This window comes from Maylandia zebra, linkage group LG11, assembly GCF_041146795.1.
Source record: "Maylandia zebra isolate NMK-2024a linkage group LG11, Mzebra_GT3a, whole genome shotgun sequence".
Classification (NCBI taxonomy): domain Eukaryota; kingdom Metazoa; phylum Chordata; class Actinopteri; order Cichliformes; family Cichlidae; genus Maylandia; species Maylandia zebra.
The window spans coordinates 6,288,879-6,432,330 of NC_135177.1; the positions used below are offsets into that span (position 1 = coordinate 6,288,879).

General features: G+C 42.3%; 7 protein-coding genes across 11 annotated transcripts in view; 4 read left to right on the forward strand and 3 right to left on the reverse strand.

The window, feature by feature from the left end:
- Positions 1-4,966, reverse strand: part of LOC101474037 (acidic amino acid decarboxylase GADL1) — a 10,102-nt gene extending 5,136 nt beyond the window's left edge. Inside the window, exons 1-8 of the mRNA XM_004560099.4 lie at positions 4,741-4,966; positions 2,941-3,131; positions 2,723-2,849; positions 1,555-1,645; positions 1,343-1,452; positions 634-749; positions 199-278; positions 1-19 (exon numbers count right to left, since the gene is read on the reverse strand). The exon at positions 1-19 is cut by the window's left edge and continues 36 nt beyond it. Of these exons, the coding sequence (XP_004560156.1) occupies positions 1-19; positions 199-278; positions 634-749; positions 1,343-1,452; positions 1,555-1,645; positions 2,723-2,849; positions 2,941-3,131; positions 4,741-4,759 (753 nt within the window). The 5' untranslated portion in view covers positions 4,760-4,966. The remainder of the gene's footprint in view (positions 20-198; positions 279-633; positions 750-1,342; positions 1,453-1,554; positions 1,646-2,722; positions 2,850-2,940; positions 3,132-4,740) is intronic.
- Positions 4,967-13,832: 8,866 nt separating this feature from the next.
- On the forward strand, positions 13,833-89,579 carry LOC101465204 (dolichyl-diphosphooligosaccharide--protein glycosyltransferase subunit STT3B). Its single transcript, XM_004560070.6, has 16 exons — positions 13,833-14,459; positions 58,154-58,262; positions 59,193-59,480; positions 62,117-62,182; positions 64,170-64,269; positions 69,742-69,840; positions 70,265-70,411; positions 73,481-73,529; positions 74,346-74,500; positions 83,142-83,353; positions 84,632-84,819; positions 85,972-86,143; positions 88,608-88,781; positions 88,883-88,996; positions 89,080-89,289; positions 89,395-89,579. Exons 1-16 carry the CDS (start codon positions 14,188-14,190, stop codon positions 89,473-89,475), a joined length of 2,436 nt encoding a protein of 811 aa, XP_004560127.1. The 5' UTR covers positions 13,833-14,187; the 3' UTR covers positions 89,476-89,579.
- A 3,055-nt stretch (positions 89,580-92,634) lies between these two features.
- kiaa1143 (KIAA1143 ortholog) lies at positions 92,635-95,641 on the reverse strand. The gene is made up of 3 exons (XM_004560067.6): positions 95,506-95,641; positions 94,806-94,956; positions 92,635-94,670 (listed from the first exon to the last, which is right to left on the reverse strand). Exons 1-3 carry the CDS (start codon positions 95,617-95,619, stop codon positions 94,447-94,449), a joined length of 489 nt encoding a protein of 162 aa, XP_004560124.1. The 5' UTR covers positions 95,620-95,641; the 3' UTR covers positions 92,635-94,446.
- Positions 95,642-95,963: 322 nt separating this feature from the next.
- On the forward strand, positions 95,964-100,476 carry si:dkey-31c13.1 (uncharacterized). 3 transcript variants are annotated; one of them, XM_024804302.2, is made up of 10 exons: positions 95,978-96,103; positions 96,235-96,419; positions 97,082-97,192; positions 97,364-97,504; positions 97,582-97,818; positions 97,910-98,285; positions 98,407-98,642; positions 98,741-98,916; positions 98,990-99,429; positions 99,555-100,476. In XM_024804302.2, the coding sequence occupies exons 1-10, from the start codon at positions 95,992-95,994 to the stop codon at positions 99,806-99,808; spliced, it is 2,268 nt and encodes a 755-aa protein (XP_024660070.1). In that variant the 5' UTR covers positions 95,978-95,991; the 3' UTR covers positions 99,809-100,476. The 3 variants fall into 3 exon arrangements, with proteins under 3 accessions (XP_076745822.1, XP_024660070.1, XP_024660071.1); XM_076889707.1 differs by lacking the exon at positions 96,235-96,419 and having other exon boundaries at positions 95,964-96,103; XM_024804303.2 differs by lacking the exon at positions 95,978-96,103 and having other exon boundaries at positions 96,292-96,992.
- Positions 100,325-102,182, forward strand: LOC111501021 (transmembrane protein 42). Its single transcript, XM_023153876.3, has 3 exons — positions 100,325-100,595; positions 101,399-101,545; positions 101,679-102,182. Exons 1-3 carry the CDS (start codon positions 100,401-100,403, stop codon positions 101,820-101,822), a joined length of 486 nt encoding a protein of 161 aa, XP_023009644.1. The 5' UTR covers positions 100,325-100,400; the 3' UTR covers positions 101,823-102,182.
- A 562-nt stretch (positions 102,183-102,744) lies between these two features.
- On the reverse strand, positions 102,745-120,440 carry zdhhc3a (zDHHC palmitoyltransferase 3a). 3 transcript variants are annotated; one of them, XM_004560065.4, is made up of 7 exons: positions 120,339-120,440; positions 118,060-118,483; positions 117,741-117,865; positions 113,384-113,480; positions 113,100-113,181; positions 111,608-111,738; positions 102,745-104,233 (listed from the first exon to the last, which is right to left on the reverse strand). In XM_004560065.4, exons 2-7 carry the CDS (start codon positions 118,399-118,401, stop codon positions 104,027-104,029), a joined length of 984 nt encoding a protein of 327 aa, XP_004560122.1. In that variant the 5' UTR covers positions 118,402-118,483; positions 120,339-120,440; the 3' UTR covers positions 102,745-104,026. The 3 variants fall into 3 exon arrangements, with proteins under 3 accessions (XP_004560122.1, XP_012776971.1, XP_004560123.1); XM_012921517.4 differs by having other exon boundaries at positions 118,060-118,521; positions 120,339-120,413; XM_004560066.3 differs by lacking the exon at positions 102,745-104,233 and adding an exon at positions 110,045-110,273.
- A 16,034-nt stretch (positions 120,441-136,474) lies between these two features.
- mc2r (melanocortin 2 receptor) overlaps positions 136,475-143,452 on the forward strand; it is a 43,889-nt gene continuing 36,911 nt past the window's right edge. The window contains exon 1 of the mRNA XM_004560064.5: positions 136,475-138,102. The gene's annotated coding sequence lies outside the window, so the exon portion shown is untranslated. The remainder of the gene's footprint in view (positions 138,103-143,452) is intronic.

A 143,452-nucleotide genomic window follows, 5' to 3' on the forward strand; every position in this document is an offset into this window, starting at 1 on the left:
AGAAGGAATCATCTTCCCTCTGAAAAACACACACAGCAACTCATCATTCAGTCAGCTTACTAACTCATTTTTACCCCAGCAGACTAAGCGTCATTTTCGCTGAAACACAATGAGGTATTCCCACACCAAGTCTGGACCGTGCAATGCCAGGTCCCTCTGTAGGTGTAAACAGACGGGAGTGTGCGAGTGGCTCTTTACCTCTCATCAGATGGTATCGCGTAGACATTCTTTGTGCCAATCCCCAGCAAAGCTGCTGCTTTGGAAATGGAGTAATGACACTGAAAGAGATAAAGGAAGAATTATGCAACAATTACGGTCGTACAAAGCAGATCTAATTTCACCGCGCGACCCGTTCTTCAAAGAATCTGGTAGATTTGCAAGGCGAGCATCCCCTCAAGAGATGCAAGATTTGTCTGCTTAATCAAGCAAGTAAAACATTCATGCCAACATTCATTTGTGTTAAAGAGGCCAGAAAAGAATGTTTTGCTTATTAAGAGGGTTAGACAAAAGACAGAGAAGAGCTTCTTCTGAGACAAATTATATTTAGGATTTACTTTTAGGAAGTAAGAAAATGTGGCCAAAAAAAACAATCGGTCAAAGAATTTTTTTTGTAATGACTTTTAGAAAACGTACCTCCTGTGACGTGAACATGACCAAGCGTGGAGCTGCAGAGAGGCCGTTCTCCTTTATGTCAGGGCAGCAACGGTACCTGGCTAAGTTCACAGCATACATGTTGGACATTGAACCGCCTGGAAGTGAAAAACGTAGGAGATGTTTATTTTCTTAAGAAAAAGATATTAACATTCTACTGTGTGTCCAAAAAGGTTGTGACAAAGTGCAATGATGCACAAATCAAAGCCTTTATTTTACTGAAATATGGTGCACACAGTTCAAAACACATAATCTGTGGCGGTGTGGAAGCTTTTGTGTACACGGCATGGGCAACCTTAACAATTGTAGAGGCAGCGTAATCAGAGACATATACTACCACCAAGATTATCCTTATTTCTCAAAGAATCGTAATATAACACAACTGATTGACTCATTACAAGAAGTTGCTAAACTGGCTTTTCTGTAATACGAACCTGTCACCCTCCCCGGATGCATTATCATGCAGCTTTTAAGCTGTTGAGCAGTTAAATTCCTGTATCAGCCAGTATAGTATAAGCATTTGGTTTTCATCACTACAATAATTGGCTATCTTCTAAAAAATGTGCAAGGTGTTGTTAAAAGAAGAGGTGATGTCATAGTCTCATTTTTTTTTCAGTTTCATGACTTGATATGTTGACGTTCTTTCTCCAACTCTGGTATACCTGCTGTTATTATCTGTCGGCGATTATACCTGCATTGAAGATTCCATCTCCGCCATCCTTCCAGCCAATCAACTCCATCATCTTCTTCAACACAGCTTCCTCCGCCAGCGTGAAGACTGGAGCCACCTCGTATGTGTACCTGATTAAAAACCAAACCAAATCTTACAACAGTACTGAATATTGAATGATCCTGTAAGATTTCTCTACAAAGTATTTAGCTGTAAATAAGTGCAGTACTCACAGACTGGGCTTGAGAGCCTCAATAATGAAGCTTGCCACCATAGAGTAGGGCTCCATCCCAGCATACAGTTGGTTGAAGAAATGAGGATGAGCTAAAAAATATTAAAAGCTGAATCAGGCCAGGTAAGAATCAGATGAGGGCTAATCAAACATCCTGAAGTAAGTAAGTAAAATACATCAAAGTGTCATTTCTTCATTCAGAATTTACATCTTCAAGAGTTCAACACAACTCTGCATCTTTTTTAAGTTGACTCAAAAATGGAATAACAGTATAAAGAGACACAAAGGGAGTTAAAAAAAAAATTACAAAAAAAATGAGTTTTAAAGAGACTAAAGAACAAGCAAAATTACTACAAAGACAACCAAAGAAACTACAAAAAAATCCAGTGAAATAAAAAACCTCGCCCAACACAAAACAGCTACAGAGACATTAAAAACTCCAGCAGACTGATGTCAGAAATATAAAAGAAAAGAGGTGTCAACAGTAGAAGAGGTGCTAAATTACATTAAAGGCATGACGGACCACTAAACGACATATAGCTTCTTATGCCTGAGGCGTAACATCCCGACAACTTGTCACGTCCCGCGGATTTCCTGAGGAGCGTGAAAGGTGACCTTCCGCTTTCTTATGCAACGCGCAGTGTTATGGATGACATCAGTAGAATTATGGTCCCCCAGTAATACACGTTCCAGCCATGTATTCCAGCCATAACTCTATCCTTATCCCTAACCCTATACCCATAACCTTCTCCCTAACTTTAACCAGCACTTTAATGACGTTAAATAGTGTTTTCGAAAGTTTAAATTTAAGTAAAATGAACGAACATGTGTAGATTGAAACGGCACTCACGTTTCCTTATTTTTCCGATCTCGTCATTTAGGGACGTGTTGGGTGCCCAGAGGTGTAATATGTTGACGATTTGTCACCTAGCATCAAATATTACGCTTTGGGAGTGAGAACATATTGTTTGTGCCTGTTTATGCCCAGGGGCCATTATCTCCTGATCTACCCATAGTTCTGATGATTGTCTGCAGGGTATTTGGCATCTGGTAGCCTGGGTTCATTAAATGTCCCTCCACATCACTGCTACAGAAACATTCAGGAAGCCACTTTCCTAAAGTGGTGTCTCTGTGTTCGGATCTCAGTTCATTAAATTTCAAACACTCACTAGTCTTGACGCTGTATCTGATGGCATCTTTGAAGCGCTGCAGGATCTCAGACTCTGACTCTCCCCCATCTCTCAGCTCGAGGTCCAGCAGCTCTTTCAGCTGCTCGGGAGAGCGCCACTCACAAACCTGATCAGCAGGAACAAACATGTCACTGTCGAAGTCAAACAGAGCAGAATTTGCTGTCGTATAGTTACATATCCATACATTCATTGTTTACCTTTTCTCTGACGTCTGTGGCCTTTTTTATTGCATTTTCCACAATGATGGACATGGACTGGTGAATGAAGTTCTCTGATGCGAGTACATTCACAGTGGGTCCATTCAGAGGAATATTGTCAATGATGACTGGAGAACATTTCACTGGATGACCTGGATCTGCCGGGCTTTGGACATCACTGGTTTTCTCCTCTGAATAAAGACAAATTAAATCATATGAGTTCTGACATCAGTGGCTTTCTCAAAAACTAGATACATTTTGAAAAGCTCAGCCGATGCAAATTACGTTCAAACATGACAGAAGATAAAGATAAAGAAGGCTCTCCAAAGCTTTCCTCAAAGCTGGCTGAAGTAAAAGATTGTTTGGCAAGAAAGTGCTTAACGAATGATTTAGCAATTCATCTTTTTCTTCCAATTTCCCATTTTTTTTTATTCTTAGTGTGGAACACTTCCTCGTTCAGTTGACACAGACCTTCTTCTGTAATCTGCTTTGCTGTAAGATTTTTTCTCTCTTAAAGCTGATTTCACTTCGGCACTTTACCTTCAACACTGACTTACTGAGAGAAATTTGGATAAGAGTGTTTTATCTTTCAAACACAGAAAAGAGGAGTCAGGTATCAGCCCACATTAAAACAGTATGACACCTTGGTATAACCATAATAGCATAATTATAACATCAACATGGTGAATACACTAAAGGAAAGGTTATAAAAGCTCTAAATCCAGTTAAGAGAACATTTTTATTTTTACATTTCTAAATTCCAGTTAGAGTTCAATGCCCACTGCTCTGCAGGGTAGTGAAGTATGGGGTCCACCCAGTCATCACAGCTGTGGCTGTTGGGGTAAACACCCAACAGAAACTCTGCCGACAGACTTTACGCAAACACAGAAAAACACCAACAATTGCCGGTCAGCCAGAGTTGTGTTCACATTTTTTAGTCAAGTTTTAAATCCATTTCTTAAACCACGCCCCATTCCAAAGCCCTCCAAAGCCCAAAAAGGGTCCCAGAAAACAGTCACCTAAGTCAGCTGGTGCTGAGACTGACCGCTTTCAAACACACCCTAAACAGTCTCCCAACAACCCTGTTTCCCAACAACCCTGTTTCCCTGACACCAGTAGGAGACGAATCAAAGCCGCCTCTCTGGAACACGGCAAAGAGGAAACTAAAAGCCAAAACAGATCAGAACATTATTGCACCTCAAAGTGAGATTAGTAATTGGCAGAATATCTCTTAACTATAGTGGATATGACACAAATTAAAACTCATATATTTTCTTTTTTTTCTCTCATTTGTCAGAATAAAAAATCCAGTATCAAAAAAAGTAACTTTCCTGGCACTTATTTCATAGTTCAGGCGTTAAAGGGTTAACTATCAGAGACAGAAAGCAGAGAGCAGAAAGCACTGGCTTGATACTTTAATTTTACTATCTGTAATGCCAACAAAGACCCAGAACTGTAATAGCTGGCCTCAGAGTACTCAAAGAGTCCAACACTACAGAGCACATTGAAGAAGCTGCCTGTAGCAACATGATATTTGACATGAAATTTCATTAAGAAAGACATTAGTTAAGCATGATTGCCTTTTGCACACCTATTTGAACCAAATAGCTGGATTATCACCACTAACACAAAGCTACCACAACCCATTAACCCTGCTATGAGTTTTATACAGTAATTTGAAAGCATTGTTATTATCATCATCATCATTATTATTATTAGAGTGCTTGGTGATTTAACACTCTTCCTGGTTGTGAAATTTAGCTCTCAATCTAAATAAAGAATAACTTCCTAAAGTCTTACCTTTGTGGTGTCCTTCCATGTTGTTCTCATACAGGTGTACTGTGATGCTGTGTAATTACCGCATCGTGCCTCGTATTTATATCATTCACTGCCACCTACTGACGCTACGCCCACAGGTTGCACCATGTCTGATGATTACTTCTGGTACGTTTCCATTAAGACTCCACAGGTCTGTGTTCAGAGAGGAAAATTCCACCAATTCGTTTTCTCCAAGTGCTCGAGGAAGCTTGCGAAACCTGCAACATCCACAGAACGTATCCTAACATTTCCAGCCGTTTTATGCTTTCATTTTTGTTATTCATGCTCCACAGTCCCGAGGTTTGGGGCATTTTCCTGTTGGAGCACCCGACCAGCATCCACTGGAGTCAGCCACTGTTTCTAAAAGTGGGCTAGTACCCACTGCTTTATTAGTCCACGTTGATAAAGCAGAGTATAGAGCAGGGACTCTACTCCAGCTGTTCTAGCAGTGGTGAAGCCACTTCCTTCTTTTCAAGCTCTTATGACTCAACTGGATAACTGAGAACTTACACGGAGATAGGAGGTTTTTGACATGCATTTAGCATATTTAAGCATAATTTAGTCATGGAAGGATTTACTCTACTGTATTTTTAGTTTATTTTTACTTCTTTTTTTTAATTGTTTACACGTTCAGCTCTATCGGATGAATACATCAGTAGGAGTGTTGAAGTAATATTGAGACTTGAGCTGAGTCAGTTTGTACAGTTTGTGCACTGGAGTCAAATTTCTGTTTTGTAATTGTCTTCTCAGCAGCCTCGAGTTACATGACTCACCTCTCGAAGAACAGAATGTATATGGAGATCGTCATGTTGTGGAAAAATCTACTGTGCAAAATCCAGGACAATTAAAAGCAATTCCTTCAAATGTCAGCACAAAAGACAGTGTTATGTAATGAAAGTGTAACTAACATGCAAATCAGTTGTTTAAACCATGTCCATAATTTACTTCTTAACCATAAATTATGTGACAGATTGTGCATTGTTGTTTACAGGAATATGCTGATTGTCACATGCTATCTCAAATGTTATGGTTTCTTAGGGTGTTTTGACAGAGCAGTAAAACATTTGTCTGTCAAAAAGGAGAACATGCGTTCTACACAAAGCAATCAAAAGATTCTTATCAGAAGCGTTATTAATCCACTCAGTTTTACAGGAATCACTCCTGATTCATTAGAATTGACTTTGCACTTCCTGCTAAATTATGTCACCTCATGAGTCCCATTCTGTCGAAACTGGAGGATTTAAGCAAAGCTGCCCATCCATGAATTCTCTTTTTTCAGTGTCTTTTTATTGCATAAGCAACATTTGCATTTTTTCCAGCTGCTGTGAGTGGGTGGGACCATCACTGTACAGCGCCCAGGCATCATGCGCTGGACAGAAAGGAGGCTTCCATATTTACACATCTTAGATTGAGGCCTAGCAGAGTATCTGACCATTACCTTACTTAAAAAATGACACTCATACACAAACACACATTTTCCCTAAAAACATCATATCATATGGAAATTTCTCTTTTTTTTTACCACACAGATTGAAATGTGAAAACAGAAGAACTGTAGATTAGAAACTTGATTTAAAGAAAGACATCTGCTAGTTTCTAAAACTCTGTTTATTTAGAATGTGGCTAAAATGGTGATTTGCCAGTTACTTGGTGCATGTTAAAAGATTATGAAATAATGAAAGTTGTTGCAAAATTTAGACGCTGCTCCCTCCAAAATGTGGTCACATCTAGGTTTAAATTAAGATCAGGGAAACAATGAAAAAAAGCACCAATCAGATGATCAGAGAGGCCGACTGCTACAGTGAGAGTCAACAGTTCACCTATGATGCACTCTAATATGATTTTACATGACTTACTTATCTGGATGCTGAGAGGCAAGACAACAGTGAACAGAGGTGTTGTTAGGATCTTGATATGCTGATAGATGTTTTCCTGATAGTGGCAACAGTTTTAGGCTCTTCAGAGTGAAATAAAATTTCACAGCATGAAATTATAACAAACATTTTTTTTTTTTTAAAAAGGATCCAAGTTAAATGTAACTGAACGAGAGTCGTCGCAATAGCATCAGGAAACACTGTCTTTCGCTGGTTTGTCACTCAGGTTAGTTTTGCAGCTTATTTTTCACCCACCTGCTTGTCGGCACCTCACCTGCACTGGCTCCACCCCACAGTTGGAGACAGTTAGGTCTTTGTCTATGTCAGTGGGTCTGTTCAGGAGAGTGACACACTCGCACTGTATCAGTTGGCCTCTGATCATCTGATTGGTACAGGTGTTTCCTGATCTTAATTTAAATACAGATGTGATAACATTTTGGAGGAAACAGCATCTAAATTTTGTAGCAGTATCTTTTAATAAGCACAAGGTCACCAACAAACCATCAATATAGCCATATGCTAAATAAACAGAGTTCTTCTTTTAAATCAAATTTCTAATCTGCACTTGGTCTTGCAGATCTTCTGTTTTAACATTTAGATCTGGATGCTAAAAAAGAAAAAGAAAAATCCTTATTAGAGGTAAGAAGTACAAAGCTACTGTTAAATCTAAATGGCAGCTAAACCAAAAAATTATTTTAGGTTTGTCTTTCCATAAATGCTCTACAAATCTTAATTCTGCTCATGTCGTGGCTACATTTCAGATACATTCCAATACATCAGGTATTATTACTTATTTTTATTTTATTTATTTCTTTTGGATTTTATCCTTAAAGCTCTTTTTGTACCTGTGTATTTTTTAATTGCTGTTTTATGGTACAGCTTTACTCTTGCCATGAAAGTTTTTCAGGAATGATCTTGTCTGGAGAATCCTAAAGGCACAAATCAGATTTAGATCCCCGTCAAGTGGCTAAATTTGGTACTGCACTATATAGCTACACTGTATTAACCCTGTAAAGCATGTCAATACCGCCCACCCCCCACACTCTAAAATCTCCCATGAGCAATCATTGTAATATTTAATTAGTAAAAGACAAACAGGTTGTTTATTTTTCTTAATTTATGTTTCTTACTCATATTGAAATATATATTTATCTTTTGTCCCATACTGAGGAGTATAGTTTTGGTTATACTTAATTCTTTTAATGTTATCAGCACTTCCGCAGCTAGTGGAGTGCTGATTTTGGCTTGTTTTGCAGTCACGTGACCTGAGCACCCACTGTCATGAGCTCCTCTGTATATCAAAGTCAAATGTGAGGCCATCTGTCTGGCAGATAAAGCTTGCCCAGAAATGGGTCATGTAACACAACAATGAGCCCAATGATCCCACAGCAGCAAATCTAACAAAAACTAAGCTCATTGTCTCTTAACTGATAATTTAAATACCTTAAACAAGCTCTCCTAACTTTCCTTTATAAAGTCCATTCATAATGACTTCTATCACTGGCAATGACACTTATTTATTCAGGAATTGGACTGCCTGGGCGAGCTCTGTAGGATCCAGGTATTGCCTCATGCTGCCAGTAGTGACACTGACCCTAGCCAAATGCAGAAAGCATTCCTATTTTAAGGGTTGTCTCGTTGTTGCCCCTCTAGTGGACCTGTTGTTAATTTAATTAACACCAAAGCAGCTAAAACTGATTAACAGCCCCCTCTGCTACTTCACTGACCCCATCAATATCCCACAGTTTTAACTGACCTGATGCTGAACTCTGATTAGAAAGTTTTCTATTCATTTTTTGGAGCAGTGTATAAAGTGCAATTCAAATTTACTTCAGTAAAGTTTACGGAGTTCACGTGACTTATCCAAATGCAAAATAAACAAATTAGGATAGATCATTAATACAAATTTACTTTTTAAACCACCTGTTCATGTCGTGTTTCAAAGAAAACAAAATAATACCATTTTACATGGTGAATAATTTGGTTAATGATTCATGTTCACCATATTAATCTTGCATCCCAGTTTAATAAGAAACAGGACGTCACCATAGACAAAAAGTATTTCCTCTGTTTTATATTCATGTTTATTCTGAGTCGAGTTTCTGCCAGTTTGTCAATAGTTTGTGATATCATGCAACTGAAACCATAAAAGCCTGATCACACCTTCACTTAACTGTACATCTTTAGCGCCTGAAACTGAACTAGAAAGGAGGGAAGCAGCTCACCACAAACTGCTTCCTGTGTTTCGATAGTAAGATTTTCACAGATTCCGCAGAGTGCAACTGCACAGCGCCCAAATGTGGCAAATGAATGAATATGGCTCATTAGTTGTAAAGGTCACTCTCCATCACTTCATTAATTACCCTAATAGCTGTTAAAACATGTAATGTGGGATTAGTACAATGAATAATGGCATGCTCATTTAAGCATGTGATCACTCGTTTCATATGAGAGACTATTCACAGTGTTCCTGCGAGCTCTAATACGCTAGATCATATTTTAGGACCTGGCTATCTTATGGTTATAGTGAAATGCAAAACTTAAAGATAGTGGAAGCAAGACATAATTTAATGAACAAATGCTGAGGGTTAAAGCCTACTCTTGCCTATAAGTTTATGAACCTGATGTATCTTTGGTATTTTTCCACATGCATTATATTCCAGATCACAAAACGTTCCCTACCCTCCATAATGTTTCAGACAAAGACACGAGTTTTGTAGTCTTGCCCCCTGTTCACCACCACAATGAACTATTAATCAAACAATCAGCATGCGATTGAAGTGCAGACTTCCAGCTTTAATTCAATAGGTTTTACAAAAAATTTAGCATGAAAAATTGCAGTCCTCAATTTTGAGAAGTTCAGCATCAATGGTAAAGACTAATATAAATTGGTATAAACTGGTAAAGACCAGTCTGATCAGTTTTGCAGCATTTGGCTGATGCTTCACAATTCCTCCTGTCACTTCTATCAGCAGCCACATGCAGACACAGGTGCCCATGCTATAATGCTTCCTCCACCAGGTTAGACAGATGATGTGCATGCTTTGGATCATGAGCTCCTTCTCTTCCCATCATTCTGGTACAGGTTAATTTTGCTTCAAAGATTTCTTTTTTTACACACCTGTGCAGCTCTTCTTTCTGGCAAAGTCTAAACTGACCCTCCCAGGCTTGGTGTAACCAGGGGTTTGCACCTTGTTATAAACCCTCTGTATTAACATTGACAAAGACACCTCTTGATTATAGACTATTACAGTTATATACCTGCTTCCTCAAGAGTGTTCTTGACTTGGTTAGATGGTATGAAATTCATTCAACATCCACATTAATTGTCTTCTGTGGTCTTTTGGGCCCTTTGGTTCTGCTGAGCTGGTCAGTTCATTCATTCTTTTAAAGAATGTACCAGATTGTGAATTTGGCCACTTCTAAAGTTTTCTCTCTGATAGGTTTATTTGAGTCTTTCAGTCTAATTACAGCCTCTCTCCTACACACAAACATCTCTTCTAGGTTTCACCTTTAAAATTACAATCAAATTACAGTGAAAAGCTATAAAATATAAATGTAACACTTTAAATCAACATCAGATAAAATGTCCACTTCATTTGTCATTAAACAACAAGAGAGCAGTGCTCATCTGGCCATGAAACTGTCACTAATTTTAAACCTCTGGGACTGAGAGATGGTGTAGAAATGTGGCTGTAATTCTTAAATCATTGCATGTAAAACATTTTTGTCAACCCCTTGAATTAAAGCTGCAAGTCTGCACTCGCATATTGATTGTTTGATTTACAACCCACTGTGGTGGTGCACAGAGGCCAAACTACAAAGCTTGTGTCTTTGTCCCAAACATTATGGAGGGCATTATACACATTGAAGACACACTGTGTTGCACTCTCAGTCCACACGGCCTTTACAATCACTGGGCTAGAATTTTCTACCTCATTTCTCTGGTACATTTCACTCATGTTAATGCATTGTATTGAATTCTGCAGAAGACTCCATTTTAAATTCTGCAAAGCACAATTTTAATCTCACAAATCCTTTACAGTAGAATGAACTCATACAAGGTACGAGTCAATATTAACATTTCTAGCTCATCTCTTCGACGGCTTATTTGCATGTGCACTATTTGCATGTGAAACTGATAAAAAAAAAAAGGGAAGTAATTTCTGTGAGAGACTTTATTATAAAAGATCGATTCTACTCTCAGGTGGAGGCCTTCCACCTACTGGCTTCACCTGGAAATTCTGCCCACAAAAATTATGAACACAATCAGTGGCAAAGGGCAGGACTTATTGTCATCAATGCAGACTAAGCTCCCATTGCAGTTGTACAGAGGACAAATGCATCGTAACAGCCCATGCTCACAAAGCATCTGCAGATGCTTTCTTCAAGTCCAGTACTGGTTCTGGAGCCCAGGCCATGCACTGAGGTGAGCCCAACTATACCTAGCCAGTATCTCTCAATCTCAGAGGGGAAATGTTTCATGGTCTAATGGATGACCTCAGCAGGCAGGGATCAGAAAATCTACAGGAAATCTCTCTTTTGAGAAAAGCAACGCTGTTGAGAACCAGACTGAGCAAATATGTTGATAATTGTTCAACACAAATACTATGATCAGCTGTCTTAAAGTAAGATTCGTTTAAATAAAACTGAAATGAACCCTCACCTCTCAAATGTTGTGCCATCCTTTCTTAGTTCTCCAAATGAAATAAAGTCCCCACATTGTGAAAAACTAACAGAATTATCACTAATTTACATTTCAGATACCTGAATATAAAAGATACAATAACACACAAATGCTCAGACCTGCTCAGGGTTAATTTGTGGAGGAACCTTGAAACAATGGCTAGACTGTCACAGGGAGACATGCTGCTCTCAGGGTTAAGTCTTTATTCTCTCTTCCGTAATTCTTCTTGAGATAGCTGACTCTGTTAAATGTGATGGTGAAACTCATTACAGGGTCCGAAGATGCCTTTTTGTTCAGGAAGATTCCCTTTGCCTCAGTAGATAAATTATCAAGCTTGAGGTCTTCTCAAAGCAGCACAGCTCTTTCATCTCAGGACTATTGCTCTGCTTTTCTTTTTGTAAGGATTGGTTTTAAAACAATCTCTTTATCTGTCAACTTGTATCCAAGACACACGGATTTAATGGTCTCAGATTCCCCAAACTGCTGCAGGGATCCAGCTTTGTTTTATAGGCCAGTGAAGATGTTTCCTGGTAGAGAAACAGCTATTGTAGATCTGTTGGCTCACTGCTCCACCAAGACACATGACTTGTTTCAGAGTGGAGACAAGACTGAAGGAGAAATGTGAACAGAACTGAATATTGAGCCTCTCCCACAGAATAATATAATACCACTGTGACTGGTTATTTATTCATTCATTTGTAACGTTTGTTTTTGCAGGTAGCACAATGAAAAATGGTTTCTGTGGCTGTCATGAAGCCATTCTTCAATGGCTGGGAAACAAAGAAAAAAGGCTGAGATGCACCAAATTATACAAGAACTGGACTGAAAAACAGTGGCAACAGATCTGATGGAGTAATGAATCCAAATAGGATTGTTTTGGTTCAAATCAATGTTGATATGTATGGCAAAGAGACAGTGAGTGTGTGTCTACAGCCATCTGTGAAACATGGTGGAGGTTCTGCCGTGGTTTTGGGCTGTATTTTAAAACCATTGGAATTATAAACATACTAAGCACAGTCAGTCACAGTCCTCTATGCCTAAAACAAGGAGGAAATATTGTTAATCTCTCTCTTGGATTTTTGCTCATTTGGGCAACAGAATTTGAATAAACAAAATAAAGGCAAATAGAATCCACAAATAAATGTGGAGAAATAAGTTCAGCCCCATGCAGTATGGTTTTACACTTTCTCAGTATCACCCTAAAACTGTCAAAGTATTGATTTTAAACACTAACCTTGATTTTTATTCATTTAAAAAATGTGTTTATTTATGAGCACACACCACACCACCACCAGTCTCCTTCATTTTCCCCCCTCATCCAGATCCAAATGTATTTTTGAGACCAATATCCAAGCTAGTTTATGAAAAACACGCTCTTGACACACATGCACATGCTTTAATTTAAATGGGCCTATTGTGAGTCTCCCAGCTTCAACTAAGTGCGCTTTAATTAACCTCCCAACATTCAACCCCCCACCCCATTGGTAGCTATTGACCCTATAGGTCATTAAGACGCTATAAAACTTGACTGCATGCTGAGGTGGCAATTCAGACATTTGATTCATGTTACAGCACCTCATGAATGAATGAACATGGTGCAACAAAAGTACTTTTAGAAGTACATTTTTCCAAAAACTTACATTTATTTGAATTTACTTGAGTAAAGTTAGGGGTTGCCACCGGAGCATGCTGTCAAGTCTTGCTAATGACCTACTAATTTTATTCAGGTGTGTTGCAGCAGGGACACATGTACGTTTCAGGACACCGGCCCTTGAGGACTGGAGTTTGACACCCCTGCCCCACACAAGCGTTTTTATGTAACCTCAGGTTTGCTAAAGTCCCCCCATTTATCCGTGTTACATAGTATGAATTTGTTTAATTAAAAGGACAAGATTATTCTTTGAACCTGTAAAATTTAAAATTACTTTTACATTCATGTTGAAGGTCTATATTTTTCAATGTTTTGAAATATAAAATTGCTTTTATTCTCTTTGTGTAGTCAAATCATAAGCTTATGGCGATAGGAGGTCTCTGTCACTTCACTTAATCATTAATATAGCCGGTAGTTGTAACTGAGACCTTATCACATAGTGGTAGCGGCATGTACTGGTTGATCTGACACAACTGTCTTTCATCTTGATGTCTTCATCAGAAACAGCTCATTACTTCCGGTGTGAATGGGTAGACCGGCTTGTACCACACAGAAAGTTGGCACAGAGCCCTTCTTCTGGCACATCGGTCCTTGTTCTGTCAGTTTCTTTACTATTTTCCGTGAGATTCATTTATTTCATTGGCTGGAGAGAAAGCCTGCCGCGTGCCATAGGCTTTTCCCGCTGTCTGTCAGCCCCCCTCCAACACCATCTTTCACTTCGCTTCTCACGCTGGAGCGTCTTCACCGGTCAGGTTGCTCTTTTGTCATTGGTCGTATTGGCCGTCTGTCAAATGCGCTTGGTCGTGGATTGGGTTTCTTCTGGAACCGCGTCCTCCTCAGCTGTACCTGTCTCGTTGTGAGAGGCTGACAGCGCTTCCTGTTCCACGCGCTGCTCCCGCCCCCTTTCATCCAGCTCCAAGGAAGGAAGGAAGAGCTGCTCGAGCCGCGTGTGTGTGTCATTTCCAGTGTGCTGCAAAACCGCGCTGCTATGTAACTCCCTGGGATTATTGAACTGGTTTAGCGGTCGGTGGGAAGTAAGGTTAGAAAGTTTGGAGATACAGCCGGTGATTTTGGGGGGTCCGGGGCCCGCAGGGAAGGTGGTGCGAGTGGGTTTGGAAGTGGAGCGTGGCAGAGAAAAGGAAGAAAGGGGGGTTCTTTCCTGTGCGAGAACTGATAGCTCGCTTCGCTTGCTTGCCACGACAGGACTGACGTAGAATATGGCGGAGCATCACCCGGTTTCTGAAAAACACAAATCCTCGCTGAACTCCGGGGTGGCGTACTCTGGGAACGGGCGCAGCAGCACGGCGGTGGCGGAGAGAGGCAACAGCGCAGGAGGAGGAGGCGGGCTGTCCGGCGGCCTGTCGCAGCCGGCCGGGTGGCAGTCCCTGCTGTCGTTCACCATCCTGTTCCTGGCTTGGCTGGCTGGGTTCAGCTCCAGGCTCTTCGCTGTCATTCGTTTCGAGAGCATCATCCACGAGTTTGACCCCTGGTAAGTTAGTTTCTCCGCAGCCCTGGCGGGTTTAGGCGGTTCGCCGAGATTAGCCTGTTCTGTCAAGAAGTTTCTGTGAGAACATGGCAGGTTAACTGTGACACATTTCGTAACGATCCTTCGTGAAAATAAAAATGATAAAATGACGGCCTGCACAGTTTATAAAAAGCAGCTTCTTATTGTGCTCAGTTATTAGACGGTCATTTAGGACAGAGCTCCATTGTGCCGACGCAGTGCTTTAAAATTATACGGCTTTCCCCCCCTCACTGTCCTGTTTGGGGGAAAAAAGGTGAGCCTGAATGACTTTGGTGAGGCTTTTAGTGTCATGTGACGCCTGCTTTGATACTGTAGTTCCTAGTAAAAGTGCAATATCAGAGCAGGCGGTGGGGAGAAGGGGGTCAGAGGAGTGACCGAGGACAATAGTGACAGCTTCATCTGACGCTGGGTGAAAACGGAAAGAAGCGGCCATGAATGAGCGTAGTGGCTCCGGTCCTTCTGACACAGATTTGTCCTGTTTACCCGCTGATAAGCACCAGCACAGGTTATGGAGGCTAATATAGTTGGTGTGCCAGCAATGTGCCTCATGCATATTACAGTAAAAGGCTTCCAGTGAGCAAAATGTACCCAGTTTTCTTTCTTTTAAAAATATTGTTGCGATTTTCAGTGGAAACCATTGTTTCTCCTTCTGAAACTCCCTGCCTCTGCAGGGCACCTTTGGTTTTCCATACGAGTACATTTTCTAAAGTTTCATTTTCAGGTGGGGTCTGAGTACAAACTGCTGTGGTGCGAAAAGGGCTTCCTTACACTCTGAGACATTTAGTGCAGCTGACGGCTGGGATACCGAGTCCACAGTTAAGACTTTGATATAAGAGAGTGTTTTTTTTTTTTTTTTAAAAAAAAGAAGGGCTTCTGGCCAAACTTTGAACTTTTTCCCGTGTTTGTGTGCCTTTCTGAGATTCTGCAAAACTTTCCTCGGACATAGTGAAGCCCCTCACAGGCTGGCTCTCTGCTAACCAGCCGTGACACGTCTGTCATGCCTTTTTTGTGTTTCATTTCGAACTGTGTGCGTGGGTTCTGCCAGGAATAGTCCAGGTTTTTTTTGGGGGGTCCAATGTATTTTATTTGTACTCTGAGGGACGATTGCCTGGTCCAACCCTGCGTTGCATCACTGAAAGCATTTAATGATTACTCTGAGACCAGCAGCGTGGATTAAACTGCCAGCTCCATGTCTGTCTGCTGAATAAAAGAGGAGGCTTGAAAGCTTTGGCTGGGTGAGAATCCCTCAGTTTCTTGTGTGTCACTGTCTGAAAGTGTAACATGGCGTGACATGGAGTGAAATTTATTCATGCACTGCTTTATTGTTCTATCACTCTCCCTTTGCTATTAGAACAGCAGCCTTAAGTAAAGTACATGTTTGGATGGCGGAGGGGGTGTGCATGCACCTGTTGTTTTTTTGTTTGTTTTTTGTAATTTATTTATATTAAAAAATGTGATTAGTGATTACAATAAATGAGGCAGGTGGCACAATCTGCCTCACCGCGTGCATTGAAGGGGAATCCCTGGTGTGCATGCGTGAATGTATAAAGGAAGTAACAGAGCGAGAGTTTGAATCCTCTCTGCATGTGCACCTTGTGTGATAGAAGAAACCTTGAGGTTGCCCAGCATTCAGGAGAACAGGAGCGAGCGGGATTTACAGACGTGTGCGATTGTTGTCTGATGACACTTCTGTCTTGCACAGCCCTGTGACCTCACTGCAAGGTTGTTTGCTGTTCATGAGCTTATCTTTGAAACAAGAATGGAGGAGTATCAACCCTCCGCAACCCTGTTTGTTCTCCACCTCCCTCGCTCGCGCCCCCTCTCTCTGATGCATCCCTTTGATGTGGCTGGCTAATAGTGCGTTCCCCTCAGAAGTTCTAGATCGAGCTATTAGATTTGACAGGAAAGGGAGCTGTGGCTGACATTAGGTAGCCAGCCCGTACGTGGTTAGTTCTGCTTTAAGTTTGGACTGCGTTAATATGCACAGTGCAGCATCAGAAAGAAGAAAAACCAGCTTCATTAGTACTTATGTCTTTGTCTGATGGACTAAAAGTTGCTTGCTTGTGAGCTGGACCTCCCTCACAGCAGCAAGGTCTGGCAAGGAGAGCGCGTCTGATCCACCTGTCATCTTTTTTCCTAAAGCGCCATCTCTCTGTATTAAAGCTTGTGGGCAATTTAAGGGAATTAGTGTCACTTGGTGTCCGGTTCTCTGATATCGGTGCAGGCATCAAAACCATTCATAGGTCGTCCTATCAAAGTCATCCAGTTTTATTTTTTGAAATGTTGTCGTTGTCATGGCTGTTTCAATGCCTCTCTTTGGGTAACTGAGGGTTAATGTTTAACCTCATCGTATTTTTGACTGACTGTAGTTCGTAGTGAAACTGAATACTGAAATTGTTCAGTACTGAAAGCACCGAAGCATGTCTAGTCAAATGTTTAATCTTGTTTCCTAACCCTTGAAGTGGATAATCCCAGAATAAAATGAAAACTGTGACTGTTTCAGATGCTTTGTTTTTTTTTTGATATTTTAACTGACAGAAGATGAAATCGGCTGCAAGTAACAAACACAAATGCTGTAAGTAACTTACAAAACACATTATGTGCTCTTAGTGGGAGAGCCTCTGTGTGCATACTGACAGGATGTGATGCATAACTAAAATTACAAGTGAATGCTTTAGTTCAAGGCCAACAGGAGTGAGAGTCATCGCTGGAGAAACGATCTCACCGACTGCATCACAGTCGATTTCGAGAAGTGTTCTGCTTTAGTTTTCATTCATCAGGGCCTTGTGGTTCGCTGGTACTTGATGTCCAGATATATTTGTCTGAAGATCTGCTTTTCAAGTTGAAGCTACATGTTGAGAACAGTGAATATGCTTATACCCAAACTTGTGCTGTTTTTCACTTCTCACCCAAGGGAAGTTGCAGCTTTTGCACAGATCTTTTAAATGCTGGGATTAGGGCTGCACGGTTAATCGTGAGAGAATCGTGATCTCAATTCTAAGCCAAAAAAAATCGTGATTCTCATTTTATGCAAAAGCGTGCAGCCCTACCTGGGATGTGCAGTTTGAGGAAAAAGATGTTGGAAGCTAATTGAGATCGGGATTTCACCTCGGTGGCTTCGACTGGCAGGAGGAGGTGGTGGTTAATGTTAGTCATTGTATTTTTGCCCTAGATAACAGGGAAACTCATTCATCTCTGAAAGACTTTCGGTGATGCCGCTATCCGGTCACGCTGCTGTAAGCAAAAAAAATTATTTGCTTGCTTTAGTAAAACAGAAGTTCAATTTTACAGCCTATAAAGAAACTCACTGATGTACTTTTAATCCAAGGATGCTGCTCGTGGATTTGCATCTGCAGAGGGGGGTCATTGCAGTAGTAACTGCTGGGTGAGGGGTGAAAGTTGCCTAACACATGCCCTGTATGAGTAATGCTGAAATCATCCCATGAGCTACAGAGTGAATGGACCTCTAGCCTTGATTTGAAATAATATTGCAGATGGCTTGAAAAAAAACAACCCAGAGGCGATTGGAAAAAGCATTTTATTTGATTTCAATCTTACAGCATTATTCAAATATATCTTAGTAGAGACATTGCCATTGAATAATTCTCTATACCCAGCTGTGCTCACATCACTGGCTAAATTATTCTAAGATTAATTTCCATGTTTGAATTCTGCAAATCAATTGAGGCAGACCTTGTTAATCAATAGAGGAAGAGAAGCAAACTGAGCGGGATTACAGTGAATTCTGTCTAACGTGAAAATGCTGTTCTGTTCCTCGTGTCCGCAAACATGGCATAATAAGAAATGGCTTGCTGTTTATGGAGGACGGAGTTGATGCTGTGTGTGAACTGCAGAGTGGGCTATCATTGGGGCCACATTACCAGGTGCTCTGCGAATGGGAGCAAGAGGTTTTGTTTTGTGTAATGAACAGGTATTAGACCCAGGCTGTGGCGCTGCTGTATGTCTGTCTTTAAAGATCTAACCCCTCTTCTGCACGTTCCTGAGGGGGAGAGGCGCTTTTGAAGATTGAGAATGTAAAACAGGGCAGGCAGGGGAGGCGAAATGAAAAGTGCCTCATTGAAACTGAATCGGAAATCAGATTCTGCACTTAGCCTGGTTGGCTTCATTGACACTGGCTGCTTTTTTGTTCCACTAATTTCTACGAAATTATTTCACCCCCACTGCCACTCAGTTAGAATTGTTTATTTCCTTTTCCTGTTTTCATTCCCCAAGTTTAGGTGACAGTAAAGTCACTGTGTAAAACAAAAATTGTGTCCCAGTCAGCAAAGCACTGCAGCTACGTCTGGGCTTTGGCTGATGATTCACGAGAGCAGCCCTGTGGTCTCCTGTGAGGTGCCTTTAGCGGTGCATTCAGCTCGGTCACTAAGGTCATGACAGTTTGTGCCTCTGGTCAGCTGTGTTGCCAGACTGAGTTGATCCAACTGACACCTGATTCCTTAGTGGCACTGACTCTGCCAAGCGCCAGCGCTTTCTTTGGGCAGGGGAGCAAATGTTCTTTCCTACTGGCTGATGGTAGCAGGCAGCGAGATGAAGGCCCGGACAGGCTATCTGGCTCACACACAGGACCTCGAGGGGACAGCGACGTTGTGAAGCGTGGACTTTAATCCACACACACATTGTCATATTTTATTTACTGCTGAACTGATTTCAAAATTTTCACCTGTGATTTTATTTTTTTTGTGTTTGTTTTGTTTTTTCAGTTGGGTCTGACACACATTGTTGAATGTAAATCAATACTGTGCAGCTGCCATGCAATATATATGACCTTTATGAAGCTGATAATGATGAGCTGTAGATGCTGGGGCTGTGCCTGTTGCTGCATTACCAGAGTAATATGATGCCTACCACAGAGTTGAGCTCATTACAGGCATCACGCTACTACTTCCAGTCATTCTCATTCTCAGTGTTTAGCATTGCACGGAAATGATGCAGATGGAAATGGAATATTAAAATCCTATTTTGATGGAAACTGGAACAGCAGTAATGAAAAACAACATTATGAAGGAAATATCAATTTAGCCACAGTCATGGCTGTCAGAATGTGTCAGGGAGAGGTTTGCTACTGTACTTTGAATCAGTGCACTATAATGACCTGATTCACCACAGGACAACAATGAGTGCAATTTAAAAATAAAATAAATGAATACATTTATTGTATTGTTAAAGGTAATCTATTGTGGGAATGCATATTTAATGGCATTAATGAGGATGGAGCAGCACTCCATGTCATCACAGACGCTGCTCAGGAAGCAGGAGCTGCTCTTTCTGTAATAGCATGTTAGAAAGGATCCAGTAATGCTGTTGATCCTGGACAGGTCACCGGTCTGTGACAGAGCTGACGCAAAGAGCCGCACAACCGTCCACATTCACACCTACGGACAGTTTGGAATGATCAGCTAAGCTAAAACGCATGTCTTTGCACTGCGGGAGGAAGCCAGAGTACTCTGAGAGGAGCCATGCAAAGAGTCGGTGTTCTCTCTTTATTTTCATATGTTTTAAATAAATGTATATATTCAAAACAACACGACAAAAATCCCTTCATGTTCACACACCTGGTATTATCCACAAGGTCTAACAAAGGCGTTTGGAAATACTGCTGAGCCAGTTTTAATTTGAATCTTCTTGGATTGCATTTTAGTCTGTATCTGTAGAAACACTGACACTTAAGAGCGATGAGCAAGACACGTCTGCTTCCTGATCTGGGGCCCGTTCTTCGTACCTCGCTAAGTAGGTTAGCTGGATTTGATTGTTGACGATTTCGCGTGATCTTGGATCGTTCGGTTCCCCGAAGCTCATCCGGGACTTGCTGTCATAGCAACAGAGCCGTAAGCGTAAACCTGCTCGGGAGCAGGTTTACTTTATGTAAACAGGATTAGATCGCGGCCACGCAGGTATGTCCGCTTCATTTATACGAAAGCAACAGCGATATTCCACCACTGTTTCACCATAAATAAATAACATCAATGTAACTAAAGATAATGCAGTACTTGATCCTTTTATTGATTTCACACAGATACATACAGGTCATTTCCTAAAAAAGGGAAATCTACTATTAACATTCTATTACATGTATGTGATTATTACAGATGTAATTCATATTTCAGAGTAGCAATTGCAAATTACTTTGTGTAATCAAGATGAGAGACCACGGCTATAAAAGCCAAGGTGGATTTGGGAAGCCTGTCGCAGCCATGTCCTGTCCGTATACGCGAGACACCCATTGCGGAAGGTGCAAGATTGATAAGGAGAGTTTTCAGAATTCAGCGTATATTGCGGGACAGACAGGATCCTTTAGCTCAGCGCGACAGTGTGCTCATAGAGAGATATCGATTTTCACGTTAGGATATAATTTACTTAACCAACTTGTTGACGAGGGGGTGCAGGACCACCACCTGTCTTTTTTTTTTGCTCTGCCCTTTTCTTGGTTGCTGTTATAAACAAACAGATCATTCCAGGGTCTCTTTCCAAGAGACGAAAAGCAATATAAGTGATAAATATTACCATTCTGTAGAATATTCTTATATTTCACTTTTACCTGTTCCCATGTTCTAGTGGGTCCTGTTGTGGCTCTAATGTGAAAGGGGATATAATATAACATATTATAATATAATGTAATATAATATTGGATAATATAGTGTAATATAATAAATCTACCCTACCGCCTACTGGTGTTGGCCAGAGGGGCCGATGGCGCGATATGGCAGCCTGGCTTCTGTCAGTCTGCCCCAGGGCAGCTGTGGCTACAACTGTAGCTGCCTCCACCAGTGTGTGAATGTGAGAGTGACTGAATAGTGGCATTGTAAAGCGCTTTGGGTGCCTTGAAAAGCGCTATATCAATCCAATCCATTATTATTATTATTATTATTATTATTAAATTACTTAAGAGTTTAATTTGTCAGCAACTTTCTGCCAGCCCTCTCTCCTTGCTTTTGCAGCCTTTGCAGTGTTCCCTTGCGTTCTGATTAAACTCTGAAACTCCTGAAATCCCTCACTCAAGAGTTCTTGCTCTGCTGCCGAAAAATACCGAGCGCGCTCCGTCGACATTTTCGCCGACCAATCAGAGGGTTGCCGATCAATGTTTCCACTATCGATGCGTAGCCCCTTTTACGACACCCAGTGATGTCACATTACTGCGTCCAGCTGTACTAATCGTCAACAGCAGGTGTGTTCGGGGAACCGGATTAGCGAGCTCACGGTTAGCGCGATGGTTTGGTCTTGGATGTGTCATTTGATCTTGGATGTAGTGAGCGACGTACAAAGAACGGGCCCCTGGTGTCATCACTTATCACTTCTTACTTGATTCCTGATGACATGACTCTTTCCCGGTGGATAAACGCCAGTAGTTTATCCATCATGGGCAAAAAGCTGAGTCAGTATTTCATCTCATCACCTTTTCAATTTTTTGTGTGATTCTCCAAGTCCAAGTCCAAGTTCAACTTTATTGTCACTTCAACCATATACAGTTTAAAAATACACAGTGAGGCGAAACAACGTTCCTCCAGGAACCAAGGTGCTACAAGACAAGTTAGTGCAAAAAAAATAATAATATATATCTAGTAATAATATTGTGCAAAAGAGCATTTACAGGTTGGTGTGTGCGATGGTTTGGTGGTGTAGGTCAGTGTGTTTGCGCTTTGTGTTGGTTAGTCAGTCCAGTCTCAATGTTTTGAGGTATTTGAGTTAAGCTGAGTGATAATGTTAGTGTATGTGTGTGTGTGCGTGTTTATCAGTCAGTCCCTTTTTGCTGAGGAGACGGATGGCTTGTGGAAAAAAGCTGTTGCACAGTCTGGATGTGCGTGCCCGAATGCTTCGGTACCTTTTTCCAGATGGCAGGAGTGTAAAGAGTGTGTTAGTTTCACAAAGTTTGTATATCTATGGATGGATGGATGCTTTGAATTTCCCCTGTGGGATAAATAAAGTACATAAAATATAATTATATATAGAAGAAATGGAACAAAAACCTCCCGTTCAACAAAAATTTAATATTTGGCACAAGGTTATAGAGTCCAGGCAGGACTCTCGGTTAGCGTCACTTTGTGTTGCTGCTGTTTTTAAACAAACATGACTGTTTTTACAAACTCCAATTGGACTGCTCATCTGTCTCCAGGTAAAACACCTGTTAACCTTGAGTGACACATTATCTTTGCTTCACCTGGTTCCCTTTCGCTGTGTGTGGAGGAGCTGCCTGTGGCACACCTGCTCAGGAGCATGACCAGAAATGAAGCTAAACGAGTCTGTTTTCCAAGCTGACACAGCTCCTGCTTTGGTCCCAAGCAGCTCTGCTTTTTTTTTTTCTTCATCCTGTGTCTGGCTTTACACTTAACCTTGGTTGCCTGTCCATTTTAGAATTCATTTTAACATTTTATTGTTTGCTTTTAAAGTTTTAAATGGCCTGGCTCCTTCTTACCTGTCAGACCTTCTACACCGATACACTAGGGGTGGGGGAAAAAATCCATACTGTGTAGTATTGAGATATTTTGTTGGCTAATAATGTATCGATACAGGGACAGCAGAAATCGATATTTTGTTACAAAAAATGTTTTTGTGCTCTGACTTCAGAGCACGTTGATCCTTTTTCTGAGCAAGAATCCTGACATTCCTTCACTGTCCAAATGTGTTTAACTTTTTTATGGCAGCAATAAACATGATAGTTTACTTATTTTAATTTAAGACATGTTTTATTTTAATTAAGTTTAAAACTTTTTTATTTAATGTAAAATTATATTTTGTTTTAATTTACTTTCAAATTCTTCAGTTGCTGAATGGGCTGCATTGTTTTCATAAATTGCATAGTTCAGAATAGCTATAATTGTACCAGATGGTTGCATTCAGTTAAGTTGGACTAGACTGTAATACAAACCGTTCAGTTTGTCAACAATAAAACTGACTGAAATGAGAGAAAGACTGAGTGTGAGACTTTGATATTAGATAAAATGAATATTGATAAAGTTTACCTTTATGTACAGAATCTGAATATCGCAAAATATTTTTAAAAATTGCAATAATATCGTATCGTGGGATGTATGGTGATTCCCACCTCTACGATACACTCCACAAAGGTCTCTCAGATCAACTGACCAGTCACTCCTTGCTGTCCCCATGTCGAGACTGAAACACTGGGGGGACCGAGCTTTCGCTGTTGTGGCCCCCAAATTATGGAATAAACTGCCCATCAATATTAGGCTGGCTCCAACACTTGAAATGTTTAAATCTCTTTTAAAAACACACTTTTTTTCAAAGGCTTTTTAGTTGTACCAGAGTCAGCTTGTAGTCAGTTTTAGTCAGCTGTAGGTCACTCTTAATCTTTTTATTTTGCTAATTTTATTCACTTATTGTCTATTTTACTCATGTTTTAATATTTAATATATATACTGTCTTTTATCTTTTTCATTTATGTATTTATTTTATTGTTATATATATTTATTTCTTTGTCTGCTTAATGTATGTTTTTAACTGCTATCTCTGTTTTATTATTGGAAAGCACTTTGGCCAACTTTGTTGTTTTTAAAGTGCTATATAAATAAAGTTGGATTGGATTACATAATAATACTAAGTGACACCTCTGCTGCAGCGCACTGACTGTGGATCAAACCCACAGCTCATGTAAAGATATAATGTGGTTCTGTCAAAGTGCAGACCTGTTGGCTGCTCATTTTTTCCTCCCTCACGCTGGCCCTTTCCTGTTGATTAGCGTATGTTTAATCAACATTACAGTGTCAGTCTCTATATATATCTATATCATACCTTATTTTTTCTGTTGTAAATATTGACGGAGTAGTTCTCCTCACTGTAAGGTATTACCCACGACTAGAGGTCTCAGGGCAAGGACTGGGTGCTGCTGTGGAACAGCATAGCAAGATGACCGGGAACAGTGACATGTCAGCGGTTCTTTGTTAGCACTTTTGTGCTAATAAAGTGAACTCCTTGAGAACAGTCTCTTCAAGACATGAGAATTTCTTTCAACATCACCAGCTGCCACTGTGCCCTGATTCAGCTGCAGTGTCACAGCTTCACACAGCTGCACAGATGAGCTGGCAAACGGCATCAGGAGGGGACGAACACCGAACGAGTGTCATTAATAACATTTTGGACCTTTTGATGTGCCAGTAATTTGTTTTCCACCCGGAAATCCTGACCACTGCGTACACATGAAAGATTTCCTTTATTCAGCTTACATAATACTAATTCTGCCGTTTCATTACGCAACAGTCAGAGTGGGGATGAGTCATTTTAAGCTATCGTTCAAAGGAGAGGGGGGAAAAGGTCGAGCACTAGTGTGAACTTGACTTTATGGCCACCCCCACTTTACAAATGTTCATGTATTTATTTAATAAGATGACAGGGAATGCTTTTGTTGCTGGCCCCTGATTTTTAGGCTGTTGCATGGAGCCGTTAATGTGAAAGAGCAGTTAGTGTGAAAATGCATTAAAGTTGACAGAGTGTTTTACTGGGAGATTGCAGTCAGAGGAAGTTGATGGTGGTAGCACAGATTATCAGGCCCAGTATCTGCGTGTGTGAACATTGGAGTGACTGCAGTGAGCTCTGGCTGCTGCTGGAGCTGTGAAACCAATGTATTAACACCGTAGGCTGACAGCTTCTCTTCCACCAGTGCTTTTTGATCTATGATTGTGTGCTCTACTTTTTTTTTTCTCTGTGAAATCTGTGTGTGTGTCTGTGTATGGGGGCATGCGAACATTTACAAGTAGCACTGTGATGTGCTGTGGCACTTCAGTGGGGGATATAATATGCACCCGAGAGCTAGATTTCTTTGTCCCATAATACCAGTTCTGTGTAAGCAGAGTGACAGACAGCAGTGATGAAACGGCTGCGCAATAAACCCTCGTGTTTTTGGCACACGTGTCCCCATCACAATGTTTTGGATTTTTGACTGCTTGTTGTCTTTCTGGTTGTATGTTTGTGTAATGTCACCATGATTTGGTTTTGTGAGCTTGAGCTCAGATCTGTCTACAGCTTAAAGTGTGCTACCCTAACCAGTGGGGATGCTCAGTTCTGACCTTGTGGTCCATTCTTAAACAGCCCAACACTAAAGAAGCACTCATCAGATATGGGACCAATTTATATATTTAAAAAAAAAGAACAACACTGAACGCATTTGAAGGAGTAGTTCTCTGAATAAACTGTAAATAAACTGGACAGGAAGAGTCACGTCTTTTCTAACAGCCTGATTCAGCCCTGCTGCCACAATTACAAAGACAGGAAACCTGGAGGATTTCTCTTTTGCTGCTTTGAAATATTTTATTTAGCAAAATGATATTGCGAAACAGCACAGTGGTTAGCACTGTTGCCTAACAGCAAGAAGGTAATGGGTTTGAATCCTCTATCTCTCTGGGTTCTCTGGCATCCACCCACAGACCAAAGTCATGCGGTCAGTGGGGTCAGGTTAACTGGTGATTCTAAATTCCCCATAAATGCAAATATGAGTGTGTGTGATTGTTTCTCTATGTTAGCCCTGTGACTGACTGGTGACCTGTCCAGGGTGCACCCCACCTCTCGGCCTATGGCAGGTGGGATGGGATTCAGTCCAGCGAAAACTTGAGAGACTGATCGATAATGATTTCTTATTCCACCTCTTTTGCTTTTGTTACTGTGACACATCTTGTCAGACAGACATTGCTCTACAAACAAAACAGCCTGCGTAAAGGTAATGAACAAAAGCCACGGTTCCTACAAATGGTGCACTTGTATTTTTATCAGACAGGTGAAGCCCTGTGACTTCCTCTTCCACTTTTTTTTATTTTTTTTTTTTTAAAGCTGACCTCTTCTCTAGGATGCCTCCCTCATGCTCTAACACAGCGGTCCCCAACCCCCGGGCCTCAGACCGGTACCGGTCCGTGAGTCGTTTGGTACCGGGCTGCGAGAGTTGAGGCTCAGGTGTAAAATGTATGGCTTTCAGGGTTTTTATCAGTTTTCAGCGTTATTTTGTTATCGTTTTTATCGTTTACTCGGTTTTCCTGGGTCTTTTCACGTGTGTTATGAATAAATCTTCTTTTTTTTTTTTGGTACCGGTACTAGTTTTATTTTGTTGTATTTATCCGCGACACCTTAAAGGCCGGTCCGTGAAAATATTGTCGGGCATAAACCGGTCCGTGGCGCAAAAACGGTTGGGGACCGCTGCTCTAACAGCCTCCACTGTGGATGGACCTGTCGTTGTTTGACCTCCAGCTCTATATCTCTGTGACAAACACACACACAGCTGAATGTCAGTTAACTTGTTTTCATTCACCCTGCAGGCCTCACCTCTTTGAGCTCCATGCTCTCCTCCTGCTCGGCTGTGTTTTCCCTCGTCTGCAGCTAATTGGCTCCTCTTTGTCTCTCCGGGACCTGTCTCTCTCTCTCTGCGCGTGTGGAGGTGGATTGGTCTGTTCATGCTGGCATCTGACAGAGTGAGGCAGTAGTTGCGACTCTGTGAACTATTGTCATAGTGCTTGCAAGCCTCATGAGTTTGAAAAGTAGAACAAGTAATGGCACAGACAAACTGTTTGCCACGCTGTGCATTAAAAATTCTGGATTTTAAAGTGAAGGGGTCACTGCAGGACACGAAGTCATGTGACTTGTGGAATGCAGAAAGAGACCAAATGTGAGTCTTTGTTTTAGGTTGTATATTAAAGCATGTGTGTGACAGTGCCTGTGACGCTTCAGTGTTTATAAAAGGTTCCCTCCTGGTGTAACTGACGTGTTCGCTCGAGAAAGTGGTCCTGTCTTCTGAGTGATGGTGTTGCACACTATCCTTTTTCCACACAAAACAGCCATGGATCCTTTGATCTCTCCCGTGGAGGGCTACTTCACTGACCTTCTATATGTACAGACATATGGACTCTACTCATATTAACCCACTGCAACGCTGACTTAGTTGCTCTCAGTTGGGGCCACCAGTTGGGGTGGCTGTAGCTCAGGAGGTAGAGCAGGTTAGTGGTTCGATCCCTGGCTCCTCCAGTCTGCATGTCAAATAAATGTGTCTGAATGTAGTTAGAAGCACTAAGTATAGAAGAAAGTGTGTGTGAATGGGTCAATGTGGCATGTTGTATAGAGCGCTTTTATTACTCCGGGAGAGTAGAAATGCGCTATATAAGAATCAGTCCATTGCTCTCGTGGCTTCCAGTGCTGGGATGGACTCCCAACTCCACTGTCCCTGGAGTGGAACCTTTATCTGTTACTCATTTGTCACAGTGGGTTCACTTGTATTTGTAGATGGTATTATTTTCAAAATGTGTGGGTGAGCCTCCTTTTGTGTGCACCAACACAAGTTCATTAATGATGACCTCCTTCTCAGGCTGTGAAAACAGCTGTGCTCCATGGCTTGAAGGCAGCTTTCTAAAGCCTGCAGGAAAAAAAATGGCACTCATCATGTAGTCAGTGTTATCAGCTTTTTCCTCGACACTTGAAAGAGTGCACAAAGTCTGCATTGCTAATTAGAGTTGTGGTGCAGGCTTCTTGAGTTCGATTATGGGAAGGGTGCAGAACGTTTGACCCACATTGGTTATGTTGGTCTTTGATGTGTTTTCATTTTGGCATTTTACATTTTCCCTTGTGAGGCTTCAAACTTTACAGTTAATATTTAGGACTGCTAAACGTCTGATAGGTGTGCACTGATTGTGAAAGTGTGTGTAAGGGGGTAATTTGGCTCATAGCTGATGCAGTCACACTGATTTATTTATTTAGCCTCTTGGTCACTGTCAACGAGCACAGCTAATGTCACACGATGTATTATGGTCTCTGTAACAGTGCCTTCCTGATTGCCTAGTACACCTCCATGCCCCCACACACTAACAACAGTCCAGCAGCAGTCTTATAGGTTCACAGACTGTTACTGGGTGAACTGGGTTGCTTTGAATTTCTCACTAAACTTTAAAGAAGCCTGTTTTAGCTGCCTTTTTGGCTATGTACTGCATATGTGATTTGTCAGACCAATCTTACATCAGTACCCTACATCTCAGATTGTTCCATATAGTGAAGCATATAGATATTTAGTTGGAGTTAGCTGCTGCTATTACTATTATTAATATTGAAAGTTTAATAATTGAATCTGTAGGATTCCTGCAGTTTTCCATGTGGATGGTTTATGGACGTGAGTAAGCAGCAGTTCATCAGAGAGCCATTCTACAGAGACGTTTCTCTGATTCTGTCTGAGGCGGCACATGGTTGCATTTTGTTCTGGTAAATTTGTTTTGATGTCTCCACATTGGCACTACTGTCTTGTGGTGAAGATGAGAATATGAAGTTAAGAGTGTGTGATCTGTCAGTTCACCAGAAGGTGATGGATACTGGAGAAGCATCTATAATTAAAAATGGCACCCAGTGTTACAAACTGCTTTCTTCTGTTTGGTTTTTAATAATTGCTATGAATTAAACTGAAGGGCCCTGCTGTTTATTTTGAGTAAGAAGATTTTTTTTTTTTTTTTTTTTTGCTGTGAACACAATCCTTTAAACTGCTGTATCTGGCGGTGTGCCTCCACACTGCTAACACACTAGTATCTGCAGTCTTTTGAAATCCTATTATGGAGACACTGACTAGATGCACAGATCTCTTTGTAAATTATTCAAATGAGTGGCAGATGCTTAATTTTCACTTGCCCTCTGCAGTGTTTTGGAGGGATTTGTGTTGAAGGAAAAACTGAGTGTGTTGTTGCTACCTGTGGGTGCTCTGACACAAGCGTTCTGCCTTAATGAGTGCATTTTTATTCCAAACCAGATTTCATTTAAGTTAAACATTTTAGTTGTTTGCAGCTAAACTCTCTAGCATGCTACCATCCGTCTGTGATATCACCCACTTCCACCACCCTCACATGTGTTGTGTCTTTGCTTTGAGTGCAACTGTGTGACAGGTCTACAGGCAGTGTGGGAGAGCTTTGTTTGGGATGTGATATCTTGGTTATGTCTTCAGGATATTTCATTTTGTCCTCCGTAAATGTAAACTTGAACTTGATGCTCAACCGATTAGAAAGGTCACTTTGACCTACCTACCCCCCCCCCCCCCCCCCCCCAAAAAAACAAAACAAAAAACAAAACAAAATGAAAAAAAAACAAAACAAAGATTTTGTCAATACCATTCCTGCACCAAGCATGACGTGATTTCACTTGAGTGTATTAAAGATTAAAGACAAAGTGATAATTCAAAAGGTCAAGGTCAGCAGGTCATCACGATGGTCATTTTATAACTTTCTAGAAGCGGCTCATGTCGGACTCAATCAGTGTTTAAGCTTCCTCCACACCGTGTTCTCAATTACTTTTATATCTACCAAAACATCAAAGCACAGTAAAGGTTAAGGATCCTTAAAGAGGTAGTGCACACAGACCACACACCATCAGAATAGAGGGCACTGAAAAATATTCAATCTGACATTTTATATTGTTTCTTTGCTGTGATTGCTCATTGCTTAAATGTTTGTCAGAGATACTGAAGAAGAATATTGCAAACTTTTCCTGCAGCATTTACTGGTGTCGTGACACTAATGTTGTGTAAAGGGTTACCCCGTAGACCCATGTTTGCTTTTAAATTTCCATTCCCCTGCAGTGGGTAAACTACAGCTCCTACAAAAAGAGTGTTTTTACTCATTTGTGTCAGCAATATGCATGGTGGCACAAGTTTATTAGTACATATTAAGAAAATTTGCAGTTTTGGGAATATTTATCAGTGGTTGCCCCTTTCAGGTGCAAACTTTCAATTTTAGGAAACTTACTGTAGTGATGTGCAGACATTTTCTGAACTGAACACATTTCTGGTTAGTTTGCATCTGGAAACCTTTGGATACAACTTTCTTTAGTGTCTCTGTGCCCATTTGTTATTAGCAGTTGGTACAGTTAGTGAGTCACAGGCCAATCGCCAGCATCTCAGCCAGTCAGAATCCTTTTGGCATTAGCTCTTAACTCAGCAGCTGCTTCCTCCTTTGTTTAGTCAGATGTCTCACTTTGGATACCTTTAAACCAGGTTTATTTTATTTAAAGGATATAAGAAGCATCACTCTTTCTGACATGCAGCTGTCTCCTCGTCTCTCTCTTAGCCAGTCGTCCTTTACCATTTGCTCAAACATCCTTTCGTGTATCAGCTTCCTTCTGCCTCTTGTTCAATCAGTGAAGAGAAGCTGACGAGCTCAGTGCCGGCTCCACACAGGCAGCCACTGAATCACACTCTGACTGATTTAGCTCCAAGTATTTCCAGCAGCATCGGTTTGGAGTGAATGTGCTGCGCTTGCAGATTGTCCCATTACATTGAGGAAAGTCATCTGTAACCATCTGAGCCCTTTCACTATCTGTCGGGGACCAAATGACTGCTGTTGGATCTTGTGTGCATAAGTAGTGAGATTTGCCATGCTTCATTTGATGAGTAAATAGATGCAGTCTGGCTGGAGGACTTTCCTCCTGATGATTTCTTCCTCTGTGCCTCTGAAGGAGTCCCTGCTTTGTCTATACTCGATGTTTGAATATGACACGGATCAGTTGAGCTTTCGTCATTAGTACATCACAGTTGACACGTCCTGAGTTTGGTAGTTTCTGATAAAATCAAATCTTTGCCTGAGCTTTTGTTTGTTTTGTGCACTTCAGGCCTGAAAATGTTGTAACTCGCTGCACAGTTGGCATTACACTGAAACTCTTTACTCTACATATGAATGCAGATGAAATGTGAAAAAATAGTATTTGGCGTCTCGACTCTCAGCAAAAAGAGGATTTGCTTTGTCACTAGTCAGCGAGCAGCTTTCTTCTTTCCCAGCGGCGCTGTCCGACACTTTCCCTTGTTAAAATGACGAACGTGACTGGCGGCAGCTCATATCAGCTGTTGCTAATTAATTTTAATCCCACAAATAACTTGAAGGCAGACCGACGTACTCGACACAGTCTGTCTGTATCCTGCCAAAGAGCGCCAACGCCCCATCACGAGAGAAATGTGTGTGTGTTTCACATCTAGCTGACGGACGGGCCTGCTATCTGGCACATTGCATCTGTGGAGACTAGCATGATGCAAACTCCTAGTTAAACTTTTACTTCTCTTTCAGTAATTTAGGTTGTGAACTTTATCTGAATCTCAATTGCCAGCTCTTCTTTTTAATGCAGCTGCTGTACGTGTTTTTATGTTCACATATGGTCATTAAGAGCTCATTCCAGTCATGCATACCGTTGATGACTTTAGGATTTCTCTTATCTTTAGAGTGTGTAGGCAACACAAACAAAGACGGGAGCTCTTTCTTTCTGTAGGCTGTTGGATTATAACGGAATCAACTAAAATGGTTTTCTTTGTATTTGATATTTTGTGTAAATTACACAAAGAGTCCTATCCATTCGATTCAGAGCATGAAAAGAAAAATCCACTGACTCGGATAAACATGTTCCTGTGTGTGTGTGTGTGTGTGTGTGTGTGTGTGTGTGTGGTGTACGAGTAAGCCTTTGACATAGTGGCTTTTGTCAAAGGTTCAGCAGTGGAACCCCACTTATTTAGACCTGCTGTCAGCTTCTGATTTAGAGGCGCTTTGAATTAAATGGCTTGCTGTCAGAGAAATACTTAACTTGTTCTAGTCTCACACTTGCATAAAGTAATAAGTAACGCTAGAGCTGGGCGATTAATTGCATTGTAATTCAGTGCCAATTTTTGCCTTTCAAGGATTTTTTTTTTTTTTAAACAGGATAATCGAGATAAGACTTGTCCTGTGTTATAAATGAAATGCACAGCTTTTCTTTACGACAAGCTTTCAGCCCTCTGAACAAGCTCAGATTCATTCACTGTTTAGTGCAGCAAAGGTGACAGAAAAAAAACCCCTTTGGACAATGAAATCTGTTTAGAAAGAGCTACATTTGTTAAAGGTTTCCACAGGTGAGCCTGTGCCTGCAGCGGCTGGAGGCTGTTTCACCTGTCCGAGGCACTGGTTGCTTCAGCTGGTGCTGTAGTTTCTGTTTCTGGGAGTCTCTGCTTGGGTCCGACTGTAAATTTCAGTATCGGCTAGTGAACATCTTCCTCTGCACCTCAGTCTGTGCCTGCTAATAACCGCACTGCAACACACCAACTACACATGAATCCTTGAGCTAACTCAGCACAGTGGACTTGGGGCCACATTTACTAACATGCTCCAACAGTGCAAACTGGGCTTTGGCCAAAAGAAAGTACCGTCTGTATTTACAAAGAGAGCACAGTGACAAGATTGTGTTTCAGAGGTGGGAACTGTGAGAGTTTTAATGGTGTTGCATGTGTGTTTTTGCGATTTACTTTCTCAAGGCCCAAACTAGAGCTGGGCGATATGAGATTTTTTCATATCACGATATGTTTTTTTCATTTCAGGCGATAACGATATCTATCACGATATAAGCCAAATAACTATATTTGTAAGATTTAAATGTGCCGTTGCTCACAAGTAAAATGTGAAATAATCAGCAGCTTGTTTTTATTTAAATATTTATTTCCCATAATAAGTTCAACAGGGTAGATGTACTTAAGGAACATGAGACTTTTTCAGATAAATAAAGGCAAATATTGCAAACTACACAAAAGGCAGCCGCTAAAGCGTTTAAGTTTCAAAATAGAACAAACGAAACAGACTAAACTGTCAATTCCACTTAGAAACAAAATATTAATTCTAAAAATAAATCTTAGTTTGTTTTACAGAAGAACAGACAAAACTGACTAACTTTTGTCAATATCAAATAAACTGAGAACTAAAAGGAAATTCTCAATCTCTTCTTGTTGTATAGCTGAGCTTTTCAAACAGTTTTAACAGTTACTTTAGTCTGACAAAAGCCGAATGACGAATTAGCGCTTCCAGTCAGAGACTGAGGCTACGTCCACACGTACACGGGTGTTTTTGAAAACTGAGATTTTCCGTTTTCGTTTTAAAAAAGAATCCCGTCCACACATAAAGGCAGAAATGAAGGAAAACGCTGCTATGAACATGCCAAAGCAGCAGGTGGCGCTAGATTCCTAACCGTGCAGAAATGTTGGCCAATCAGAAGTCTAGAAGCCTCGGTGGGAAAAAGTAAACAAAGCTGCGGCATAGAAGCAGAACCGAGTCGTATGTGTGGAGGGACAGTAACTGTGTGTATATGTGAGCATTTAAACACTGCAGAGAGTAGAATTAACAGTAACAGTATTGTAGAAATTCATTTCACCGAAACAATAACGTGGCGCACAGTGTGACGCATGCACCAGTTTATTGTATTTCCAGACTTGCTTTCGGCACATTTACAGTGCACGCTACTCTGTTTTTTGTCAGACTTGAAATAGCCGAAATACCTTCACACTACGGAACTTCTATGGCTCTTCCATTCGACAATCTCTCCGGCATTGGAACCATCATCTGTTTTCTCTTCGGTCACGCTCGGTTGATTTTTCTAGTCGGCACACTCATTTCCTCCATTATGCGCTGGCTCCATTACCCGCTGGCTGCTTCCCAAACAAACACACGGCTTGGCACTTGTGCTGTACGTAACAAGTCACGCGACGTGACGCTGCGGCTGTGATTGGTTCGGCTCTGCGCTACTGAATTTGGATTGGCTGACCCTTTTTTTTGAGGACAAGAGCGGCGAAGTCTATCGCGATAGCTTAATTTCTCTATCGAGTAAAAGTTATATCGCGATACATATCGTTATCGTTCTATCGCCCAGCTCTAGCCCAAACTATAGGGAGGAGAATATTTAAACAAAGTGTGCAAACTGATGCACTAACATTTGCTACGTGCAGTTTACTGCTAATTGTGCTGATATTTGATGCACTGTTGAACAGCATATCTGAATTTCACTGACTGCTCCTGTGTTTAGAAAACACAACTTTTGAAACCACCTGGAAACTAATCGCACTAATCACACCTATGAGTGTGTTTGGCGATTGTGCTATTATATTTTGCCACATTCAGGATATCTGGCCCTTGGATTACAGTAGGAGTGACAGTATGTCTTTGGAGTCCATGCTGGGTCCACGTGTGTGCCTGCAGGCAATGATGTTTCATACCTTAGGCTCTGAAGCCTGGATTATACTTTGTTGTGAACAAAGACAACTGGAGACCCGACAGTAGTCGGGCAGTAGTCATTCCTCTTATACAACTTGAAAGTCTTTTTGAAGACTGTTGCCAGGACGCATGCATGATTGATCCACTGTAATGTAACTTCTGTGTGGGCGAATCATCAAAAAACAGGCAGGGATAAGAACCTCTATGTTGACACCCATCCTCATTGTCCAATGATAAAATCTGCGTGAATTCTGCATGGCTCTTTTTGTTGCACCTGAAATGCCCCACAAATTGCAAATTCACATGTATTGCGCTATACAAATACAGGCCATTTACCATTGTAAGATGGGCTTGACAGTCAAACTGCCTATTGGACAATCCTCTGTCCCACTCCATGTCTACCTGTTTTTCATTTAAATTATATTTAACGTTGAGGGAAATTTCCTGCAAAAAGACATCTTTTAAAAGTCCAATAACTATATAATTAATTTGATAAATCAGTGCAGTAAATAACAGCAGTTACAGTTGATGATTACAGTTGACAAACATAATTGTTATCATGTGGAAAGCTAGCAGGATTCCAGCTATTCTAATGTGCAAAAATGTAATGATTAGTTTAGGGTTAGCTAAGGATGCTAGGTACTCGTGCTGTAGCTGATTTGGGTAATGCTCCATAATAATAAATCTATTATTATTATGGAGCATTATTATACCATTATTATTATAGGTACCATTATTATTATGGTACCTATTTGCTGTAGTTCTGTATTTAATTGTTAAAGCATTGCACACATATTTTTCTCATAACAACTAATTTTCACAGCATGACCTAAAAGCAGAAGTTTGAAAGGTGCAATGGCTTGCAGTACAGGGAAAGGTGAAAAAGCTGCGGTCAGGCCTGCAGAGGAGAAGTGCGCATGAGTTCCTCTGCTGTGCTTCTTTGATATTCCGCCCCATCGTTCCTCATCTTAGATCCACATGAGCGGCATATTAAAGGGAGTTTCTACAGTGCTAACTTTGCATCAGAGAAATGTTGTTACCCAAATTAAACGTAACAACAAAGCTAAAATGATCAGAATGGTGTCGCCTTCTTTTCACAGCTGATTAATCTTTTAATGTGACAACAAACAGTCTCTGTGGCTGTCACTGATAAATATTTATCAGTATTACAAATTCGTTGTCCTGGTTTTATAGCTGACAAGAAACACAAAGGAGCTTGTGCAACATGTTAGATAGCTTTACAGTTCACTACAAAAGACAACAGTAAACCTGAATAATTTTTCCTGCTTCCATTCCTGTCTTCTCTCTCTCCTTAATAGCCCGAGCTAGCCTTGCTTCTTCATTGTGGTGCTATGCCTTCACCAGGTCAAAGATATTCTAGCCGGGCATGTCTGTTTAATGCAGCCAGCCCTCTCCCTGTGCTGTCTGCTTCACTCTCGCACTTTCTCTCCATCTCTCGTCACGGCATTTCTCTTTGACTCCCAGCAGAGCGACGGGTTCTTACATGTAAGCCTGGCAGTGATGTGAATAGCACAGTGATAATAGGGGATCTTGGTGATGAAGATAGCAGTGGTTTTCTCATTTTGCTCATATTTTCTTGGGAACAGATTAAAGGGTTTCCATATAAAGGATGTGCAGCATCCAGTCTGTACTGCTGATTGGATGTTGCTGTGTGACTATGGGAGAGTGACCTGCAATATGCCAGGATGGATGCAGCAAATTCACCTCATGCAATCTTAAAGCAGTGTTAGGGACATAGTTTTTCCATTAGGCGTTTTAGTTGGAAAGTACAGTGTGGCAGATTCCCTGCAAGATTTTTTCACTCAAAGTCAGTTATTGACTGCTTGTCTGTGGCTGCCAGACAGGTGGCTGTTAAACTCGAATAACCAAATCAACACTTTGACCACTGTTTTCAGAAAGTGCAAAAGGACTGCTGGTAACCATAGCAACGATATTTGAATACAGCCTGTCTTATGTTTTCTTTGATGTAGAAGCATGATAGTGATGTCCTGATAGAAAACACCCACAGCTGTGATGTTCAGAGTTCAGACATCCAGCAATCATAAACAGACCTTTAAACCCACAGAGATCAGCTCTGTACAAACCTTAATATCATACAATCTTTTAAAGGGAACCTCCAATGCCCCCCCCCCACTCCCCCCACTCTGTCTCTCTCACTCACTCACTCACTCACTCACTCTCTCTCACACACACACACACACACACACACACACACACACACACACACACACACACACACACAAGTTTTCAATAATGAGATCAGTATTCGTGCAAGTAATAACCTGAAAGCCAAACGTTCAGGCTTTTTGAAATGCTAACTCCAGTGTCCCACAATAAGTACCTAATGACGGAATTGTTTCCCTCTTGTAGCAGTCTGTGTTGCTGGACATGTTCATGCTATCTGCATATTCAAATACGTGGATTTGGATTTCTGTTTGCAGAAGGCTACCAAAGGGCAACCGATCAGACGAAAGTGTACTCGTGGGGCCTGAGACGGCAGCTAAAATGGTTCTTTTCATTTCAGAAGTTGAACTGCGGGGCTGCACCAAAGCTCACTGTAAAACGAGGATTATTTTGAACTGTGTATCTTATAAAGCTAGACTAGGTCTAGACTAGTTCTTTTCCTCTGAGCTCAGCTCAATGTCGGGTTGTTCTGTAAATAAGCGCAGCTTTTATAGCTGGGATACTTCATTTTACCAAAACTGTAAGTAGCATTGGAAGCAGTTTCTCCTTGCTTGACATCTTTTTGTTCAGTGTTGCCTTTTACTAAAGCCACAGGTAGATTATTTTGATTGGAGGATCTATCAGTTTTTATTAATTTTCTATTAATTGCCCAGCCCTAATCAGGGGAAATGGTGTAAACAAATTCCATAACATGTTGGCTCACGTGCCCCAGAGGTGATCCTACCGCATGCTGACTTCACAGCATGATTGCATTGATGGTGCGTATAAAGAAATGCAGAAATTCATATTTGAATGACTTTAGCTCGGTTTTTGGCAACACTACTTGACTGTAGTCTAGAAAAAAATTCTGAGCTCCTATCTTTCCTCCAGCAATTTAGCAGCTTTTTAACTCTTGTAAAAAGCGAGCCTATGTCGAGGGAGAAGCTTTGCCAGGAGCTGGCTGCGAATTTCTTTTTGAGCCTGAGAGCCAAATGACAAATAGGACAGCCTTGCCCCAGAAACCAGACTCAGGGAAACATATTGCCTCCTTCATCATGTGGGCAGCCACCCACCATAGATAGATCTGTGACCTCTAATTTAGGAAACAACGCTCCAGGCCTCACAATGACAAACTGCAATTGCTTCAGTTACTTTAAATGTATTTGCATCACTTCTCCTCGGTCAGACCTGTGGGGCCACACTGGGCTGAATGTTCTATTGTGATCCATAATGGGAATCATTATGCTTTGCTTGCACTTTGATTACTGTGATGGCAAGCCTGTCACATAGCAACCTTGTATTATTATCACCGGCTGCTATTAAAATGAGTATTCACACAGCAGCCGCTTCCACTGCTGCAGCTCTGTGCCATTTATTATTAGGAATTTGACCTCAGTCTGAATGAAGACAGTGTAGCAGAGTCAGAATTTAGGCCAAGGGAATGAGTGGGTGAGCAGTGTGCTTATGCTCTGGGATTTCTATGGGCTCAGCAAACCTTAAACAAAAGGCATATTATTTATAAAAAATGGTGATTTTTCCACCAGACTTTCACTGATGTGCCGAACTTTTTAATCTTTAAACACACTATTCAAGTCAAACCAGTATGTTTCAGCGGCCTCAATGCCCTACTGACCTTAGAAACCGCTGCAGATCGACAGGCTTACGGTCAAAAAACACATAGTACTCACTCCCTTGCTGAAATCCCTTATAAATATTACTCTATTTTTTTTAAATGTTTTTTTTAAATATTGAATGCACTTTAGTGAATAATTATGTAAGGTAATAAACTATTTATTGAGCAACATAATCATGGGATTCGTTTTTCCCATAATGAAGCAGCCCTGTGATTGACTAGAATATCAAATGAGACAAACAATACACTGCAACAACAGGAATGCCAACCCCTGTAGAGGATTGGTGAAATGCAGAATGTAGATGGGGAAGAAAATGATACGACACACACAGCGACCAATGAAAGTCTCGAGTCTGGCTTGAGAGACTTCTGGTCTCAGTGGGAGTTCCCTGCATCAGTAATATAGTACACAACAGACCAAGACTAGCCAGCCGTCCCGTGCATCAGTTCAAATATGTTTTCTCATACAGGTTCATGCTGGTTTGGATCCTTTGGGCGAATGCAGTCAAGTACAAGCACAGCCGCAACCGCTGGTTTTATAGGATGCGTTAGCACACACGACGACCTGCTGTACCGTCTTCTCAGGTGTTCTTAATGCGCTTCGTGATTTTTATGGAGGTATTTCAGAGAGGCTGACGTGCAGCAGTCACAAAAGTGCAGGCCTCAGGCCAAGGCTGCACTGATATGAAAGGAAATGAATTCATCACACAGTGCAGAATATGAAAGACCACAGCAGACACTTCAAACACTTCAAAGCCCGTTTGCTGCCAGAGGAGCAGATTTGACAGGAACGATCTTGACATGCATCACGTTTTATGCGTCGCAAAATAGCCAGCATGATTTTGGTATCCAACTTGGATTTGTAAAGCTAATGCCTAACATTTGTAGGGAAATGTGGCTGTGTATAAGTTGGGGAATGACTGCTCAGAAAGTGGCCTTACAGCCAAATTTCCTTGGAGTAAACTTGAAGCTTTGTATGTAAAACCAATACATATTTACACCAGGGAATCTTAAATTGATGTTCGTGAAATGTCAGCTCTTGCCTCGCCATCCTCTCCCCATGCAGCTTGTGCATCCACACTGGGTACTAAACACTTAATAACTTTCCCTGACATGCAACGTGAGTAATGGCACCGAGCCACCAGCTAAATGGAGGTCAATTTTCACAGTGGCTGGTCAGTTTGTCTCCTGCCAGCCGTGGTCGCGTGTACTATACCAGCTGGAGACTTTAGTCAGCAGCAGCACTCTGTTTTGACTCTTTAATGAAGTGAATAAAGCTGGTGAACTTTGCAGAACTTGGCAGTGTGGGCAGTACTCACAGACATCTCTGTGCTCTAGAGGACGAATGGACCACTGAATATGATTGATTAAGCTTTATGCTGGCGGTAGGTTAATGTTCATTTTATCAGTTTAGACTGGAATTATTAGATGCTTGTTTCTTTAAGGTATTGATAAGGAAACTACTGGTGTGATTGTACCCATATATGCCAGGAGTGTCAAACCACAAGGGGCCAGAATCGGTCCTTTCAAAACCTCCTTGAGTTTGATGTCCCTGAGCTACACTATGTGCTCGATCAGTGTGTGTAGCTTAGCCAATGAGTAATTAGTGTGTCCTCTGGACTGGAAGCAGTGTTGGCTTATTGGAGTGAAAGATTGCATACATTTTTCCTTATCAATCAAGATACATGAACGACAAATTAGACAAACATAAAAAATCTTAATGAATACATTTTTACCTAATTTTATGATGTCATGAATGTTTTAAAACTGGATATGACAAGCAAGAGATAATGGTATTTGTCCCCGATAGCTGCTGTTTGCTTTTAGTCTTGTTTCAGATTCTGTGAAACCTTTGAGTTCGTTCATAGGTTCAGTATGAAATGCTTAATGATTATTTTGAACTGGGAATCACATAAAGCTACTTTAGTCAGTGCTAATAACGAGCTTGAAATGCTTTAAAAAGCAACTCGTGATGTTGTAGCTGGACTCTAGCCCGTGAGCATGTTCAAACCCTGGCTCTCAGAATAACTCCATATGCCTTAAGCACCATTACACTGATATAGTATTGTAAATTAGCAGTAGTACTACTTTCGGCTTTATGCCCTCAGTCTCTTCATAGTCCCTGACTTGCATTTCAGAAGTGGATAATTTCATGAATAATTTCACAGGCTCCTGAGGGGATGACCATTACCTTTTCTAAAGCTATATTCACATAAGAACTTTGGACAGTCTAGAGGGGATATTTTCTGTACACGGCCCACAAGATGAAATGGCCACATCATGGTAAATGGCCTATATTTGTATAGCGCTTTACTAGTCCCTAAGGACCCCAAAGCGCTTTACACGTTCAGTCATCCACCCATCCACACACTGGTGATGGCAAGTTACATTGTAGCCACAGCCACCCTGGGGCGCACTGACAGAGGCGAGGCTGCCGGACACTGGCGCCACCGGGCCCTCTGACCACCACCAGTAGGCAACGGGTGAAGTGTCTTGCCCAAGGACACAACGACCGAGACTGTCCGAGTCGGGGCTCGAATCGGCAACCTTCCGATTACAAGACTAACTCCCAACTCTTGAGCCACGATCGAGCCACAAGCCAGATCCTTTTGCACATGAGGGAACTACCCGCTTTACTTTCCAGTAGTAAACGTAAAGAATATTAGCTGTATTATTTGCACAGCTGAATTTTTACCAGGGAGCTGACAAGTACAGGAATTTGCATTCCCATATGCACCTCTGACCAGTGATTTCCTGAAAACGTCTGAGCTGCAGTGAATGTGTCAAAGCCCCAACCTGTGCTAGCAGCGAGTCCTGGAATCATTGGTTTATAGACTCTGAGAAAAGACAAGCTGAGGTGAGCTGGTAGATGTGCACTGGCTGATTTGCAGGGTGTGGCTGATCGTCTTATGACGGTGTGAATAACTGCTCCCTGCGTGCAGTGAAGAGAGTGCGCTGCTCTGTTTCGTCTCCTCCGATCTGTTCCTGAAGTGCTGAGCAGCTGGTTGGAAAGGCAAAGCAACTCCTCATTAAATAATCATCAGGACTGCAATGGGCTGAACGATGGCATTGGGCTGTTTGTGCTTCACGCTGACCAACCAGCACCGCTGAAAACAAGAGCTCCAACCAACCCGTGAACTCGGCTTTCATCATAATTATAGAAATTTTGCCATACTGGATTTGCATTTGTGCTCATATGTACTGAATTCATGTTTCAAACACAGTACAAGTTGCACAGGTCAGTTTGAGCACCCACCTCCTAGCTGCTACTGCAGCGGGCTCTACAGCCTGCTCCAAAACTCCAGAAATGCACATTCACTTTATACATATTTGATAGACTCCTTGTCCAGGAGAGAGGTGCTTTCAGGGTGTTGTTGGGTCTCAAAGTCAAAGCAATCTGCAAAGAATGCTCTTCTGGGAGGCTAATATGTTGCTCTCGCCAACTTACTTTCTTCAAGGGCCTGTTAACTTAAACTTGGTGTCATTTTGTGTCATATCACCTGTTTTTGAAGAAGTATTACTCGGCTGTTTTCTCCCAGTCTTACTGATTCCTATGAAAAATGTTTTCTCCTCGGCTCTTTAAAGTTATAGTCAGCTGCACATGCTGAAGTCCTTGAAGATGAGCAACTGCACATTGAGGAGAGTAAAGACATGGAAAGGAAGCCACAGCTTTGTTAGTCTGCTTATCAGATCACACATTGTGCCGTCCTCTTTCATAGGATTTGGATGCTTTTCTGTTCTGGAAATGGAGACTAGTTCAGCTTCACTGTGCACCAAAAGCAATCTGGGTCCTAAACCTTTACACATTGGGCCTCCTTCTCAAACTTTTCTATAGAAATGTTATTTTCCCTCACATGAAAAACTCCCACTGGATTTATGCTCACAGACCAGTTTCGTTGAAACCTCTGTGTTTATTTGACAAAACGGTGGCAAAGGACCCTGAATAACCTTTAGCTTCATTTTTCTGCCTGGCGTTGAGAGATCGACGCTCACTGTAATCAGTGTACATAAGTGGTTCTTTCTTTTTGATTAAAAAAACAAAAAGCTTGGTCAATAAGGTACGTTAGCTAACTAAATAGCTGTAGCTTAAATGTAATTTTGAATCAGAATCAGTCTCCTGATGGTTGGACACGGGGAGGCTGTAATCCACTGGTGAAAACGCTGCAACATTTATAAAGCGCTGGATTAAGCTTTTATTTATTTATTTTAGCTTTTAGACTGTTTGTATTTAAGTGATAATGGTAGTACTGAGAGAGCGGTCAGTTTTACTAATCCACTCTTCGGTGTACAGCAAGTCCTCCTTTGTTTTCATCGGTGTTACCGACGATGCATTAGTTATCCCGGCTGTTTTCTTTCATGTCATACGAGTTAAAGATGAACACATAATAATTAAAGTGAACTGGTGATGAATCGTCCTCCACCCCAAATCATACATTAACAATAGCCTGATTTTGCACATGATTCATAATGATGAAGATAAAGGAAAAATAGAAAAGACCAATTAATGAGACTGAAAGAATGACCCATTTAAACCTGAAAGTAACTGCATCATGATGTATCTGTAGGTTGTGTTGTAGAGGAGGCCTATGTTGAAGATGTGTTGAGCATTTGTTTCATTGCTGTTCTGTTTTAAGAATTTTTAGACCAGGTTGAACCGGTGGCTGTGAAATGCTAAATGAATGAACTGGGGATTATTTTTTTATTTAATCTTCTTATGCACGTCAGAGCTGTGACTTGTAGCTTATTTTTAAAGGGCAAAAACTGACAATTGCAGTCCAAGTTAAAGGAAGCTGCTTTGTCATCACTCGTTCGTGACCCTAAACTCGGACTAGGAAGCAGGATTAGTGGCTGAGTGAGGGAACTTCATGGTATATTCAATCACTGTCTACTGATCAAGTCATCAATCATTTCTCTGGAAAATAGTAACAGTAATATCCTCTGAAGCAAGGTGTGCAGACAATAAGATCATGTAGTTTTTAAGAGGACATCTAAAGACTTTCTTTCCCTGATGAGCATCAAAAGATCAAGATCATTATGAGCAGCTTTATTTCTGGCTTTTTCCTGGTTGGCTGCAGGAAATGCCCTCGTTTAAGCCCTAGCATAGCGATATCCAAGTGTTCCTAAAACAGCCTTTCTGAATCCTTACGCAGCGTAAAAGTTGAAAGTAAGCCAACTTCCTGGTTGAAATATGCTTTAACATTTGTTTTCTTGCTTTTAGATTTTTAGTTTTTGGAATCTCCAAAAATGATAAATATATTAAAAAAAAAAGTTTTGTTAATGGATAATATCTGGATAAATAATCTAGCTGGGGCTACTAGATAATCTCCAGAGCTTTCTGCATGCTCTCATTTGTTCTGGGACGGTTATGTAGTGTAACACAAACTTCATGTAAATGCACTTGTGGGTAAATTTGGAAACCCTGGATTACCTACTTATCTAATACCCACCTGTGACCGCGTATCGTAATGCTAACAATTGGTTAAGTGCAAACAATATCCTGAGCGTGTTCATAGTGCAGCTCCTCTGGTTTACTGGACGGATGCAGACCGACGTCTCTTAAATAAGGTGGAAGATCCACATTCAACTAGATTTTGTGCTTTTCTCCAGGAAGTGACAGCTGTGACGCAGACGATCAGTAGAGATTGATGTAAGGAATCGGACTACATGATGAGATGAAGGGAACAGTGATCGCAGTCCTTTTTAAAAAGCTTTCTTTTTTCTCTCATCACTTTCTGAAATGGACTCCAAGTGCAGAGAATTAGACCATGAAATAGGCTACTGACTCAAATGGCTTTTCTGAGTCAGATTTTTTTTTGTGTGTGTGTGTGTGTGCTTGATTTCAGTCACAAAATGGAGAATATGAACACAGTGGCAATAACACAAGTCATTTAAATTAAAACGGTTGCAGCTAAAGTTAACCTGCAGTAACAAACTCTGCCTCTCTGCTAGTGTTGAGGGGTTTCGGCATTCAAATATATTTTCATTATTATATATAGTATCTGAACATAAGAATGGCTGAAAACACTTTTGACTTAGCCATTTACATGTACAGGAAGCACAAGTTTGATGGCATAGTTTAGTAAATGCTATTAGACAGGAAATACCAGTGATGAGGTAAAACACCTGTAATTAGTTAGCAAAGATGAATAAACCAGTGGTAGCCATCTACCAAGAATGGGTTCATGTAAAGAGTGATAACAGAGTCAGTGAGCAGACATGTGCGCCTCGTCTCCACTTCCAGAAATGATATTAATGCATATACAGGCTAAAACGTCATCTCTTAAAAATGAAACCTGGTGAGCAGCTTTCCCAAAAATCTCCTTCATGGCACTTGGACAATTCCAGAGCAGCGTTAACACAAAGTTTCACAAAGGATATATTTGGCTTGTGTACAAGAATTGCCACTCTGCTTTTTCATTTTTCCCCACTCTGTGTGGGTATGAAGACATTAGAAAATTTAATTTTCCCACATGATTCCATGAGTGCCAAGTCAAAAGACAAAAGGCAAGTATAACAGAGACAAAAGGCTGACTTTTTAAAATATTTTTCATATGACTCCCACACAGTTTCATGATTTCCAAGAACAAATCTGTTGTAGGTGGCAGAGGCTGTTTCAACAAGTTAAAGTAGCTTTGATTCTACCAATTACTGAAACAGGTGGAGACCCCCATCTGTCTGTGGAGTCGGTGATTTCTTCCGTCACTGCTTCATAATTAGTGCTGGCAACATCCTCCATCCTTAGCACAGCTTGTAGCCCTAACACATTTGTTTGCTGTGTATTCTCGGATACCCCCAGATATTTATATTAAATTTATGACATCGTACATGTAATTTTATTTTATTTATTTATTTTTACAAATAAGTAAATAAACATCACAAACAAAAAGAAGAAAGGAGGAGAAAAAAGCAGCATAATAGAATAAGAGGCCATGGTGTGGGATTCACAATAAAACAAAAAGCACAACGTCTCGTCTCACGCGATTGGCTCGAGTCTGTTTGAAGGCCTCAGTAACGGTGCCAATTCTCATGATGTATGCAGTTTTGAAATAAATGCAGTTGCATCAGCATACACAATGTCTCTCTGGTTTAGGGGTCAATGTATTTGCCTTACATGTGAAAGATCATTGTTTTGACACCAGGAGGATTCATAAACCCAGCCTCAGGTGGCCACAAGCTAATGTGCTTCCAGTGGTGGAAAAATTTGGTGAGCTATGGGCTCTTGATTTCTGCTGTTAGCCTTGAAAATAAGCTATTATTATTGTTATTATTATGAAAACTCATTAGTGTGGCTGTAGCCCTAAAGCACCTCCTCAGCTTGAAGCTGTAGTATTTGGCTCGAGCTATCAGATAACCGATGATCGTACTTTCCTGGCTGATTACTAAAGCAAGTTTTTATTAGAGCTGGCCCGGGGGTAAAATATCATGCATCGAATTTGCTTCTGTTTCTGGCCATATGATAAAGAGCCATCTCCGGCCCCAGCTGCCGCCTCCCCACGCCTGTTGAAGGTGATTTAGACAATGAATGAGGGTCACCATTTCCTACGGTAATTTGCACTCTGATGATTTCTTATCTTGTCTGCAGCATCCTCGCTGCATGCTCAGCATCGGGTCACTGGTTGCTTTAGTTTGGAATTTGTTTCATTTCATTTACTTGATTTATTTAAATTAAGGGAAAAGTTGTGGGTGATTTTGGTAATCTCTGATTCGTACCTGTGCTGACCTTTTGTGGTGGTTTTTGTTTTTTTAATTGGCCAATAATGCTCAGGTGGAGTTATTCTCATATCCTCATTGTGTCTTCTTGCTTGTCCACTGCTTACCATAATATAGGATTTTCAGGAACCTGATGAGATGTGATCTCAATGAGGATAAAACTGAGATCCTCCTTATTGGCACCAAATCCAACCTTTTGAAGGCAAACCATTTCTCACTCACCATCGATAACTCCACAGTTTTCCCTTCTCCTCGGGTTAAGAGCCTTGGTGTCATCCTAGACAGTTCACTTTCCTATAAATCTCACATCAGTAATCTCACCCGTTCTGCCTACTTCCATCTACGTAACATTAACAGATTGCTTCCTTCTCTTTCCACCCAGTCTACGTCCATTTTTGTCCACAGTCTTGTTACCTCCCGTATTGACTACTGCAATTCTCTTCTGCATGGTCTCCCCCAAATATCCCTCCATAAGCTTCAACTGGTTCAGAACTCTGCTGCTTGCATTATCACCAGAACCCCCTCCTACCAGCACATCACCCCTGTTCTTCAGGAACTTCACTGGCTCCCTGTGAAATTCCCGATAATATTCAAACTTCTTCTGCTCACCTTCAAGGCCATTCATAACCTCGCTCCTTCTTACCTTTCTGATCTGTTAACCACCACTTGTTCTGCCCGTTCACTTCGATCTTCTTCTTCTATCCAGCTTGCTTCCTTCCGCCTCACCACCATGGGAAGCAGAGCTTTCAGCTGCTCTGCTCCCAGAAATAAGAAACACTGGTTCTCTCCCACAGTTTAAATCGCAACTCAAAACTCATCTGTTCAACTCTGCATATTCACTGTGAATCCACTGTTTGTTAATTTTATCTTGTGCTTTTGTTTTATTGTTCTTATTCTGCCATTGTTTTACTAAGTGTTTTATCCTATTGTAAAGTGTCCTTGGGTGACTTGAAAGGCGCTCATAAATAAAATTTATTATTATTATCTGATTATGCTTTTGTGCAAGGTCCCTCTCCTCTCTTGGCGTTCAAACCACCATATTTGTTTTTCTTCTTAGCCTCTGACTTCCACACTCCATGCCTGCTCAACCAACCAAACATTAAGAGATCAATGATCCTTTTTTTTTCTTCTTCAGTTTCCCAGTTTTCTTACTTGCTAGTGGGTTTTGTTTTGTTTTTGGAGGGGCTTTTAGTTATTGTAGTCCACATTACAGGTGGATTCAGAAGAAAAGGTGAAAATCAAAAGTCCATACTGTACTATCCACACAGACTGGTAGAGCTCTATGTGTTTTCAGCTTTCCAGTGTTTCTTTCAGCACACACTGGTTTATTGAAACTGGTGATGGGTGAAGCTGGTAGCACTGATTTTCTTCCAGTACTCAGAAACTCTGAGGGTGTAACCACCCACCTGAACATTGTTTTGGACCAAACACCCAATCAGAGTGCGCTGCTGCCAGGCATCACAAAACACATTAAAGGAGACAATAAAGGACAATTATCAGTTTTATCAGGATGGCGGCTGTTCTTCCTGTGCAACATGGATATCCAGTGGTTCACTACAGTGATGGTATAAAATTAGTTCCTCCCATGTACAACCGTTGAAATAAAGAGTCAAGCACCATATGCGTTTCTGCTCAAGTCCACCTTTATTAGCTTAACTTAAACTTTACTTTAAATGATGGTTTTTGTTTTTTGTCTTTATAAACAAAAAGGTGAAGTCTCTCTCAACCTGCTTATTTCAGTTAGTTTGGTATGCTTTGTTGTGCCTAAAGAGTTTTTTGCAGAGGTTTAACAGATCCTAAGAAGTTCAAAAATGCTGTTTTTTTTTTTTTTTTTTTTTTTTTTTTGTTTGTTTGTTTGTTTTTGTTTTTTTTAGTCTGGCTAACCTTTACTGATCACTGATGTTGGTACGCGCTTACACTGTGTACAAGAGAGAGAGAACCAGCTGCAGACACTCTTTTTCTCTCTCTCTCTTTTTTTTTTTTTTTTTTTTTAAATGACATCAGAAACAGCAGTATGCGACATTACGTGATGGCAGAGCTTCAGTTCATCCTTTGTCTTTTTTTTTTTTTTTTTTTTTTTTAAATAAATAGGACAGGGGGAATGAATGAGAGAAAGAGGGGGAGAGAAAGAAAGAAAACCAAAGGGGAGAAGAGACGGTGAGAAGGGGGGGGAAGAGAGAAGAAAAAAAAAAAAGAACTCCTGGGTCACCTGTATGGAGAAAAAAACAAACAAACAAAAAAAACAAACAGAGGAGACAGCAAACAACAAAGAGCAACATAATAATAGAGAAAAAAAAGCACCATCACAATAAACTAGCTAGTCATAGATATCAATATTTACTAAATAATAAACGATATTGTGCAGCACGCAAGATAGACAGCGCACAGTGTGCTTTGAGGCAGCAGCCAAGAAAGCTTTAGTCCGCGTCTGTGAATACCCATGTGTGCATACCTGTGTGGATCAGCATGCTTGCATTCCAAAGGTTTCTCCATGTAATGATCTGCTAGGGAGTGTGGGGGGGGCCACAGCCCCGTCCTCCAGGGTGTGAAGCGGGTATGGAGGAGATCAAAACTCCAGACATCCAGAGGCCCCCAGAACACAAGAGACCAAGGAAGACCAACAGAGGGGCAGCCGCGCCACTGTTCCAGTAAGAGCTGAGGAGAGTCCCAGATGAGGGCTCGCCCAGCAGCCGCGGAGCAGAAGTCAGGGGGAGTTGCAGTGACGCGCCCGTGAGCTCCGCCGGCCCCCAGCTGTGCCTGAGTGACCGAGCCCCAGGCCGAGAGGCTGGGGGCACCCCACCTCCAAAGGGGCCCGAGCGAGCCCCAGGCCCCGACAAGCGGCCGCCAAGGAGTGAGCCGGTGTGTACCCGGACGCCCACCCCCAGACACAAAGAACCACCAACACACCGACACCTGAGGGAGTCCGCCACCGGCAGGGGAAGTGGTGGTGGGTGGAAATAGGCCTCCAAACCTTGGAGGGCCTGAGGTGTCCCCAGAGAGGTGGCGTCTGATACCCAACCTGACATATAGACACAGACATACAGGCACACACAGACACAAACATCCATTCCCACCCTCATGCTCTCATATGCACTCACTCCACACTCAACCAACGTGGAGACAGACATAAAGAGACGCTGTACACACAATCACACTCCCCAAGCGTACTCTACAAACCGGGTCTAGGTACCCTTGCCCCTGGAGGGGGGAATTGCACCCAGACCCAGGTGGTGTTACCCTTTTCCCTGCGGTGGGGAGAGGCAGACCACCCCGACTCCGCAGCAGCAGGGAGGCCCCACACCCCAGACCGCAGTCTCTCTGACAAACATGCATATATGCACACACTACACACACACCCTCTCACACAGTGATTGCTAACTTTAACAGGGGACCTATGTCTCTTTCGCTTTCACTCACACACACAGGCCACTTAAAGTGGAAGCCTCTGTAATATGGGGTTTATTCTGAGCAGAAGTGGCGTTCGCTGTCCACTCCAGGAACTGCCCGTCTGCCTGCAGTGAGATCTGTTGTCAGATGGAGGCAGTGTACAAAGTATGTACTACAACTGGTGTGTGGGCCATTCCTTGCTTGTGCCGTTTTTGGTCTGTTAGCCAGCCGCAGAAGAGAGTGAAGTTCTAACATGCAAAGAGCTGAAGTGAAGTGTCCACCTCTGTCTGTGCTTTTCATGCATCATTCAGGATCATGAAGGACTCCACTGGAGTGCATCTGGGGTGGGTGAAAACCCCTCTCTCACTTCTGACTGGAATCGTGTATGTGGACAGGCACATGTGGGACCATAAATCCCTCCCTGCCAGTGTAACGCCTCAAAGTCTGTTTTTCCAGGGGCTGGAATACTGTTGCACGATGCAAACTCTCTTAAGGCTTAAACGTGCTGATGAATGACTTGGCTAATAGAAAACTAATTACCAGCATTTTTGGTCATTAATTTACATTCATTATAATGCTGAGCTGTGGGTAATCTTGATGGCCTCTTTTTGTTATTTTCCTCACAAAAATAAATGAAAAAATAATTGCCACATTAATCAGTAATGAATGAATTATCAACTGTTCATTTGGAGCATATTTAAAATTTGATGGGAAAAAAAAAAGTTAGTCTGTTCATACTCCTACCCTCTATCCTCGTCGCCCCCTCTTGCCTGGCTCTGATCTTTCCTCCGCACTCCTCCTGCTCCTCTCTACATTCATTTGAACTAATGTCCCATCCTCCTGTTTCCTGTTTCTGCTCATCTTCTCCTCCTCTCCCTCTCCCCTGGTAGATCACTTCTCAGCCAAGACTCAGAACAATGCAACAGTTTAAAAAGAGAATAAGAAACCCCCAACACACACACACACACACACACACACACTCCTCTGTCTTGTCTTCATGGACTGTGAAATTAGGTTTTACTTAAAATGGGGCCAGTGGAGTTTGGTGAGGATGAGTGATTTAAAGGATTGTTTGCAGTTTATGAACATAAGGAGAGGCAAGGGAACAGAGCTCCATTTCTTTCATGTTGGCTGCACCCATCTCATCAAGCATTCACAGAAGTCTGACCTCATACACAAACACAAGCACGGGCTTGATAGGTGGAGAGAATGCGCTCTTATACTTTTTACTGCAGGGGCCTCTGACCCTCTGCCCACTCATGTCAGTGCATGTGCCGAGTACCCATCAGCACGGTACGGAGCTTGATATGGTTTCTCCCGCTGCCCTTCTGACCTGAGCCTCCACTTCAGCTTTTTTGAAACTGTGGCTGCCTCTCCCTTTCAGGGATCATTCTCACAACCTGTGTCCACGTTCTGGTAGTTAACTTGCAGGAGTCCAGACTTGCTCTTGGAAAAGTGTCAATATTTTGGGTTGATATGAAGCTCTGTGCAGATAACCTGGTGATGAGTATTACTCAGTTTTCATTGACTGCTGAAGCTGCTGTTGGTGGTTCTTTTGCATTCCTGCACGTGTTGTGTGAGCAGTGACTGCAACAGTCTGTTAACTTAGTCATTGTTAGTTTAGCAAATCATCTGCTGTTGTGGGCTTTAAAGCTTTTTATGTCAAATCCAGTGCATTTACTGTGACACTTCACTGTCTCCCTGTTAGTCTAAAGAGTTTTGAGGGTGGATTTATTATTAACAAGTTTTCAAGGAAAAATATCTCGAATCTTTTAAAATATGTTTTTGGGAAAAAGTGGAAAATGAAATCGCACTTTACTTTGCAGCATGAGTCGACTCTACCAGCAGTTAGAGTAACATTAGCAGACTAGTGTAGGTCAAGTGTTTCATACAGGCTGTACACAAAAGTTGGCATAGCTCAGTGTTCCCCAACCACTCAGGTGTGCCGTGGAAGATTATCTGGTGCCACCTGACTAGTACTCTAAGCGACTGGTGTGAATAACGGGCAGAACAATTACATTCTCCTATACTAGAGGGCAGTACAACTACCTGCTACAATTAAATGGGTTGCCAACTGCCAGTAAAGAGAAGAAGACGAGGAAGAAATGACATAATAGTCATGCTGTAAGACACCCCAGCGTGTAATAGCAATAGATAAATATTTGAAAACAAAAAGGAGTCAATCTGACCTGGGTCATGGAGAAAATTCCAACCCGTTACATCAGTAACGTGCTGTGTGGATCTGCTGGCAGCCGTACAAGACATGATCTGGGTGCAAAATGAATCAAACTAAGACTACCCAAATAGTGATGCTGGCATGGCACAAACACCGTCACTGTGAAGGCTTAAAGAGACAGGGTCTTAAATAACCTGGCAGAACACTCGCCAGGTGTTCTGAATCTCCGGTCATCTCTTGAGTGTGCAGCCAAACAACTCCTGCAACGCACACATGATGGTCTTGGAGCCGTAACACTGTAATAACATCAGTCACTGTAATATGGAATCATTTGAACGATTGCAGTTACAGACATGAATACTCATTTCCTGTGTTTTGAACTTTAGAAGTTGTTTTTCAGTAAATTTCCCCGTCTCTAACTAGACCAGTCACTTCCTGCTCTGTGTAGTAAGCTGATTTTTAAGACTTGGTGGAAAGAGGAAAGCATGGTGTCTTTATTTGGATTAAAGCAGAGTCAAAGTGAAGGATTAGAGAGTCCCAGTAGAAACTGCTGTGTTACTTCTGGAGAAACCTCTCTGCCTGCCTCTCTGTACCGCGAGCATTTTATGCATGACAGCACTTCAGAAGCCATTTCATTTCTGTTGTCAATTTAAATCTCGAGGGTTTGGGAATACATATAAGATTTTGGGGTGTACTGCTGTCGCTCTCAAATGGATTTGCTTTAGTTTGGCCGATTTGAACATTTTTCTGGGACTGAAGTGTGCAGGTTGGAGAAACCAGAGATGGTTTGGAAAGTGTCATTCGCTGAGTGTCCCACCAGAACCTTAATTTTAAACACATACTCAGGTCACATCTGCTGAAAACGAGTTGATTCAGAAGCAGTGAAACAACGGGAAAACTAGACTCAGGCTGGCTTACATGACAACAAGGCTGCTCTTTTAAGTGCTGCTTTGCTGTTGGTTAAAACAAAACAAGGTTTAACTGAACTATAACAAGTTCAGAGCAACACAAGGCAGCATGCAGTATTTGGAGTGTTTATTGTATGTTTTTATGGAGGACACACACATTGGTGCCTTTGTTTCCTTCATGCACCTTGTACAGATCCTTCACTCTTAACTTGGCATGTCAACACCACAACACTATTCCTTCTGGGACCTTTTTGTGTAAATATTTTTGCATGCATGCCTTTTTTTATTATGTGTGTATATCATCTGCTGTGTGTGTGTGTGTGTGAGATTGAAGTGTACAGCTGCGCATTCATCTCTTTGATGTCACTTCCTGTCATCTCCTCAGAGCTGTGTGTTTTTCAGTCCTCCTGTGTCGAGCTCCCCCACACACCATCTGAAAGCAGCGGGAAGCAGGATCAGCCTGTGGAGGCTGCCGCTGCGCCGCCTGTCCTTGGAAAACCTCGCGGCGTGGGCCATTAGAAGGGGACGCTGCCCTCGCTTTGGCTGCACTTTGGCTGCCTGCCGCGTTTAAAGATGCAGCAGGCCAATTTTCAGCGCACACAACGAGGAGAAAGGCCTTGTTCTTTGAGATAATAAAGCAGAGTTCTATATTTGACTTCACTCTGCCCTAAAATGATGGCTCTGATTCAGCTGCAGAAATCAGCTCTGACCGATACTGTTATATTGACAGTGAAATGACATTTACTGATGTCGGTGCCAATATTTATCTATTGTCACATCACATTTGTGCTGCCTATATTCTGAAAAATGTAGGCTTGAAGAGCTTCGTTTCCCTGCGACAGAAGGAGAAATAAACAAGAACAAAAAGAAAAGGAAGCTAAAAATGATCAGCATCCACTCTTGGAAGTAGCTGCTGTGACATCACTCACTGGTTTATGAAGGCCTGTTTTGAATAGCTTGTCAAACAGAAGTCATTCGCCAATGAGCACACCGGAGATGATCTGTCATGTCAGTCTCATGTGCTTCAGATGAAGAGAGCTGGACTTACTTATTTTGTTTCTGATTACATCTCACCTCTCATCTAAGAGGCTGCTTAAGTTCTCAAAACGGGTATTGAACCCCTCGTGGAGTTTTCAGCTTGGAGTTGGTCCTGAGAGAGTGACGGGGGGTGAATTTCCCAAGAAGTGCATGTTCAGTTAGACGCCATTTGTGTCCACTGTGAACATGAACAGAGGTGATCGTTGAGCAGGTGGTGGCGGCCTACAACACAAGCTATTAGCCATCTCTCAGATCAGACCTGAGTGCCCTTCGCAGGATTTAAAAGGCATTTCTTCCTGGAAGTTTTACTTCTACCACCACGATACTGTTTCAGAGCACTGAGTGGCAGGTCTCTCACAATCAGTGGATCCCTATAAAAGACAAGAAAATGTCCAAATGGAGACTCTAAGACACTGTACTAATAAATGGATACATGTACAGACCATGCATTTGGTACTCCTGTGAAATTACAAGCAGACAGCGTTTTGCTGCAATTTCCAGACGACCTGCAGAAGGTGTTGTCATGGTAATCTGTCCCAACGATAGTTTTTCATTCATTGCTTGAGTTTTTGCTCCCCGGGGGCCGAGCGAGACCACATGTTGTCTGTGGTAAAGTAGATTTATCTCAGTGCAGTAAAGCTTTCTGCTGGCTCTGAATTATTTACAGACTATAATTTTTCTAGCCAACTCTTAATTATCTGATGATGAATGGCTGAGAGTGATTAGTGTTTGTTCTACTCTGGAAAAGAGATGTTCGTATTTAACCCAGAAGGCTGCTGCTAATGGAAGCGTAGTGCTGGATTTGAGGCTCGATGTTGTACTGGATCTCTCATACATATACCACTTGAGTAATATCTTTAAGTGGAAAAACAGCGAAGTAAACAGCTCATTGGTTTTTGTCAGTGGATTTGAACAAATGGGCATCTGAATATATTCTCTGTATACCCCACCCCAAAGCTATTAGCAAAGAGTGAATAATGTGCAGAGTTTGGTCAGCCAATAGTGCTGTCATATATCTTAGATTTGCTTTTTTACTTTATCTTCCAGGCATGGGGAAGGGCCTGACATAAGTAGGACTTTATCTGCAGTATTGTGGTTCACTTTGTGAAGTACAGATTTTACGGAGGCATGTTTTAAGCAAGGATCAGCCTGTTCAGACATCCCAAAACCTCAGGTGATAAAAGAAAACAGAAGAAATATGTGGAAATGAGAAAACTCAATCAATTACTGCTGGGTTTATGCTGCTCACTCGATCATCCTATCGCCCCTTTACTTTTACACTCCTGTTCAAAATTGAGAATGTTGTCTAGTTCCCATAAATGCAAACAGCTTGGCTGACCTTTAAGACTGCGGTGTGGTTGCTTGCTTTAATTTAGAGCCCTGAAGTGTTTAAGTTTTGAAGGTGCAAACCTTGATCAGTGCCATGGAGCAAGAAATTGAAGTCCCAACAACTCACTCTATAATTTACTGAATGACACTCTGAATATGTAAAACCTTGATATACAGGGAAAAAAACCCAATTGTGTAAAAACACATTTCCCCGTAGAACTTTAAAAGTCCCCGTTGACTCATTTAGTGTGAACTTCTGGGGTTCAAGAGCCCACACTGCCTGTAGTGCTGTGTGGCTGGGATCAGATTTTCTTATCTGTGTTGAGCTCTTAAGTCTCTGATACCAGTTTTAGTTGGTGTTATTATTTGGAATAGGATGGGACCAAGCTGGAGTTTTAGCATAGAAAGATTTCAAAAATAAAGAAGGTACTCATTCACCAGGTTTTGTTTGGTACAGTAGCTGGAGTTAGTTTCATGTCCTTGACTGAATTTAGAAAGGCTAGTGTGCCTTTTCTGGGGAGTAAAAAAAAAAGTTTTTCTGTGTTTTAATGAGCCCATATCCCACGGGTGAGACAGAATTCTGCTTCATCTGACATCCTGGCTGGAAATGGTTTTGAGAGCCCATCATCCAGAGTGTTGAGTGTGGGAGGTGAGTGTTTAGCCCATCCACTGGCTGTCTGAAAAGCTTTAGGATACTGCTGGCTTTCCCAGACTGTAATGGTAAGAGGAAAGTTAGAGGAATTTTCTCAGACCAGGGAGGAACCAGGGCAGCAGACACACGATGGATGACTTCTGTTGTATGTACAGGCTCCTTTTCTCTCATTGCTTTTTTTCTTCTCTCCAATCAGCCTGCAAGAGTGAGCATAAAAACCTGCGCACGTACCCTCAATCTAGAACTCATTCCTAAGGGGGCTGAGCAAGCCATATGCTGCAATCCCGCCATCAAGTTCTGTTTTTCGTGGAGGGACAGTTTGTATTGAGCACTCTAATACTTTGGAGAGGCTCAGGGAACAAGCAGACTAACTGCTGAGTAGTCTCAGCTTGGAAACTAAGAGCTACGTGCAGGATTTGTACAATAGCAGCACTCTGTCTACCTGAACCATCTAATTATAGACCGGGCTGTAGTTGAATTGCTCTAAAGTCTCACTGTCTGTAAACAACAGGCAGGCAGAAGGCTGGGGAAGAAAAAGAAGGTAAAAGTGAAAATGTTAGCAAATGAGCATGAGTGGAGAGGGAAAAAACTGCAATGAAGCTGTGCATCTGTTACGGGTGTCAGCTGAGATCACAGTAGTATGTGAAGGTGTGGATGAGGCAAGTTTCTGCCAGTTTACCCAACAACCCTTTCAATTAGCAGTAATTGGTTTTGCATACGAGTGTTAATGGTGCAGCCAAACCATTGGGGACCGATACAAATACGGTCACACCCGGCAGTTTGCAGGAAAACTAGGCACGGATCTGACCTGACTTTGATAAAAATGCAGTGCTCAGCTCCATGTAATGATGTCCTGTGCCGATGGTTTCTCAGCAACACACTGTTAATAGGTCGAATACAGAGCTACAGCTACTGTTGCTTGTGGAAATGAAAAAAGCATCTGCCTGTTAGCAAGACTGCGCAAAAGCTGCCTAGCTGAATATCAAGAAAGTTGATGAAGAGATGGCACAAAGGCGAAGAAAAAGACCATTGCATTTTGCCACACAACCATACTTTTGCTAAAATTACTGAATAAGCTGTTGACCTCACTTCTTGAGTTATGGCTCTGTTTAAATGCTGAAATAAAGGCCAGTTTTTCCTACACATAGAGGTCTGTTATAGCATACTGCAAAGTTTTGGGCAGTAGGAGCAAGTCGGGACGTTCTCAGACCTGAAATGCTGAGAAATGGTAGGAAAAGACTGAACCCTACATCTAAGTTGTGCCCTCTAAGGAACAATGTAGGTTTTTCTTTAGTAGATTTAAAAAAAATAATCCACTCTGCATTAAATATCGCCCACTCTCCAAGCCTCTACTTACCTTAAGCCTTCACCTGCCTTGTGACGAATGATGTTCTTAAATCACTTGCATAAGGTTTGGAAACATGTTCAGGTTAAAGTTGTGGTCTCCATTTGCGTTACAAAAACATGGAAGATATTTTCAGAGACGCAGTGAGGACATGCACAGTGTAAATACTTTAAGCCAGTGGCTCATAAAACATTTAACTCCCTGATGAAACAGAAACACAGGTCCCATTTATAGATTGCTATATTTCTTTTTAGATACCCCAGAAAAAAAAAAAAAAAAAAAACATGTCACAGGGGTTGGACGTGTCCACACGTGTGTACTGAATACATGTCTAGACTGGTGTCTCTTGGCTGTGGTCAATTACTTGTTTACATCATTACAAATAAACCAATCAACGCAGATTGGGAGTCATATGAAACCAGAGGTGACTGAACTGAACCCCTGGCGAGTGTCATCCACAGTGAGTGCTACGTGGACCTGCAGGGGAGGGTTTATATATTTAGGAGACTAACGGGAAGCCGTGCTGTGCTTGTTTATCTTGTCAGTCGTTGCAAAGAGCTCCAAAGGTAATGATGATTATGTGATCTGCTAGTCGTGACTGGAACTGAACCTCATGTCAGGAATAATGAGAAATGTTTAGAAATTGGCAAAGATAAAGAGGTGCTTTGTATTGTAAAATGACATGGAGAGTGAGTGGGAGGTAGTTATGTTAAAATGCAAGGGATAGAAACTGAGAGGCATCCAGGTTATCAAAATCATTCTTCCAAGCTCAGCAGTTTCCCTGTAAAACAATGTCATTAAAGTCATGTTGGCAGCATTTCTATTTTTACACAGTATTCATATTTAAAGTTCATAAAACTTTCACCCCCTTAGACATATAAGCAGAATCAATAATTGTAGTTTTGTCTGTATTCATTCTTATTCTTGCTAGCTGATGGTCAGTAGGTTGATTTGTTTACTCCCCACTTGGACTTGGTAGTTAAATGGTAGTTCAACTCTAAATCAATTCATTACGTTTTTTTAAAATTGCATTTACAATAAATAAATGTTATATTTATAAGGTTGGTGGTTTAAACCCTGGTTGTTCCAGTCAAATACTTTTGGGCGAAATGATGAAATCCAACTTGCTCTCCAATTCGTTCATCAGAGTGTGAACGTTAAAGGCACTTAAATGTCCAAAAAAGTGCTTGTGTGAATGCCGCATGTTGTATAAAGAGCTTTAAGTACTTGAGCAGAGTAGAAAAGCTTTTTATAAGAAGCAGCTGTTCGGTTGCTGTCTCTCGTAGGTCCTGGACTGTGTCTAACTATCTTGTCTCTGGTTGATTGTTTCAGGTTCAACTACAGGTCGACTCACCACCTCACCACAAATGGCTTCTATGAGTTTCTCAACTGGTTTGATGAAAGAGCCTGGTATCCTCTGGGTAGGATAGTTGGGGGCACGGTAAGTATTTTGTGTCTTCTGTGCATGTGTGTGTTTGTGTGCGTGGTGCGAGTCAGAGATGCCTGACTCAAGGTTATGAGGCACTGTGTGCACTTTCTGCCTGTACTGCACCTCTTTCTTTGTCCTTATTTCTCAAGAGTCACCTTATCATGATGAATCTTCCATCATCAGCTCACTTTAAACAGCGCACGCGCACACACACACACACACACACACACACACACACACACACACACACACACACACACAAACTAAAGCGTTGCTGGATGGCTAAACGGCTCCGAGGGGAAGCGGGGAGGTAAGAGCTTGTACGACACAGAGTGGATCTGTCTTCATAACCGCTAAAGGACAGACTGGCTCGAGTCACTTTTAACTCGTCATTACATTACAGCTCATCTCTGAGCGCCTGACTCCTCCTCTTCTCTATATTTATAACTTACGTGTGATCTCTCTGTATGGGTTATGGGCTAATCTGTTCCCCAGAGTGCACTTCAGTGCGTTCACATTATCAGAGAAAATAACAGCTTGAATGTGTTTTTGCATAATGTGACACTGGGAAGAGAAAATGTTCTACTGAAGCTATACAATTATAGTGGTGTGTGTGTGTGTGTGTGTGTGTGTGTGTGTGTGTGTGTGTGCAGTCTGTAGAAACAATGCGTTAGGGCTGGGCAGTCGTTTCCTTGTGAGATCTTTAGAAGGCGATACAATCACAGCTGGGCGAGAGGGGGAGGCAGAGGGTTCCAGTGCACCCATTAATTAATGAAATCTATACACTGTATGTCCCAGGAGGAGTTATGTGCACACCCACATTGCTTGAATGAATTATTTAATAAATATTGCTGTTTTTTTAGATAAGGCTTTAACACATTGAGTGAAATGGAAATAAAGATTTATGATATTCTGAATAAATTTGAACCCTCTTCCTTCTAGGTGTACCCAGGCCTAATGGTCACAGCAGGCCTGATCCATTATGTGCTCAACCTGCTGCACATCACTGTCCACATACGGGACGTCTGCGTGTTCCTGGCCCCGGTGTTCAGCGGCCTGACCTCCATCTCCACCTTTCTGCTCACGAGGGAGCTGTGGAACCAGGGGGCAGGACTGCTGGCAGCCTGCTTCATTGCCATCGTTCCTGGCTACATCTCCCGCTCCGTGGCTGGATCCTTTGACAATGAAGGGATCGCCATCTTCGCCCTGCAGTTCACCTACTACCTCTGGGTATGCCTGAATACTTCTTCAGCCTTGCCATAGTCTTATCACTCATACAGGGAATAATTAGAGTGTGAGGCTTTGAAGCACAACTCATGTCTTTTATTTAAAGCTGCATTAATCACTATTCTTAGATTAACAGTGAACCAAAGGACGTGAGGTACTGCTGCCCAGATTACTAATTAACAGCCAGCACAGCACTGACCTAGCCTCATGATCTGACTGAAGTCCATTTTATTCATGCCTCATTAAAATATGCCATAGCAGGGGCTGTATTTGCTCTGTGATAAATCTGATCCGTTGGTTGCTACTGGTTGCTAGGAGCAGGTGACTAAGAGATGGGCCAGTTTTCGAGCTGTTATTGCTGCTGGCTGAGTGACAACCATTTCTATGTTGTTTCTATGTTACTGCACTCATCTCATTCACACTGGTTACTGTGTTCACCATATTTTCTCTGGCATGTGCGCAAGAACATCATAAGCCTCGTTTTTTTGCCCTCCCAACAACAGCTGTGAATGGCATGGTTTTTCCAAGTGCGGAGCAGCTGTTGATGGGCTGGAACAGTAAGGTTGAGAGGTGACACGGAGATTCAAAGGCCCAGCAGGGTCATTCAGCCTGAGAGGAAAGATATCGGTTTTTTTTTTTTTCCACCTTTCACTTCATAAAGCTCTGATAAACCTAATGCTAACTGCCTTATACCAACAAACAACTAGCTGGTGAACACAAGGGAACATTTGGTGCACAAAAACGCTGCCCTGTGTCTGCTTGGTGTGGATGTAGGTTAACAGACTGCAAACACAGTCACCCAGGTAACGTCAAGAAGTCATGTGCTTTTAGCTTGTTTCCCTTTTAATAGACAGGTTCCAGTGTACTTTTACACTGAAGGTCCTTCACTCATTGATAGAACAAGTGCTTTTCTTTCAGTGGAGACTTTCCACCTCTTTAGCCGCTATGGAGTTATCTGAAAATGAAGCGGTAATACTTTGAAACTGTGCATGTTTCAAACCTTATTTTGGGGCTTTTTTTTTATGTTCCTCTGGGGACTCTGTAAATATAGTTTTTATTTCTCAGTGACCATGCCCATCCATTTAGACTTTAATAGTTGCTCAAACATCTCAGTGGCTGCCAAGTTGCAACACCTGCTGATGGACGTATGGTATCACTTTCAAAACTCACAAGTCTAAAAATGCATGCAAGATAAACCTGGACGTCTCTCTTGGGTTTCTGCGACTCGCTCAGCTCACTGAAAGACACGATTGTTTTGGAGAAAGCCTTAAATAACAATGAAAATAGGAAAAAAGCAAATGAGCTTGCCAAGTGTTAACATTTTGGCCTGAGATGGTTGCTTTCAGTCTCACGCTGCCAGGATTTTATCTCACGCCAAGTAAGAGGAAGCCTCAAAGCTGCTCATGAAAAAAACAGACATGTTAAACAGGACAAAGTCTGAGGATCTCATTTTTCAGCTTTTCACCACCAATGTTGGTCAATAAAAGTTATTTATTGGCAGAGGCAGGTCAAGCTACTTAAAGTTTATTAAACCCCTGCAGTGTGATGCAGCAGCAGGATTCATCCACAGTGACTTGTGGAGTTGTTAAATTGCCAGTGGCAGTGTGTTGACTTCGGACAGGGGAGCTGTCACTCAGGGTCGCTATTTAAGAATTCAATGTGTGAGTTAACAGAAAACTAAACGCATTCAATGCATTAGAACTGGTTTTGTAAATGTTGTAGCAACGTCTGAATGAAGCCCTGAGGCACCGACATGTGACCCGTGTGTGGGTGACAATGCCATCGCTTTATCAGACTGATGAAGCCAGCAGTGTTATCTGTCCCAGGATGAGAAGGGCTTAAGCATCTTTCTGCTTCTACAGATTATTCCTCACACTGGTCCTCAGCGATTTGTCCACATGGGCAAATGGGCTAATGTTATTCTTACTAAAGACCATCACCATGACATTTCAAGCATACCATTGAGATTCAGAGGACCCCTTTATCCCTGTTAAAGAGCCCTGAAGTCACTGTTAAGTGGTGGAATGGAAAGATGGGGAATACTAGAACAAGAACTGATTTCGGTTTCCTGGATTCAGGCAAGTCTGAAATAATTGCACCATGAATAAATCACACACATACTTAAGTACACATACAGGCTTTTGAGGGCTTAGTAGATCTGCTCTAAGTGAAATACAGAATAGCTTAATAGTCTCCAGTGAATGCTCCTCATTCTCCTTTATCATCTTGTTTCCCCACTTGTTCACTTGTCCTCAACTTTCATTCAGTATCTGCTCTTCCTCCATCCACCACATCTCATTGGTTCGGCTCCATCATCCGTGCAGCCAATTGCAACAGCTCCCACCTGAGCCTTCGTTAAGTCAGGGCTCGTTAGCCTCGTTAGGCCCTCGTTAGCAGCTGCTGTGTCCTGCTGTGGGCAAGGTAAAGATCTGTAGGACACGGTGGTCTGCTTTGTGTGTGGGTCATTAAAGAGGCAAACATGATGAATAATTCAGACTATCATGTTGGGCAAGCAGCAGTAGAGCAAAATCATCGAGGAAAGAAACAGCGAGCAGCACAGCTTAGTTAATGGAAGGCTCTGATTTACATTTGTGTGTGTGTGTGTTTGTGGGGTTAATGCTCTCTGGTGTACACCGCAGGTGAAGTCTGTGAAGACTGGATCAGTTTTTTGGGCCATCGGATGCTGCCTCTCCTACTTCTATATGGTGAGAACTCACACGCACAAACACACACAGATCCTTTGTTATAATTGTGACACTTTGCTGGTAACACTTGTGTTCTAATATGGCAGGAGGATGGAAATCATTCATGAATGTTGTTAGGACTAAATGTGCAAATGCAGAAGTGTTAAAGGTCATTGTTTACTATTCCTCGTACCTCCGTGTGTGTGCTTTATGAGAATGTTTGGCATAATCAGGAATATTTTCTTTTATTGTTGTGCAGTAGTTTGGAAATTTAAACCAAAGGCCTGGTCCCATGGCTGCCTTAGTGCTTCCATTTCTGACGTATATAAACAGGATGTCTTGAAGCCTTCTCACCGTGCAAAAGAAAATATTGTAGATATTACAAATTTAATTGTATTTATATAGCACTAAATCACAACAGCAGCAGGCACTTTATATTATAAGATAAAGACCCGACAATAATAGAAGATGCCCTATGAGCAAGGACTTGGCGACAGTGGGAAGAAAAAACTCTGAAGATGCTCCTGGCAGAACCAGGCTCAAAGAGGGGCAGCCATCTGCCACGACCGGTTGGGGGTGAAGGGAGGGAGACGGGACGAAAGACGCACTGTGGAAGAGAATCAGATTAATAACAACTAATGATTAAATGCAGAGTGGTGTATAAACGCAGAGTGAAGAAAAACCGCTGTGCATCATGGGAAGCCCCCAGCAGCCTCGGCAGCTTAACTAAGGGATGATTCAGGGTCACATGATCCAGTTGTAAGCCAAACACTTTGGTTCTCCTTTAAAATATGACTATAAAAGGTAGCAGGCGATAACTCTTAGATTATGATGGCTTCTTTTAACTTCTGTTAAACGCAGGTGCCACTGGTTAACTCTTTTAGCTTTCATTGGCTCCTGTTACCTACCTGGTTAGCTAGTTTCATCGAATGGCAGTCGGTGCCTTAGCACGCCCTGAATTTCTCCAGACGTCTTCCGCAGTATTCGAGTTTGTTATATGGTTGGTTTGTAGTTGATTTAAGCTGCTTATTAATTTTAGCGGTAACCTACAATAGTTATTAATACACACACGCATAAAATGATCTTTTTTTAGTTAGCGGTGTCATTGTTATGTTCTGCCCCTGGCTGAAAATAATTGGAAGGGGTTCAGCAAATAGCCTCTAGCCCAACTTCAGCATTTGTAGTCCAAGGCTCAGTTTGAGCACAGTTCCTTAGAGAGAGTGATTCTGACACTTGATAAGGACGGGCCCTGAACCTTAAACTGAAAAGGAGAGCAACTTGTGGATCGCAGAGTCACTCTGAATCACTGTCAGTGCACATCGCCGTGCCCTTCACAGAACTGTTGCAGCAGTTATGATGTCCATCAAACTTTGTTGCACTCGAACCACTGGGAGCCATTTTCATCAGACGAAGACATGAAAAATGTCCTCGGGAGAACCGTTCCCTTAATCTGCCCATCATTCACGTCAGAATGTGAAGAATCACCTCGTGCCGTAAACTGTGACGCCGCTTCACTGGCAGCCGCTCGCTGCCTGGCAGCTACATGACACTTTGAGACGAATCAGAACAAAGCTTGAAAAGGGTTGCGTGTGTGTGCATCTCTGTTCTGTGCACGTGTGTCTGTGTGTTTGTGCTTCTGAGGGGTTTGTACCAGCAGCATAATGTGAATGCCAGTCGTAATGCTGAAGCTCATAATGATTTCACAGCTCACAGGTGGGCTGTGCAGCTTTGCACCCTCCTCCTTATTGCAAAGCGTCTCATTATTGAAGTGAATAAAAGAGAAAACACAGTCACTCTTTAGGGATTCGTGGGCCAGTTATACTTCTACTGATTATCTGCTACAGTCGAAAGCATTGTACACATTCAGCGGGGATAAGCTAGCCATGTAGCAGTCTGTGTATGTGTGGAGGTAGGCCTTTCTGCATGCATAATCCAAATGATTCCGCCCCGCCATTAATGAAAGCTTTGAATTAATTAAAGTGGGCTCATTAAATGTGTTTTTTGACAGGTTTCTGCTTGGGGTGGTTATGTGTTCATAATCAACTTGATTCCTCTTCATGTGTTCGTCCTGCTGCTCATGCAGCGCTTCAGTCGGAGAGTCTACATAGGTGAGATGCAGCAAAAACACACACACAAACTCATTTACATTCATTCGAGAGTGGGAAGCGACGACTTGAGGGTTTGCAGTTGTGCTCATTTGATGTTGACTTTATGCAGAATCAAGAGAAGATGTAGGGGTGCATTCAGCAGCTATGCACACACAGGCTCTGCTTTCTCTCCTTGAAAAGACTTTCAGGCCCAGCACATGTGGGGATGCCACACAGAAGACCACGTGCTTCTTTTTCATATCTGCGCTGCATAAACACAGTTACTAATAATTAACACCATCCACTAGCAACTGATGTTCAGTTTACACAAATCCCCCAGAGAAGGGCAGATAGGATCTGGGATAAAAGTGCGGGACTGAAAGTGGAAATGCAGGCAGGCAGAGGAAAGATTAAAGTGGTCTTCCTTTCAAAGAGCTTGCGTCGTCACACACTCCTGAGCTCGCCGTGCTCTGACTCTGATGCCACATCACCGTGCTGTTGTTTCAGATTGAACTCGGTAGCTGAGCTCATGATCGTTTGGAAGTGACATGTGGATATGCACAGACAAACTGGTGAGGGGAACTTGGTGGGAAAGCTGTGAAGTGTGGAATCAGAGAAGCCATACTGACTAGTGGCTGAACTCAGGACAAGTATAGAAAGAGAAGGCTAAAAGTAGAGATGAGACGGGGCGACTGTTGGGTTTTGCATCCTCCAATAGGATTATTGGCAGAATGAATAATTTAACATGGCGCTTTCCTCCCTTGGTCTCTCACCTCCTTCATCCTCCTCCCCTCACCTCCTGCGTCTGTCTCTCTCTGAAGACCAGCACCGTACATTCTGCTTGCAGCAACACAGTAATTGAGTTAGTTCAAAGCTGTAATAGCTCGCTGTGTTCTGTGATGCATACCTTGTACAGTGATTTGCAGTCCAGTCTGTGGCCCGCTGTCACACCCCAAACCCCGCTCGCTTCATCTTTCCTGTCTTCCAAAGCAGAAAAGCCGTAATGAAATCCAGCTGAAATTTCGTTATGAGCAGTGCGTCCTCTGTAGCTGAATAGAAACCCACTCAGATTCCTCTTTTTCTCTATCGGACTCAGCTTCTCACTCAGTGCTCGTCTTGAGTCGGCATATTGCTCAGCATCTAGAGAGCACGCACTGTGTGCGTCTTTATCAGAGAAGGGTAAAGTGTCAGAAATAGATCACATATATTGATCTTTTATTTCTTTATTTTTGCTTGATGTTAAATAATGCAGAGAGATTTAAGTAGATGCCACAGTGGTGGCATACACTTTTACCAATAAGAAACTTGTTTACGCAAAGTCAAAAATCTAATTAAATAATAGAGTATATACTCTGTGACATAAGCAGCTGCCTCTGTAGAGAGTGCATGGGCTTGAATTTGGTAGGATAGACCACTTCTCCATGTGATGCAGGGTCTGGTTATAGCGTCCTTCCAGCTGGAGAAATACAGTTCCACCTAGGGCTGTGCAATATGACGAAATATATCGGATGACGAAATTAAAACATCCGTCGTTTCACATTATACGCTATCGTTTGTTTCATGGTGACGCAAAATACACTGTTTATGGTAATATTTTTTTATTGTTTGGATGGTCACCGTGTGGATGCAGGCACAGAGAATACTAGCATGGCCACTGAAGATGAGGCAGAATCAGGTAGCTCCAAACAGAAGGAGCAAGAGGCTACCTCTGTAGCATGGACATGGTTTGGTTATGAGAAGTCTGACACGGACCAGAAAACTATGCAAATTATGCCGCAAACCGGCCGCCACCACAGACTCAAACATGACAAACCTCTTCTACCACCAACGCAAGAGTCACGTGAAAGAGTAAGGAGAGAGTTTGCGGATGAGAAGCAAAAAAGAGCCGTCAGGTACTCAAACTAAACCTTACACGCAAACATTACATCGCGCCACGCCATGCAATAAAGACTCACAAAGAAAATGGCGGCCGTTACAACTTATGTCTAAAAATGTATGGGTTCATGCATGGGTCATAAAAACTCGACTCCAGGTACACAGCGCCCGGCTGATATGATTGTGATCATATCACACATATCGGCCCCAGTTCCCCCGGCTATGGAAAGTTTTGCCCAACTTCAAAACAACAGACTTTCTGGAGAAGTGGTTAAATGATATGAAGAACTGACACAACAGCAACGTGAAGGCTGGGGCTCGCTGGTACACAGCCACTAAATTTCCAAAATAAGAGCAAAATAACACTTTAAGTAGTTCACTAATAAACGAGTCAAGACTCAGGCAAATATAGAATAAAAAGTGACAGCCATTAATATACCTGGGAAGCACACTCTATATTGCACCAAGCACCAAAACAGCCACCTTAAGCTGCTGTAAGGTAAAGACTCTACAGTAATACACAGTGGTGTGATAGTAATGTCTTTGAGATGGATGTGTGCCTGAATATTTTCTTATGTAAGGTTCCCAACAGTTTATCAGTGAAAGCAGCTCCACCTATCAGAACAGAAAGCATGTGCTTTATATACATATTAGTGTAGTTCTGTATTTCCACTTTATGTGACTTATAAGGTCATTAGGTACAGCTATTATCAAACACGGAGCCCTGCTCCAAGTCTGTCTCTGCTAAACTTAATCTGTTCGCTTTTAATCAGCATCAGAATCATAAAAGCCCTTCTCAGTGTGATGCAATACACTCCCAGCAGCTACAGCTTTGAAAAACACACCGTCGTGTTGAATCTAATTTATGTCACAATATCATTTTTACAAAGGATTTCTTTCAAGTCTAATTCTGTTTGATCACAGTAGACTGTACGCGCATCAATGTTTCAGCTCAGTGCATCAGCGCGGCTAGAGCAAGGTGTTTCCTTACATTAATTTACCACAGCAGTTGGTGAATCAGATCAGGCCGGCATCAGCAGTCTTTGTTTCCATTTTCCTCGTCCATGATAATGTTACCGTCATCAAAAGACAGTCACGGTGGGAGATTGATCGAGTCAGCGACCAAACAAGCTGCACTGCTTTTACATGGAAATATAAAGTCTGCTTTGTGGGCCCACACGTGGGGGATCTCTAGAGCACTGCCAGAGGAGGAGAGGAAATGTACATATCTGATTGGATAGTTGAACATTTGAACTTCCTGTTCCTCTTTGTTCCCTTCAGTTGGGTCAAGGCAGCTTGAATATTAAAAAGAAAACTGAGTGTATGTATGTCGGAGTGAGACATCTCTCGGTGCAATAGCAATAATAATCATGTCAGCTTGTGAAGACAGCAGTGGGGGGCTGATGTTTGATTCCTTTCTCATGAACAAATTGGTGTAGAACCCAACCACCTCCCTCCACACACCCCCACCCCGCACATCCCTTAGATGTGCTTTTTTGAGGCTCAAGTGGAAATTGGAATCCTTACTATTGTTACAGAGTGACAACCACATTATGTTTTCTCCTGGCATACAGCAACAATTCACTTAATGTTCTATTTAAATACATCGACTGCTTAAACTAACATTGTGCAGGACATCACTGTTTTCATCATTGATTCTTGTTTCCTGTCCATTCAGTCAGTTTGGTACAAGAAATCTCCTTTATGGATTCACTGCAAGTGTAGCCACGGTAAACATGGTTTAAAATATGTATGCCTCAAAGATATAAAGGCCTGGATGATCTGTCCTCTTCTTTGCAGATTAGGTCAAACTTGAGGTTATTTGGCTCTAAAAATATCAAACAGTGTCTGGAGCAGGAACATGAAGATTTTGCTCCATAGAGCAGCATTAACAGCCACAAAGCCACTCTGAAGCGCTCCTGTCCCCAAGTGTTCCCTGGCCTAATTATTAAATGCAGTCGAGGGGTGTACCTAAGCTGCAGTAGAGAAAGCAAGACACCCACACAGTAGGCTGTAGGTGATTATGTGCAGCTGCAGAGCCTACAATATCGTGACATGAGGCAGTAGTCTGTGATGGCAGGCCACCAAACGAGCTTGGAGGAGAACGAGGCAAACCCCCATCGTCTTGTTGTTCTCCAGTGTTAGTGAGGATTTTTACATTGTGGGCACACCTTGATCTTAAATGGGCCCGACCAGGGAAACTCTCCTTTCTGCCAGTGTAAAGAAGTTCAACTGCACATTTATTTCCTGAGATATCATAATATAAGATGGTGTGGATGGTCGTTGGGAGGTCTGTCCTACTAAACATTTGTCAAAGCTGTTCAGTGGGCCAGTATTTGACCAGTCGATTCTGGCCCACGGGCCTTATGTTTGACACCCCTGCCTTAAAATATTAAGCTCCTCCAAATAACTGATGTTGTGATCTGGAGCTGTACAAATAGAATATAGAAACAAGTATAGAAACATGAGTCAGATGGCTCTAGCAAGTGCACATTCTCAGCTTGCGTGTTAGCCTGTTGTTTCATTAGCTGTGTAGTGCAATTTTTTATTTTTTTTATTAACTAGCAGGACTTGTTTGGAGGCTTTTATTCCTGAAGCTCTGTTTAAGTGTGTCTGATCCCTGAGCGCTCATTTGAAATGGTTTTCAGGTTTAGTCGACATATTTTACAGCCTGTTGTCTGGTTGTGCCGCTGACTCCCAAGTGTGTAAATCATTTGAACTCTTAAGTCGCTCTTACACTGTCATTCATAATTTAGGCTCAAAAGGCCTTCTTTGTTTCTTTCTTTTTCTTGTGTTCAGCGTCAAGGACTTTTCTGGGTTTGTTTGCAGCTCTTCTAAAATCACAAACGCCATTTCTTCTCAGGCTCCATCTTTCTTTGAATCGCAGACATTCTGTTTCATTTATTCACATTACCAACACATTCCCCAAGTCTCTGGTAATTAGAAACACAGTAGCTGCCACAGATGCATTTGTGCATGTTAAACAGGAACACGTTTTTTTTAATTAAGATTAATGTGCCAGTTGTAGGTCCTTCTGTCCAGTTCAGGTTTTCTGTATGATGTAAATTGTGTGCTGCCTCATGTGATGAAGTACTTACATCTGTGAGATCTGTACAGTGTTGTTTCTGCAGTGAAAGGTCATTCTGTCATTGTGAACGGCTCAAATGAAAGCCTCTGCTTACCCACTTCTTACACTGGAAGTTGCCCGGAGCGCACTGATTCTTAATGACACATAAAAAGACGTCGCAAATACCAAGTTTAGTTTCAGAGGAAAAATAAAAAAGGGGATGCGGTTTGATTAATAGCGGTTTGTTTTCAGCTGTGGTGGTTTGCAGTGCTGTAATGAGTGTTTTGTGCAGCTGCATGGAATTTGTGGAACTGAGTTAAAATAAACTAAAATTATTGTATGATCAGTACAGTGAAGGATTCTGTCAGCAAATGTGGGGCTCAGAGGAACCGGATAGACTTGCATGTACACGCTGCGCTTGTTAATAGAATCTATTCATCAGTTGGCCAGTGTGCTGACTGGATTAGATTCAGACTGATGAGTGAAAGTAAACACATGTAACACAGTTGACTGTGCTCATCTGGTCTTAACTGGTTGTTGTCTTCCTGCAGCCTACAGCACTTTCTACATCATCGGCCTCATCCTGTCCATGCAGATCCCATTTGTGGGCTTTCAGCCAATCAGGACCAGTGAACACATGGCTGCAGCAGGTCAGTAACCAGTCACCTGGGGTAAGGGTGGAAAGTATTGTTGGAAGTTGTTTACTGCAAAGCTATGGAGCAAGTCAGGTTTTCTAACATTCAGCAGAATCATTTTTATACTTGCAAAAAAAATCTGCACTACTCTCATGCTTTGTCAAACACTGCACAGTATGCTAAAAGCTAGATTTCTACTGTGAAGGCTGAAGTGTAGATTGAATGCACGTCTTGCCTATGATGTTTGCTCATTTCCATGGAAGCATTTGCTTTGCGTGCTCTAAAAAAAGATGTAATTATCTGCAGCTTCATTTTTACTTTGTCAGATACAACTTCTCGGTTTGCTTCTCTTCTGGTGACTTTAAACAGTTCTGCATATATTTTCTGGTTGTGTTTATTTCAGATCTTAAACCCAGTCTTGTTTGCACTGTCTCTGCAGGTGTGTTTGTGCTGCTACAGGTCTACGCCTTCCTGCAGTACCTAAAGGACAGACTGACCAGGCAGGAGTTCCAGACTCTCTTCTTCTTGGGAGTCTCTCTGGCTGCTGGAGTTGTTTTTCTCTCTGTCATCTATCTGACATACACAGGTTGGTTATCTATTAGAAGGCTGGTTGTTTATTTGACAATGTGTAGTAAAGATAGATAAATATGTGGCGAGAAGCAGAGAAATGACATGCAGTAAAGTTTAATCTAAGTTTGTTTTTTTTAGTGCTGAGAACATCCTATGTTATGTTAACAATTTGGAAATGCAGTCACTCCAGAAAGATTTGATAACATTGACGACCCTGGTCTAAATACTGTATCTTCCTATGGGAACGCTGCCCTGGTGTCACTGATCATGGAGGTTCCACTAACACCATGTGTGTCTGAAGGCAGAGCCCTATCCACTTTAATGACACGTGTTCACTTTTACAACAGTCTAATTCCAAACGGTGCCCATTCCTGATGGTCCATTCAACCGTTTGTCCTCACAGGTGTCAATGCAGTCTGTGAACATGGACCTTCTGCTGTCAGGATATACACGTTCCTGTGTAAATGATCATGCAGAGGCCAAAAAATCTCGGAAAATCTGCACGATATTTGGCTCCTGCTTAGTAAAGTATCAAAACACTAATAGTTTCACTTTATTTCCAAATCTTCTGGTTCTTTTTGGTCTTGCACTTGCAGGTTTTTACTTGGATGTGCAGATTTTTGCTCTTTGCCTGGAGAGAGCTGTGACGGTGGTCTCAGTGGGCACTGGGACACAAACTGGACATAGAGACTCATCAGTGTAAAATTCTTTTAAAGCTTTGGGGTTTTTGCTCAAAAGTGATTTAACTAGCTTTTCCCAAGCTCATGCTTATATGCTGTGCAGTTTTACAACATTTTGCAGTTCGTGCTGGGAGTAGGGGCAGAATGTGTCATGCAGCTGCAGTCTTTGGCACATTTTCCCATAATTCAGTTTTTCAATTCAATTTTATTTATATAGCGCCAAATCACAACAACAGTCGCCTCAAGGCGCTTAAATACATAGTGACAGCCTAATACAGTCTTGTTGTGTATTCCTTATGACTGCAGACTGTATACAAAGGGATGGATTTTTACACATACAATCCTATAATTACATAATATTTCTGTTTTCATGGTAAGACATGGTTATTAAGACTTGACAGAAGCTATTCTTGAGTTGGCTAGTCACTCAGTTCCACGTGTGTGCAGCATTTAACATATCTCCAAAGGGTAATGATAAGTCAGAACAGCATGGCGTTAGTCTGGGATTTTTCATGAGCGGTATAAGGAAGTAATGTCCTGTTACACAGTCCATCGCTATTAGGGGAAAAATGATGCTGTGAGAGGAACGACACAAGAACGACTGAGCAAACGTGATTGTGATGGCAATTTCCATGATGGAGCCTTTACTCTGTCAGAGATAATAGTTCTGCTTTCTACGGATGAACTGTAATCAGCACTAGAATGAAAGCGAATAGGCAGGTCATTCAGCTGAAATGCACTGCGCTGCACAGGTGAGCTTTTCTAAATCACTCTGTTCTGACACATCAGGGCTAAGAAATCTCTCACTATATCATTAGGCTGTCACTCTCCTCTGTGCCGCAGAGTGCTGTTGAAGCGCGTGGCATTACACGGGGAAGTGGCTCTCTTACTTCATGGATCTCAGTTGGTGTGAATGGGATGGACAAAAAAGTAGGAACGCTTGTCAGTTCAGAAGAACCATTAAAAACAACCTCAAATGATCACACAGTTGAAATCAGTCCTCTCAGAGCATTGTAATCTTGTTGAAAGGAGAACCTGACCGATAGGATGGATTCACTAAGAAAGATGTAATGGACCAAAAACTGCATTGTAGTGTGATTGACTTGGCTTTATGCAGTTCCCCTGAAGGTACTTTTAGTTGCTTCACATGGCTTCACCACATCAGATGGTTTCCAATCCTCTGCAGAGATGTCGTTTTCCAAATCTTAGTTCCACACATTTAGCTTTATAAACTTTGGATGTTATTTCTCTATCAGTCTAGTGAGTGAACATCTGTGTATAACTTTAAATTTAAATTTAAATGTATGCCTCAGTTTTTCAAAGGACTTTGACCTTAGAGTTTGAACAGTACAGATCTTAAATCTTTCGGGAGCCTAAACAAGACAAATACATGTTCTTCAAATGTAACATCTGCCAAAGCCAGCATCATGTTTGTCTGCTTAACAAAAAAGTCTGAACTTTTTTTTAAGAAAACAGATGATACTTTACTTTTGCATGAATTGTGATCCCAGAAAAGATCGTAGGATCCTTAGATGAAATATTTAAAAGATGTGGACATGACTCTGGAGTGTAGTGGTTTACACGTTCGCCTAACAAGTGAAAGTTTCAGGAGCGGCATCTGGTTTAAAAATCTGTCAAATCACACATGCGGCGCTGCCCTCTGACCCCCACTACAGAGGGAGCAGCAGCTTTCCTTATTAAAATGTCACAGAAATATAATTTATAATTGAATCGTAAATTATAAGTATTTATTCTGGGGTCTTATGTAATAAGACACTGTGCAGCTTCTTTATAGTGGGCTTACGCACGTCCTATTATGTTACACATACTGTAAGTTTGATGGATGTGCAGAGACCCACCAACTTGCTGTTCAAACCTTCTTCTTGCATGGGATGAAAAATGGGATGAATGTACAATACATAAGGATTGATTTGACCTGTGAGTTTTGCAAGTCTTTGACAAATGTGCTTTATTACTTTGTACCCGAAATCACCTGAACCTTTAGTGCCATTAGGTCTTCTTTGGATACTGAGTGCAGGCCAGGTAATTATAGCCCTCATCTAAGGTCATTGAGATGCTTCGTGTAAAACAATAGCGCTCTCTGACTGGAATCAGTAAGACAATAGAAGCACTGATCTATTACCCGCATAGAAAAGGACCACCTGCTGGCTCTCTAACGGCGGTGATTAGTTTCCCTGCTCTCATTTATCATCGCACCGCCCACATCAGAGAGTAATTTCATGATCGATACATGCAGGAGGAGCGTAGCGGACCAATTAATTGTTCCACCGGTGTGTGACAGAATACACAGATCACTGACCGTCCACAGCCATGTGTGGATGTGAATGTGAATACATTGTGAGCAGGGTTCAAGTTCATATGGATGTTGTGTGTTCCTTTCTCAGGTTACATTGCTCCATGGAGTGGGCGTTTCTACTCCCTCTGGGATACCGGGTAAGCCAAAACTCTGTAGTAGCACAGTTACTCATGCAGGTACAGTCAGTCAGTTTCACAGCAGATTTATTCCACACTGATTTACCATGAAAATCTCATTTATTCAGCTTTACTCCATCTCACAGCATGTGTGTTTTTGTGTTTTTTTTCCTCTCATGCAGAGAGACAAAAGTTGTCACTCAGTTGTAGAAATCACTGCATTTTTCAAGTAGCGTCCTCACCTTTAAGCCAAATTAAATGCATTACAGCAAAGCAAATGCCGTAGCCTTGCCTCCCCCCTCATTCTAGCTCCCAGAATTTATTTATTTATTTATTTTTTTGCCATTGGCGAATCAAGTCAGCACGTCATCCTGCCCCATCATAAAATCCCAACCAGATAATGCTCCCCTTCTCTGCTCCCAGATCAGGGCTTACAGAGAACTGCCAGACTGCAGCATCAGCTGTAAACTGCAAAACTCTCACTGAGTGAATGTGCACATGGGTGTGTGTATATGTGCGTGTGTACGTACATGCCTCAGTAATTTTTTTTCCAGTTTTTTTTATTTTTTATTTTTTTTGAAGGGTGTTAAGTTTTCTGCTGCAGTGCAGTAAAACTAATTGGGTCACGCTCGGACCCAAGATAACTGACATCAGCCAAACCTGATTCTCTGCTGTCTGCATGAGCTCTCACATGTTCACCATCAACACCGTTGCTTTATTGGTGTGAGTCGGGTGGATGTTAACTGTTCTGATTGACAACAGTTCATATAGAGTTTATAGAGACCCCCTTTTTTCACTTCCTTTTATTAACTGTTTTATTTCCTGCGCTCTTCACAGCTATGCTAAGATCCACATTCCAATCATCGCTTCGGTATCAGAGCACCAACCCACCACCTGGGTGTCCTTCTTCTTTGATCTTCACATCCTCGTCTGCACCTTCCCAGCAGGCCTCTGGTTCTGCATAAAGAACATCAACGATGAACGTGTCTTTGGTAAGAACAGAATAAATAATTTTTTTCCCCTAAAACGTGGAGCACTCCTCATCGCTTGCTCTTAGTGAAATGCTTCTGTGTGTTGGTTTAAAATGACTCTATCTTCTGTCAGGATTATACAGCGTAATTTATTTGAAGTCGATCCTCTATTTTTGTTGCCACTTTTAAAGGAGACATGTGGCTCATTAGCATTAATCTTTCCACAGAAGCACTTAGAACAGACTCCTTTTTCACTTATTCTTGCAAACTTGGTGGCACAGGTGATTGTGTTGATGCTAAAACCACCTGTTAGCCCTGAGTAACAGCTAATCTTGATCTCACCTGGTAATGGTGAGGGTAGGAGCTGTCTGAGCTGGTGTAAAAGTCCAGCATTGAAGCACCAACCAGACAAGAAATATTGGTGGATCTCTGCTCTTTATTTTTCATCCTCTGTCCGTCGTTACTGTTCTTGAGTCTGTTCAGAGCTCCTCCCGCTACCTAGCTAGCTAGCCTGGCCACCAGCTGTGTAATTGTAAGCTGTGCAGTTATTGTTAGGATTGTTAAAAGGATATGCGGAGAGGTGCAGGAAGAAGACAGCAGAGTATACAGAAGGTGGATGTGCTCGGTAAACTGAGTAAAAGCATGACCGGTAAGCTCCAAAGGAAGCTACAGGATGTCCTCCAAGTTCTGTTGTCTTACGGTGATGTACTGTTGCATATTGCTGCACATGGGTTTTTGATGGTGTTGAGCTACAGAATTTGTACAGTGCTGTGTATGCGTTCACTTTCCGGTTACTGTACCTGCTGTTTACGGTGTTGTGTGACCACTGGAGGAAAAATATTTTCCCCTCACAATACACGTAAAGGTAAATGCACCCTTTTCTCTGCAGAGAATGTAAAAGTGTGATTGTGATGTAGTATGCAGAGCAGCAGTCAGTTATCCTCAGAGACGCATTCTTTCATCAGCACACACACACTTTACACATTACGCATAAATGAAAAGTTTGAGGTGAGTCCCATCTTTTTTCAGATTATCTCTAATTTTGTCTTCATGCGTGAGCTGTTTTGTTGAAGATGAACTTCAGAAACATTACAAGGACTGTGCCAAAGCGATAAAGAATAACTATAATAAGGTTCCATTATGCACTGGAGAGCCATCAATGTGTGCAGTGCTGTAACAGATGAGTTTTGATGGCTGGTTGGTAAAATAACCATCAAATCCCTTCTGGAAGCTTTTTAATCTGTTTCTCTTTGAGTCTTTCTGACACTGCAAACAATAAGAAATGCTAATCTGACAAATACATGCTAGCAGAGTGATGCAACTCTTAACAAGGCTGATTTAAGTATTTCAAATGTGGAGGCATTTCATCAAAGTCATTTAGAGAAGATGACTCATGACAAAGTACTTAATATATTAATATCATTTATGTAGCTCAAGTAAACGTTGTCCCTTTTAATAGGCTCATTTAATGTCCATCACCTTTAAATAGGAGCCGTCTTTTGACTTGAGGATGAGCGCTCACCCTAACAACACAGTTGCACAATATTCCTGACCCGAGTGCACCACAGTTTGCCTCCTGCTATTTACTCAGTCGATATCTGCAGGCTCACAAAGTCCAGTGAATGTGTTTTTTTACTTCTGTGGCTTCAGCAGCAAAGTTCTCAGTGAGGAGCAAACACTGTTCTTTACTATTCACACACTGAGATCCAGAGCTGGCAAAAGTGCAGACATTCTGTACTTGAATAAAAGTACGAATACTACTGTTAAAAGTACTCCAGTAAAAGTTGAAGTACTTATTCAACTTTTGTACTCAAGTAAAAGTAAAAAAGTACAGGCCTCTAAACGGGAACTTGAGTACAGTCAGGAGTTAAAGTTGATTCAGCAGAGGTGGAATCCTAAAATCAGTTGTATTGGCTCAGTGTGGGGAAAAGAATCACACTCTCAATAATTACTATTGAGAGCTTCAGTAGATTTTCTTAGTGTACAGGCTGTGATCAGCTGACCTGCTGCTCTTTGTGGAAGTACACAACTCAATTCAACCAGATGTCAGCAGATGTTTCATGACTTTTCCTGGCTGAAGTCCATCCTCTACGTATCTACACATCCTCTTTGTCTAAAACCTGCAGGACACCGGCACCTAAGTCCTGGAGTTGCCTACCCCTGCTCTACACTGACAGTACGCTGTTTATGCTCTCTGTTTTCTAGATGGTATAAAGGTGGAATTCAGTGAATTCATCTAAGCATCATCAGCTAAAAATCCATATGAATCTCTGCTACACTTAATGTAACCTAACTCTGACCATAACCACAGTCACTGTGCACCAGCCACACACTGTTCTTTATTTTAAATCCATCACAGTACCGCAAACTAACCTGGTTATCCTTCACTAACCTGCAGAGGATTGTTATGCAACTATTAAATAACACAGTTGGTCTGAAGTGTTGTGGAAGTTTTCCATTATAATAAATCCTGCAGAGAAGCGGTGAGCGGTAGCTAACAATCTTTAATCACAAACAAAGAACAGAAAACCAAGCTTGGTGAAGAGCCTGCATGATCGTGGGGCAGACGGTCAGCAGAGTCTCCCCTGAGCCCAGCATGGCTCTCAGTTAAATACCTTCTCCAGGAACAAAAGGCAGTACACAGCTGTTCACACCTTAAGGTTCACACTCCCTTGCTACCTCCCAAAGATGTGGAAGAGACAAAAGATTCTTCCAGTGGAGTTGTCTGCTTCCCCCAACTTCCTTACCAGACCCCCACCATCTGTCTACCTGCATGAGTGTGAGAAGTGCTAAAATTCAGTGGCACCAAGGCATCACACAATACAATAATGTGATTAATACATAAATAAAAGAAATTGTTATACAGAAGTTAGCTGTGCTGTGAAATACAGCAGCTGGAACTTTAGTTAGCAACTCACATAAAATGTAAGGAGTAGAAAGTAAAAAGAAAAGTAAATACTAACGTAAAGTACAGATACCTGAAAAATGTACTTAAGTACAGTCATGAAGTCTTTGTACTTCATTGCTTCCCACCTCTGTTGAGATCCAGTCAAATGCTCGAGTGCCCCTTCCTGAGATGTTGTTGACAAAGAAGAAAGCTTTCACCGTTGCACTCTGAAGGCTTTCATGTAACTGTCAGTCAGGTGGAATTTGGGCTCTGGATAAATGAATATCACCCCAATCTGTCCCAGGTTTACTCATTGTTATTTTACAATTAAAAGCTCAATAAAACCTGTCACTCTAATGCAGGAACTCTCACTTTGGTAATATAGAGTGCATTACACTGGTGAGCATCAAGCTGCTAGCTGAGCAATAAAAGCACAGATTAAACTGCACCGGGCTTGATGGAGCTTTCAGTCACACCCTCTGCTCTCAGCTGGAGTTGAGATCATTCTTCCCCCAGTTGTTCTGCCTTCTGCATTTTGTATGTTGTTCCCCATCAGTTTCTAATGAAATGCCTTCGTTATTAGAAAGAAAGGCACCACCATGCACAGGTATTATGTTAATTAAATCATTTATTATGCAGATCCTTGCTGGATCTATAAAAATACACATTCTGCCTTCTTATTAATCTTTTTCTTTCAGTAGTACTAGCTCACAGCTTACTTAGTTTTGAGACCCTTCGGTTATCAGCCTGCCCTGCTGTGGAGGGGATGGGAGACGTCTGCTTTGTTCCCAAGTCTGATGACATCCGATGGATCAGTCAGAGCTTATTGAGTCGTAACAACTCAGAATGATGACTGCTGTGGCTCATATAGTGACCCATTCCAGAGAGCCAGGGTGGAAAAGCCTGGCGCAAACAATAAGTAAATAAATGTAAAAAAAACTTTGCTACAAAGCTTCTTTTTGTGCCATGTTGCTAAGCTAGAATGTAAGTGAAGTCTCTGGTCTCTGTCTGCACATGTGGAGTTGTATAGTACAAAACATCAGTGAGACATAATCTATTATCAGATCTAATTCTACCACAATTCTGGCACAGAGCCTTTTGATTTGCTCTCATGTTGTTCTAGGTCTCGTGCATGTCTACATTTTCTCCAAGAACTCAGTCTTTCTCCCACTGTCCAGGTGTGGATGCAACATGGATGAAGCGCCTAAGGGTGTAAAATAATGGGTTGTATGAATGTGGGTTAAAGGGTGAATATAGCTTGTAGTGTGTGGCGCTTTGAGTAGTCCCTATGACTAGAAAACTGCTTTTAGTGCCAGCATTTGCTCAGAGTTGGGCTTTGAGTAAGCAGACCCTGAGGTGAGATTGATTGGATTGTAAACTGTTTTTGGATTTACTCAAACATTGGAGAAACAAAATCAGTTTGCAGTTACAGCAACAAGGGAATCGTAAGTAATCCTGTTTTTTTTTTTGGCCTGTGTATATCAGACATTCTTAGCTTTCAGAGTAACAGAACAGCCTGATCTTCCTCTGTCAGGTGATGAAAACACAGTAACCATGTTCTCTGCACTCCAGCCGCTGTCAGTCTGTATTTAGGAGTTTCATGTTTTGTTTTGTTTTTAGCATTATTTATCAGCATGAAATCGTGCTGATGTGTTTATAACTAGCACAGTATCATCATTTCATAGGTACTGGTCATGTGAATGAGTGCAGTGAGTTGAAAAAGCAAAATGATACCTGGTTTAAAAGTGGCGATGTCCTGTTCAGGGCCTCTTTGTTCAGTGAATCTGCTATTTTTAGATTTCTAACTGGTTCCCTTCCCAGCTGAACCTCTGCACTTTGCAGTTTCATCGGCAGCATTTAAAGCTCAAAGAGGAAACTTTAACTCCTGCTTCAGACTGACCACCTCATGTGTTAGGCATCTGCTGGTGATGAGAGCTTGCTCTGCAGCTGTGGCAGTTTCCAGTCAGTTTGGTGTCCAAGCCCATAAGGCGGCACATGAGGTCAGTAATGGAGCCAGGAGAATTCTTGTTTTCTTTGGCATTTAACGGATTCTGTAACCTGAATTTGTTCGCGCGGGGGTGAGAACATCTGTTCGAGTTCGATCTGATGGCTGAAATGACCTGAGCTGTATTCACCTCCCTGACTCCTCATCTGCTTCCTCAAAATGAAAACATTCACAGGTTTGACAGCCTGGAAGAGGATCCAGTGCATTAACAGAGCCACAAGTACAAAGGGACTGAACAGTGCTTCCACTCAGTGATCGCCAAATAGCAGCAGCACTCAAAGCTGTCCACACATGCCCGAGAACATCTGGAAGAGAAGAGCGGCTAAGATTAATTCCTTTTTTTTTTTTAATTTTTTTTTTATTAATAGACTACTTCCTAGTGTGTGTGTGTGTGTGTGTGTGTGTTGTTGCCCTCTTCATGTTCATTTCTTTAGACTGCATCCCTTCTCCCTTGTCTCCTTTTCGCTTTCTCATTCTGCATCATTATCTTCTCCTGACATTATTTTGGAGTTTAGCACCTCGGTCACTTCTGCTAATTTGGATGCCTGGTTCTAATGAATCTGTGTGCTGTGGTTATTTAATTAGAACTTTCTCATTTCAAAGTACAGTCTACACAACCGTGAGCACTGGATACATTAATGATTAAACAGTTAACACTGGAAACTGATCGTGTCTCCTGTATCAGCATGAATACAGAGCATAGTTTGTGGTCGAGGTAAGAACATTTGCACAAAAGTAGTGTGTAAAATGGTGCAGATGTAGGAAATCCTTTTAATGAAGCTAGAAGGGACACTGTGAAAGCACAACCCTCTGCCAAGGCCATTCTCCTTTCTTGCAGTTTTAATGTGTAAACTGCATTTGCACCAAGGATTTAATGGCTTCTTGTTTTGCCCACGTTCCACCCCTCCATCAAGGAGATCCAGCCTTGTTAGTTTTTGTGTAATCTTGCAGACAGAAAAACAAAAGACACTGAACACATTAATTAGCCCTCTGCCTGAGCTCTCGACTTGGCAGAGAACTAATTTATCTCTTTGGATTCATTTATTCTTCTTGTTTGTTCATCGTGTCAACAAACACCTTTCAGAATCCAGCGGGGTCCCAAAGTCTGACAATCCATCCAGGAACCTGAAGTATTTATGCAGAGATAGATACATATATATATCTATATGTATCTATCTATAGATGTATAGAGAGATAGATATACAGGGTGGGCCATTTATATGGATACACCGTAATAACATGGGAATGGTTGGTGATATTAAAGTCCTGTTTGTGGCACATTAGTATATGTGAGGGGGCAAACTCCTCAAGATGGGTGGTGACCATGGTGGGCATTTAGAAGTCGGCCATCTTGGATACAACTTTTGTTTTTTCAATAGGAAGAGGACCATGTGACACATCAGACTTATTGGTAATGTCACAAGAAAAACAATGGTGTGCTTGGTTTCAACGTACCTTTATTCTTTCATGAGTTATTTACAAGTTTCTCTTTGTTCACAGCCACCAACATGTCGAAGAGGTTAACACGTGAGGAGCGGATCGAAATTGTGTTGATATCTGGTGAACGCAGTAACCGGGTCACATATACTAATGTGGCACAAACAGGACTGTAATATCACCAACCATTCCCATGTTATTACGGTGTATCCATATAAATGGCCCACCCTGTGTGTGTGTGTGTGTGTGTGTGTGTATAGATAGATATGATTCTGCAGTATTTCAAGGTTAGCTGTCACACTAGGAGAGAATCAGTGCCATTGACCAGCGGTAACTCGTTTGTACAAAAGGTCTTGAGTTCATGCAGACTGTGGTCTTGTGTTGGCATCTGCTCACACAGCTCTGTGACTGCACAAAGACGCTGGGAATTCAGCACTTGCCTTAACAGCAATCGTATCCTCCTGAGAACAGATGAAAAAAGAATCTTCCCATTGAACTCTTTTTGTGATTTCCTGCCTCTCTGGAGATAACAGAGGCCACCCAAACACACCAGATATCAATGAAGTTGTCCTCTATTTAGTACATCACAGACTATTACAGAGGACATAAATGAATAGTCTGCTTCCCAGGAGGATATCTATGAGTCCAATGCTGATTGGTTTGTTTGGCAGGTAAGGGAATGACAGTGAAGTTCATTAGGAAGAGAAGGAACATTGCATGAGAAGCACAGACAATTCAATCCACTAAAGCAAAAATCTGCCTGACTGAGGGGGCAGCTGTGACTCAGGTGGTAGTGCAGGTCATCTACCAATCGAATGGTTGGTGGATCTATTGTTGGTGGGGATGCTGTCCTTGGAGTCATGGGCAGTATTTTTCTTCCTCCAAACACGGCGAGTTGAGTTGATGCCAAATAGCTCGATTTGGTCTCATCTGACCACAACACTTCACCCAGTCCTCCTCTGAACCATTGAGGTGTTCAGTGGCAAGCTTCAAACGTACATGTGCTTTCTTGAGCAGAGGGACTGCAGGATTTCAGTCCTTCGTGGTTTACTGTGTTACAACTGTTTTCATGGTGACTGTGGTCTTAGCTGCCTTGAGACCATTGACAAGTTCCTCCCGAGTAGTTCTGGGTTGGTTCCACACAGTTCTCATTATCGATAAGGTGAGATCTTGCGTGGAGCTCTGGACCAGGGGAGATTGGCAGTTATTTTATGGTTCTTCCATTTGCGAATAATCGCACCAACGGTCGTCACCTTGTCCCCCAGCTGCTTGGCGATGGTCTTGTAGCCCATTCCAGCCTTGTGTAGGTCCACAGTCTTGTCCCTGACATCCTTTGAAAGCTCTTTGGTCCTGGCTATGGTGCAGAGTTTGGAATCTGATGGATTGATTGCTTCTTGAGAAGGCTCCCAATGTCAGCTCGTTACCTGGATAAAATATATACCTGGGAGCCAGAAATCTTGCTGATTGATGGGGATCAAATACTTATTTCATTCCTGAAAATGCAAATTTATACATTTTTTGAAATGCATTTTTCTGGGTTTTTTTTTTTAAATTTTTGTTCTGTCTCTCACTGCTCAAATAAACCGACCATTGAAATTATAGACAAAATCAGCTGAGGTTCAAATAATTTTTTCATTGACCGTACAAAGTGCATTATTTGTGACGGACTCTCTCAGAGGTGCTAATTTAACTGTTTTAGCACTGAAACTCACAACACCAGCCTCTTGCTTGCTTATATCATAGTTTTTGTTCCTGGTTGAGAAGAATGAAATCTCTGTTGCTGATATGGAAACATAAAACATCGGGTTAGAGACCTACCTACCAGTTTGAAGTCCGTCTTTCTCCTCCGGCTGGTTATTGCACTTTCTTCCTTGCACCACTTTGTTGTTTACTTGTTTCGCTGCTCCTCTCTCCCTTGGCAGTTTTTTTTGTTGCTCTCTACCTGTTCCCTCCTAATCACTCCACAGATAGGCTTTGATCTTTCACTCCATGAATAAAGCCACACATGCACATTTGGCTTTGTGTTTGATTTTGTGCTGTACTGGTCTTTCTGCTGTTCTGTTTCTTCTCATCTTGCTGTTCATCCTCCCACCCCCCCTCTTTTGACCTCCTTTCCACCTATTAGTGAGGTTTACCCTGTAATAAACACAGAAAAGAAGTGCAGCCATTTAAGTGGCTATCAAACAGCAAATGCATTGCAGATGTAAAGTGACTTGGTCCCATTAAAGTGACTAAACATAGTTGAATGCAAAACTTAATGAAACTCATCAAGTTTGGATTGTTGCGTTGCGGTCACCTCTGACCTCCTTGTGTCTCTCTGCTTCTCGTCACAGTGGCCTTGTATGCTATCAGTGCCGTATATTTTGCCGGCGTGATGGTGCGCTTGATGCTGACTCTGACTCCGGTGGTGTGCATGCTGTCAGCCATTGCCTTCTCCAGCGTCTTTGAACACTACCTGGGCGATGACATGAAAAGGCAGAGCCCACCTGCAGAGGACAGCAGCGACGAGGACGACAGGAAGAATGCCGGCAACCTCTATGACAAGGTCAGGGGTCATCGTGTGTTCCCTGCACAAAATATTTTTTACAGACTTTGCAGTCATTGTTTTGTTTAAATGTACTACGCAGGAATGAAATGGCATTCCATCAATGGGTGGACATGACTGTAGTGTCACATGTCAGCCAGCACCACAGAGTCAAATATATTATAATCCACCATGCAGCATCTGTGTCAATGTGATCATGACTGCAGTTCACTGCAACATCTGGAGTCATTTATAACAAGTCTTAAAAATTATGCAGAGAAACTTTAACACTTACAGGCGATGAAGCTGTGAAGCTGTAAGTTTTGTCGGGTGGAAGCGGTTCTGTAAACTCTATATTTAATAGTAGACAACACATCTGGCTACTAACTAGATGTTGCACATAGTGAAAGCTTTTAAAGAAATACATTTTTTTTTTTTTCAGGAATTTGTTCAAATCAAACTAGTGAAAAGGAAAATGAATGCTAACGCGTATTCATTCTAGCTGGGTGTGGAAATGAGCCGCTAAAATCCAAGGCTGCCGTGAGCTGCGCTACACTCTGAAGTGGCTAAAAGTAGTGGTTCAAGTTTCTAATCAAATGCACAGCTTGATTTTTAACCTCTGTTGGAGTCATTGTGCTAAGATTAAATATATTTTTTAAACGTGAACTAAATGCTTCAGAGTGGGATGAACAGTGGTGTAGTAGAAATAAGGATTATTTTGGATTGTGTATCATGCAGAGAATCAAACTAAAGAGCTGGAAATGATCATGAGTCTCTTTTAATTGTCGTGTGACCTTGCTCGTTTTAGAGTTCAAAGCTTGAGTCGGATACGAGGCATGAAAATAGGAGCAGAATAAATCACCGTTTTAAAAAAACCCCAAAACAAGTTCTGTCCTAGTCCCTGTGTGTGCACCACTTGCTGGATGGATCAGAGGGTAAAAGTTTACGGGAAACATTTATCATAAAAAGTTTGAAGTGACAACACTGCAGTTTGTAGCTGTTACGCTCCTCCTCCCCCTTTAACCTTTCAGGAGAAACAAAGAGAACTCACGTCCAATGTTTTCCTCATCCTTCTGCTGCTTTTCCTCCAAATCGATACGTGGGGAATAATGCATCACAGGTCTGCTGAAGGGTGCTGTTAAATGTCACACTATAAAAGCGCAACAACAGTTAATTGTCTGCCTGAGAATTCTCTGCGAGGACTATTAAATAACCCTCTAGTACATTAGCAGCTTGTTTGGACAGCGGACATGTCCTGATGGAGTTTCAGTAACCTTTACCTCGGCTTCTCCCTGGCAGGCTGGGAAGGTACGCAAACACGTGTCGGAGCAAGAGAAGGCGGAGGAGGGCCTCGGCCCCAACATCAAGTCCATAGTCACCATGCTGATGCTGATGCTGCTCATGATGTTTGCCGTCCACTGCACCTGGGTCACCAGCAACGCCTACTCCAGCCCCAGTGTGGTGCTGGCATCGTACAACCACGATGGGTAAGGACTCTGGTTTAGCAGGACCTCTGTGATTGGAGGAACTATTCTGTGTTTGAGCTGTTTACAACAGAGCTGAGAGTATCCTTGTACAGTTGGCCCCTCTATAAAGGGTCAGTCCACTGAAATTACATATTTTTCCCCTCCATGCTGTAACTGTGCATTTAGAGATCTGCCCCTGACATTTCTACCCTCACTCTAATGTACGAGCACGGTTTGCACCTCTTACAGCAGTGACATTTAAAAATCCAACAGCAGCTTCTCTACATAGACCACGCTGTCATCATAGTTTCAGTGAGGTTACTCTCTATTTTGTGGGCTTAAGTGGATTACAACATTTGGCTCCACATGATGCTACCTACCAGATGTGCTGTGTTTTTTTTGTTTTTTTTAAAGTTCTGTTTGCTGAAACTGTTCACTTCATGCTTTAAATGAATAGAGGCGGTCTTAATCCGCACCAAAGCTCCTTGCTCAGCGGCTCCATGCTGCCACTCCTCTCTGCAGATATCAGAAAACGCTGTGGCAGAGTGCTGCACAACAGACTGCCGTCAAACAAACTGTCAGGCACATTCTGGTTCCTGAGGCAAAGATTTTAAAGAGGGACCCATCCAGCGTGTACTTATTTCCTGTCAGAGTAGATGCTGTTACAGTGATGGACGCTCATTATTATTTTAGAGTTCTTACCTTAAAATATAAAGTGCCTTGAGGCAACTGTTGTCAATAAAATTTAATTGAATTCATATTAAACATGGCCAAGGTTTCAAATAATTATAGCTGGTGTATATACCAGTAACCCCTGTGAGCTGAAAGCTCAGGCTAATAACCACTGAGTTTGTTTTCTACATGTTAGGGACATGATGCAGGACCACATGTTTATCTTGAGTCCATGGCTCTGAGTGTGAGCATGTACCTGCTGTTTTCAAGGGGCAGCCAATCAGAAGAGTTCTTAAAGGGAAAGAAGCTAAAAGCACTAGTATCAGACAGGATTAATGGGCCACAACAAGCCCTGCATACGATCAATAAGCATTATTCTCAATTACGGATCAGGCAAAGCTCATTTAATTAAGTTATAAAATAAATGTAATCAGCTGGAAACGCGTATGCTTAGGCCCAACGTCACAGGAGTATTAACACATCTGCAACTGTCCCCAACAGCTCTCGCAACATCCTGGACGATTTCAGGGAGGCCTACTATTGGCTGAGGCAGAACACGGACGAGCACGCCAGAGTGATGTCGTGGTGGGACTACGGCTACCAGATAGCAGGCATGGCCAACAGGACCACGCTGGTTGACAACAACACATGGAACAACAGTCATATAGCACTGGTGAGAGCTGATCTGCCCGTTCCCCTTTATCTCCTGTCCCAGGTTTGGAAAAGCTGGTTTGAGTTTACCCTTTTAAGTCTGAGCCATGAAATGATTGCCAGGAAATTCTAATCCGGGTTGAAGGGTCATTCCCAGAGTTTACACTTCTGCTTGGTCGTGTGTTTGTAGAGGAGTGTTGTCAGAAATGCGTTCACTGCCTTGTCTTGTTTTACTCGTGTATTTCCGACTGCTTTTCTCTTACCCTTCTTTTGCTGATGGTTGCTTAGTTACACAACTTCTGGTCGATGTTTGTCAGCCCTCGTGTAGCGCCCTGAGTATTGATGTGTTGTCTTGGTGTATGACACCACCAAGTGGACACAACTGCATCATTTCACTGCACTGCAAAACCCTAAGAGAGCTTAATACTGTACATGTGAAAGAGGCACTCCATAGATTCAGTGCTGCACCGCTACAAAGACGCGCTGAGAACGGAGATTTAAATCAAAGCAGCAAAACCCGACTTACTCCTCGAGTCAGTTACCTAAAACCTAAGTCACCTAACAGTTTCTCTAACTGGAAATGGGTTAGTTATAAGTTGTTTCTTATCAATAAGTTCAAACCATTTAAATAGCTGACTGTGTGGATTGCATCCATGTGTTCCAGAGCACAGACACACAACTATTATTTTTTTAATAATAAAAGCAGACCTTAAATGATCTGTATTACAAGACGAACAAGTACGAGTATGAAGCTATACAGCATGGGCGTTTGATGCCCAGAGCGAGCTCTGCTGTGAAAAACAAGGAACAACAACATCTTTTCCTCAACAACAGCCTATGAGGGACCTGTAGTGCATGAAGCTTTTATCACTTGCTTATTCATTATTCAGTAAGAGCAGTTGAGGTTTCACAGCCCTGCTGTCTACTGACCAAAATCCAGAGTATTTCCACTCGAGGTCACTCTGGGTTGTGAACTCTGCTATCATTTCCACACAGCTGCTGGGTTGTTGCTGAATAATTCAAGCGCCTAAACCAACCACCAGAAGAAAAGACGAATTATTTTAGGTTTAAAATGTTTGGTTTGTTTCCCTTTTGTATTTTACATAAGCTGCAAACATTAAGTTACAGTGGGGGAACTGATGATTTGACCCCCTGGTGAATTTGCAGGTTTGCTCACAAATAAATGATGGTAGTTTAGATTTTTATGGAGAGAGACAGAATATTAGCCAGAAATCTTGAAAAGAAAAACATGAAATAAATGTTATAAATTGATTTGCATCTCATCGAGTGAAATCTGGGTTTTGATTCTCTACAACACGTGATATGTGTATCATGCTGAAATCAGGAGTCTGTTTCTTCCATTCCAACCTCTCCTCCACCGCCGTAAGAGCAAAGAGCTATCAAAGGAGGTCAGGAATAAGATTGTAGACCTGCAGGAGTCTAGAATGAGCTACAATACCACCAACAAGAAGCTTTATGAGCAGGTGACTGTTGGTGCAGTTGTTCAGAAATATTACATGAGCATCAATCGTCCTCAGTCTGGAGCTTTGTTCAAGATCTTGCCTCGTGGGGTGAGGATGATCATGAGAAATGCGGTGAATCAGATCAAAACTACACAGGAGGAGCTTGTTAATGACATGAAGGCAGATGGGACCATAGTCAGTAAGAACACCACTGGTAACGCACTACAACATAATGGAATGAAACCCTGCAGCGCTCGCAGGGCGTGCTGTGGGAACATGAAACATCAACTCGACCCATCGTGTTTGGAGGAATGGAAATGCTGAGTATGTCCCAAAAAGCACCATCTCCACAGGAGGTGGAGGTGGAAACATTATGCTTTGGAACTGTTTTGTTTTTTTGTTTTTTGAGAACCTCAAAAAAACCCAGTTCCTTTCCAGTTCCTCCTTTCCTCAGCCAGAACATAGTCGAGTCTTCAAGCATGACAATGACCCAAAATATGGCGTCAAGGCAGCAAAGGAGTGGTTAAAGAAGCAGCACATTTAGTGGCCTAGCCGGTCTTTAAACCTTAGTCTTATAGAAATTTGTGGAGGAGGCTGAAGCTTCGAGTTTCCAAGCAGCAACCAAGAAACCTAAAATGAAGGAGTGGAACAAAATCCCTCCTGAGATATGTGCAAACCCACTGACCAACTACAAGAACCATTTTACTGCTGTGCTTGCCAACAAATGGTTTCTATAGGTCGGGCGTCTTTTGGAGTTTTTCCGACTTTTCTCAGAGAATTCTGACATTAATCTCAAAGCTGTGACATTCTGAGAAAAATGAATAGTTTGCTCTCAGGGGTTGTATCTGTGCAGCTTCTATCTATCTTCCTTACCTAAACTTAAGCATGGCTGCTCTCTGTGTTGCATATGGAGTCCAGCTTGCTCCCACAGTCCAAAGACGTGTTAGATTAATGAGTGTAAATGGTCTGTGAGGCAGCTTAAGTGTGATATTTCTAACCTGCGGTGTGTTTGTGCCTTAACAGGTGGGCAAAGCCATGTCGTCCAATGAGACTGCAGCCTATGAAATCATGAGGTCGCTGGATGTCGACTATGTCCTGATCATCTTCGGAGGGGTGATTGGCTACTCAGGTGATGACATCAACAAGTTCCTGTGGATGGTGCGCATCGCAGAGGGGGAGCACCCCAGGGACATCAGGGTGAGGGAACCATCTCGCACTCTCTGGTTACATATGAACACGTGTTCGTTCTTTTCTTTAATTTATTTTCTTTCTCCACCTTTTGTTACGGCTCACCCCAGGAAAGTGATTATTTTACCCCCCAAGGAGAGTTCAGAGTGGACAAGGCAGGCTCCCCCACCCTGCTCAACTGCCTTATGTACAAAATGTCTTACTACCGCTTTGGAGAGATGCAGGTATGTCATCGTCAAGGAGCTTTTTCTACTAAGCAGAAACTAGTCAGTGTTTCATTTAAGTTATGCTTTTGTTTCTTGTTCAGTTGGACTTCAGGACGCCCCCGGGCTTCGACCGGACACGCAACGCCGAGATCGGCAACAAGGACATCAAGCTGAAGCACCTGGAGGAGGCGTTCACTTCAGAGCACTGGCTGGTCAGGATTTATAAGGTCAAGAAGCTGGAGAACAGAGACCGGGTGGAGCACAAGCTGCGCAGCACTGACACCAACAGGCAGAAGTACACCTCTAAAAAGGTCCCCACATCCATTCCAGCTCACCGCTGTTTTGGACATTTTAGCCAAACTTGCACACAAAATCATACATTTCTACTTGAACCTGTCATTTTCTTCTGTTTACAGACGGCCAAGAGGAAGCGGGGATATGTCAAGAACAAGCTGTCCCTGAAGAAGGGCAAGAAACTCACCAAGAGATCTTTATAGAAGGTCCACCACCTACAGAGGCAGACTGTGGAAGGAGGGAGGAAAACGAATCTGACACACAGCTCAACAATATCAAGCAGTAAAAAAAAGAAGAAAAAAAAAAAGAAAGAAAAGGAGAAAAAAATCCACCAATCGAGATTGAATAAGGAACAGCAGAGGTTCTCTGCCCCGCCCCCGCCATCATCTTGAGCATCCTCACCTGGAAGCCCAGGCTGGGAAAGCATCGCCCAGGATCCCGCTGAACCCGAGCCGACCTTTGACTTGATGCTGGGGTCGAGGAGGAAGAGAGAGAGAGAGTGGGTTTGAGTTTGAGAGCCTCCTCCACGCTGGATTTAACCTGACGAACTGTGACCTTTGACTCACTTTTCTTTTTGTACTTGAACGTGCTGGGGAGTGAGGACGGACCGAGCAAGAGAGATTAGCCGTCCCTCATCAGGGGACTCTGCTTGGGGCTGCTCTATGCATCGCATCATTTACACACATACAGAAACTCTGTCAGCACTGAAACCCAGACTGACCGTACAGTACGCTTTCATCTAACATCATCCTGCTGCGCCGACAGCACGCCTTCATTTTTAGGTTAATTCTCACTTGCTACAGTGCATTAAAATTTTTATCAGCATGCCAGATCAACACAGTTGTAAACAAAGATGGTGCAGAGGGTTAAATTACTTTTAAAAGCAAGCAAAGTCACAATTTGAGCACCACAGGCTTACGGCCACATTTCAGGCTTTCAAGGCAACTCTCTAATATACTGTCACATGTCAAACATCGGCGTCCTCTGCTCTCACCGCTGTTCGCGTCAATCACTTATTTCAAAATTCGAGGGAAGTTTCCCCCTCACCTACCAACTTTTTCTGCCATGTCTGCAGGTCGCTCCGTGTGTTTCATGAGGCACAAAGACATGTTTTCCCCCCTTTCCCCACATTTGTGTAAGATTTTCTACTTCAGAGTACAAAATTAGCGCCGTGAGCAATTCAACGAATCACATAAGCAGAATTTAGTTAAAGGCACAGGTGGATGGCTTAAAGCTGCGAGTGTGGTGCCAAAGGTTAACTTTACTGACTCTTCTGTTGTTTCTTTTTACTTCTCTGTAGTATCACATCAAAACTTATTAATGTGATTCGGTCAGCTCTGAAGCGTGTTCCTGTTCCTCGTGTCACTGAATGTAAATATGGAGTTTTGCAGGCGGCTGACAGTCGTCATCGTTCTGGCTGTCCATACACGGAAACAGGGTGGCACAGTAACTCTTCACTAACATGCAGCCTGGTAAATAATTGCGTTGTGCTGTTGTGTGTATCCTAAAGGCCCGCCATCACACACAGATGTCAGGTTTATGAGGTTCTCTGGATCTTGCTCCACAGTCGTCATCAGTTTCTACCAGAGGAGGTCGTCCTCATTATCAGAGTTTAATGTTTCTCCTTCAGCTGCTTCTCACTGATGTGAAATCAACATGTTACCCTGTGATTATGTTATTCAGGTTAGTGGATATTATCTCGTGTGCTCTGCTCAGTAAGATGCTGGCATCTGTGCTCACGAGTTAGCTCAGTGTTGGATCACATGCACAATTGTTCTCCCGCTGGCACATTTTTTGTGATGACTAATTTGCCCTGTGATAAATCTGACCCCGAATCTCTAGTCCTGTTCAGTCTCCAGAGGTACTGGAACCTACATTTCCCACGATGCACCTGCTCTGCTTTAAAGTGATTTGTTTACAATCTGTGTGATCAGCTGGCTGTTTACATTATCTGAAATGGTAATGCTGAGCTGCAGCCCAGCAGGTGGACACGAACATATCTGTACCCTTCAGTTTTTAATCAGCTGACTGTAATTAGTAAATGAACGAATGTGGGAGGGATCAGCGCTGCAGAACGCAGAGCGGTCCGTCCCACCTTCAGGTCAGTAGAAATGTGCTTGCTTTGCTGCTGGTGCCAGTGTTGTTGTTAAGTAGCCATTTGAAAGTCTCCTCTGCTCTCAGTGAAAACAATGAAGAGAAATCAGCAGCAGCAGTAATGCACCCAGCTGTTCGTCTGCAGTACCTGCTGTCTGCATGTCAAAAGGTGTCCCCGAGGCCTCGTTCCCTTTGATCCCCCGTCACGTATCCCACCGCACTCTGTAGATATCAGGCTGAGTCTCCCTCCGCAGGTACCGGGATCAAACGCGTTCGCTGCTCGTCCTCTCCTGAATTTAGAAAACCATCATCTGAGCTGGCAGGAGCGGCAGGAGGCTCTGCGGGTTACAGCCGCTCTACACTCTGAATGTTCCTTTTAAATTGGCGCACTTCTTTCTGTAAACCAAACTTTCCCTAGATTCAAATCTGCCATGTTCATTTTCTTACAAATATAACAAGTTGACTTTTTTTTTTATGAGGTTTTGTTAGAACACTGCTCCAAGAGTCCGTGTGGAGAGGGACAGCACAGGCCTTAAAGTTTAATAAAAAAAAAGGTGTTTCCAAAGCTGCATGTCAGCGGGTGTATTTATTACATGGACGATGGAGGCTGCTGCCTCACACGAGCGCAGCGTCCTATCATGTGATGCAATGATTTTATTTGATTTTTTTTCCAAGTCAAAGGTTCTTCCATCAATTGTAATGATCTGGATGCAGGTGTGAGAATGAAACATGCCTTTTTGAATAAAGAGGTTGAAATAACTCATCTTTACTTTTTTTCTTTAAATGAACAAAAATGTTAATCTTTAGAATTTTTTTGCAGGTATAAAATTCACAGGTTGTAAGCATCGATTTTATTAGCTGCATTTATGTCCAGTTTAGACTTGACTGTTTGTTTTTTAGATTCTCTTGGCTCTGCTGGAGACCAATGAAGGGACATGTCTTATGGAGCTCTCTCCAGAAACTCGAAACTTTAACCCACCAGTTAAAACCTCTTTGCAAGAAGCAGCCAATCGGGGGGGGGGAAGAACCAAATCTGCTTTAAGACACAATGGAAACTTTAAAAAATATTTTGAACTGTAATCGTGCAAAGCTGCTCTTAGACAGTCCTGGAGTGAAACTATGCATGTGCAGAGCTTGACAGGTGGCGTGAGAGGAAGAAGAATTAGGCAATCGGCATCTGAAGAATAGTGAAGGTGTAGATCTGTTCATTCATGACATGAACACAGGTGGCACTGATGAGGCAACGCATGACAGTAAAAACAACCAACAAAGATTCCTTAATATTTTTATATCAAAGGTTCACAGGAGTTGTAGCACTGTCAAAAAATACACAATGAAAACTGATGCACACACCAAAAAAAAAAGGATACATCACAACTGCATTGACACAAATGCATCGTTTCTACATGAACTGTTCAGCTCCGCAGTCGAAGCTAGAAAATATTCATACATTCAGTGCATGACTGACTGTATTTAAGATTCTACAATGAGCCCCTGCGTACGGCTGCCAGACACGCACACACCTCAGCACACACAACACAAGATCCAGGCTGATTCAGAGTGTGACACAGTGATCCGCAGCACTTTGGAACCTGAAGAAAGAACTCACAATGCTGTCATATGGGGACAATTTAATTTGTAATCACACAAAGTTAATTTCCATTTATCAGCTGCTGATGTTCGTTTGTGTCTGATGAAGGGACGCATTACATGTAATACTTTAAAAACAAAAAGACCCCCACTGCTTCCAGTACACTAAACTGAAGCTGGACAAATTTAGCTCCCTGCAGCTCTCAGTGTTTTAAATGCGAGAGCAGACCCGCTTCCGATGATCTTAAATTTTTCTTTGGGATTTGCTTTGTGGAGAGCACTGCCGAGCGGCTCCTGCAGCTGAATTAATTGGTTTTTCTAAATTAAAATTCACAAGCAGCTCCCGCTGTGACTTTGATTAGAAGTATAACAAAAAATAATTAAGGAAAGCTGCATCAAATAAATTTCAGGAAAACCGAATCTGCTGGAATTCATTAGCACTGATTCTTTGATACAGAAAAGCTCTCTGCGTGCTGCTGCTTCAATTATTTACACTGGGCTTGAAGGGTGGGGTGCGGGGCACACTGTACAACTGATTTTCCACTAATTAGTCCTGGTCCTATGACCACAGCTATACAATAGTGATTGGATCTATAGCACAGCACACAGTTCAGGTTATTTATGGACGCAAACGCGGGAGAAATTTACACCTGAAAACATGTAGATGAGCTGGTTTCAGAATCCGTGCAGTTCAGAGACACTGCTTCAACTACCTGCCTGTGGTGTGTGAAAGAGCTACACTGAGGTAAAGCCATACGGTGATGTGTCTTCACTCATCAACTCCAGAATCAAGCAGAAGCTGGTTTACATCTCTCTGCTTGTGTTTGAGACATTTATAAACTTTGAGGTGTGAAAATATGAATTCTTGTCCCACAGCCATGACTTTAGTCCCCTGAGAACTAAACCACCTTAACAGTTCATATTTGTCCTCACAGAACACACACGAGAACATGCAAACTAAAATGTTAAAACAAAGTCACGGGGCTGGAAAAGAGCAAACCCCAAGTTCTACAAAGTGACACGAGTCAACACAGTCTGGTAGCTGTAACCAGGGAAACGTCCTGCTAACATGTCAGAGTGGGCTTTCACACAGCAGCTGAACCAACTCCCCTCTTATCAGTAACACAGTACTGTATAAATGTCCTTGTGTAGTTTGTGACCCTGACATGGATGCAGGATAAAGTTACACTAACAGAAGTATAACCTCATCGTCTTTGATGCATGTTCATTTTCCCCCTCAGCTTCACTGTTTCTGCTCAGACTGTTAAATGAATCGGAATCATCCCTGTAGTCAGACGGAGACGACTCGGAATAAATTCAGTTTGTGCCAGCTGATTTTTATGCTTTACTAAAAATGTATGAATCTATATGTCATGAATGACATGCAAAAACAGTAGCACTGTCCTTTAAAAAGAATGGACAGGTTGAACCATGTCTTATACTCAGTACAATGTTCCTGTTTCCTGACAGCCTACTCTCACCACTTCCATTCAGTCCTCCTCCTCCTCATCCCCTCCAAATGACAGGAGGCTGTTATTTTTAACTTTCTTTCCAGATGCCTCCTTTTTCTCCTCCTCCTCTTCCTCCTTTTCCTTGTCCCCTCCACTGCTCTTCTTCTTTTTGCTGGAGCTAGCACCGATGCCCTGGAATTTATCTGAGGAAGAGCGCTTGGCTGGTTTCTTGAAAAGGATTTTACCGTCAGGAGGCTGACCATCTGCGGAGCAGACGGAGGTATGTATGTGCAGGGTTGCAAACACAGGGTTTTATGTTAACATGCTGCATACAGTGCATGCATATGTAAATATTTTCTTACTCCTGGTGTAATTAAATCATTGAACTGGACTCTCACCTTTCTCTGAGCTGCCTCCAGCCTGTATTTCATCCTTCATCTTCTTCACCTCCTCTGCAGTCAGGTCTCCACTTTTAAGGACCACGACCTGGGGCAACTCGTCCTCTCGATCGCTGCCGCTGTCGTCATCCAGTGTTGGCATCACCTGACGCTAGGATAGCAAACAGACCGTTAGCCTGTGTGAGAAGTGTTTTGAAATCCTGCATTCACTGTGAATGACGATACCGAGGTTTCTTATTTCAGTGATAATCATTTCATCAGCAGCCCGACACTCAAACTAAAATCAGGAACCTGTACTTCAGAGACATGATTCAAGTCGTGGTGGGGTTTTTTTTTTAATACAACTTCATAAAACAAAAAACAAACCCATTCATGAAAAGCCATGGCTTTCTGTTGTAGAGTACATAAATTCAGTTGTAGAACGCCTGCGCAGTCACAGCTGAACGCTGCAGCGCAGTTCGAGACTGCTCTGATGGTCCGGAGGAACAGCTGTAGCTCGTGCGGCCTCACTGCTCAATTCAGTGAATGGGACCCTCCGTTGAATTATGATTCAGAGCATTTATTCTTCCTTATATGAACACCATGCGCCTGCGCTCAGAAACAAACGTCGCAAAGTGTAGCTGTCACACAACTGAAAGAGATAATGGTTTGGTAGGCCCGGTGCAGCTAACTGGCACGGCTAACCCAACCGCGTAGTTACCTTAGTGTCGACATTCGGTCCCTCTTTGTACCCCACATCGTTCTTAAACTTCTTGAGAAACGACGGCTCCGCCGGCTTCACCCATGCTACTCCGCGGCCCTTATTTTTATTCATGGCAAAGAAGCAAAACAAGACAAGCAGCCAACGAATGCAGACTGCAGATCCGAGCAACTTCCGGCTAGCACGGACTCGTCAAAACAGAGAAACCGTCACTAAAACGCGCCGCGTCACGTGACTTCAGGAGCTACTGTCATTGATGGATTTGGGAACGTTGATGCCATAGCGCTGCTTGGTGCTACATTGGATCTGCACAAGGGACGATAAGCTAAATGATGATTCAAAGCGAAACATCGCAGAAAAACTAAGCCGATGAATGTCCTCCACATAAAGCAGCAACTCGCCCTATTTAACTTGAAGAAGGAAACTCTCCGCTGTGACTGCTCGTAGCGCCGTTAGCCGTATGAGCATGAAAAGTTAAGCATTAGCATGAGACAGTTTGAGAACTCTGCCGATCTGGACTCTTTTATTAAAGAACTGGAGGAAGAGTCTCAGACTAAGTTTATCACCTTTTCCGTGGGCCGCCATTATAATGACAAAGGTAACGAAATGGAGAGTGACTGCTAGCTGGACAGCAGAGCCGTAAACACTGCTCCCTGCTATGGTCCAGTAGTGAGTGTGTCGGTTAACGCCGGGGTCTTATCAGGTCGTGTGCTTGTATTTGTCACACAGATTGGCATCCTTTGCCCGGAAACCGCGTCTACTGGCAGTGGGCTGGGGGCTCTGGGATGCCAGCCATTGAATTCACCGGAGTCCCATTTATGTTTGTGGGCTCTAAAAGGCTCGTCTGCCATCAGGGCAAGGACCTCGCCGTAGCTCAGAAGCAGAGATATGCCGAGGAAAGGGCAAAAAAGACGGTGATTTCACTGCGCGTTCAACACACACACAGAGGCTGGCTGGTGATGCGAGGAGCCGAGGGATTGGTTGTTTCGCTGCTAGGCAACCGATGACGCTGCAGCCTTGGAGAAAAAAGCGCGCAGAGTAGACGAGTTGGGAGTAGTGCTGTGGGATACTGAAATTTGTGTATCAATGCAATACTAAGTAAATACAGGACCAATAGTGACAACACTTTAAACCTAGAAAAGGCAGCTTATGTAGTGGAGAGCATTGCGTCATGATTTATCAGACGAATCATCATTAATGTCCAATTTCTGAACACGATTTAATGGCCTATAAGTCAGTGTGGTTTTTACTTTTCCACAACAAAACACACCTTTTAGTTTTTCATTTATTTTGAAATTGGGGCTTTCTGGAGACCTTGGATGTGCCTGTCTCTAAAGCACTTTGGATCAACTACTGTCATTTTAAGGCTTGGATGGCATGGATATTATCAATATTAGGATCAATCTGCTCACTTCTAATGGACAGCAGTGAACCACAGCTACTAAGAAAGGCGCACGACTCCACCTGTTTCTCAGTGTTTGATTTGAGTATGCTTAGATGTTCTGCTCAAGTTAGCTAATCTTGACATGAATTATTGAATGCATTATTTAACTGATTTCTTTCCCATAATCCACAGATGATTGACCACACTTTAGTTAGGAACAAATCAAACTCGCAGTCTAGTAAAAAGGTGGGATGCCCAGCAGCCATATCAATCAGCAAGATCGCAACATTCCCTAAATTCAAGGTAAGTGGAAATGTTGGCTCTCCTACAGGAATGTGACCTTTAAGCAAAGACAGCTGAATTTAAAGGAGAAAGGCATGGAGTACGAGTTTAGGACTCAGACTAAATCATTTTGTTTCGGCACATGTTTCTCTCCATGATCACCACTCTGATTTCTATCTGCATGCATGTTAGTTGGAAGAAGACAGGGAGAGGAGTAAGAAGGCAGTCTCCAAGATGCTGAAAGAGGCTTTGGAGAGAGATCCAGTTGTGTGGGGAACATGCTATGTTGTTACACAGCCAAGTGCGCATGCTGGGCACGCAATGGGAGAAATGGTAACGAACAACAGTCTCCTCACAAAGGACAAAAATCTGTGTTTCCATGTGAAACTACAAGTGTGCTATATTTAAAGGAGCCCGTGGACGCAAGAGTGGAGCAGCAGGTGGTGGAGCTCAGAAAGCAGGGCGTGAGGAAGGTCAGCGAGCTGAAGCGTCATCTTGCTCAGTTTGTAACAGCCGAGCTTTTTAAGGGAGCTAGCCCACCCCCTGCGTCCAGGCGCCGGTACTACCCCTCAGAGAAGGACCTCCGAAATATAATGGCTAAGGTGAAGGACCAGGCTCGGCACAGAATCGATCAGGTGAACCTGGAGGTGAGCGGCGCCTTTATCATTCCTGTTTGGGTAAAACACCAGCATGTGACTAGTCCGTATAAAAAAGAAAAAAAGATTGTATTTGTTGCAGGGCTTGTTTGAAGAATGGTGTGCTGCTACACCTGAGGACAAGTTCCATCTGCGCCTCCGTACAGAGGACGCCTCCTTCCTCTTCTGCCATCAAACGTTGTGGCAGATGAGGCTGCTGCGCCTGTATGGGGCAGATGTCTGCGTGTTCGATGCCGCCTACAGAACAATCCGCTACCCTCTGCCCCTGTGCTTCTTGTGCGTCCGCACTAACATGTGCTACTCCGTTGTGGGAGTGATGGTACTCCAAGAAGAAACAACAGAAGCCATCAAAGAGGGTCTGGAAGTGTTCAAGTGTTGGAACGCAGACTGGAGGCCAGCAAGCTTTATGGTCGATTGCAACGCTGCCGAAATCCAAGCTGTTGAGTCTGTGTTTGAAGGTACGGTGAGCTAAAATGAAAACAAAGTGATCACTGTGGATCTTTACTCTTTTTATACATGTTGGTGTTATGATTATATATCAGTGTGCTCTCTATTCAGTCTCTTTCTACCTCTGTGCAGGCACCAAAGCGCTGCTCAGTGACTTTCACAGGGAGAAGGCATGGGACGAATGGATACAGAAGGAGCATCGAGTGGCTGACAAAGGAGATGCTCTTACAAAGCTGAAAGCGATAGCCAGCTCACTCACTACAGAGCAGTACGAGGAGGCAGTGAAGGCCCTGATGGCCAGCCACACCTGGGAACAAAATCCTGCGTTTCAGAGCTGGTTTTCAGACACGTGGTTGTCCAAAGCAAAGGTAAGCATCTGAGAAAAAAGCAGCTCCTGCACAGAGACATTTGAAAGCTGAAATTCTATCGCCACAACAAACCCTCGCTATATCTTGCTTTGTTTAAGAGATGGGTGTCTGCCTTCAAAGAAGAGACACTGAATATAGCTATCATCACAAACCATGAGACTGAACACCAGAATAAATTGTTCAAGCACAAATACCTGGAGGACTACAGGGACCGGACTTTATCTGAAATGCTGGACATCGTGACACATGTGTACATCCCTGAACTGCGGAGGACGTAAGTTTTCCATTTGCACAAGCTTGTCTTCAGTGTGCATGTCATGTCAGCAAAAATAATGTTTCTCTTTCAGGTACATTGAAGCTAATGTGAGGTCATACGGACAGTGTGACTCCAGTGTCCCTCCTTTCCTGTGGGACAGACCCGCAGACGTCATTCAACACATCACGAGCTGCATGGACAGCTCTCTCTCTGAGGGACATGTGGTCAAGCTGGGCGACGGTGTGTTCAGAGTGAAGAGCGAGACACAGGAGGACCAGTCTTATGAACTGGCATTTGGGTCAGACGACAGCTTGCCCTCCTGTCAGTGCGATGACTGGAGGCGGTACAAGTTGCCATGCAAACATTTCTGTGCAGTCTTCCAGAAGGTCCCTGGCTGGACGTGGCAGCAGTTATCCCTGAAATACAGGGAACACCCGCTTCTTAACCTGGATGCCACGTGTTGCTCCATGACCCCAGACTCAGTGGACGAGTGGGGCACGGAGGTAGTCAGTGAGCCAGTAACCTGCAAGGGTAAGGTTTATCTGCAACATGAGAGAAGAACTTCATAAAAGTTACTGTCTTACCCGCACAATCATTAACCTGTTACCTCAAATTTTAGGGAGTGCAAATTTGTCTTAGTGTAACTTTCTTTGCAGACACACAAGTGACCTCTGACTGTGACAGTCCACCACGCAAGCGAGTGAGCAAGTCATATCTGAGGAAGAAATGTGTCAACCTCACCAAACAACTCATGGACAGAATATGTACCACTGAAAGCCAAGACACACTTCAGGAACTTTCTGAGACGTTAGGCAGGCTGGTGAAGGGGCTCACACCTGCGTTTGGCAGTGAGGATGGTATGCTTCATCTGGAAGCAAAGCGGGTCCGAGTTTCCAGCTGCACAGACTGAGGGTGGAACCCACAAAGTGGCTGGCCTCGAAATCATCAGAACCCTCCCGGAGCCGCGCGATTTTTTTCGAACGCTAACTACGTCATCAGATTCCCGGAAAGGAAACAACCAATTACAACAAAGCAGCTACAGTCAAGAGGGCGAAGGCATGATATGGAAAAAGCACTTAAGCTTCACAATAAAACCAAAGTAGTTTTAATCAAAAATTGTGTCTCCATGAATAATGACATTATCCATGAAGAGTAGTTTCTTTACCTATTTAAAATAAATCCTAGCGGAGTCCGATGACATCACCACTGAAGCTGTTTGGTCACCACTGAGCAAAGTAACAACTGACAAGCATTTATATGAGGAGCCATTATGATGTTAATGCGTAATCTATACCTGCAAGAAATGTAAGATTTTCGGATGACAGCGACAGAGTGTACTTTACTGTATAAATAAATTAGTGAAAAACCAGGCCTTTGTATTGTGTGTCCTGTTGTGTAGTGACGAATGGAGGAAGCTGCCATACAAGCTTTTATTGTGAAAATTTTCGTCTGCCTGTTCGCATCCTTTAACTCAGGCTTGACTGCGGTCTGAAAGGATTAACATGGAGCCCTCTAACAACCAGCCGAGTTCGGGAATGTTTTCAGCGTCCTTTTATGCGTTATTAGCGGGCTTTTTGGCAGCTACTGCCTCTCTGTCAGCTAAGCTGTCGCTCGGTGCGAGCTACCTGAGAGAGATGTGTGAGACGCGGCTGAGCGACTGGAATCAAACACCTGGTGGAAGCGCAGCCTGTGACTGGGTGACACTGACTCTCTGACATCTTTGTTTTTGTATTTCTACAAATACCTAATTTCCTTGGCATGGTTACACACACACACACACACACACACACACACACACACACACACACACACACACACACACACCCTTGATCATAATGCCTCTTCCACTGAATTTATTAAAGAGTTTTCTCGTTTCCGACTACTGCTACAACAAAGATGGCAGCCAGCCGGTGTGACACCGGTAGAACTTGGAGGAGTAATATTCATGCAAGTGATCAGAAGCCTCTTAAAGCCTCCATAAAATACCTTAAAACATTTAATTACTGTGTACTTAAAGGTTAGCTCTGACTTAAATGAATGTTAATACGAGACGAGCACAAACTGTTGCCGATTAATATGAATAATAAATTAATTCATTAATGATGCAAGCTGATAGTTTTGTTCTCAGTAACATGTACAGCATCTAGCTGTAAAACATAAGCCAAACAGGTGTTAGTATTGTCATTAATTAGGGCGTGTGCCGGTACATAGTCAAAATTAATGTGATTAGTAACAGCTGTATGATTGTTTTTCTGTATCTAACTGTGGTGGTGGTTTAAGGTTTTTGGTCATTAACCAGGCACGTTTGTCAAAGTTTAGGCTGTGAGGTAAAAAGTATATGTTCTTCCTGGGCATGCTTAATTGGAAATGGAGAAACACTGTTTAGGAATCTGAACTAAGGATCTGCACTCAGTTCTGGTATTTAGCCAAGCCGTGACATTTTTGCTGCAGAGGGTAAAGTTATGTTTTCGTGTGTGTCTTGCTATACCTTGGCCTACAGCTCCACATCCCCCTGCGGCTGCTGTGCGGCGGCCTGCTATTCGCCTGTAATGCAGTCATGTGGACCACCTTCTCCAAGGCACTCCGCCATTCCACCTCTACAGCCAGGGCCACTGTCACGACCACTGCATCCAACTTCATTTCCTCTGTAAGCTCTCTACATATGCTGAACTAATTTGATTTTTCACAACACTATAACAACAAAAGGGAAACATTTTGACTTTGCATTCAACATTCAGATTACTGTTTTATATTTATAGTGAATGTGTTCTTCTGTCCAGGGACTGCTAGGGAGGCTCTTCTTTGGAGAGAGCCATGCAACTCTGTGGTGGGCAGGCATCGCTCTCACTCTGTGTGGACTGCTGATGCTTCATGGTTCAGCACCTCAGACACACCCACAGGAAGCAGACAAGAAGGACAAGTAATGCATGTTGGAGTTGTTCCAAGTGCGCAGCCTCAAAACTGTTGACTGCAAAGAGCAGTTCTGTCAGGTTCTCCGCCTGCAGAATTGACTGATGTATACTTTTTAAGAGTTCTTCCTATAAGACGAACAACAACTGCCTTTTTATGGACTTTCACCTGAATTCTGATTCTTTATGAGGGGTTCCCTGGGACTTGCACAAAATCAAAAAACCCTCATATTATTATTTTTTTTGTACCTGTGTGGAAGTTGATTTTTTTAATGTGTGATGCATGTATTACAAACCACACTGTGACTTGCTCTGCATTGGAATACTGAGTGGAAATGGATATTTTTATAAATAAAATGGAAGTCGAACAAATGAGGGCACTTAAATACCACATTTTGTGCAGAAGAACAGCCATCTCACAACCATGCTAAATTTACTCTAAAGAATTGAGAATGATTAGAAAGTCAATTGATTTGAGTTTGGCACCACCTTGTGGTACTTTTAGGGATAGCACCGGAGAAGACTGCACGCCCAGAAAATTGAGGAAGCGTTTTTTGTCGACTAGTTCAAACTAGTTGCAGCTGAATATGTTACCTTACAATGCCCACAAAAGCTAGAAAGCTCACACAAAGATATGCAAATGACCAGCTGCAGTAGTCGGCAGAAGCGTAATGATTAAAGGCTGGAGGTAAACATTTAAAATAAACCCTCTCCACATGGGTCAGTGACAACTACTGAACGATAAAGCCAAGCGCCGGTGTGCAGATGTGTTTTGTTCAAATTAAATTGAATGAAAATTTGGAGGGCACCGTGTTTCCCCCAGGACGATACAAACAACATGCCTGCTGTTCTGTCTGAACACCCATTTATTCCAGACCACTTAGCTGTGCCTCAGCTGCAAATGAGGTGTAATGTTTTCTCCAATTATGATACACACTTCTACCACAACAGCTGTATTTGTCTTCTGTGGTTGGCTATCATCAAAGGCATCGAAGCAGAAGAGCTGAAAGTGGTCACAGTGGAACAGAATGGAATCAGTGCAGAAAAACACAACAGGAGATAAGATGTACCACAACGTAAGGAGTGCTCTGACACGTTGATAAATATGTTTTTTTCCTTTCTCGCAGTCGATTAGATGAGATGATAAGGCTGTATGAAAAAATGTTCCTATTAAGTTTTGAACTGGACTGTCAGTAGCTTTTGGTGTACAATTCAAACACTGCAGATGTATTTGCTAAAAACAAACAAATAATCTGTCACTAGATTTAAAACAAACAAACAAAAAAGAATGACCATTCATATAAGGAAGGAACCCACACAATGAGTAGATTATTAAAGCAATGTAAACATGATTAAACATAAGTGATCCCATAATGTCCAGCAGCCATTTAGCAGTTAAAGCCCTTATCCTCCAGCTTACATACACACACAATAAAAATCCTCTATATGAAGTCATCTACTGCCCTTTTCCCACATGTGCAATGGAGCGAGAAATATGAAAATGGCAACTTGAGACAGTCTGGAATCAAGATGAGTAATAAAACAATGTAGTGTTTCAAACATTTGCTCAGTAAAGATAGATAAGGCACGAGGTGAGCTCGAACTAGTTTCTCAGACATGGGTCAAGCCTAATCTTAGACTAAAAACCTTTTCCAAATGGAGAGTTTGTATTTCTAGGCTTAACCGTTATCTGTGAAACTGGCTGTTCAAATCTGGGGGGGAAGGCAAGAAGGTTGAAAGGAACCATTTGTGCTACAGTGCTGGAGCAGAGCTGCTGTTAGTGGTGTTCTGAGGCAGCTCAGGGAGGCACTTTACAGTATTCTCTTCTCCAAACACTGAGCTGACTGAGCTTTGAGTCCTCACAGCGTTTTCCTAGAGACAAATTCAGGAAAATGCTGCAGGTTTGGCAGATTTAGTAGAGAAATATGAGATCCTTAAAATGCACATTAGACCTTCAGTTATGTGTGCAAGTATTAAGCTAAGATACAAAAGTTTGATAATGGGTGCTCTGCACACCTATCAAATGGCTACACTGAAGGTAGGAACAGAAACTGTAAAATATATCCAGAAAAAAGTCCTGTACATAAAGAAATGCATACATAATTAAAATAAATTCTGGGCAGTTTTTCAACATTTAGAAAGTCCAGTTTCAAAAATATCTTTGTGCTTGTCAAGAAATCCTGCCTGTCTGCAATTTATGCTTTCCCCAGCAGGTGGCGCTAGTTGAGTGGTATCTCTATGACATCCTCCTCGATGATCTCTCCCTGGGGGATGGCGACGTGGTGCTCAGGGCTCTTCTTGCAGCTCAAGCCTGAAAAAGGGCTGCACCAGGACAGTGAGAAGGGGCCTCCGAATGCAATCTGCATGGCCTCCCAACACGGAACTTTCCCCCACTTCCCCGTCTCCCCCTTCAGCCGCTCGATCCCCTGGAGACAAAAAACAGTGAGGTTCTGAGGTGAAGGGGCAGAGAGACAAACAAAGCGCAAAAAAAAAAAAAAAAAAAAAAAAAAAGCACTGCATGGGATCACCTGCATGCACCATCAATGACATCCACAACACAAAACTGGTGATAGTATGTTACTATGTGATGGTTTTGCTTTTTTGTGCTAGTCCCTCAGACACTTAAACATGTCCAGCTTATTTAAAAAAATAAAATAAAAAGTCTTCAGGTTGAGGGTTTAATCATTTACTTGTCATTGCTGCCATTTATCCTGTGTGTACTGGCCAGGAAGCAAAGAGAACGGGACTGGCAGTGGAGCCAGCTGCTCAAATGGTTGCTAATTAACACCTAAACTGAACTGCAGCTGAGGCTGATGGGAATGTGATTACTTTTACAGGTCTTTGTTCCTACAACAAAGCACCAGAGACATATTTGGACTGGCTGACTGTCTCAAAGCACATTTAAGTCCAGCTGAAGTAAATGAGGCTTCAGTGGATGCCCTCTTGGTAATAATTTGTCCGTTTATTTTTATCCTCAGACCTTTGAATGTTACTTCCTAATCCAAACCAAGTGCCAGCTACCACAAACTTGAGGCTTAGGCTAATGCAGGAAGCAGCTTATAATACAACACCAGTAACAGTAATGATGCTTTCACCTGGCTCCCACTCAAAACATGTCAGCCTCTCTAGAAGTGCTAAATCAGTCATTTTTAAGGAGTCTTTAAAGCCCTGCTTGATAAATACGCAATGTCTGAGTTTTTGGATGCGATTCTGGCTTTGATGTCCAATGTGTGGGTGTTGACTGATAGTAGGCACGCTCCAGCTTCAAAAATGTTTGCCATTCATTAAAGTAGACTCAATATTTGGGGTTCACGACTGCTGTCCAAACAGAAGGCACTTGAAGAGGTCACCCTGAACTTTGAGAAGGTGGGATAGGATTGTTTTTCCCTCCAGTTTGTTAGTTTTGGGGTTCATTTCAAGATGGCCAACAGTTCTGATTTCTAATGTATAATGGCAAAAAGTAACGCTGACAGATACTTCTAGAACTAATGTAAGAAGTTATTTTAGAAGGACTGTGTTCCAAGATATTAACCTAAAGCAACATGTACTCATCTGGATGCATGCTCAATCATCCAGGTTAGGAAATCCTTAAAAGTTGCTTCTGTTCATCTGGACGAAACGTTTCTCCCACTGAAAACGCTTCATCCTAGTACATGTGCATAATGACTGAATGGCGAACAATGGGCAGTTGAGTTTTTTGATCATTAATATGCAAATTTGTTATCAGCACTGATCAAAAACCATTGATCAATGGTCATGAGTACCATTCACAGAGAGTTGGGGAATGGCTGCAATCACAGCATTGTAACATGGCAGGAGGTACCGTTAAGCCCCCTCCTCCATTCATAGATGGTCGTAAATTGCCTCCTTGACTCCTGCCGGTGGAGGTTTCAGTCATTGTGCAAAGGTACTGTTTTATAAGGTGAAGTAAACCTGCAATCAGCTGACATTAAAGAAGTCACTTGGATGAGTGACAAAGCGTTTCTCCCACTGAAAACGCTCCATCCAAATGAACAGAATCAACTTTTTGGGGCAACATGTAGTTCTGTGAGCTTTAGAGTGCTTACGGGGTTAGGCTAGCAGGTGCCCTGTTTATAGTCTTTATGCTTAGTTAAGAAACTCAAGTACATGCCACTGAAGGTAGTTTTCGGGAATTTTGTGTTTTAAATGTAAATGTAAAAAAAAAAACAACCTGAGTCTTGACAGAGTATTTTTAGTGACAGTCAAAGATCCATTTGGGTAACTCAGACGGCTGAATCTAATATTAGTTTCAACTTTGGGACTTATATTTATGCAGTGCAAACAGTGGATTTTACAGCCATCTTCTAGTGTACTGGTGTAAAGGTTGCTTCATGGCCACAAGTTACAGTTAACACTAACTGAGAAGTTAGATGACTTGACTTCTGATGAGTTTTAACAGTGTCCTCTAAATGCTTTAGGTTCCATGTTATTCAATTTGTTTTTAAAGAAACATGCCCAACATTTCATGCTGCTGTCCAAAAAGACTGGCATGCACTTCAAAAATAAACAGATGGCACATGCATCACAGACAGAACTCACTCATTCATTCAAACCGTTTGGTTGAAGTAAAACAGCAAAGGAGGAACTGAAAGCACACGTCGGCCTTCTGATTGAAGCGTGCATACATGTGACATGTCAAAGCTTGATGGGGACGGCCAATGTGACTGCTGTTCGCAAGCTTACCTCAGTCAAGATTACAAAGGGCTGTCTGCTTCGGAAAGCTTTCGGCAGAGTGAGTTATCAACCAAAGCAAAAATGCATGAGTGAGGAGAGGACACAGTATCGGGGGGAGGAGGATCCCAGACGTGGGAGCAGAATGGAAGACAAGGACGGAGGGAAAATGCAGGATGTGAGGGCCATATAAGAACTGTGTGCACGGGGAGAAGGAGGAAAAAAACCCAACAAAAAACCCACATCTGCTCCGGTATTACTATTTGAATATAAAATAAAGGGACAGGCAAAAGTAAATAAATGCACCTCCACAAAGGAAGCAAACACAGTTGTTGCATTGCATCTGAGAAGATTTTATTCTCTGTGCACGTGCTGAAATCTCTTCAGAATATTTAGAAAGAATTAAAATTTCTGTAAAAATAACAAAACAATAATAATAATCTCTGCCGTCACTCAGCTGCTTCATCATACCAGCAGTGTTTCACATACACAATTAAACTAGCCTTCAGCTGTACCATGCATTCAAAAACAAAGGATACACACAATATCATGTAAACAAAGAATAGAAGAATAAAACCGCACACTTTGGAACAAAGCAGTTCACCCAGGAGAAAATCTCAAATGATAAATACAAAGAAATACAAAGTGAAATTAAATCTTCTTTTTTAACGACTTTAAATTGGATAGTGAATGTTAATACCTCGGTTAAATGCTTTGTAGGCTGGCATGGTGCAGAAATGAATATTCTAAATCCACGTCTTCTCTTTAACTCCGAACACGATTTTATACATTTCCGGCAGCGAAGAGGATTTTAAACTGAAGCCAGTGTCCCTTCAGAGCAAATTCATATCAAAGGGTTCCCAAATAATCGCAGAATTGTGGGTTTTATTGAATTTGGCACACGCTCACAACATCAAAACACCACATGGGCTTAGAGCTGTGATTCACTGGCACGTATTCATGCAAACAGAGTGTTAGTGGGAGGCTACTGTAGGAGGCTAAACCTTTCTTATAAAAAAAATAACACAAAAAAACCCCAACAACATAAAAAACAAAATCCAGAATGAACATATGTTGACAGACTGTCAGCATCATTCTAACCCACATGTTTTTCCTGCTTAAAGACAGGCTGAGGTCGACATCAGTCACCTTTGAAAGGCTTTCCCTTTCCTTCCTTTAGCAGAACTCAGACTGCCAGCTTAAACACTGAGAATCTGGATCTGTTTGCTGGAACAAACAGAAACCTCCTGGTTTGTTTTAGCCAAAAATAAGATGCATTTCTGTCTTCCAAGAGGCTTTGTTTTTCTTGAGCATGTATCAGAGAGGAAACAGGGACAATGTTGTAGGTGCTAAAAATCACTGAAAACATGATTAGGCTGCAGCGTGACTTTTTGGTCTTTTTTGTTTAATCACAGAGATCCTCCAAAATGGACTTTCAATAGCTGATCAAGGGTCAGCTACTAAATCAGACCTAATTTGTTTTGCTTTTCCTTATTTTGAGCCATACTTTGTGTTATTATGCTGGGTGCTTATATTAAATAAGTTTCAAATAATGAGGTGAGACTTCAGACTGCTCTAAACTCAGTTTCAAACAGTTTGTTCTACTCTTTCCTCTGTTTGATGTCAAAGACAGAGGATCTCTCTAACATGGCTCTCTGGCTCTGACTGTGGACACAGAAGCTCCATCCAACTCAAACATTCTTTTTACAAGAGGCAGCCAATCAGAATATAGTTGGTTTTGAGAAAGGGCTGCCTCAAAGGTAGGGAACTACACCACCTCGTTTCAGATGAGCACAAAGGTCCCTCACAGGATAAATAAAGATTACTAGCTTAGCTTTGCATGATTCACAGTTGAAAGAAAACAGAGACCAAGAATGGAACTGTGGAGCTGGGAATGAGCATAACAAGCCCACTTTAAATATTCAGTACATCTGCTATCCTTTAGTCACAGCAGGCTATCAGCTCTGCTTTTTGGTACCACTGCGATCCCTTGCCTCGTGTAGTCTTACATTAATGAGAACCCAAACGGTTAAATGCAGTGTAATGTGCAGGTTTTTACATGATGAGATAACAGAGCTCTGTTTTCAAAACTGCTTTCAACTCCACCCTGAATGTAAGAATGAGACAATCTGAAAGTCACTGCTAACAGGGAAGAAAAGGGATCCATTTGGAAAATTAGAACTCTCATCACAAACATAACAGACCAAAAGTCTTTGGATTAACTTTTGTCCTATTAATGAAATTTTAAAAAAAATCTCCCAAGAATGAAAAAAGTGAATCAAAGAAGAGCAAAAACACTCAAAGGTAGAACATACATAGAAACTACAAGAGCGCCACCGTTGTGAAGTTCTCATGGCTGGCCTTACAGTGCTGCGTCCCCATTGGTCAGCTACTTTTAGACAACAGTCAGTGATGCACAGATTCAACAAGCGGTAATACCTTCTAATGTCAACAGCAGTCATAATAACATCTCAGTTAGGACAGACTGAGGGATAGCCCATTCTCTAATTAATGGAGTTTTACTTTCAGTCCACTGACATGTTCATCTAAGTGTAAGTAGCCCACACGAGAGCTTTGTGTCAGAACTGGGGCTGAAAAAAAGACCAAAGAGGAAAAGTCTGAACCCAGAAACAAAGGTGAAGATTATCATAACCAAATGGAGCACTCTATGCAATTCTAATGTAAATTCTTTTTTAGAATTGTTGTGTTTTGCTTTCACTTTCTTTGCATTTGATTCTTGAGAGATTTTTTTCAGTAACTATGAAAAATCCCACTGTAACAAAGGCAAGATGTTGATGTGCTATGTACAGCACTATAACAGAGGGTCGGCCTGAGCGTGGGTCTGATTACTGAATGGTTCAGACAATCCATTCCTGAGTAGACCCATTTAAAAGCTTTATCCAGTCCATGTCTGGAACACACTGACATTGAGTAATATTTAAAGGGTCAGTTCATCTAAAAAAATCCACCAAGCTCTCTACTGGCATCAGAATAGCTAATGTGGAATTACAGTAACTCTAACCCTGATGTGTGATTTTAATATAATCTGGAGACCTGCAGTTTCCAGCCAGTTTTACCCTAAAATAGTCCTTAAAATGTCCTAAAACTCGGTGCTTCGCCAGTTTATGAAGCATTTTTGTTTACCTTATACATCATTTCCTATTTTCACTGTAATGAAATTAGCTGGCAATTACAGGAAATACATAATACCTGCTTTTTCTTTATAATTTAGCTGAACTAACCCTTTAGGGAGAAGCAAAAAGGAAACAGTAAGAAGAGAGAGGGGCTTCTGATAGAGGAGAAAGAAAGCAGGTCAGAAACAAACAGATCCATCACAGTGTTTGCAAACACGACTGTAAAGTGTTTCTTTTTCTCTGCAACTCGACTCACTCAAGGCAACACAAAAATAAAACGTATAGAGCACTTAGTTGGCAACACAAAAAAAGCACATGAAAAGCTGTCCATTGCTAATGTGGGATATACAGTGTAAATCGCGTTGAGCTGTGTGTGTGTGTGTGTGTGTGTGTGTGTGTGTGTGTGTGGGGGGGGGGGGGGGGGGGGGGGGGGGGTGCAGGCCTTCCCACTTTGGTTTTGATCACTCCCTGTGCTGAGCCTTCACACCACATATTGGTAGGTCTCAGCCTTCCCGTGGTCGGGGGTGGAGAAAGGGCTAAACCACAATATGGAGAAAGGGTGTCCGAATACCGCCCTCATGTTCATCCACTTAGTTTTTTTAGCCCATCTTCTCTCTTCCTTTTTCAATTGCTCTATGCCCTGAAAACGAGAGACAACCAAACTTCAGTTGGTGTGCTTTTGCGGCCCAGCGATCACAGTAATCACAAACTCCAAATACCCATTTCTGTATTAGAAAGATAAAAATAAGATCATCGGGGGCTGCACGTCAGGCGCTGCTGAATTAGGACAGTGGAGAGCCGATGTTGTGCCCTTCCCTTGTGTGTTGCACAGCCCTGTGTATGCTAAAGCCCTCTCTTCATAATAAATAAGGTCTGGAGTTGCAGACAAAAAGAAGTTGAAAACAGGGAGAGTTTGGTTTGGTGAGCTATGCTTCCCATGCACACAGGCGCCGTGTGCTTGATTATTTCAGCTCCAAACTTGAGAAGACAGAGATTCCTTCTTTCGCTGATACACTGACAAACGGACCTTTATTATAAAATTGCATACAGGCCTGCCCTTCATGAACAGCACATTAGACTCACCACCAGGGGGCAGACTACTGGTAATGAGCAGGTGTAAAATCTGGACTCTGCTCAGCAGTTTAACTGGTAAACTTTTTTTTTTGCATGTGTGTTTTAGTCTCCTTTATTAAAGCTAGCCAATGCACACAAAGCTACGTGCACTATTTGCCTGTGAAAAGTTGTGACTTTATTCAGTTTAACTAGCTCACCAAAGACAAAGTGAGAGAGAGAGAGAGAGCTTATATATAGTTGGGGTAGTAACACTGGGAGAAGGATGAGGATGGATGTATAGATAAATCAGGCTAATGAACCTTTTGTTACATGAGACATCTCCACAACAGAAAGAAGCACAGGAGTACAGAATTGCTTGATTTTGTATCACATTAATCCACAAGTCTGGAAAGGACTGAGATGTTACTATTATTGCTGTTATGAGTTACACCTGCACTTTTCCTGCTGAGTCTAAATGTCTCGTGTGAGGAAAGGTCCTATTTACAGATTGATACTGCAACAGTCACAGCCACAGTTGCCTCATACTTTAAAAGACAGTATGAATTAAACATTGGCAGGTTGGAGTTGAGGCATTGTTATTGTCACTCTGCCATAAAAAAGATGGAAAAACAGCCAGTAGGAGGTGACTTCCTTTGGTTGCAAAAACAAATCAGGCTCTACAGAAGTCTATGATCCACCTCTGCAATTTCTGATATGATGGTAGGTGTAACTCAAATTATTTGCTTTTAAGGCACTTAAGGTTGAAGTTCTGCTGCAGAGTAAGAGACGTCAGCTGATGTTTTGAGACGTTAAAGATATTCATGTTAAAAGAAGTTGAGAGTTGCAGCAGCAGGGAGAAGTCCTGAAGCACAGAGGAGTTAAAAGGAGGTGGTTAACAGGATGGTAAACTGGGTCACTTACGGTCTCGTCGGTACAGATGGAGTGGACTTGGGTGCCGAACATCACAGAGGTGAAGATGAGGAAGAGGAGGCCCTCAAAGCACAGGAGTATGAGGAGGATGACTGTTGCTGGAGGAGAGAAGGTACTGCACTCTGGGGGAATGGGAGGGAGGTGGACACAGGGAAGTGAAAGGGCAAAGAAGAGATTCATAGAGGAACTGCTGCACTTCTATCAAAAAACTACTGCATCCAACTGCAGCTCTACAGTGACGATGCAAAGCTTTGAAGCCAGCGAGTATGAGCTTAGGTCAACTTCTTAAAGACTATTGTACGGGATCAGGAAGTTACGGCATCAGTAACTGGAAGGAAAATAAATGTCACAACAAAGAAGTAGAGACAAGATGTACTCATGTCAACAATATTTCATATTTTCATTTGTCCTAAGGAGTTGCAAGCATTGCCATATAATGACACTTATAGTGGCAGGACATAAATATCTGTCTGATGGCCCAAAATGATCCTTTCCTCTAGCCTGTGGTCTGATGTATGTCCAGATTGTTTAGGTTTCAGTTGCTTGGTTTTATCACCAATAGAAATGCCTGCATTCTCTTTAATATTATGGACCTAAATAGCAATTGCATTGACAAACTAAAAGCCCACCAAAAAAATCATTTGAAAGTTCAGCAACAAGACCTCTTTCCTCATGACGCGGTTATTCCATAAACCTTGTTTATAGATAAGAATCCTTGATTATGGATAAGAAGTTGTGGATTTTTTTTTTTTGCAGTGCCTGGGTCATAACTTTGGAAACTAAGAAAAGCCAACATTTTCAAAACTGGGCAATTCACATGGAAAAAAATGTAGCTGGACAAACACCACTATAGACCAGAGGGAGAATGTGCAACTTTGATTTTGTGTTGTATGTAGATGCAGTGGGCTAGGATAGGCTACAGACTCCCAGCACCGCTGAATAGAATAACCGATAGAAAGTGGATGAAGATCATATATGTATACCGATCAGGCACAACATTATGAGCATCTGCCTAATATTGTGTAGGTTCCCTCGACAGATGTGCTGTGGTATCTGTTCTGCAAGATGTGAGGTGGGGCCTCCATGAATCAGACTTGTTTCTCAAGCACATCCCATAGATGCTCGATTGGTTTGAGATCAGGGGAATTTGGCGTAGCTCATCTACTGACCACACGAGCCAGCCTGTGCCCCCCTTAGTTGAATTGCAATGATTTTCGTGGCTGTAGAAGGCGTTTCTGTTTGTTTGTCCCCCATTTATGTAAACAGGATGGGATAAACACAAGAACAGATATATGGTCCTTTAAGAAATGGAAACTAATGTGAAGAATATTGTAAGATGGTTATGTATGTAAATACAAAATATAAAATCAAGCAAATTACTTTACTGTCATGTTTGAGGGAAGATGTCTATTTACATCTAGAGCTCTGTTCTTTATGTGTTTGCAGGCTAAAGAGAACTGTAAAAAAAGGAAAAAGCACTTACTCGTCCAATCATCTTCAAAGCAGTAGAGGAAATGGAAGACCACCATGACCAAAGCATGGAGAGAAGTGAGTGCAATGTACATCTGGGTTAAAAAAGAAAAATGAGAAAGTGGATACAATGAGCAGGAACTGACAACACAGGCTAACCACAAACAGAGTGGCATTTACCAAGAAACGGCTCCATTTCTATAGCAACAACTGGTGACTTTATGATTGAAAATCATGTGACAGGTGTAACCTTCAGGGTGTTTTTTTCGTCAATTTACAGACTAACAGTGGACTTACTGTGAAAAGCACAAAGTACTTTTGGTTGTTCTCTCCAACACAGTTGTTGACCCAGGGACAGTGGTGGTCCATCTTCCGTATGCAGCGTTTGCAAACACTGTAAGAGAAGAAATTCAACTGAAAACCAGGATTAAAACGTTTTGTCAATATACAAAGAAACTAAAAGACAACATGAAATATGGGATAAACTGAAAAAAATGAAGGTTTTTAATGCAAATACTAAAGTTTAAGGATTTACATTCTCTGCATTTGAGCAAACAGGAAGCTGGTGGTAAGGCTAGTGCTAAAGCTGGGTGTTCTGTGCAAACAGCGAGTGTTTGGAAATCATTACTGGATTTCCTGAGAAGATTTAATATGTTGCTTTACTGCTTTGTGACTACAATCATGCCTATGAACACAATTACAATATAAAGGCCCGATAAGCTATACTATTCTATGTGTGTTTGTTCATCACCTATCGCAACAAGAATTCACTGAATCCACTTCAGTAGTTGGTACTGACAGGAAACTGAGTAAGAGCAGTACTGAATTTGAAGTTGTTTAGTTGAGCTAAGGTTGTTCTCTCTTACTAGTATATTCCTTCTATATACACCCCCAAGGCTACATGCAGCTCACATGAGGTAAATGGGAAATTAGGATGCAAACCTAAATAAGTATATATCATGCAGTTTGATGCATTCTAGCAACCAAATGCTGTCGGGTAAGATTCCCATTTGAGAATGACTTAGGTTTTAGCAGTTTTGTGGGAAAACACAATATAAATTTATTGGTTTTATTTTGAAGGGAAATGCTGTTTTTATTTTAAATGCATGTACAACGATGAACCAAACCATTAACTTATGTGAAAGCAGTTGTTGAAACTAGGATAAAAGAGAGGTGAGGATCAGTGAGGGGCAGTGTGGCTTCATGAAGAAAAAGAGCACTACAGATGTGACGTTTGCTTTGAGAGTGCTGATGGAGAAGTATAGAAAGAGTCAGAAGGACCTCCACTGTGTCTTTGTGAAACTAGAGAAAGCAGAAGATAGGGTGCCAAGAGAGGAACTGTGGAACCGTATGAGGAAATCAGAAGATGGAGAGATGTGAGGGTGGCTCAAGACATGCCAAGCCTGATCAAGCCTGGACTAAAATGTTACCAACTAACAGGTGTTACAAGTGATTACTATCCAAATCTGACAGAGAAAAAAATGTGGGCGCTTTTAAGCAGATGTAAGACAAAGTGACTGAAATTGTTATTTTTGCAGTGTATTATATACCAGAAGATACTGTGAAAGTCAGGGCTAAAAATTAACCCTGTTAATGATGTAATCAGGGAGAGAACACTGAATCACAATTAGTTGCACACTGTTTGATTGAAAATGGTGACATAGGCTACCACAGAGCTGTCAAGTGACTCATACAGGGCAAAGTGATGAAGAGTGTGAAGAATGACCACACGTAGACACACTGTTTGGGTTTATTTCCTCTTTTATTGCTGACACGCACTACTGACAGTCTCTCTGTCTGTTTCCTCGGCTCGGCACCCACAGGTGCAGCTTTCAGCCGCATTCTGACCTCTCCACTCTCTGCCCCGGTTTCACTAAAATTCACACACCGAGAGAGAGAGAGAGATCGTTAACTAAAAACGTCACACACCTATGTCACAAACCACCACGGCATTGCCCCGTGATCTCACTGCACCACCCCTCCCCTGCAGCTGAGCCAGGGACCACACCTCCGCCACAAAGAGCATGGGAGCAGAAATTTAAGAGTTTTGGAGAAAGAAAGGTAAAGATATTTTAGAGGTCTGAGATGCAGATAGAAGAGAAATTCTGAACTACACTACGCTAATGCATGATCTAAACACCAAATCGAAAAGCAAGGGCCTACATGCACATAAAATATAAAGCCTGGTAAAGGCCTTCATTTGAAAGTTGCAGTTTCTTTCAAGCCAACTGGAGAGCAACATTCTTGCTCATATGCAAACAGAGAAGATGTTGGTTCTCTTTGGATCTACTTTGATATGTGAACAAACTCAGTGAAGAGGTTTAACAAATGCAAATACAGAGCTTATCTCAGTGATCATCACCTGTCCACTATCCTTCACATTTCCAAACACTGAACCTGACTTCAACAGACTTGTTCAAGCACAAAACAGCCTATATTTCTCTCATTGAACAAGAAGAATTGAAATTGCAGGGGAATTCAACTACAAACACAATAGCAAAAGTACTTTATACAAAGTCGTATTTCATTCAATACGATTTTGTTTTAGGTATGTGATAAAGTGTTTTTTTTTTTTTAAATAATTGTTTTAATTGTTTTTCTTTGTTTTCATGACTATTTACATTGTAGATTCTCACTGAAGGCATCAAAACTATAAATGAACACATATGGAAGTATGTAATAAACAAAAAGTGTGAAATAACTCAAAATATGTTTTATATTTTTCAAAATAGCTACCCTATGCTTTGATTACTGCTTTGCACACTCTTGCCATTCTCTTGATGAGTTTCATGAGGCAGTCACCTGAAATGGTTTTCCAACAGTCTTGAAGGAGTTCCCAGAGTTATTGAGCACTTGTCTTTTTTGCCTTCACTCTACAGTCCATCTCATCCCAAACCATCTTGATTGGGTTTAGGTCAGGTGACTGTGGAGGCCAGGCCATGTGTGTTTGGGGTCATTGTACTGTTGAAAAAGAAATGATGGTCCAACTAAACACAAACCGGAACGGAGTGGCATGTATCTGGGCTCTAATCTGAGGTGCTGTTAACTTGCGGTTTCTGAGGCTGGTGACTCGGATGAATTTATACTTAGCAGCAGAGCTCACTCTTCCTGGGGCGCTTGATGGTTTTTGGGTACACATTCAAAGATTTAGCAGTTTTCTGGACTGACTGACCTTCAGTTCTTAAAGTAATGTTAGATTCTTACTTCTCTTTACTTAGCCGATTGGTTCTTGCCATAATATGAATTCTAACAGCTGTCAAATGGGGCTGTCAGCTGTGTACAAACCTGACTTCTGCACAACAAAACTGATGGTCCCAACCCCATTAAGAAGGAAAGAAACGCCACAGATGACGCCTGCTAAGGCACACCTGTGACGTGAAAACCATTTCAGGTGACTACATCATGAAGCTCACTGAGAGAAGGCCAGGGGTTTGCAGCGCTCTCAACAAAGCTAAAGGTGGCTACTTTTGAGTAATCTAAAATATAAGACATTATTTTTATTTGCTACATAACTGCGATATCTTGCTTCTTAAAGTCGATATCTTCAGTTTGTATCTACAATGTAGAAAGTAGTAAAAATAAGGAAAAACCATTAAATGAGAAGGTGTGTGCAAACTTTTGACTGGTAGGGACACACACACACAAATGTTTATTTGGCTATCTTTGTGAGCGTATTCATTCACAATGTAACCTCTGCTCCCTAACTGTAACCATCAGGTTAAGCCAAACCTTCGTCTGAACCTAAACCTAATTCTAAATTTAATCCAAAAACAAACTCTTAACCTTCAAACAGGCTGAAAATGTCATCATTCTGAAACTACAACAGAATCTCACAAAGGTAGCACCCTGTTTTTTATATGCTTTTATTGTAACTGTCTGTTACTTTATTTAGTCACTCATGTTGCTTTATGGATTGGTTCTAAAAAACAAACAAACCACAACATCTGCATTTTAAAAGCAATCACACCCAAACACATTCAACAGTGTATTCTACAACTAGTTCTCTTTTCAAACTTGCCTGCATGTGGCCTGCAGGCCAAATGTAGGGTAAATGTAAATAGAGCCTGACCAATATATCACTACTTTTATTATAGGCAAATATTTTAGTGTCTGCATTTGTATGTGTTTATAGCAGCCAGTAAATGAGAAGTAAGCAATAGAAGGGAAAACACCCTTCATCTGTGTTAGAGGGCTGATGTTGCATACTTTGACCACCAGAGGGACTCTGATCCGAGGAGAGTGTGGCACAGTGTAAACAAGTAATCCCCAACTTGATGTGACAATAAAACCTATTTTTAGAATCCGCTGTCATATTATCTTAGTAAGGAATCATAAGTAGCTACACACAACAAATGTTCTGGAAATCTGTTTATACTTAATAGGTAAGAAAGAAAAAAATATCACCCGATATCAGATGTTTAAATGAACAAATAATGGTATTTGTCTCAAAAGTCCTGTATCGGTTGGGCTCTATCTGTAAGCTGCAGCTAGAAATAAGTAACCTCGGTCACTCCCTCCGAGAATGGGAATTGCACCAGTTTCAGGATTTATGAAAGGTTACAATTGGGGACGTTACTGCACTAAAGCGATGCATAGGACTAAGTTTGTGAATGTCAAATGCGGCAGTGGGAATTTCGCATCCTTTTTGCCCTACCTGCAGTGGTGTGCTCGGTCAGGCTTGATGCTGCAGCACTTGGGACATTTGTAGACCACCTGTCCTGGTTTCAGTTGAAGGCTTTCTATGTATTCCTTGGTGGCGTTTCCTTTTGGCACGGCCCCCTAGCAGGAAACATGTACATAAAGTAGATGACCTCAGTTATATGTGCAGCTCATTAATCACCATAATGGTCATTTTATTAAATGTCTGCTACATTAATCAGAACTTCATAAAGCTAAAGAGCATTAAGCGTCAGCATGACATTGAGAATTAAAACAATTCGTATGCATGAATAATCCAATGCAACCTGACTTACAGGGTCAGTGCACATGGCCCTGAGGTGAGAGGCGAGGGCAAGGAAGGCCAGAGTGTTGAACAGAGTCCCGTTCACAATACTGTACATCAGGTTCTTGGAGGGCAACAGCATCACAAACAACACCACAAACTCAGCGTACAAGACCAGCAGCCAGGTGATGATGGCACACACAATGCCGCAGGCATCCCTGATGAACCACATGGCCGAGGCAGAGGAGGAAGTGATGACGTCTTTGGAGATGGGGATGCGCTGTTCCTCCTGTAGGCAGCTGGTTCCTCCCCCAGCCCCAGACTGTCCACGGTTATGCTCCACATCCCTACATCTGTGCACCGGGCTCTTCATCCTTCATCTAAGCTGGATTCCTGCTCCTACTGCCACCAATGGACCCACAGCGCCTTCAGGCCTCCGCCTTAGTCACCGCATGCTAAGAAGTGAGGATGGTTCAAAGATTAGGTACACGAGCTGAAGGTTTAAAAAAAACAAACAAACACAAAAAGAACAAAAACTCAAAAAATTTAGCCGCCAGCTGTCAGGTCAGTTTTATAGTGCAGGCAGTGACTGGTTCAGTCTTTCACAGTGACTGTTTTTGTTTTTTTTATCTTCTTCGTTTTTTTTATTTCGCTATTATATAAAACTAACACCACATCTTATTTAAAGTTAATTTGTAAGTTTTCCAAAATGCTACAATGATTAAATGATCTCAGATGTCTAGGCACTGTGGTGGTTCTACCCTTTTGTTTAGCTCTGAAATACTTTTTTCCCCCCCACAATCCGTCATGACATGATCTAAACAATTTGTGGAATGAACAGAACCTCTAAACATCATCTTAAATACGTATTTTGTTAAATTAACTTGTATTTGGGAAAATTACAAGTTAACTTTTTCAAACTATGATTTCTTCACCATGACTTCTACTGCTGCAGGATGCATTACAAAACTGATATTGAGTATTTTCCTGGATATCAGTATCAAGTTTCAAATTCTAATATTGTGAGAACCCTAGCATCTATCTCCTCTTCTTTAGTATTTATTTATTTATTGTCATTGTCAGAGAACAATGAAATTGCATTTACTTTATTTACTTTACTTTACTTTATTTACTTTATGAAATTTGATGTATCAGCTTACATAAATGCCAATAGTGATAACTCAGCAAATAGCCAATATCAGCTTGTTATTAACTTTTTTGAGCTCTAACAATTAGAAAATATTACACATATACTAAAAATTCTATTTCTCCAAAAATCAGATCACTACCGGAGCCTTGATATTTTCCTTTACATTTCTAACCATTAAAACCTAGTGTATGCGCAATTTGGTGTTATCAACTAATCACTGAACAATGAAATGTGAGCTTTGCACATGTGCAGTGTTACACCTGGAATGACACTGCAGATTTTTGACAAACCCTTGTGTTACAAGAAATGTCGGTTGAACCGAACTTTCTTGTTTGCTGTGACTGGGTATGTGGGCAAATAAATTGTCACAAAAACTATCAACGCAGTTCTTTTGAGCGTGTTTGCAACATTACTAGAGGAAAAGAGGCATAAGAGTTTTTAATCAAACATTCAGACGGCACTCAGGAATCCTCTACATGGTGGATGTTCTTCTACGGACACCACAGGATTCTTCAGCCGTCTCCTCAGAAGTGAAAGCTGGCCAGCTGCATGACCGAGCTTTGTCTCTGCACTCAGCTTTACACAACCTGGAGCTCCACCAAACACACGAAATGTCTGGTCAGTGAGAGGTCACTGAAAGGTAGTAAACTGACCCAATCCTCGTGTAAGTTACAGCTGGATAACGGGATGATGTATATGACCTGAGTGAAAGACAGTAGTATAGCTGTCAAAGTACATATCGAGCAGTCGCCTTAAAAATGTGGCTCGATGGTTCCCTGATTATCCTGTTTTCATGGGCGAAGGAGTTACGATTTCGTTGCCATGTGTGTAGCAGCTTTACCTTCAGCCACGTAAGAGCAATAATACCGGGCTAATAATGTAACATTATTAAAATCTATTGAAGACTACTCTACTGCCTGTTCTAATTCAAATCAATAAGGTGGTGAAACATGGAAAGCGGGTTTAACAGCGAGCGACACATTACCGTCAGCCCACTGCTAGCTAATACTAGCTACGTAGCTACCATATCAGCGTAAGCGTCTAAGTTTTCTCATATTTATAAAACAATCCTTCCGTTTACCTGCAAACCAGGAGGAATCAAAGAGCGCGCCAATGCCTTCACCTCATTGTAATTATCATTATATTCCACTGAATCTCACCTGAACGATGCGCATCCGCCGGTGGCTTTCTCCCCTGCTGCTGTTTGGTTACCCACTCGACGCCGTGCTCCCGCCCCTTCATGATGACGTCGTGGCGTAGAAGGCAGCGAATGGAACCACGATTAAGTTTTACGCGTCAGAGGACGCGTCCAAGACGCACCTATTTCTGGTATCTGCCTCAGTACCAAGGCCGAGTATTTATTAAATCAGTTTTAGATAAGAAAAGCGGAGAGTGTAGCACAACAAGAAGGACGAAACACAGTCTACAGGAAACAGCACACAAAGGCTAATGACATTCTGTAGTGGCATTTAAATGCACGAAGGGATGTTAATTGAGGGACGTTGCAGGTTTATCTGATTCAGTTCCAACTATGTGCTGGATCCAGACAAAATGAAGGTTTAAGCATAGTCTTAAAAGTGGAGAGAGTGTCTCTCTCCTAAACCCAAACTTAGAGCTGTTTCAACAGAAGAGGAGCTTGATAACAGAGGAATCTGGCTGGCATTTTACTTTTAGAAACTTAAGGAATCACAAGGAAGCCTTTACTTTGAGAGTGAAATGCTCCAATAGGATAATTATACTATGAGGTCTGATCATTCATAACTTTGTAGTTCTTGGATTTTAAACTTAATTCTGAGTTTAACAGTGTGTCAATGAAGACAAGCTAATATGGGAGAACATATTGAATATCCAGTAGTGAATAGAGTCATTTGATTTATGGCAGTGCAAACACATAAAAACTGATGGTCTCAAGGCTGTAAAAATAAAGCCAGAAATCCTATCACTTACCTTTTTAAAAAAACATTTAAGGTAATGGTAAGGTTATGACTAAGCAACACACTTCTGTTAAAGCTGGACTACATATGAACATGTGTTACAATCAAGTTATAAAACAGCAAGTTCACATAATGCTGATTAAGCTCATCAGAAGAAGACAAATCTCCTGGAATTTTGCAGTCCACCAAAGTTTTAAATCTGCTGTTGTGGCTGCTAGTAACACGTTTTACACCGGCCAGGAATAATGGGTTTGCCAAAGGTGACTGTGAGTCAGAGAAATCCTGCTTAAAGTTTTTCATGCTCCATTACAAATTACAGTAAATAAAAGAAAAGAAAAACTATTCCATGTAGGTAAGATATGAGAACACGTCTTTGTAATTGCTCTCACCACCTGTAGTTTGGTGGCTCTATGGGTGCAAGTTTCACTCAAGCACAATGTTTGGCAATAAGGTTGTTGGACATCCTGCATAACTTTTAAATACATTCTTATTTTAATTTTTTTATTAACTTTTCTATCTAATTGATTTTGATTCAAGATTCAAAGTGTGTATTGTCATATGTCATAAGAGAAAAAGGCATTTCTCTGTGCAATGAAATTCTTTCTTTGCTGTCCACCCACAGACGCCGATTAATATATACAATAGAAATAGAACATATAAATACAATAGTACAAATAAATAAATAAACAAAGACAGAAAAGGAGACAAAATATGGAGATGTGAAACAGAGATGTATGCAAAAGAGCTATAGCTTAATATGCTGGCTTAATATGCAGAATGACCTGATGTGCAAAAAAAAATTATTATTACTGTTCAAAAACAGGTCAGCTGTTCAAGAGTCTGTTTGCAGTGTGGAAGAAGGAGTTGTTGAGTCTGGATTTTCTGGATTTCACACTTCTGAACCTCCGTCCTGAGGGCAGAAGCGTGAACAGTCCGTGTTGGGGGTGTGTGGGGTATTTGAGGATGGAGGCAGCTCTCCTCTGGACTCTGCGATGGTAGATGCTCTGCAGAGAGGGCAGCAGAGTCTGGATGATCTTCTCTGCAGTTGTTATCACTCTCTGCAGGCGTTTGTGGTCCATGCCAGTAGTGCTGCTGTACCATGAAGTAATGCAGCTGCTCAGTGTGCAGCTGTAGAACCTTCCTCAGCCTCCTCAGGAAATACACCAGCTGTGTGGTGTTCAGTGTCCAGGTGAGGTCCTCAGAGATGTAGACGCCCAAGTACCTAAAGCTGCTCACCCTCTCCACTTCTAGGCCCCAGATAAACAGCGGCTGGTGAGGCGTCCTCTTCTTCCTCGTGTCCACTATCATCTCCTTTGTCTTGTCAGTGTTGAGGGTGAGGTTGTTGTCCTCACACCATGACACCAGACCTGCCAACTCCCTCCTGTAAGCCGCTTCGTCCCCTCCAGTGATGTGACCGATCACTGCAGTGTCGTCCACAACTTCAAAATGATGTTATCTTTGTTGGAGGTGACACAGTCGTGGGTGTACAAGGTGTAGAGGATGGGACTGAGGACGCAACCTTGTGGAACGCCAGTGTTTGTAATAATGCTGGCTGAAGTCCTGTTGCCGATCCTGACGGACTGGGGCCTGCCAGTCAAAAAGTCCTGTAGCCAGTCACATAGGGTTAGGTGCAGGCCGAGTGTTACCAGCTTGTGAGTGAGTTTGTGTGGGATGACAGTATTGAATGCGGAGCTGTAATCAACAAAAAGTACCCTGATGTATGAGTGATGTAAGACTTATTCGTCCTCTTCTGTGTTTGCTTGGGTTCAGACTGACAGTCAGAGTGCAATGAGTTCTTGATTCTGTCTGTTATCCGAGAGCTTTTCTGTTTTTATTGAGGTGAAGCAAATGTGCATGTGTTGCCTACTCATAAAGTAATAGTCCCTTTTACCGACTACGTCATCACTGTTTATAAACTGTAAAAGGGCCTATTAAAAATGTCATCCTGAGATTAGCTAGAAACTAGCAAACCTGCTTGAGTGAGAAGGGGAGGTAGGTTGGATGAGCATAAAGAACACCTGCATGTACAGGGTGGGCCATTTATATGGATACACTGTAATAAAATGGGAATGGTTGGTGATATTAAAGTCCTGTTTGTGGCGCATTAGTATATGTGAGGGGGCAAACTCCTCAAGATGGGTGGTGACCATGGTGGCCATTTAGAAGTCGGCCATCTTGAATACAACTTTTGTTTTTTTCAATAGGAAGAGGGCCATGTGACACATCAAACTTATTGGTAATGTCACAAGAAAAACAATGTGCCACAAACAGGACTTTAATTTCACCAACCATTCCCATGTTATTACGGTGTATCCATATAAATGGCCCACCCTGTATTATATTCACAGTGTTGGGAAGGTTACTTTTAAAATGTATTCCACTACAGATTACAGAATACATGCCCCAAAATGTATTTTGTAATGTATTCCGTTACGTTACTCAATGAGAGTAACGTATTCTGAATACTTTGGATTACCTAATATATTATCATGCTGTTAGGCTACATTCTTTAGGGCTATGCCTGTAGCATTCTGCCTATTAGCTTAGCACAACAACAACAACAAAAAGGCGCTCTCTCACCCAGGAAACACACAGTCACCCTGTAACCATGGTAACCGTAATGCTGCCGCCTGGAACAACAGAACGTAGCTGTCAAACAAAACCCAAACAGTCCTGACCCGCGACAATATGAAACAGGAAAATACCGCCATGTAATCCATTTATTTCAACAAAGTAACTGTATTCTAAATACCACCTTTTTAAATGGTAACTGTAACTAAATACAGTTACTCATATTTTGTATTTTAAATACGTAACAGCGGTACATGTATTCCGTTACTCCCCAACACTGTATATTCATCACAAAGTATCTAGTGATTCTGTGAACTCATGGATGAATTATATTCATATTTTAGGAGTAAATGACACCCACTGGTGAAGACAATAGAGCTGTTCTGTTGTCTGGGAGGAAATATCCATCCACCTGGGGGGCGACCGTGGCTCAGGGGACTGGGAAGCTCATCTGTAACCGGAAGGTTGCTGGTTTGATCCCCCTGTTCTCTCTCTGCTGGCCGGCAAGACACTTTACCCTATCACCTACTGGTGTTGGCCAGAGGGGCCGATGGTGCAATATGGCAGCCTGGCTTCTGTCAGTCTGCCCCAGGGCAGCTGTGGCTACAACTGTAGTTTGCCTCCACCAGTGTGTGAATGTGAGAGTGAATGAAAAGTGGAATTGTAAAGCGCTTTGAGGGCCCCGAAAAGCGCTATATAAATGCAATCCATTATCATTACTATTATTACCTAAAAATCTGCACCTACGGGATACCCTGATGTTTAACAAAACAGCTTCATCAATATTTCATTTCATGGAAAAGTTCAGGACACCATTTTTTCATTTGAGTGGATGGAACTCACATCCATCCATTTTATTTTCCTTAAACAAGGAAAGAATTCTGTGATCATCCACTGTATCTTCTTTGCTCATTTTTTTTGTTACTCATCAACCTTTAGCTGCCCTTTGAAATTGTTTGTCAGCCAATCATCTAATTAAAGTCACTGTGGTATTGTAAAGAGGCAATACTACAAGAATCCGGTCTTTTTCTTTGATCTTTGTAACCTGAATTTGGTCTCAGCTTTATCTATTCTGAAATGTCAAGAGTGGGTTGATGGAAGTGATTAAAATGACTCTGTTGTCTTAATGGATTGCATTTATATAGCGTCTTCTGCTCATATTCTTCTGTTTACTGAAACTATCCAAACACACACACTCAGGGTGAACATACTCAGAGCCAGTTCTGATTAGCTTTTTATTGACTCAAACTTTTTGAAACAGGTCTGTGATATCACACAAATAGACCTCACCGAGGTTGATATAAAAATTTTTTACAGGCTCCATTGAGTCAGGTGACAAAATAAGACATAACATATGTTTGCATTTATCTTAAACCATCAAAGATCTTTAGTTTTACTTGTTTATTGTTGTAATAGAAGCTTACATAGCTCTGAGCAGACATGGATGGCTCTGTACTTGAACAGCTATGTGATGGCAATGATTTATACATCACTGCCATCACTTGAGGGCAGCACTGTACAGACAACGCTTGCTGTATGTGGCTCGTTGGTCTTGTCTTTTGGCCAAATGCAGTATGGTTTGCAGCCAGTGTGTCTTAAGGCTTCTGTTGCTTTGAGTCTTTGCTGTTGCTGTGCTGTTATAGGGCTTGTTTCCACAATTTCATCAAATGGAGTGAAACATAAAAAACCAAGAACAAGGCAGCAGGACACAGGAAATCAGGCTACTTGATCAGAAGCAACACAGCAAATAAATTTGGAGTAAAAAACACTGTGGGTACTATATACTGCCAGGTAACTATAATATGGCATAAAGCATAAAGAGGCACTGAAAAAAGACAGGAGGGGGAGTGGCAGAGTGGCAGCGCTGAAGATGGCAAGATTTTTGTTGGGATTTGGACAGTATTAGCTTTGAGTACATGAGAGTGAAAGCTCAGGTTGATTGGTTTGGAGATGCAGAAAGGCAAGGTTGAGATGGGCAAACACTAGGAAAAGAGAAAGACCTCAGAGAAGAGTCATGGATTTAGTGAAGGATGACATGCAGAGGGTTGGTGTGACTGAAAAAAAAAGCTATGGATAGGGTGAGATGGAAGCAGACAGTCCGCTGTAGTGACCCTTAAAGGGAGCAGCTAAAAGAAAAAGAAGATTTTAGAAATAGTATATATGCAAAATAAGACATAGCCAAAAGAACACTAAGGAACACCAGAGTATAGATAGAAAGGGGCATAACATAGAGATAACTAAAGTAAATGAAAACTGTCTTCATCAATGTGCTTCAGTAAATATCAGTTCCACTGCACTAACCACACTCTCATCCAATGGTGTTGGTGGTGGAGGGTGGAGTGTTGGAGCGCCAACGCTTGCCCACCCCTCGATATAATTCTTTCTAAATAACATGAAGTGTAGCTTATGACTGACTCATTAACCAATTTGTCAATTAATTCATTTCTTTCTTTCTTGGACTGATGAATGACAGTTAGAATAGAATAGAATAGAATAGAATTCAACTTTATTGTCATTGCACATGCACAGGTACAGGGCAACGAAATGCAGTTTGCATCCATCCAGAAGTGCTTTAGTGATATAGGTATATTACAATATATATTAGCAATAGTATAGATATGTAAGTATATTACAGAAATGGGTCTATTATGGTATGTTGTAATGTACACGGTATGAAGTATGTTGTAAATATTCTATAACTATAAGTATGTACAGGCTGTAGTGAGTACAAGCTATGTACAGGATATGGACAGGATATAAATATAAAAAACTATACAGAATATGAAATAAATAACTTTACAGAATCTGAGATATACAGCTATACAGAAATGGGAACTATGCAAGTTGTAAACAGTTGTAGGATTAAAGATTATTGAATGTACAGAATGATTATTTACACAGAGCTATACAGTAGTGCAGTTAAGATAAGTGAGGGTGTAGATAGTTTCTACAGAGGCTATATAAAGTACTAGTGGTTGTGAGTGGTGGTTCACTCCATGTTATTATTGTGTGTTTGAGGGTACAGTTGTCCATTGTGGGGGTGTGTATGTTCAGTCCATGAGTTTAACGTGGGTCAGATGTCAGGAGGCAGAGTTCAGGAGTCTGACAGCTGTGGGGAAGAAGCTGTTCCGGTACCTGGTGGTCTTAGTCCGGAGGCTCCTGTGGCGCCTCCCAGAGGGCAGGAGGGTGAAGAGTCCATGCGATGGGTGACTGGGGTCTTTGATGATTTTCCCAGCCCTTTTCAGACACCGCTTCCTGTAGATGTATTTTATGGCAGCACTGACACTGAAAACCATTATGAAAAATGGGCACAGTATAATACAAGTCACAATGAATAAGTCAACAACATATGAGAGGTAATTTCAAAGAGCCTTCAGCGTAAGCCGTGGCTGTTAGGGGACTCAGGCGCAGGCCAGGGTTTTCCTTTAAGCGAAGGACAGTGCGTTTATTTACAGTGAACACATACACCAAGTGGCTATATACAACGTGCAGGGGAAACGGGTCCGGGTCGCCAGGGTCCGTGGGAAACAGGGTTGGGAGAAGGGTGTTCCACACTTTCTGTACAAAAAGTTCCCCCTTCAATCACTCCTCTCCGCATCGGGTTCCAAAAACGATCTACACAAAAAACGTCGGGTTAGCAGGATAATAATAAGAAATTCTCAAGGTGAAGGTTAGCCGAAACACAAGTCTAACTGACACTGATAGCTCAACGATCCAGCGAAGACTAGTGCAGACTCGCCATCTAAGTAGTGCAGTAATCAGCTGGGATCAGCGGCCGGTGTGGTGATGAGCAGGTGTGTGGGCCAGCAGCGGGAGCCCGCAGTGAGCATCGCCGTGGCGAGAGAGAGAGAGAGAGTGAGAGAGAGAGGGCGAGAGAGCAAACAAACCACAAACATATTGCCCAATAGAGGATTGACCAGCGGGGCACAGGGACCATGACAGTGGCAGCCTGTAAGTGAACTAATTCATTTTCTAAAAATACATATATAAAACCAAAACCATATAAACTACATATAACATATATACTATATACACTTGTCTAGGAGAAGATGAGGAACATACAAAAGCTACAGTCACTAATGAGCAAAATGATTTGTAATCAGTGTATTACACCTTCATTTGAACTGTCTAACGTTGTGTAAATACAGAGTTATATGCCTTTTTATTATGTGACAAGAAAAGCAGATTATTGTCAAGAATCAGAATATGATCAGACTGTTAACCTAAATAAACAGAAAAAGGTAGACATTCAAAATCCAGACAACAAACCAGTTTAAACCGGTTGTTGTTATGACTTCACTGCATGAAATCGTAATTTGCATCAGTGGGAACAAGAGCTGGCCATTTATTTTCACACCACACAACAAAGAACCGCAGTGCTGAGACCAGCCCTCATTCAGTCACCTCAAGTTGAACTGTGGAGCAACCAGGGCCCCGATCAATTCAATCTGAAGCAGATCAGGTTAACACTTATCAAAAAGTGGCGGACCGAGAGGCAGTGACACCAGCGACAAAACAAAAACACTTGAGAGTAAGAGTTGATTCAAGTTGATTACATTTTATTTTGTACATTAAAAACATTAACAAAAAAAAGTTGCCTCAAGGCATTTTATACTGTAGAGTAAAGACCCTACAATATAAGAAAGAAACCCCAACAATCATATGACCCCCTGTGAGCAAGCACTTTGGCAACGGTGGACAGGAAAAACTCCCTTTTAACAGGAAGAAACCTGTGACAGAACCAGGCTCAGGGAGGGGCGGCCATCTGCCACGACCGGTTGGGGAGGGTTGATCTTAAGATTCTTCATCATATGAAGAAAAGCAAAACAGCCTTAAGAAAAAGTTTTTGATCCTTTTCCCTAATGAAAGCCGACCTTTCGGAGGCTTTGGTGTGATTATTCCTTCACTGCTGTCTGTACTTTCTGTGCTAGAATCTAAATCACTGGATTCAGAAGATCCTACCAGCGGTATTTGGGTACCAGGCTTTTGTTTGACACCCAGCCTACAAGACATGTCATCTTCTTCTTGCCATGCCAACCTGCGAAATGCAGGCTGATTCTTTTTGCGTGCAGCTGCTGGTCTCTGTCGGTTTCTTTGGATTTTAGCTGCATTCACACAGTTGTTAAAAGTGGAACACAGTCTAGATCTCCCACCGCTCTGTTCGCTGTTCCTTTTGATTTCACTGGACTTTACGAAAAAGTTTTTGATCCTTTTCCCTAATGAAAGCTGAGCTTTCGGAGGCTTTGGTGTGATTATTCCTTCTCTGCTGTCTGTACTTTCTGTGCTAGAATCTAAATCACTGGATTCAGAGTAAGATCCTACCAGCGGTATTTGGATAACAAGCTTTTGTTTGACACCCAGCCTACAAGACATGTCATCTTCTTCTTGCCATGCCCACCTGCGAAATGCAGGCTGATTCTTTTTGCGTGCAGCTGCTCTTCTCTGTCGGTTTCTTTGGATTTTAGCTGTATTCACACAGTTGTTAAAAGTGGAAGCCCGTCTAGATCTCCCACCGCTCTGTTTGCTGTTCCTTTTGATTTCACTGGTGGTAACAAAGCTGTCGATTTCATTTTCTAGACTGAGGAGTGGGCACACTTCCATGCTCGTGCAGGATGACTTCGTGTAGCAATCTACTGCAGGGTCCTCAGGAAGATGTTTCATTGTAATGAAACGATGTCCCAGACCCTCAACAGGTGTGATTCTTTTTACAGGATCCACACACAGCATCCATTTGAGCAGGCTTAAAAATGCCGCTGTGTCTTCCACTTCGGATTCTGTGTTTGGCTGTGGGTGGTGTTTGGCTAAATCATCTATGCATGCATATTTTTCTGTGATTGTATTACTTTGTTTGATCACAGTGCCTGTAGATGCTGAATACTGAGCTGGTGTCTTCAGTACCCATGTGCGTTCTATTATCCCTTTCCTCATCCAGAAATATTTCGTACTGTACCTCCCTTCCTGTAACATGCGTTTATTAGGCTGACCAAGCATGTGAACAAAAGTTTGCATCATTTGATATTCACACCTGCTGAAAAACAGGTGGTGGCCCAAGTATAGAAAAGCTGCGACACAACCGAGAGTCCACATGTCTGCTGATTCAGTCACCGGTATGCCCAACATGACCTCAGGGGCCCTGTAACTAAGGGCCTGAATAATAGTGCCAGGTGGAATTTTTGCAGGACTTGTGGCAAAACCAAAATCAATAAGTTTAACTTTATATGGCTGTTGAGACTGATTTACAAGCATGATATTATCAGGTTTGATGTCTGCATGCATCATACCTCTGCTCTTCAGAGCGGTAAGAGCCACAAACATCTGCTTTAAAATGACCCGAATATCACAGAGAGCCAGTGGACCGCGAGACCTTTTAGTCACGAAATCATGCAGACTAATGTCTAGCATTTCCATTGAAATGAAGGTGCGATGTTTGTACTCGAAAACTTCGTAGTACTTTACCAAATTGCACCGATCCCTATCCAGAACACTCAGTTCTTTTACAGCAGCGGCCTCTTTCCAAGCAAACTTGTTGTATTCCCTTTTAGCTGCCTTGACTGCTACCCTTTCAAAAGTGTCTAATTTTACACATTCCACCACTCTCCCAAAGCTTCCTTGTCCGAGGAGCTTATATACCATGTATTTACATGTTTTACTTTGAATGAGGGCGTTCGTTTGTAAACCCTCATCACTGTGATAAGACGACGAAGACGAATCCGAAACCATTTTTTCACAAATATATCTAAAGTTTTACACCTGGGCAAAACAATGTGACCGCAGTATGAAGCTGGCAGGTTCTGTCAGTAGGCGGGTGTAGCAGGCTATTTATACCTTTTGGATCAATGGCAGCGTTCGCTCACTGTGATGTCACCGAGTGACGCAACAGAGCGTAATGCTTTGATCCGGAGCAGCGGTTAAGAGCTTAAGAAGGTCTCTGGTTAGGAAGATAAACTGCTTGACTGGCAGTCCACATCTGTGTACGTTTGAAAATTTCCCTTTGTTGATATTTTTTAAATTCCTACTTTTAAATAATGTTAAACAATCCCGATACAGCAGCGACGTGTCCTCAGCTGCTGTGATCTTTTTCAAGTTTTACATTTGCAGGACTTTGAAGTTATCTGTCACGGTTGCGCTGGCAGACCGTGGCGATGTGGGGAAAATAGGGCCCAAAACCCAGGACTGTGTGCGATGAATGCAGTTGCGTTTATTTACAGTGATGTAAATATTATGCAATAAATCTCCGTGCGCGCCCCTGACTCCCGTGCCGTGTCTTCTTCCGTACTCCTGCCGGGAAATAACAGAGGCAGCCGTTGGTACAATTAACTTCACTGTAGCAAGCTGGAGAACTGAAGGGCAGTCTCACGATCCGGGATCGCGGAGCTCTCAGGCTGTGTCCCAATCCAGCGACCGCATGCTTCGGAGTACGAGCACGGTACTTATAGTACGGTGAGTACTGCAAGTACGAGAAGTGCGGAAGTGAGAGGCTCGTGAAATGGGCCTTTGTCGCGCTGTTCAGGTTGCCTAGCAACCATGATACTAACCGCGAGACACGTTACATACAGCTTTGTGTGACAGAAATGAAGGAGAAAAATGTTTTGTTGGTCATTCATTTTTGTCATGACATCACTTTGATTAGCTGAGTATCTGAGGCTGAGACCACGGGACTGTAAACATGATTGTTGGGCCTCATTTCTGTGCTGAACAGTCATTTAAGATTAGTTAGTAAATAACAATTAGCTAATGTTGTTCATGAGACTAAAATCATCTCTCTGTGGTAATGTAAATATAATATGGCCAATACCAAAGTTATTTACCATATTAATCGTTATTAGTTATTACAGCAGTGAACTTGAACTCTGAGCTTTAGTAAAGAGTTGCAAAAGTTGCAGCTATTTCCTGTCACCTTACATCTTCACTCAAAGTCGAGTATCTTTGACAGTGTATATACAGATGTATTATATATAAGAGACAAATATTGTTTGTTTAATACGTTGGCATTATTACATTTGGCTCAATGTTTACATACATGTGTAAAAAGGAAAACGTACGAGCTGTGAAAACTGTGTCTGATAGAATGAAGAGTAGAATGATATATGAAATATTCCTTTATTGGGTGAGAAAATCAGACCATGTCATAACTGCATGCATGAATGCAACGGTGGAGACGTGGAACTCACACTTTTCTCCTTTGACGAACAATCGGTTTTCGAGGAGTCGTTGCAGGACCTGTCTGACATGGGTCTCGTGCTCGGATTGGTTTCTGGAAAAGATCAGGATGTCATCTAGATAGACAAAAACAAAACGGTTAATGAAGTCTCTGAGCACGTCGTTCACCAGGGCTTGGAACACCGCAGGGGCGTTAGTGAGACCAAAGGGCATGACAAGGTACTCGAAGTGGCCGAGGTGGGTGTTGAAGGCGGTCTTCCACTCATCGCCCTCACGGATGCGAACCAGATGTTATGCGTTTCGCAAATCCAGTTTGGTGAAAACAGTAGCCCCCTGGAGGAGCTCGAAGGCCGAACTGAGGAGCGGCAGAGGGTATTTATTTTTTACTGTGATGTTGTTTAATCCGCGATAGTCAATGCATGGCCGGAGGGTTTTATCCTTCTTTTCGACAAAGAAGAAGCCTGCCGCGACTGGAGAGGTGGAGGCCCGAATGAGGCCGGCAGCCAGGGATTCCGTGATGTACTTGTCCATAGCGTCTCGTTCTGGAAGTGAGATGCTATATAGCCGACTGGTGGGTAAAGGAGCTCCCGGGAGCAGTTCGATAGCACAGTCATAGGGTCTATGCGGAGGAAGTGACTGGGCGCGGGCCTTTTGAAACACCTCAGCTAGGTCGTGATAAACAGAGGGCACATTAGTTAAATCAGCTGATTTCAATACCCCAGGAGAGGGCGTTTCAGTGCTTGGAGGCGAGGCTGCTTTAAGGCAGGTCATGTGGCAGTCCTCCCCCCACCCAGTGACACGCCCCTTTAGCCAATCTATGTGAGGGTTGTGCTGTTGTAGCCAAGGATGGCCGAGAACTAGTGGAGTGCGAGTTGCTTTAAACACCAAAAAACAGATTTCTTCAGAATGATTGCCAGAGAGGGTGAGCTCGACAGGCTCAGTCACCAGAGTGATGTCTGGAAGGCGTTGACCTGACAATGCCGTAACACGTAATGCATGAGGCAGGGGCTCCAATAGTAACCCAAGTTGCCGGGCTAACTGACAGTCAATAAAGTTTTGTTCCGCCCCAGAGTCGATTAACACCGATAGGGAGCGGCTCTTAGAGTGAATGGAAAGCGTGGCCGGTAGTGTTAAACGGGGAGGAGCTTCTTCCTGGCTCAGCTCGCCCACCAGTACTCCTACCATCACTGGCGGGCGCGCCCTTTTGCCCGCGAAGGGCAGGTAGCCACAACATGTCCCCTGTGACCACAATAGAGGCACTCACCGGCGGTAATCCGGCGCTGACGCTCCGCCGCGGTGAGATGGGAGCCGCCCAGCTGCATGGGTTCCTCTCCGTCCCCGCTCTCGTGAGTCCGGGAGGGGCCGGCATCCGCCATGGCGCCGGTGCCAGAGACTCCCGCAGCCTCATGGAGGTTGTAGTTCCGCTGCGACCGGCGAGCCCGTAACCGCTCATCCACCTTAATGCACAGGGACATTAGCTCATTAAAGGAGGCAGGGAGATCACGCATGATTAGCTCGTCCCTTAATTCTTCTCTGATATTGTTCAGCAACGTGCTCCGTAGCGCCTCCTGATTCCACCCTGCCTCTTCTGCCAGAATCCAGAAGTCGATAGCGTATTCAGACATGCTTCTCCTACCTTGTTTGAAGTTGAGGAGACGGAGAGCAGCGGCCTCTGCCCCGGTGCCTGGGTTAAACACATTCTTAAATTTGGAGAGAAAGTCAGCGTAGGTGATGACAGGATCAGAGTTTAACACAACCTGGGCCCACTTTAGTGCACGGCCCCTCAGAAGTTGAACTAAATAAGTGATCTTCGCCCCATCGTTGCTATGAAAACGCTGCAGCTCGCGAAACGTCAGAGACACCTGAGCCAAAAATCCGGCACATTTGTCAGACTCACCCGAGAATGGTTCCGGTGTGGGTAAAGGTCCGTCAGACGGCGTACCGACCCGCGGTGAGCTACCTGACGCTACGGCGGGCGGTGCCGCCTGGGGAGCCGGGCTGGGCGGCTGGGGATTCCCTGGTTGCGCATTTCCCTCCAGCGGTATTAACTGCGCCACCGCCAGGGTCAATGTGGCGACATCCTGCCGTAGCTGCCCGAGCATTTGTTCATGGCGGGCCAGCGCGGCTTCCTGGGCGGCCAGAGCCCGGCCCACGGGGTCCTGTCCTGCTGAGTCCATAATGGCTGGATCGTTCTGTTAGGGGTTCCGAAAGAGACTCAGGCGCAGGCCAGGGTTTTCCTTTAAGCGAAGGACAGTGCGTTTATTTACAGTGAACACATACACCAAGTGGCTATATACAACGTGCAGGGGAAACGGGTCCGGGTCGCCAGGGTCCGTGGGAAACAGGATTGGGAGAAGGGTGTTCCACACTTTCTGTACAAAAAGTTCCCCCTTCAATCACTCCTCTCCGCATCGGGTTCCAAAAACGATCTACACAAAAAACGTCGGGTTAGCAGGATAATAATAAGAAATTCTCAAGGTGAAGGTTAGCCGAAACACAAGTCTAACTGACACTGATAGCTCAACGATCCAGCGAAGACTAGTGCAGACTCGCCATCTAAGTAGTGCAGTAATCAGCTGGGATCAGCGGCCGGTGTGGTGATGAGCAGGTGTGTGGGCCAGCAGCGGGAGCCCGCAGTGAGCATTGCCGTGGCGAGAGAGAGAGAGAGAGTGAGAGAGAGAGGGCGAGAGAGCAAACAAACCACAAACATATTGCCCAATAGAGGATTGACCAGCGGGGCACAGGGACCATGACAGTGGCAGCCTGTAAGTGAACTAATTCATTTTCTAAAAATACATATATAAAACCAAAACCATATAAACTACATATAACATATATACTATATCCACTTGTCTAGGAGAAGATGAGGAACATACAAAAGCTACAGTCACTAATGAGCAAAATGATTTGTAATCAGTGTATTACACCTTCATTTGAACTGTCTAACGTTGTGTAAATACAGAGTTATATGCCTTTTTATTATGTGACAAGAAAAGCAGATTATTGTCAAGAATCAGAATATGATCAGACTGTTAACCTAAATAAACAGAAAAAGGTAGACATTCAAAATCCAGACAACAAACCAGTTTAAACCGGTTGTTGTTATGACTTCACTGCATGAAATTGTAATTTGCATCAGTGGGAACAAGAGCTGGCCATTTATTTTCACACCACACAACAAAGAACCGCAGTGCTGAGACCAGCCCTCATCCAGTCACCTCAAGTTGAACTGTGGAGCAACCAGGGCCCCGATCAATTCAATCTGAAGCAGATCAGGTTAACACTTATCAAAAAGTGGCGGACCGAGAGGCAGTGACACCAGCGACAAAACAAAAACACTTGAGAGTAAGAGTTGATTCAAGTTGATTACATTTTATTTTGTACATTAAAAACATTAACAAAAAAAAGTTGCCTCAAGGCATTTTATACTGTAGAGTAAAGACCCTACAATATAAGAAAGAAACCCCAACAATCATATGACCCCCTGTGAGCAAGCACTTTGGCAACGGTGGACAGGAAAAACTCCCTTTTAACAGGAAGAAACCTGTGACAGAACCAGGCTCAGGGAGGGGCGGCCATCTGCCACGACCGGTTGGGGAGGGTTGATCTTAAGATTCTTCATCATATGAAGAAAAGCAAAACAGCCTTAAGAAAAAGTTTTTGATCCTTTTCCCTAATGAAAGCCGACCTTTCGGAGGCTTTGGTGTGATTATTCCTTCACTGCTGTCTGTACTTTCTGTGCTAGAATCTAAATCACTGGATTCAGAAGATCCTACCAGCGGTATTTGGGTACCAGGCTTTTGTTTGACACCCAGCCTACAAGACATGTCATCTTCTTCTTGCCATGCCAACCTGCGAAATGCAGGCTGATTCTTTTTGCGTGCAGCTGCTGGTCTCTGTCGGTTTCTTTGGATTTTAGCTGCATTCACACAGTTGTTAAAAGTGGAACACAGTCTAGATCTCCCACCGCTCTGTTCGCTGTTCCTTTTGATTTCACTGGACTTTACGAAAAAGTTTTTGATCCTTTTCCCTAATGAAAGCTGAGCTTTCGGAGGCTTTGGTGTGATTATTCCTTCTCTGCTGTCTGTACTTTCTGTGCTAGAATCTAAATCACTGGATTCAGAGTAAGATCCTACCAGCGGTATTTGGATAACAAGCTTTTGTTTGACACCCAGCCTACAAGACATGTCATCTTCTTCTTGCCATGCCCACCTGCGAAATGCAGGCTGATTCTTTTTGCGTGCAGCTGCTCTTCTCTGTCGGTTTCTTTGGATTTTAGCTGTATTCACACAGTTGTTAAAAGTGGAAGCCCGTCTAGATCTCCCACCGCTCTGTTCGCTGTTCCTTTTGATTTCACTGGTGGTAACAAAGCTGTCGATTTCATTTTCTAGACTGAGGAGTGGGCACACTTCCATGCTCGTGCAGGATGACTTCGTGTAGCAATCTACTGCAGGGTCCTCAGGAAGATGTTTCATTGTAATGAAACGATGTCCCAGACCCTCAACAGGTGTGATTCTTTTTACAGGATCCACACACAGCATCCATTTGAGCAGGCTTAAAAATGCCGCTGTGTCTTCCACTTCGGATTCTGTGTTTGGCTGTGGGTGGTGTTTGGCTAAATCATCTATGCATGCATATTTTTCTGTGATTGTATTACTTTGTTTGATCACAGTGCCTGTAGATGCTGAATACTGAGCTGGTGTCTTCAGTACCCATGTGCGTTCTATTATCCCTTTCCTCATCCAGAAATATTTCGTACTGTACCTCCCTTCCTGTAACATGCGTTTATTAGGCTGACCAAGCATGTGAACAAAAGTTTGCATCATTTGATATTCACACCTGCTGAAAAACAGGTGGTGGCCCAAGTATAGAAAAGCTGCGACACAACCGAGAGTCCACATGTCTGCTGATTCAGTCACCGGTATGCCCAACATGACCTCAGGGGCCCTGTAACTAAGGGCCTGAATAATAGTGCCAGGTGGAATTTTTGCAGGACTTGTGGCAAAACCAAAATCAATAAGTTTAACTTTATATGGCTGTTGAGACTGATTTACAAGCATGATATTATCAGGTTTGATGTCTGCATGCATCATACCTCTGCTCTTCAGAGCGGTAAGAGCCACAAACATCTGCTTTAAAATGACCCGAATATCACAGAGAGCCAGTGGACCGCGAGACCTTTTAGTCACGAAATCATGCAGACTAATGTCTAGCATTTCCATTGAAATGAAGGTGCGATGTTTGTACTCGAAAACTTCGTAGTACTTTACCAAATTGCACCGATCCCTATCCAGAACACTCAGTTCTTTTACAGCAGCGGCCTCGTTCCAAGCAAACTTGTTGTATTCCCTTTTAGCTGCCTTGACTGCTACCCTTTCAAAAGTGTCTAATTTTACACATTCCACCACTCTCCCAAAGCTTCCTTGTCCGAGGAGCTTATATACCATGTATTTACATGTTTTACTTTGAATGAGGGCGTTCGTTTGTAAACCCTCATCACTGTGATAAGACGACGAAGACGAATCCGAAACCATTTTTTCACAAATATATCTAAAGTTTTACACCTGGGCAAAACAATGTGACCGCAGTATGAAGCTGGCAGGTTCTGTCAGTAGGCGGGTGTAGCAGGCTATTTATACCTTTTGGATCAATGGCAGCGTTCGCTCACTGTGATGTCACCGAGTGACGCAACAGAGCGTAATGCTTTGATCCGGAGCAGCGGTTAAGAGCTTAAGAAGGTCTCTGGTTAGGAAGATAAACTGCTTGACTGGCAGTCCACATCTGTGTACGTTTGAAAATTTCCCTTTGTTGATATTTTTTAAATTCCTACTTTTAAATAATGTTAAACAATCCCGATACAACAGCGACGTGTCCTCAGCTGCTGTGATCTTTTTCAAGTTTTACATTTGCAGGACTTTGAAGTTATCTGTCACGGTTGCGCTGGCAGACCGTGGCGATGTGGGGAAAATAGGGCCCAAAACCCAGGACTGTGTGCGATGAATGCAGTTGCGTTTATTTACAGTGATGTAAATATTATGCAATAAATCTCCGTGCGCGCCCCTGACTCCCGTGCCGTGTCTTCTTCCGTACTCCTGCCGGGAAATAACAGAGGCAGCCGTTGGTACAATTAACTTCACTGTAGCAAGCTGGACAACTGAAGGGCAGTCTCACGCAATAATCCGGGATCGCGGAGCTCTCAGGCTGTGTCCCAATCCAGCGACCGCATGCTTCGGAGTACGAGCACGGTACTTATAGTACGGTGAGTACTGCAAGTACGAGAAGTGCGGAAGTGAGAGGCTCGTGAAATGGGCCTTTGTCGCGCTGTTCAGGTTGCCTAGCAACCATGATACTAACCGCGAGACACGTTACATACAGCTTTGTGTGACAGAAATGAAGGAGAAAAATGTTTTGTTGGTCATTCATTTTTGTCATGACATCACTTTGATTAGCTGAGTATCTGAGGCTGAGACCACGGGACTGTAAACATGATTGTTGGGCCTCATTTCTGTGCTGAACAGTCATTTAAGATTAGTTAGTAAATAACAATTAGCTAATGTTGTTCATGAGACTAAAATCATCTCTCTGTGGTAATGTAAATATAATATGGCCAATATCAAAGTTATTTACCATATTAATCGTTATTAGTTATTACAGCAGTGAACTTGAACTCTGAGCTTTAGTAAAGAGTTGCAAAAGTTGCAGCTATTTCCTGTCACCTTACATCTTCACTCAAAGTCGAGTATCTTTGACAGTGTATATACAGATGTATTATATATAAGAGACAAATATTGTTTGTTTAATACGTTGGCATTATTACATTTGGCTCAATGTTTACATACATGTGTAAAAAGGAAAACGTACGAGCTGTGAAAACTGTGTCTGATAGAATGAAGAGTAGAATGATATATGAAATATTCCTTTATTGGGTGAGAAAATCAGACCATGTCATAACTGCTGTAAGTCACACAGAATAGATATCAGAGCCTTAAACAGGCTGACTTCTGCTAAATGGGTCAAACTGGGCAGAAAGTCTACAAACACATAACATCCTAGAATATGATGTAACACTATAGATCAACTTAGCTCAGAATATATAAAGCATATAAACAGTTACAGCAATATGATGCAACAAACACAGCAGCTACTGATCCAAAATACTCAAAGCTTCATAGAACTGAAACCAACATTGGTTTCAGTTCTATGAAGCTTTGAGTATTTTGGATCAGCTAAAAATAAATTTTTAGCTCCATTCTGCTGCTGATACAGACTTTAGGTTTCTGAACATTAAACTTGTTGCTGCCTTTCATAGTGTGTAACTTGAAGGCCCTGAGTACTTTCTCCCACACTGAAAACACTGGGATGATAACATTATTTGAACATTACCTAATAAGACTGATTCAGCACAGACAGTTATGTTAAACTTTCCTAGCAGTCCTTCACAAACAGGGAACAGTCTGTCTATTCTCTCCATCTGTCAGCTGCTGTTGGCTCTTCCTCCTCCTCTTCCTCACACACCGCTGAGTTTGTCCTGGTGGATCATCAGGGGTGCAAAGCCTCACAGATGATGTGCAGCAGTGGGTCCCTCAGTCTGTCCTCACTCTGGACACTTGCAGTCGTCACACATGGAAATCAAATGTGTGATAAGCTGCAGGATTCAAACACAAGTGTAACTTATAAACACATGTTCATACTTTTATTCCACAATCAGAGAGAAAGAAACAGAGAGTGCAGGACAGACAGGTGACAGTCTCAGGTGTACACACTGCTACAAACAGGAGGATTTAGTGTTTTTGTTATTACGGGTGTAAACAAGAAGAGTTCCAGATGGTGCAGTGGACACATGTGTGACTGCTGTGATTAAAGCATCTTTCTTTCAGCTTAACGAGTGAACCGTCAGCTCGTTCAAACACACGTTAAAGTCCGTTTGGCTCGACACCACCGAACAGAGGCAGCAATATAACATAGCTAACATTAACAGTGCAGTGAATCCTGCTTGTGCCGTGATGTTCAGGACTGCAAACCGAGCAGCATCACTGACTTTCAGCCTGTTGTGTTTGTGGATATATGACTGACTTTAATTATCCACAAAATCATCACATTCTCTGTAAGATTAAGGTCGACTATCTAACGGCGTATAAAGTAAAGGGTTTAAAACAAAGTAAATGCTGAAAGTACAAACATCACTAATGTCACATAACTTTGCCGGCATGTGGCCAACAGCAATGTTTTAATTAGTGATGTGACGTTCTGTATCGAGGCTTCGAAGCTTGTGTCGAGTAATTGAGGGGGCGTTTCCGCGATGCGCGTATCGAGGCTTGCTTCATTTATGGGAGGAGCTGAAAATGGTGACGTCCGAAGCCTCGCTGCCCGGCTGTACCACGTGACTGGTTCATTAAGTGGTTCAAACTTTGCCGCGAGCTATGACAGCGATATAAAGCCCTCAGACTTCATTCAAAATGTGGGTGTTTGATGGAGAGCTGCAGTTAGTGAGTGTTTGGAGGTTTATGAGAGTGAGGAGAGAAAGTCAGGAGAGAATGGAGCCAGCTAAGAAGAGGAGGATGTCCTCCCCTGTGTGGGAACATTTTGATTTTATTCCTCCCAACAAGGTTTGTAAATTTCTACAGAAGATGTATTTTCATAATACTGATGGTGCAATACAATTTATGTTAAGCTGTCTTGACTTTTGTACAAGGTGAAGTGTTTGCTATTAGGGGTGCAACGATACACAAAATTCACGGTTCGGTTCAGTTCGATACTTTGGTGTCACAGTTCGATATTTTTTCGATACAAAAAAATGTTCATGCCTTTTTAATTTGTCATTTATTAAGATTATAAATATATATTTTAACTCAAAAGTACAGTTTTTAAATTTAACCCTAACCCTTGTGCGTGTTTTTTATTTTGACAGCGAATGCGCACCTGCGGACCACTTATGTGCAGCCCTGGTTATATAGCTCGTCATATTGCAGCCACAGAAATTCTTTTGTCCATGAAACCATAAAGCTGCACTTTCTTTTTGCCTTATAGTCTGATTTGTCATAACTTTTCCGTTTTGTGGTAAGCTTTTCTTTGGCTGTCACTTCTTCACCCTGACCTCTCTTATTTGGCTCAGCAGAACTAAAATATATATCCTGCTGCTTTTACACACGCACTCACATAAGCTCAGCGATTCTCTGCGCGATCAACCTCTCACACGTTTGAGCTTGCTGCGGGAGATTTCACTTGTCATGTTTGCGTAGTAAGCTAACGATTAATAAGACGATGTCAGAGGAATTGGTGCGCAAATTATCATCACTCTCAGATCAGTGCTGTCGCTCTCTATACACAGTTCACACGATTGCAAAGTGAAAGCAAATTCAAACGGGATTTCAATATGTCACATATTGACAGTGGCTCACCGATGCCAATGACATAATTACCCAGCTACATTTCCGAAAGAATGCAAAAGCATTGACATATATTTTTCCTTCCTACAATAGCCCGACGGGCAGGGAAGAGATAGATTTTGGTAGCCCGACTGAAAAAATCGCTAGCCCCGGGACGTCGGGCTAGCGATATTGCGAGCCCTGTATCTGATTGAGAAATCACTCATCTTTGGAAAAGAGAGTTTATTACAGAGAAATGTCTCTTTCCAAAATAAAAGCTATACTATCCGCTTCTTCTGGGCTATATTCTCAGCAGCATATTAAACATATAAGGAGAATCATGTGCTAACAGCTGTCTAAATGACTCGGCTAAAGTTAGTAGCATGCTTGTTGTTTTGGTCTTTGCACTAGGATGATGTCGGCGTAAATGTGCAGTCATATTCGTTGTGTTCCCACTAGTGCTTTCAGGTTAATCTCGTTGAAATGACCTTAACGCCACAACACGGCAAATCTCCATTAACGAGCTACCGCCGATCGCTCCGTGCATGGGGCTAGACGGCCAACACGTTAACGAGCTAACTGCGCTAACACACTAGCTCCCACCCATGTAATTGAGCATTGCGTGGCACATCCAACATACTGTTTTACTTTAGTCCATGACTCGCTTACCTTCAGGGTCATATGTCACATGAAAACCAAAATAATTCCAAACGCCAGATCTGAATGAGGGTGGGGGAGGTCCATGTTGCAAGGAGAGCTTAACTTCTGTCTCGCTAGCTTGCCCTGCGCTCTTCCTTCTGACTATGCTGTCTGTGTTGAGCGCTCAGTGGATCTGCGCTCGACAGTGCAGCCTAGGCGGAGTAGTCGAAGGCAGATTCACTGAGCGCTCAACACAGACAGCATCGTCAGAAGGAAAGTTAATAAAATAAATTACAAATTTTGTATTGTTCGATACATATGCGTACCGAACCGAAAGCACTGTATCCAACGGTTCAATATCGATACGAATATCGTTGCACCCCTATTTGCTATGTGCCAGGGAGCTGGGATATAACAACAACACCTCATCCATGCTTAGGCACTACAGAGCTTTGCATGAGAATAAGGGGAACACAAATTGTGGAGCAAGACCAGACTGATGCCTCAGTGTGTAGCTGTCCATACCTCAGCGTTACAAAAGCACAACCACTGTCCACACCCCAACCACACCTCACCTCACAGTAAATGATCATTTTCCATACTGCCAGTATAAATATACACAGTATACTGCATCACTACAATATAGATGTTTTACACACTCCTTTTGTTGTTGACATTTACAGGCTGTGTGCTAAAGGCCACACTCTTCAAATTCATGCCAACTAATATTTTTACGTCCAGTAGGTGTCCTACTAGAGCAAATGAAGCTTCAAGGCGCTTTGCGCTGGAATGAACCAATTGGATGAAAAGCTTCAGTGCTTCATGAAGCTTCATCTGCCCATCACTAGTTTTAATGTTCCTTATTATTAAACATTTGCACATAAATAAGTGACATAATATTCAGAACTTACTTTTGAAAGTTTACTCTTTGGCCGCTCCACTTCTTTGAAGTGTCTCCCAGTCCCAGTGCACTTGTTAGCATGTTTTGGTTCGTGCAACTGGTCCGTCAGGTTATTGTCTCCCCAGAAATATTTCCGTTGTGCTGTGTGTGCTTTTGCAGCGTTTTTCTTTTTGCAGCGTTTTTCTTTTTGCAGCATTTTTTTTTTAAACCATTTTTCTTTCTGCAGCGTTTTTCTATTTGAACCATTTTTCTTTTTGCAGCATTTTTCTTTTGGCAGCATTTTTCTTTTTGCAGCATTTTTCTTTTGGCAGCATTTTTCTTTTTGCAGCATTTTTTTTTAACCATTTTTCTTTCTGCAGCGTTTTTCTATTTGAACCATTTTTCCTTTGGCAGCATTTTTCTTTTTGAAGCATTTTTCTTTTTGCAGCGTTTTTCTTTTTGCAGCATTTTTCTTTCTGCAGCATTTTTCTTTTTGCAGCATTTTTCTTTTTGCAAGTGTTTTCTGAAGTTGCAGTCCGTTTGGCCTCTCAGGGCCACCGTATTTTCGGGCCTGTTTCAAACATTAAAGGAGAGAGAATCGGGCCATGACGTCAGAAACTCCGACAGCCCGTTCTTTATGGGCGTTACCTATTTTCAAAGAGGAAATAGGGAACGTTGTTGTGGACGGGGCCTGATTCAAAGATGAAAGGCAAGAGAACCAGGCC

Bases quoted from the DNA above. Each gene is read 5' to 3' on its own strand.
- LOC101465204 (XM_004560070.6), top strand. From the start codon at position 14,188: ATGGCGGAGCATCACCCGGTTTCTGAAAAACACAAATCCTCGCTGAAC. The intron at 74,501-83,141 runs GTAAGAACAGAA...TTCTCGTCACAG, and splicing joins CAACGATGAACGTGTCTTTG to TGGCCTTGTATGCTATCAGT. The intron at 89,290-89,394 runs GTCCCCACATCC...TTCTGTTTACAG, and splicing joins AGAAGTACACCTCTAAAAAG to ACGGCCAAGAGGAAGCGGGG.
- kiaa1143 (XM_004560067.6), bottom strand. From the start codon at position 95,619: ATGAATAAAAATAAGGGCCGCGGAGTAGCATGGGTGAAGCCGGCGGAG. The intron at 94,957-95,505 runs GTAACTACGCGG...TTGCTATCCTAG, and splicing joins GACCGAATGTCGACACTAAG to CGTCAGGTGATGCCAACACT. The intron at 94,671-94,805 runs GTGAGAGTCCAG...TCTGCTCCGCAG, and splicing joins TGGAGGCAGCTCAGAGAAAG to ATGGTCAGCCTCCTGACGGT.
- si:dkey-31c13.1 (XM_024804302.2), top strand. From the start codon at position 95,992: ATGAGACAGTTTGAGAACTCTGCCGATCTGGACTCTTTTATTAAAGAA. The intron at 97,819-97,909 runs GTGAGCGGCGCC...TATTTGTTGCAG, and splicing joins TCGATCAGGTGAACCTGGAG to GGCTTGTTTGAAGAATGGTG. The intron at 99,430-99,554 runs GTAAGGTTTATC...CTTTCTTTGCAG, and splicing joins TGAGCCAGTAACCTGCAAGG to ACACACAAGTGACCTCTGAC.
- LOC111501021 (XM_023153876.3), top strand. From the start codon at position 100,401: ATGGAGCCCTCTAACAACCAGCCGAGTTCGGGAATGTTTTCAGCGTCC. The intron at 100,596-101,398 runs GTGACACTGACT...CTTGGCCTACAG, and splicing joins GAAGCGCAGCCTGTGACTGG to CTCCACATCCCCCTGCGGCT. The intron at 101,546-101,678 runs GTAAGCTCTCTA...TCTTCTGTCCAG, and splicing joins CATCCAACTTCATTTCCTCT to GGACTGCTAGGGAGGCTCTT.
- zdhhc3a (XM_004560065.4), bottom strand. From the start codon at position 118,401: ATGAAGAGCCCGGTGCACAGATGTAGGGATGTGGAGCATAACCGTGGA. The intron at 117,866-118,059 runs GTAAGTCAGGTT...GTTTCCTGCTAG, and splicing joins GGGCCATGTGCACTGACCCT to GGGGCCGTGCCAAAAGGAAA. The intron at 104,234-111,607 runs GTAAGTGACCCA...TTTTGTCTCCAG, and splicing joins CCATCTGTACCGACGAGACC to GGGATCGAGCGGCTGAAGGG.